A 136261-nucleotide genomic window follows, 5' to 3' on the forward strand; every position below is an offset into this window, starting at 1 on the left:
TACATTGTCCTCTATATAAAGACCTTCGAGAGAAGTTTGATATTTTCAAAAACCTTAATAATGATGATGATATTAAATCAACGATCTATTTACTTAACCCAGTAAATCTAGTTAACACCAGACAAATATGTAGTTATTTAAGTCAAGCTTTTGAAGCTCGTAATAATAATCTAATGTCAGTTGGTCTACCATAAGTATAATACTATGTAATACTGTGATATTATATATATAATTGGTACTTCAAATGTTTTCTTTATGTTGTATTTGCATAAATTGTCATGTTTAATGTGTTTATATCTTGGAAAACGCATTGTATCATATGTGCTTTGTCCAATAAAATAAATATAAAATTAAAGAACTATATAACTGAAATTTCACAAAGATAACGGTAAACATTTTGTTGATGGTGATGATGCTATTATCGATCCGTTGAATTCAGGGTCAACGGAATTTTTTGCGTTGCGTTTAAATCATTGAGGCCATCTATTTTTATTGCGGGTTCCACATATATAAATCGGAATTAAAGAAAAAATGGAATGTTGTTAGCAGAATCAAAACAGAAATGATGAACATTGCAACATTTTCAGCAAAATATAAATAGGATGGAGGATCTGTGTATTCTCATTATTTGTAAAACTCTCCTTATTCATGTGAAGCGTGTGCTTTACATCGAGGCTTGCTATGCTTATCATTGACGCCACAGTACTTCAACCAATCAGACAATGTTTATTTTGGGCATTTGACTTTTTTTAACTCAGATTTTGGAATATTTTAATCGAAATTATAGAAAAATGGAATGTTGTTAGTACATATAAAATAGAAAATGATGAATACTTTTAGCTAAAGATAATTTGGATGGGGGTTCTGTGTATTCACATTATTTGCACAACTCTCCTTACTGATGCCATATTTTGGAATTTCCGTGACCTAAATGGTTCGCGAAAATTAATATTTTTATATATAGTATAGTAATAAATTAAAAAAAAACTTTCTTATGTAGAGTTCATAATATAAAAATATTTCCTGCGAAAGAAACCACACACACCCCTTTTTTGTGTTCTCCCGGCGTTTTCACCGCCAACCGTAGTCCAAATAATTATGACGCCTAATTATTTGGACTACGGCAGCCCTCAAATCAAGTTTTCTAACCGATCTATCATCCATCGACTGGACCAGTAACTTTCTGCATTTAATAAGAAAATATACGGATGCGCAGTGGCGGATCTAGAAATTTTCATAAAAGTGGGCCCACTGACTGCCTAAAAAAGGGGGGGGGCGATTCCGTCACGCTTCAGTGATTCCCTATAATCACTACCAATTTTTTTTTAAAAAGGCGGGCCGGGCCCCCTGCCCCCTCCATAAATACGCCTCTGATGCGTTATAAAACATGCATGTTGTCCGCTTGGTGTCCCCGCCCAAAAAGAAAGAAATAGCCTCCAAGATACAATATACCTGCATCACGTGATTTTTGCCTCGTGGAGCTTACCGAATACCGAATATGGAAAGTGAAACTACATGAATTCAAAAGATAAAGTCTAAAGACACAAGGATGAAAAAAAAAAATTTGGCACAGGGTGCCGGAGTAATCTTCTCTGTGTTCATAATATGTATGAAATATTTGCCACTGACCCTTGTCTGTTCTATAAATTCTTGCCCTGAGTTTTCTATCTGTTACGACGACACAGCCTTCCAATGATAAAAGAATATGTTTGACAGAACTATGCACTCGGCTACCTTGTTTTCTTAAATCCGTATTTAAAACGTCTTGGTTTTTCCCATTTGAATAATAGAAAACAAAAGTATCATGTATCAAACGAAAACTGGATAAAGTGAAAAACAAGTTTCTTTAATTCGTTAGTAAAAATTACTGCTTCACTGCTTATATTTCAGAGTTCGAACCCTACACGTGGTAGCTTGGTTCGACTCCAATCTTAATTGACTAGGATTGACAGTTTCCCTGCCGAAGGTCAGTGGTTCTCTGGGGTGTCTCAGCTTTCTACACTCAAAAACAGCTGGGAGACATGAAATAACAAATAATGATAAAAGTGGCATTTTAGATCAACAATGAATACATCAGATCATAGTTTTGTTAAACACGAATCTATTTATTGGAAATTATTTTGACAGTAGCAATTTTTCCCGCATTGTATAACGATGAATACAGATAACACTGTAATATGTGCCGCTGGACATGAAAAAACTTAATATTTAATAATTTTATATAATAAGAAGATAAGGAGGATTTTAAAGCTGACCTATTTAAAATTTTTGTCAGATGTTTCAGGGGAAATCATTAAATAATAAGAAAATATTTATGAATTCCCAGGATAAGGCAACATAGAAGGGGACTATCATTAAAGGTTAATGTGTCCATCATATTACATATGTGGCAACCTTTTGTTAACGTCTTATAACAAATTAAACTTTTTCAAACTTATTCAAGTTCTATTACTAATTTAGAGTCGACACCTTGTAATGTAGAATATCTATATTAAATAGAAAAGGGTGTTTTCTATGTCAAAAGATTGCAAAATTTCTGAGATTGAATAGAACTGTCCCTGTTCAAATAAAGCATTCGTTAACTCAGTTGACAGGTCTTTGACAAGCAATACTTTGAACCACTGACAGGGTCTTAAACGACCCCATGCGAAAAAATGACAAAATTTAAAACAGAGTACTGTCCCTGCTAACCTGAAGAGTGTAGGTTTCAGCTCGAGAGTTCCCAGTGAAGACATTTTTTTTTTTTTTTTTTTCAGTTAAAACATTTGAGGTACAGAAAATCAGATCATTTCGTCTTTTTCTATTTAGTCGCTTTTTCTGCTTTAATTTCTTTGCTTTCTGCTTTAATTTCTTTGCTTTATTATGCACGACAGGAAACTTTAAATGCATGTTCTAAAATTAATATTTACGTGTGCATTGTGCTTCAATATAAAACAATGGGATAAACGTCAATGATACAGCCGCCTAGTGACAGAAACAACCGAAAGACATGTGCTAGGTTTGGCGGTAAACCAGATATATGCGAGATAGCCTCACGGGAGAAAGGAAGAAAGGGCATTCACAATTTGTCTTACATTTGTTTTTCCTTTTATTAAAATAAATGAAAAAAAATCTTTCTTATGTAGAGTTCATTAGATAAAAATATTCCCTATGGAAGAACCCACCCCCTTTTTTCTTGCTCTCCGTTTTCAACTCTCAAATTAAGAAATAAGCTTTCCAATCTAATTTAATTTAAAACCTTGCTTTCTAACCGATCTATCCATGTACTGGACCAGCAACTTTCTTCATTCAATAAGAAAATATACGGTTGTCTTATGAAACATGCATGTTGTCTGCTTGGAGTCCCCGCCCAAAAAGAAAAAAATAGCCTAACTCCAAGATACAATATTTCTGCATCACGTGATTTTTGCCACGTGGAGCTTACATTAGAATGAATACCGAATATGAAAAGTGAAACTACAATTCAAAATATCAAGTCAAAAGGCACAAGGATGAAAAAAAAACAAAAAATTGGCACAGATTGCCGGGTTAATCTTCTCTGTGTTCATAATATGCATGCAATATTTGCCACTGCCCCTTGTCTCTTCTATAAATTCTTACCCTGTGTTTTCTATCTGTTACGACGACACAGCCTCCCAACGATAAAAGAATATGTTTGAAAGAACTCTGCACTCGGCTACCTTGTTTTCTTAAATTTGTTTTTAAAACGTCTTGTTTTTTTTTCAATTTGAGTAATAGAAAACAAAAGTATGTATCAAACGAAAACTGGATAAAGTGAAAAACAAGTTTCTTTAATTCGTTAGTAAACATTACTGCTTCACTGCTTATATTTCATAGTTTAAACCCTACACGTGGTAGCTTGGTTCGACTCCAATCTTAATTGACTAGGATTGACAGTTTCCCTGCCGAAGGTCAGTGGTTCTCTCGGGGCGTCTCAGCTTTCTACACTCAAAAACAGCTGGGCGCCATGAAATAACAAATAATGATAAAAGTGGCATTTTAGATCAACAATGAATACATCAGATCATAGTTTTGTTAAACACGAATCTATTTATTGGAAATTAAATTTGACAGTAGCAATTTTTCCCGCATTGTATAACGATGAATACAGATAACACTGTAATATGTGCCGCTGGACATGAAAAAACTTAATATTTATTAATTTTATATAATAAGAAGATAAGGAGGATTTTAAAGCTGACCTGTTTAAAATTTTTGTCAGATGTTTCAGGGGAAATCATTAATTAATAAGAAGATATCTATAAATTCCCAGGATAAGGCAACATAGAAGGGGACTATCATTAAAGGTTGATGTGTCCATCATATTACATATGTGGCAACCTTTTGTTAAAGTCTTATATCATATTAAACTTTTCAAACTTATTCAAGTTTTATTACTAACTGAAAGTCGACACCTTTTAATGTAGAATATCTATATTAAATAGAAAAGGGTGTTTTCAATGTCAAAAGATTGCAAAATTTCTGAGATTGAATAGAGCTGTCCCTGTTCAAATAAAGCATTCGTTAACTCAGTAGACAGGTCTTTGTCAAGCAATACTTTGAACCACTGACAGGGTCTTAAACGACCCCATGCGAAAAAAAGACAAAATTCAAAACAGAGTACTGTCCCTGCTAACCTGAAGAGTGTAGGTTTCAGCTCGAGAGTTCCCAGTAAAGACATATTTTTTTTCAGTTAAAACATTTGAGGTACAGAAAATCAGATCATTTCGTCTTTTTCTATTTAGTCGCTTTTTCTGCTTTAATTTCTTTGCTTTATTATGCACGACATGAACCTTTAAATGAATGTTCTAAAATTAATATTTACGTGTGCATTTAGACCGAATTCTTCTGTCCCTATAATGCATATATTTCCTAATTTACATTTGCCTTTTACTGATTTTGCTATTTTCTATTATTTTTTTTTTTTATTGTGCAATATAGAGACACAAAGCAGTGCCCATTCAAAACAGGAGATCGCGGACAATTTGTTTGCGCTCATATTGTCGCTTTTTCAGCACTTTTCAGACATCCGTACATGAATACACTAATAGATAAACGGTTTTTCTACATTTTCGTGTGCCTTACTATGATCAAAGACCTTTCTGAGTCTGAGTCAAAATGCGTTGACCGTATATTTCTATGTCATATACAGTCACTGACATGATATCACTTTTCCTCATGAATATTTAAATAGAAATTGCCGAAATCATAATTAATTATTCATACGACCTATTCACCTGTTCTTATTTTCAACGTAAACAACGATGCGTTTAACGACTCAAACTTATTTCTTTTGCAATTGTTATAAAAAAAAAAAACATGGTTCATTTGTTGATATTTTTTGTCTGCAAACTATAAATCATTATGTTTTATGCTTATTGTTGATATTTTTGGCTCATTCTGAAACAAATTCGTTCACCATCGATGTACATTTCATCGTGTTGTATAGTCTCCGCCTACATGATATGAGGCCTTCAAAATAGGGGGAACTTTCCCAATTTTTAAATCAAATGATAGCATTAACACATTAAACAACAATTAAAAATGTTTTTATTAGATTGCAGTATAAAGACAATAATAGTGCATTGACTTGACATATCAAAGATATAAGGATTCGGCACGAAACGGGGAAAAAGCTCGGCAGAGCCTCGCATTTCCCCGTTTCTAAGCCTCATCCTTATATCGTTGATGTGTCAAGTCAATGCACTATTATTGTCTATTTATAAAGAAAATATACGGTTACGTTATAAAAACATACATGTTGTCTGCTTTGAGTTCCCGCCCAAAAGGTAAGAAATAGCCTTAGTACTCCAAGATACAATTGTGTCATATTATAATTTCATGAAAAAATGTTAACATTGAAATCTGCCATTTTAACATACGGAACAAACTCCTTTTCAATGTGGAATTAAAGATCATTGCGCATATTGCCAGCATATCATACATAGTTAATCATGTAAATATATATTCAAATATGTTTTCTATACTTACTATTGTATGTTTAAGTTAATTTAAAGTGTTAATTCCCTAAAGAACGGAGCATCGTGCTTAAAGACGATGAAGAAAAAAATATAGGTGGCGCTGTTTGTGGGCGTAAACATTTTACATACGGGTACTTTTTTTTGTCGACAAATTGAGCTCTTTCTGTCAGATTCAGGTGTTTGCCGTCCAACTTATTGAAAGTGAAACTACAATTCAAAACATAAAGTCCAAAGGCACATGTATGAAAAAAATATGACAAAGGGTGCCGGGTTTATCTCCTCTGTGTTCATAATATACATGAAATATTTGCCACTGCCCCTTGCCTGTTCTATAAATTCTTAACCTGAGTTTTCTATCTGTTACATGCCAAGAAATCCTCGCTGAAAATTCCGGTTGCACGGTCGTTAAGAACACGGCCATATACCAACTGCTAAAATAATAATCATTCATGTTATTTGCTTTATTGGATGTGTGCAAAATTTCAATGGGGGCAATTTCTTGGCAAGAGCTGCCTTTGTGATGACGATACTGAATTTAAACTGTTGCATATCATTAATCTACCTAGGACTATTATGATTTACTACTAATAGATGCTGATCTTAATTTCTACCTCTGACAAAAGTATCTTTAAATTCTTTTTTAAAACTATCATTAGTATGCTAGAAAATAAAAGAAGCAAGCTGTGTACACATTTTACATTCCGTTTGAAACTCGTGCTTTAATTTCTTTACGTATAAATCAAAAATGACAATATCAGATTTCGCTTTAGATTCCATTATTTTAATTTTTAATTTTTTTTTTTATTTAATAACTTTAAGAATGCATCTTTTGAGAAATGCATGCATGGGTCAAGTGAAATGACGAAGTAATGTTCGGTGGATTTGAAGTTACCGATAACTGAATTAATTATTCCCTTGGAATGTCGCCGTTTATAGGTTTAACCCTGTTAAATCGATGTCTAGCATCGACATACGTTGGTCTATTCACATCAGTGAGATGTCAAAGAGAGGCTTCGGACTTGATGAAAAATATGGCCCTCTGAATTACATTTATCATTAAACCAATTATCATTATTCTTTTCTTTACGTATTTCTATTGTCGTCTTTAATTAGAACTGATCGACCAAAATATAAAGAAGCACTGTCATCAAATATAGGAGTGATTTCCCTTACAACTGGATCCAGAATTTTTTTTAAGAAATGCTGTCTACACAATGACAATAGCGCACTACGTTGTGTTTGGATTGTATATTGTAGAAAAAAAGAACCAAGAAAAAAGATGACGATACCACTGGAACAAAAATGCACACAAAGTAAAACATTATTCGAGAAAAAATAAATAATACCTTGGCAACAAGAACACAGAGAAATCAGCAATATCATGACTATAAAGGCTATCAAATATAAACCGTTTATGACAAAAAGAGAAATAGAACATACTTTGTTCATAAAAATGAACTTCAAACGTATCAATCAAAACGAAACAAAAGATACAAGCTTACAAAACATTAATACTAATAGCCATTTGAAACATAGGCCTATGACATGACTACAAAAGAAAGAACAAACATCTGCAATACATAAATTAGAATGCAAAAAACTAAATATTAGAGCAAATTCAATACGACCCGCGGATTCAAAAGAGTGCACCAGAATAGTAAGCAGATTCCTCTCCATGATTGTCAATAGCGACATGATTGTGTGGTTTATCATGTCAAGTGTTTATTGAAATGACGATTGCCTAATTTACGAATTTAAAGTTGTAGTTATTTTTTTATTTAATGTAAGATATAAACTTGTAAGCCTTAATTTTGAATTATATCCCAAAACTGGGTCTTAGTTCTTAACTGAATTTTAAATCGTTTGCTGCAAATTGGCTGATTGAAACACAATATTACACATTACGAAAAGTAGACATCAAAATGATTGTACACCATACAACTATGACTTCTAACACTCGAATACATTTAATATTAAATTAATGTGTTTAAAACAAAGTGTGCAGTCATTTAAAATACTTATATTGTATCTTTTTATTTGCTACACACTTATTTTTTGTCGGCCATTTACAAACTGTAAGTATTGATTTTATACATCCAGACTTTTCATTTATTGATGGAACGAATAAGAATTCTTTAATAATTGATCTCAAAGGAATCTTATATAGAAGACGTAGACCTTAGTTAGTCTCTTTATTCGGTATTATTACGCCAAGATATACATATTGAACCAAAACCAAAGGGCTGAATCCCTTCGGCAATTAAATTTATCCAAAAGAGAGGACCCTTAGGTTATGCGGTATGTGTTAATACGCAGCCACATCCGGTAAGACTGAGGTAATCTGGTGATTTTTGCTTTAGAGAGTGCACTCTTGAGCGTTCATATAATCATTGAAACAACTGTGTTAGAGGTCCTTATGTTACTTTTTGTAATTTGCAAAATGTTTGGGTTTTTTTCCCCACTGACACGTGCACATTCCAATAAACTCATCATACATACCATGATTGAAATTTTGTATTTGCGCCAGACGCGCGTTTTGTCTACAAAAGACTCATCAGTGACGTTCGAATCAAAAATAGTTACAAAGGCCAAATAAAGTAATAAGTTGAAGCTTATTGAGGACCAACATATCATAAAAGTTTTGCCAAACACAGCTTAGATTATATATTCCTGAGGTAAGAAAGCCTTAGAATTTAAAAAATGTAAAGCTGGTTTTGTGAAAAAGTTCCGCCGTTCACCCTGGTTGACTTACTTTCCAAACTCCTGAATGTATTTATTGTTATTTTTTCTCGTTACAAATATGCATGAAATATTTGGCACTGGATGTTACTAAAGTAAACATTCATTGATCAATCTTTAAACTGACATTTGCAAGTTATGAATAAAAAATGTGTATATGCGTATGATTACGATCCAAAATGTGAAACTACTAATGCAATGCAATGCATGGTACAGGTCTGATTTGTATTTATTTTCTTCATCAATCTTCAAAATAAATTCAAGGAACTAATTTAAAAGAAAATATATTGCTTCTTAAAAGAAGCAAATATATTTGACTTTAATAAATCAACGAGATATATGGGGGTTTTTTTTTTTTTTCAGACTATACGATGAAAAAGAAAAATGCGGAAAATTTCTTCGAATGTTTTGGTTTATTTCTCTGTCTTTCACGTGTCCGTATTGTTACTGATATTTGCATTTAATCTTAGTATCAACCGAAATAAAGAGTTATCCTATAGAAAAGAATATACGGAACAAAGAAGCCAAACAATGGATGAAGTTGTAGGGATTGCCAAGCGTATGAATGTCAAACCCCTCTTGGTGACATTAGTAAATGGAGCTTTCTTTCCATTTGTATGTAGTTGGCTTTGTAATACAAACCACATGGGTATTCATTCACAAGTAAGTATACGTACACAGTTTGATATTTTTTATGCTCTTATAATCAGTCGGAAACCCGGTTGAAATAGAACAAAAGAATCAGAACAATTAGATATCAAGTCGACACATAGGTATATTTCAAGTTGGATGTAGAAAATGCATAACCTCCGATTTGATAAAAAAAAAAAATTAACACGGATCGAAAATATATCAATCTATTAGTTCAGTAATTTTCGTGTCTGCCCTTCCATTATGTGACTCAAACAAAAATTCCCAAAAAGGGTAACAATTGTATCGAAAAGAGATAATCGAGTGCACCTTTTTATGTTAGGGCATGTTTGAGTTGAATATTTTGTCTTGATATCGTACAAAGCAAGAATATGTCATATATCGTCTCGCTTTAGATTCTATCATTTTTATATATCAAAGCTACAGGTTGACTTTATAACATAACAGTGCTAAAAGATGAAATATATGGGTCAAGTGAAATACCTATCTAATGACAGACTCTTTTGCATCTAATATAGGTGTTCGCCAGGGTGATAATTTAAGCCCCAACCTCTTTAAATTGTTTATAAATGACCTTCCTGAGATATTTGATAATACTTGTGACCCAGTCCAACTTGACTCAATTAAATTAAACTGTTTATTATATGCTGATGATGTAGTTTTGCTCTCTGAAACAGCAGAAGGTTTACAAAAGTGTCTTGACAAGTTATCCCAGTATTCTAAAAAATGGGGGTTGGAAGTAAACCTTAAAAAGACTAAAAGTTTGGTTTTTAACGGTACAGGGAGATTAAATCACTCAAATTTTTATTTTAATAACTGTCCTATTGATAAAGTCAGACAGTATACCTATTTAGGGATAAATTTTAGTGCCTCTGGAAGTTTCACAGATGCAAAACATGATCTATATAAAAGGGGACTTAAAGCTCTTTTCAAAATTTATAAAATCTTTAAAAACCATAAACCAAAAATTAAAACTTTATTACATGTATTTGACCACACAGTGAAACCAATACTAACTTATGGAAGTGAAATTTGGGGTGCTTTTGATTCTAAAAAGTTAACAGATAAAGGAGATTGTTATTTTGAAAAAATATGCAAAGAACTACAAATTGAATTAATTCATACTAAAATATGTAAATTTTCCCTCGGTGTAGGAAAAAGAAGCTCAAATATGGCAGTGATCGGCGAGCTTGGGAGATACCCATTATTTATTGAAATTATAGTCAATATGTTTTTATACCTATCACGTTTAGAAAAAACAGAAGACAAACTGTTGTCTGAAGCTCTCTCTGTATCCAAGGCCTTATCTAACCAGAATAAGAAAAGTTGGTATAATTTTATGAGCTCACTATCAAAATATTTAGACACTGATCTATTTAAAATTTTTAATATGAAATTCAATTTAAAAAAGTTCATTTTGAACAGGTTAAAACTAAAGTATAATCATTTGTGGTACTCATCTTTAAATGATGACAGGAAAAGCATGTCATTTGGTAATAAACTTAGAACATATAGACTTTTTAAAAATAATATAAGTTTTGAACCCTATTTGTCTATGGGAAATAGAAATCTGAGAATTCAGATGACAAAATTTAGAATTAGTAACCACAATCTTGAAATAGAAAGAGGTAGATACAGAGGTCTTCAGGCAACAGATAGAATTTGTAATCTTTGTAAAAATGGAGTGGAAGATGAACCACACTTTTTACTTAAATGTAAATCTTTAGAAAATGAGAGAGAGTCAATTTTATCAAATATAGTTAAAACTTTTAAAAATTTTAAGAATCTAGACATTCATTCACAATTTATATGGCTCATGTCTAATGAAGATAACTATATATTGAATCAAGTATGTAATTTGATTAATAATTTAAATACTGTAAGAAAACAAATTCTAGAAACTTAATTAGAATTGCTAATATTGTTAATATTTTATTTTACTTTTATATATCCATGTTTACTATGGGTACACTACTGCCAAAGGTTTGTCTGTTATTCGCAGCTAGATTGGATCTTATTTAATATGAACTTCAGGGCTAACTGTATTTGTCAATCTCATTGATAATAATAATAATTATAAATATATAAAAAATAAAAAAAAAAAATGTATAGATATATAAAACTATATATATATCACATATTGATGTTTTTGGGTTTTTTTTTTTTTTTTTTTTTTTTTATGATTTTCTTTTGTTTAACATAATCATTGTAATCATTGTAATCAAATGTACATTTAAATTTATCTTGATTATTCTGCTTGTAATGGGCGTCTTTAATTGACAATAAAAATATTGAATTGAATTGAATTGAATCACAAAAACAGAGTAGGTGTGTTCGAATAACTATTTTTTTTTACTAAAAGTACTTGACGACAGTCTTTCAAGTTGGATGTTGAAAATGCATATCTTCGAATAAAACAAAATGTGTGTGTGATAAATAGGGTTTATAGTCTTCAACCACTAAAAAAATCTAGTCTGCCCTTCAACGAAATATTTAATTAGAGGTTTTTTTAAATGTTTATGAATTTTCGAAAATTCCACCTGACAACCGATCAGACAATAGTTTTAAGTTGAATCAAGCCAGAAAAGTTCATTAACTGATGCTCATTTACTAGTTGATACATTTGTCTTTTAAAATACATCTGGCATCGTAATGGTGCAATATGGATAAATTTATCGGTTTCCAAGAGCAAAATTGGCAGCGCGTCATCCCTACAATGGCTTCCATTTCTACGATTATGAAAATGAACTGGCATAATGGGGAGATAATTTTGACGAAGTAGAATCCTGACTGTAATGGATACATTGCAGTTTACATGTTCGAAAATGGTTATACTGGTTTCCTTTGACCAAATCTTAATGCAAGATCATTTAAACTGACGAGACACTACATATTGTAATATAATGTTAAGTCGACCTCTGATAATTGATTAAGTTACATATTTGATATATTTCAAAGTTTTAGTTACTGTCAAATTCCTGTACCAAGTCAGGAATATTTGTTATCCCTGATTCGTTTGATGTGTTTGTACTTTTGGTTGTGCCATTTGATTAGGGACTTTCCGTTTCGAATTTTCCACGGAGTATTTTTGTAATTTTTCTTTTTAGATCAATATAATAGCTACTATTCTAGATATAAACAAATATTAATAAAACATCAATATTGTAAATTAATCCAATAGTTTCAGTAAAAACTACATGATTTTTTGATTCAACAAAATACAGCCTTCAATGATAAAATCACTGGTTGTTTAGAACAACAACATTTCATCTGTGTATAATTCAGTGTTAAATTTATTGTGAAAATAAAATGTACAAATTCTTAAAATTGTAGGTATTGATTCTCACAACCGATATGGAAACAAGAAATAAAATTCAGAATCTTTGGTCAGATGTGAAAGTAGTTGCTGTGTCGAGCAAGTCTTTTAAAGGTGAACAGGAATACAGTCATGCTGGCTATATCAGACTACTCAACTTCCGGTCACATATTGTTTTGAAGCTGTTACTCGACAATTTAGAGCTTCTGTTGTTTGAAGTAGATGCAGTATGGTTCCATAACCCAATACCACTGTTGTCCAAAGAAAAAGGCTACGACATACTGGTATCTCATGTTTCCAGCCGACCAAACCTTGTTGCAGGTGGTTTTATCTATATGTTTCCAACTATAAGAACAAAAGAATTATGGAAAATGCTGGATGACAGGTTAAGTTCTCTAGATAACAATATTTCGTCAATGCCATCAAACAAAACCATTAGTGAAGAACAGAATGACCAGGTTTATCTGTCTGGTCTAGTCAGGAAAAGATTAAGAGGAATTAGACCAAAATATTTATCACTAGAATTATTTGCAGATGGGAAATGGTACAATTTACCAGAATTAAAACGCAATAATTCGCAACCTATTATCGTAAATAATAACTGGTTAATTGGTACTAGTATTAAAATTTCAAACGCAAAGAAATGGGGACACTGGTTCGTAGACGAGGATAATTTTTGCAATGGTAATACTGGTAAAATATAATCAGAATCGTAACAACAACTCTCAAGATATCATGCTCGTTGCAAAATTCCAAATTAAAGTCAAAAGATTGCAAAGAATGAAAATAAAGATGCTATCAAAATTTCTTTCAGCAGGAGCGCTTTTCTGGATATACCAATACAGGTATTAGGAATGCTCAAATCCAGACATTTGAAAGCCATCTATTCATTTCACATTAAAAGTCATGGATATTTTTTTATAACTGGTGATCACTTTTTAGTGAAAAGAGCCGACGGTTTGATTGAAACGTTAGGGGCTTATAGTTATATGTAAAAAACGTATTTATAATAAATGAATAAATACTATCATATTTTGAAATTATATTATTCAAGGTTTGAAAACTTCTATCAATCCACTTTATTCTTAATTTAGTATGTATTCCTTATTCGGAACATCTCTGTGTTCCTGGTTAATGAATATTTAGAAAATTCGAATGACACAAATTCAAACACCAACAATCATGGAGCTCCTAGATTTAGTTAATATTATTGGCAAATGCAATCGTCTGCATTTATGGCTTTAATTCTCAGTCATAAAGGGGGGGGGGACAAAATAAACTTGAATTTATGGCTTTACGGGAGAAGTATCACAATATAAACTCCGCATTATTAACAATTCATGACGCAATTACATAATAAGAACATTTCCACCCTACCGTCCTCCTTGCTCTGCAATTCTCTCTAGCAAAATCCTTGACATTTTTGGAACATTTCCATGATCATTGTCTAGCTAGTGTTAATGCGCAAATTTAGTTTTGCCAGCTGATTAAGATATGATTATCACTGATTGATTTGACAGATGATCGGTCGAATATGATCTGTCAGATTACCAGAAAAGGGGACATATTAGCATACAAGTTGCCAGAAATACTTCGAGTAAAGTATGGTGTAGACTGTCCCTGTTTCTTTTTTAATTAATGAATTACATAATACGTTTTTGTGCCCTATGTGTCTGACATTCCTAAATCACGATTTGTTGACACCCGGGGCCTTGAAAAAAAGGCGAGAGAAAATAATAATTTTCAAATTATTCCCTCTGGTTACTTGAATTCATTTTACCCAATCGGCAATCTAACGACAGTAAAATCTTGGACCTTCAAATTACCTACATGAGAGACATTTAACATGATGTGAGAATGTATATGCCTTAGTACATATATCATATATGCACTGCGATTTACAATATACAATTGTTATTTTAAATGTTATCTATGAATCATTTAGTCTTTAATTAATCTATAGAAACATCAATGTGTGTTTTACATATTTTGTCTAATTAACTTTAACTACTAGTAATCAATCAAAAGAATTTAGATAGGCACTTGAAAAACTACAATACATATCAGACATATTGATTGAAAACTTTCAATACAGTTTCTGCAAATGAGCTGGATAGTTAAGGTTTCGATGCGACAATCAAAAATATACACCTGAATCTCCTGTGTTTTGTGTATTCGTAATACAGATGCTTTGTTTCTGGAGAGTTGAGTGAGACTTATCTTCAAATGTGCACTTACAACACGATGGGTGCCACAGTAGGGGACCATTATCGACTTAACTTTCTAGTAAACATACTGTTAGATTGGTTATTGGTGAGATTCGTGTTGCTCAGTATTTTTTTTTCTATGTTGTGTTTGGAAGACTTCTGTTGGTCTTTTTGTCTATTTTTTAAATTTTGTCGCTGCATTGTCAGTTTTGACAACTCATATATGGCCCTTCAGCAGAATCAATTACAAATTCTTTTCTGTTTTCACCGAACGGTATTTAATTTTAAAAATACTTCCAAAAATGTTGCCCTGAATATTTTTAACTTTTTAATTTTTGTTTTTGCTAATCCACAAACCTGAATTGTTTCGACATATTCAATTTTTTGCATCATACTTTTAAGATCCAACTCAAGAATAAAAAAATAACAACTTTGACTACTTTAATATTTATATCTAAGGTTGAATGGAAAGGGCTTGGTATTACTAAATTTCTTAAAATGCTTAAAATGAAAAAGACAAACAGACAAACAATTGTACACATGACACAACATAGAAAACTAAAGAATAAGCAACACTACCCCCCCCCCCCCCCCCAAAAAAAAAACAAACTAAGGGTGATGTACCAAATTATTTTGTTGGAATTACTAAATGGTTCATTAGACTTTAAACTAATGCGTAACATATATGTTGTAATTATTGAAGTGGTTATAAATAATAAATTACCAGTATACCACACGTTGGTGAGAAGGTTGCACAAAAAAAACTTAACATCTTTACTATTTTTAAAAAGTTTCGTTAGTTTATAATTTCTTTGGAAAAGAAACCATGACCAAATATAGTTTCAACAAAGATCATCTTAAAATCTTATAAAAGATTCATACCTACTTAAATTTTTCATCAGCTTTAAACAAGTATGATTTGTTTGTGTATGCACTATATATCATTTAGTGTCAACTTAGATTTAAAAAAAGTATGGGTGGAATAAATAAAGGCAACAGTAGTATACCGCTGTTCGAAATTCATAAATTGATTGAGAAAAAACGAATCCGAGTTACAAACTAAAAATGAGGGAAACACATTAAATATATGAGGAGAACTACGACACAACAGAAACACAACATTAAAATGTAATACACACAGAAACGAACTATAATATCACAAAATTAATGGCCATTTGGAAACTATTAATGGTAGGCAATCAGTATATGGACAGCAGATATTTTCATGTAACTTTTTAATCACTATTTAACCACTGGGTCGATGTCACTGCTGGTGGACGTTTCGTCCCCGAGGGTATCACCAGCCCAGTAGTCAGCACTTCGGTGTTGACATGAATATCAATTATGTGATCATTTTTATAAATTTCCTGATACAAAACTTTGAATTTTTCGAAAAACTAAGGATTTTCTTGTCCCAGGAATAGATTACCTTAGCCGTATTTGGCACAACTTTTTGGAATTTGGATCCTCTATGCTCTTCAACTTTGTATTGTTTGGCTTTATAACTATTTTGACATGAGCGTCACTGATGAGTCTTATGTAGACGAAACGCGCGTCTGGCGTACTAAATTATAATCCTGGTACTTTTGATAACTATTTGTTGAGAAGCACTCAGTTTATGTATACAATTTTGTCTTCTAAAACTTCTTCTTTTGCATGCATTGGGAAGGTTAATTCCAACCAAAACCGTTTGAAAGCAGACTATAATTTGATTTACAAAGATACATTGTACTTGACAGTGTAATATTGTTTATATTTAATTATGCAAACTTTACATTATGGCAGCTCAATAAACTTGATATAATAAGTCAAAATGACAACATAGTGTTTTGTTTAGCCAATCAAAGGCTTTATACGGACATATATTGTTATATTGTAATGCCTTTGTTGTAAGTGAATAACACATTTTATTTCCTCCACTTATTGGAACTGATGATGAGCACTCTGTGTTAACATTTTATATACCTGGTGTGTAAACAAAGCATTAGAACCCTTGCAATATAATAACTGATTCAAAATATTTTTTAAGAAACATTCATCAATGAAGTCACGGAGTATGAACAGTCATAGGACATCTCAATGAATGCCGTCTATAAAATTAATCTGTTATGTTACAATGTATTTCTCAAAATGCATATTGGTCATATGGTGAAAACAAAGAGGCTCTTGTGGTTTAAGTAAACTTAGACTCATGGTTTTTCACTTTTAATTCTATCAATGAGAAACTTGTATGTATACATTATGTAACCTTTTAAGTACGGTCGGACTGTTTCGTCAATAAAAGTCTACACAAGACAATTCTGTAACTGGAAGAGTTGTATCGTATTTGATTTAAACAAAATTGTCTTTACCAGTAAACAATAGATAACTTATCTACCAAGTGTTAAAGTTCCGCTCTAAATGGTCTGATCATATATTAGATTCGTGTATGGAGAATGATCAAATACCGTCTTTATCTCCCATCTTATACTTTACATATCAGAAAAATCACACAACACCCTGTGACTGGAACAATGTTAAAAGACCTGGCATACATTTTAAGATCCAAAGTGATTTAATTAAAACAATAGGTGTTGACATGATAGATTATTCATTTTGAACGGTAAAAATATTTCTCAAGTTATCAAGGCTTACATAATGAGTAGAGCACGCGTGTTAAAATCAGATACCAAAAAATGCAATAATTGGCATTTTCCCAGTCAAGGCTGTTTGTATTTAGTTTGATTTAAACCTTCTTTAAAGTATCAATTGTAGGTTATTCTTTATGTCTGAAATTGGTTTCAAATCTTACAAATCTTCTCTTTAAACCAAAGAAATTAAACTATAAGATTATGACTATTAAACCAGGTTTATTCTACCATTTTCTACATAAGGAAATGCCGGTACCAAGTTAGGAATATGATAGTTGTTTTCCATTCGTTTGATGTGTTTGAGTTTTTGATTTTGTTATTTAAGGAAGGACTGTAATATTTTTTCTGTCTATGAAGAAATCACATAAAAAATTTGTTGCACACTGAATAACGCGCGTAGCGGGTTATTTAACAGTGTGCACCACATTTTTTATGTTGTTTCGAAAAGACAGAAAAAATATTACAGTCATTTCTTATAATTTAATTCTAAATTCCATTTTAAACCGTAGAAAACCATGAAAATACGTTGATGACGTCACGGTCACATGACTAAATTATGTCTATGGGCTCATAACAAAATAACGTCAGCCAATCAGAAGACGCGTTGCATCCAAAATTAAATTATTTGTTAGGGACTTTCTGGTTCGAACTTTCCTTGGAGTTTGGTATTTTTAAAATATTACTTCATACTGCAATATCTCATCAGCACATAAGTTTAGATTTTTTCAAATTGATGGAGCATCAAGCATCACTTATGAAATGCGCATCTGGTTTAGAACTTAAAAAAGTGTATGAAGAATGATCAAATACTGTCTTAACTATCATCTTATACTTTACACAACACCCTGTGACTGTAAAAATTCTGTTTCCGTAAAATTAAATTTCCCTTTGCTTTGAAATTATATACCAGCAAAAAACAAAAAACTCATAGGACATAGCAAAATTGATGTCTTTTTGAAATCGAAAATCAGATATCTAACTTTTCAATTCGAAATTCAAAATTGTCAATCTGAAGAAGTATTATGATTGACAGATGTTAAATATTTAGTTGATACGCCAATTTTGCATGTGAGAAGGCAGCGATCCAACTTAAGGATTCAACATTTGATATTTTTGTTCCTTTCGGTTGGACATTGCCGTAAACTACAAAATGCCAGTGTATACCTTATAAAATGAAACCCAAACCCTGTCCAAGCCTCTACAGCTCTTGTCTCAATGAATGTTTCATCACTGTACACCATGATAAACGATATATACTTGGACCTTGTTCTCATTAATATCCTTACAGTTTGCTATTTTAAAATGATCATATGAGTGACAAGAAGTTAACTTTAATGCAGAAATGTCCTTAAGGCAAAAAAACGGTTAGTTTTCTCGTTTGAATTGTTTTTCATTGTCATATCGGGACCTTTTATAGCTGACTATGCAGTATGAGCTTTGCTCATTGTTGAAGGCCGTACGGTGGCCTATAGTTGTTAATGTCTGTGTCATTTTTGTCTCTTGTGGACAGTTGTCTCATTGGCAATCATACCACATCTTCTTTTTTATATGAGAGTTAAAACGATTAAATCGCAAAATATGTTCAATGAAATTCGACAAGACGTTATCAAAGACTCCGATTCATTGTCTATTGTTCTGCCTTTTCCATCATTTGATGTCATTGACATAATCATACTGTCAATATCGTCATGGCGTATGTATTTTTATATTTCCTTGTTAGACATTCCAACTTCTATATTCAATATGCATTTTTGCAGTTACAAATATTTAGATTTAGATTTTAACCATGGCATGGTCAGGTTTTCTTCGTCTTATGAGATGGAATATCAATTTGATATTTTCCGCCTCTATTTTAACATCAATTAATGATTTATAATCCAAAATGTCAATATTCAATGCATAACAACATAATTAATATTGCTAGAATTATTATCATAGTATTTATATCATAGTCTTCAATGTTAAGGTTAATAAAATATAGTCTCAAGTCTTCAAATACACAGAACATACCACTATTTCCTACATTTATCTCTTTTAAGAAACCTTTTGTGGATTTATATCGGTATTATATCAATGTTTAGTAATCTCTGTGGAATTTCAAGTTGAAAAAGTGGTTCCTTCATAAAAGGCCTAATCCTTGGTTTTTATGAATTTATATTCAGCGGATGCAATATTAAAGAAAATAAAACAGAAATTTAATCCTTACTTAAATACACCTAGTCAACTAAATTATGCAAGTAAAAGGTAAATGAAAGCATACAAAAGATATTAAAGGGACAATATCTTAAATTTGATAGTTTAAACAATGAGCTAAGCAAATTTCAAGATTTCGTCGAATCATTATTTACCAAAATGATACTAGGAGGTAATAGACAAACACACAATCAGGCACATGTCTAATATCTTATATTTGATGAGATCTGACGAAACGAGTTCGATTGAATTCTGATTATTTCGATCTTTATCTTCTCTTTTGTGATCAATTAGCAACAGGGGGTAGCATCAGTAAGAGGGTAGTTTGTGGGGTTTACTAGAACGCAAGATAAACGTAGTTAATTAAATTTCAACTCAATTGGTTTTATTTTATAAATTCTTCTTATTGAGTATTTATTTATTATGATTTGATATTATTTAAATGCATTTGTGTATTTTAATAAAACAAACTTAACAGAGAGTTTTACTTAATACTAATATAAATAAACTAACAGGACCCATTACTTAAATAGCTTTTGATACAATGTCATCTGGAATATAATAATTCAGCATTATCTTATTATCTATGGTTAAAGGTCTCTTATTCAAAAGACAAATATTTTTTATCGGTCTTGGATCATATTTAAATTTAACAGAAACAATATTTTCTATAATTGTTGATCCTATACTAAATATTATTGTTTGGTGGTGTTGCGACCGACGCATAAATTACAATTCCGGACTGGATTATCGAGATTAATCTTCCAAAATCAGATCAACTATTATCAAGCATAAAACAGGAGTTATCTGTAATTTTGTACTTGATGCGTAAATTTACCTTTGTTTAAAGATTTGAGGTATAAATTGAGCGGGGAATCGATTGTTAGGCACTTTACAATTCTCAGTTTGGTCACCACAGTAGGTTCCGTTTTAGTTTGTTGTCCGAAACGTGTAAAAGGAAAGCGATGGGAGACAATTTTCACGTTACACATAGATATGTCTTAGACAATGATGTACGATATATGTATAGTGGAAGTCCTTTAAGCATGATGTACAGAAATCCAGACTATCCGAACTTCGATATGCTAAGGTTAAAAAGGGAAAATACATCATTTAGGAGAAACATCCTTCAAAATCAAATGAATGGAACTTTCCTAGTACCAAGGAATCCAGCGCTACGATCATTCTCCCGTCATGACGTTAGTGGCATGGTCAACAGACTTCAACGAACGACCATTGCCAGGGTTGGAGTTTCGGATGAAAACTTAGACAAATTAAGATGTAGGGATGACGTTATGGAACCTGATAAATCTGGATACGCTTCTTACAGAAAACTACCTAAAGCACAGGTGGACAGAATCGTGGAAAGATTACTCAAGAGTAGAACAATTATGAGCTCAATGAAGGAATACAAAGCACCATTACCTCTGATGACTGGCCTCTCTACGAGTTATACAAAATTAGCAAATTCTAAAGCTTTGCATGGAGTAGTACCAGTCGTTAGAGTATGATAGAAACTAACTAATTTGTAACAACGGTAAGCAAACATAATTCTATTTATAGTATTTCTATGTAGGAAATGATCATAAAAACATAAATGCCATTCCTTGACAATATTTTGAGCATGATCTGCTTACCCTACCGGAGCACGTGAGATCACTCCAAGTTTTTTGTGGGGTTCGTGTTGCTAAGTCTTTAGTTTTTGATGTTGTGTCTTCTGTACTGTTATTTGTCTGTTTGTCTTTTTTTTTAGCCATGGAGTTGTCAGTTTATTTTCTATCTATGAGTTTGACTGTTCCTTTGATATCTTTCGTCCCTCTTTTGAAACATCTTTACAAAAACAAGTATCAAAATTATATCAAAATGTTTTAGATATAAAAACTTGTGCAAATATAAAAAATGCAATTGATGCATAATTATGAAATGTAAAAAATATATCAGTGATTTAAATTTTTTTTTATCAATACATAGTATGCTTATACGTGTTGAAGTAGTGCTCAATTGTGTGTCTATGGAAGTGAAAAGACCATAAGGGAAAATACAAAATGCATCATTGTATACAAAAATATTTTAAGTGTATTTTTTTTTATTAATCAAAATCAAACGTTGATTAGAAGTTCTGTGTATTTGTGTTAAAACAGAGACATTACAGATTAAATGATAACATGGAAACAATATATTTAAACTACCGAGTAGTTTAAAGGGTGTCAGACTAACATTTTTTCTAATATATTAACACGCTAATTCAAATACCACAACAATTAATCCGGGTTGTTCTTTTATTATAGGATTTTTACACACGGAACCTCCCAAGAGCTGTGACGACCAACCGTTGAAGTACTTTACCAATGCTGAGATACCATTTCATTCAAACATTGGGACTTGGCCATCAAATGGACATATCTTATATTCTGACATTTTTTGTATGCCAAATATCACTTTGCTTTTAAGTTATACTTTGGCTTTATTAGCAGATCATGCATAGTCAGAAAGAAATCTGGTTTTGTGTTTTTTTTTTTTTTCATATTGGGAGACAAAGGAATGATATTGTTCAAGTATTTTTTAAATCAAAATTTTTGTTTTCTTCGTATGTTGATGGTCACCTTTCGAATAGCGCTTAACAATTGTTCTTCTTTTTTTCCCTTCACTGTATTTCATCCTGTTTTGTTTACTATGTTTACTGTGTTTTGTTTTATTTTGTTACAAAAGTTACATGCAATAAAAACGATAGCTTATTTAGTATATACGTTTTCTGTTTTTTTTTTCCTTTTTTGATGGCATCACTATTTACTAATTCTTATTTTTACAATTGGCATATGAGTTTTGAGAACTGCATTCAGACGCAATACGATTTACCATAAGCACACGAATTTCTAACCCGTTCCATAACCCTTAGGCTGCTGACGCTTTATGCTATTTTAACGACAATTGTTTTAGTAAAAGATATGGATATATAACATTCTCTCATTTTGTTATCAACATTTAAATAACGATAAACATATCCTGTCTTTATAGTGGGTACCTATCTAGATGTTTGACTAAATATTTTTCAAAGTTTTTATTTAATTTAATCATAAAAACATCATGGTAACTTCTTGTATCTCTTTGAGGGTATCATCTACCCAGTAGTCAGCACTTCTGGAATAGATAATATTAGTTGTATTTGCAAAACTTTCAGGGATTTTTGGTCCTCAATGATCTTCACCTTCGTACTATATTTGGCCTTTTTAACATTTCTTTATTCGAGCGTCGCTCATTAGTCTTTTGTAGATGAAACGCACGTCTGTCGCAAATACGAAATTTCAATTCTGGTAACAATGATTAATTTATTTACAACCACTGGGTAGATGCAACTGCTGGGGGAGTCTTTATTCCCCGAGAGTATCACCAGCCTAGTAGTAATCATTTCTGTGAAGACATGAATTATCATTGATATGATCATAATTATAAATTAACTGTTTACAAAACTATATCATATTGAAATACTAAGGTTTTTCTACATCAGAAATAGATTACTTTAATTGTATTTGGCAAAACTTATAGGAACTTTTGATCCTCGATGATCTTCCCTTCTTTCAATTTCAAACCTCATACGATATTCAAGAACTTGCACTTGCTACTCGGACTTTTTAATACGTCATCTGTTTCTGGAGAAAAATATAGAGACTAGGTTTGGTCAAATGACTTTTGACATAACAGGGTAATTATGCATCCCGGTATTGTGTTTTTCACTTTGGGTGTTCCAGGTGCAATTGATTCCTGGGTTGCGATTCGGATTTTATTTGGATAGTGTTTGCAATATAAAGTACGTACTATCGACCTCAAAAAACATTTTTATCGGTGTCTAATTAGTGTCAACTACACACACAATTTTTTTGTTGGCGTCTTTAGTCCAGTTTTACTAATTTAACAGATTATAAACGACTGTCATACAATTGGGAGTAACCACTTGCATTAAAGGTAAGTTTAATCCACCAATTCTTTGAAAATCCAAGTCAGGCATATGCTACTTGTTTGCCACTCGTTCAGTTGGTCGCCACTTGTTTTCCACTCGTTCAGTTGGTAGCCAGTTGTTTTCCACTCGTTCAGTTGGTAGCCACTTGTTTGCCACTTGTTCAGTTGGTCGATAACGTTTGATATTGTCAGTTTGTATAGATTTCCCCTTTTTATATTTGCCTTAGAGTTTAGAATTTTTATTGTTGTTTTTTTTACTTTTCTAAAAAGTAAAACTGAAAAAACTGTTTTGTATAAAGCAGTACTGTTGATTTTTGGTCAACTTATGACATGATTAAAAGAGACCGAACATGACATTAAAGATCTGAAACGGTTTTCATTTTGTTCAAAATTTATTTTTTCAAAGATATTAACCTTGTGGTTTTATCATTTGTGTCTTGTGATAGGATCGTGATAGAATAATAGTTGGAGGTGACGGTTGGTAAAGAGATCAAATAGGTATACAAATAGGAGATGTGGTATGATTGCCATTAAAAAATATCCATCGGAGACAAAAGGATAGGATTAATAACAACCAAGTATAGGGCTATAAATAGATAAGCTCTCTTGATGTGACAAAATGTGTGTACAACCATAGATATTTTTTTTAAAGTTTATGTATTTATGTTAGTTGTGTTTGTAAGTTTATCGATATAATGTGTAAAGCGATTTCCAACTGATTTTGTAGCGTGTTCTTGAGTTTGTGCTGTTAATAGGTATAAGAAGATGTATTTATGAGGGATAATGAGACAACTCTCCATCCAAGTCACAATTTGTAAGAGTAAACCATTATAGGTTAAAGTATGGTCTTCAACACGGAGCGTTGGCTCACACCGAACAGCAATTTATAAAGAGCCCCAAAACATACTAGTGTAAAACAATTCAAACGGGAAAACCAACGGTCTGTTCTAAGAAAGTCGGAGGAAACGAGAAACACATATGAACCACATCAACAAACGACAACAACTGAACATCAGATTCCTGACTTAGGACAATTACAAATAAATGCAGTGGGTTGAAACATTTTAATAGGAACCAACTTTCACACTTATCTGAAACAACAGTGTAACAGCACAACATATAAAGACACTTTATAGAATATCGATTGAAATGGCTTAACTCGATCAAAAGATATATTAATACTAGTGAAGATACACTGAACGAGAACGAATAAATTTGATCTATGATACAATGTTAATATAAAATCAATAGAATAAGGGGTAAATAAATAAAGGCAACATTAGTATACCGCTATTAGATGTTAAACTAATTTAAAAAAAAATAACCTTGAACTAAAGCCGGCTTATACAATAATATACACATGTAAATGGAAATAATTTTGTGTTGATATGTTACACCACCTTCCTAGGTTATAGGGAGGGTTAGATGTTTACCCCGTCACATTCTGTATATGCCTGTCCTTAGTCAGGAGCCACTTATCTAGTGGTTGTCGTTTGTTGTTGTATATTATAATTTTTTTTTCGGTGCTTGTATTTTTTTTCATAAATCAGGTAGTTAGTTTTTCTCGTTTTAAATTGCTGTATATTTATTGTTAACAAATCATTTATGATATACAGTAAAATTTGTCTGAATCGAACCTCGTCGGGATTTAGAACTTGGTTCGGCTGGGGCATATGTTTGGTTTAATCAAAAGGCGTATTTAGGGGGGCAAGGGACCCGGGTCCTCCCTTTTTGGGAAAAAAATTGGTTGCTTATATAGGGAATCACTGAAGCGTGACTGGAGCGGGCCCCTCTTAGGCAGTCAGTGGGCCCCCACTTATGAAAATTTCTGGATCCTCCTCTGTAATCAGGTGCACAAGCATTAAATTTGATATGACTGTACTGGATTATATGTTTAGATAAGACAGGTATTCTATTTATGCAAGGTGCCATTGTATGTGTATGATTGAATCGTTTTATATTCATCATTGTTATAATGAATATAAATTTGATCATTTGATCTTTGCAATTGGATTATTTCTTAGTTAATACATTATGGAAGATGCTTCTTTCTATTCATGTTAAACGCCTAGGTGTGGCAAAAAAAAATATTTTTAAAAAGTAAAATTAAAATTCAACATAATAATTTCCTTATCAAATAGCAAAATCACAAGCTGAAATACATCAAACGAATGCAAAAATACCAAACAGTCGTTAACCTGACTTTGTGCTTTTCAAAGAAGTATTGATGTTCATTAAACCACACAAAAATGCGGTGTTTTGTCTGATATCTTATTCTAATAAATTATGAAGTTCTCGTTAATTTTTTTGCAACTTTTAAAGTCTACAGGAAATATAGAATTTGACATGTGGTTTTGAATAATACTTTGTCATCCGTATGTTGACTTCTTGCTGTATATTTTGGTTTTATTTGTTGTTAAATTTTTGTCACATTCCTACATACTATATATCTCATTATCATTTTCTATGAATTGCCTGTTTATAATACTTTGAAATTTTCGAAATGCTATAAGGATATTTCTACCCCAGGCTTAGATTATATAAGAGGTGTTTAGCAAATCATTTAAGGAATTTTGGGTCCTCGATGCTCTTTTGTAATTATGATATTTGTATCGTTATTGCGTATGTTTGTGTACTTACTTATTCTGCAAGCTTCAGTATACGGAACCCGTGATTAAGTATTTTAAGCAGTTAATTTAACCCGGTTTTGTTTGTACAATCAACAATTGCAACGTTATAGTTTGTTGTTGTTTGATTTTATTTTACTGGAACAAAAACAAAACGTTAGTTTTCGATTTTATATTTATACCCTTTAACCACCCTTTCCTCAATAAGGATATGGACATGGCTCGTTTTCGTTGTTTTTCATTACTGCCTTTTCCCAACATGGTACATCTTCTACAGCTTTGCAGTCTGGATGCAGATCCCCCAAAGTTATTCCCAATCTGGAAAGAACAAAACCCAGAGATAATGCATTATTTTCATATGTATATATTCTGCAACCGACCATCTCAACGTTTCTTGCCGTTATATATACCGATTAACAAAAATGTTCATAAACATGTATTTTCTCTGTAAAACAAATTAAAAAAAAAATCTCGTTTGTGTCAATTGTGCCTGGGGACTCTGAAACTATTTTTTGCTGAATGTTCATCCGAATGCTCATAAAACATCAAATGATATGAATTTACATTGACTATTAAGGAAATCCATTAAAAATAAACTCTTTTGGGTCACACAAATTGTTGTAAAGAACAACCCAAAAGTAGATAGGTGTTCATTTTTTAACTTTTTAATAAAAAAAAGAACAATTTTCCCCGCAAATTGAATTAAAGATATATACGTACAGACAACAACTCAGGAAGCCGCTGTTACAATAACAACTGATACAATTCTCATATGATGTATAAAATGTACCATTTTCTACATGGACTTCATTTTGTGTAATACAGTCTGAATGTATAAAAAATAGTATATTACAATTGTTTTTACTTCTGATGATTTGAAGAGTAGTTTATAATTTTGTAACTAATGTACTTCAATATCCTAGTACAAGACGTTAAAACCACAAAAAATGAGTAGCTAGCATATTTATAAAGCTGTTATGATTATTTCTATATCTTATGAAAAGGGCATTGCTTTGTATTTTAATGCACCAGACAACAAATACCTTTTCAGTGATGATTGAGGTTAAACTTTTAACATAGATTCAACAAACATGCGCTTGAATTTAAGTTTCAACGAATCGAAGAACCTACTATCATCTTACATAATCAAAAACGTTTAGCCAAATTTGGTTAAGTACCATGTATATATTTTTTTGTAAACAAAAATGAGAAAAAAAAACATAATACACCGATGCAATTTAAAAACAAAATGTGAAAAAAATCACACAAAAGAACAATATAACAATTGTCAAATATAAATGGATACTTAGCTTACCTTTTATACCTGGACCAGCATATGACATCCTAAAACAATAACCGTCTGCTATGGTAACAAGACTCAGTATTAAAAACACCGCGTTCAAAATAACGTTGGAAAACATCTTGAATCCTATCAATTCAAGCCAGGCTTTTTGTTGTCTTATCCTTTTAACACTCTTTTCAAACTTTAGTGCTCAATTATTTTTAACATTTTATAACAATGTTATTATATTATTATCATTAAATGTCAAACACATTTATGCAATTTATTACATTATTGCCTACACAGATGGTCGAGCAAAGCATCTGAGATTCATCTAAATGACGACTTATTGAAATGAAGTAATTTCATGCACAACAGTGTAAGTTTCAGTGAAAATCTGTTAATAGGTCATTTCAGTTGCCTAAAGACGGGTTGGGCTTACTTTAGTAGCATCTTTGAAAATTTTAGTTTCATGATATAAATGTTTATTTCTTGTAAAAAGTAAATGATACAACATGGAGGTATAGTAAGGATTATTGGGCCATCTGACCTAATATGTAAAGTAAAATAACAAAAATACCAAACTTCGAGGAAATTCTAAACGGAAAGTCATTAAGCAAATGGCAAAATCAAAATCTCAAACGCTCAATCGAATGGGTAACAACTGTCATATTCTTGAATAGGTAAAAGCATTTTCCTATGTAGAAAATGTTGGATTAAACGTGGTTTTATAGCTTAACCTCTCTCTTGTATGAAAGTTACATACAATTTCTCAAGTCAATGGTTTCATGAGGATTTTACCATTTACCTTGAACATTTTGTAACAAATTACTAAAAAAAAAAACACATTAAAAAACAAGGAGAATTAGATAATTAGAAAATGTTCTACATGGCAGGATAAATCAGTCGAAATATAAGGTTCTGCAAACCTTCGTATTTTTAACACGTTCAAATATCGTGTGTACGGTTGAAATCCCCACCCCTAACCATAAAGATTATGATTTTTTCGGAAAATAAAAGATTTTCTATCCCAGAAATAGATTACTATAGCTGTGTTTGGAAAATACTTTCGGAATTGTAATCAATGTTCTTCAACTTCGTACTTTATTTTTTACTTTTTATCTGAGTCTGGCGTTCTTAGTTTTAATCCTGGTATATATGATGAGTTGATATTCAACCACTGAGTAGATGCCACTGCTGAAGGAGGTTTCCTCTCCGAAAGCACCACCAGCAGTGTAGTCAACGCTTTTATGTTGACGTAAATCATCATTGATATTATCAAAATTAAAAAATTAAATGTTTACAAAACTTTTAATTTTTTCGAATTACTCAAGATTTTCTACCCCATAGATTAGATTACGTTATTTGTGTTCGGCAAATGTTTACAATTTGATTTCAGTGTCACGAGTAAGCCTTTTGTAGACGACATGTGTATCAGGTGTACACAATTTTTATCCTGGTATCTATGATAAAAAAAAAGTTTTTCAGACAAATCAATTAAATGTTGAATCTTGAATTATCTTAATAACGTGTATAGTATTCTTCTTATTTGTCCTTGTACATGTATAACTGATTTGCAGATTGTACCATGCTTAGTTATATCCATTTGACGTGGCTCGGTACTCAAACATCCCGTCATTGTGTTATTCTGCAATTATCAATTATGTATTCTTTTCTTTCATTTTTGATCATTGACTTTGTCTATAGAGTTTATTTGTCATTTTCATTTTCTTTGTTGAAGTAATTATTATTTTTATAGTGATTAATAAGGTTATATTACAATGATTGATTTACACAAACTTTTGACTATTTTACAAGTTTTATCTTTGTTTTGTTCACATATTCTTGTCAATATAATGAAATCATATGTGACTGCCATACAAGTGAGTGTTTAAAGTAGCTATAAAACCAGGTTTAATTCACTAATTTTCTGTATAAGGAAATGCCCTTACAAAGTGAGGAATTCGACAGTCGTTTCCATTCGTCTGATGTGTTTGTGTTGAAAGACTTTCCGTTTTTAATTCTCTTAGATGGTGTTGTTTTTATAAATTATTTTACTTATACATATGAAGAGTCCTCGGTGGTCACCCACCTTGTGCCATATGAGAATGCTCAAAAATGGTGGAAACCTCTACACTTTATGAAATTGTGTTTCTTTTTTGTCACATCAAGATGAATGGGGTGTTCTATACGGTTAGTCACTACCACTTGCAATTTGTAACGGAAAATCAGGCTTTGTGTATGGATTTACTTTGAGTTTTGGTCTTTTTTTGTATGTAAAAGTATAGATGATTAATCACCCAGCTCATTTATTAGATTTTAGTTTAAAGCAACTAATGATTTACGATGTTTTGTTTTACAATTAAATATTTAATTACTTACACAATTCTATATCAATAGTCTTGCAATTGTTATAAAATACATCGAATACCATACTTAAAAATCTGATGTTTAACTATATACAATTTTTAGAAATTTACCTGTTACGTCACCTTTGTGGCGTGGATCCAGTCGTATGACAGACAATGCGTGGTTCTTTTGCGATTTGTTATGTTCTGTCCTCGGTTGTTTTACGTGTTAGTTTTTATTATGTGGTTAGTAAGCACTTCGATGTCTACATGAATATCTATTACATGGTCATTTTTATAAATTTACTGTTTGCAAAAGTATGAATTATTGTAAATACTAAGGACTGTCTTACCCCAGGCATAGATAGCCTTAGCCGTATTTGGCACAACTTTTTGGAATTGCAGATCATCAATGCTCTTCAACTTTGTACTTGTTTGGCTTTCTAACTATTTTGATCTGAGCGTTACTGGTGAGATTTATGTAGACGAAACGCACGTCTGTCGTATTAAATTATAAGCCTGTAACCTTTGATAACTATTAACATGTCGAAATATACTTATGTATTGTTTATGTGTGTATTTCTCTGGCCTGAATGTTCTTACATGTATTTGTACCGTAGTCCTGTCAGGTTGTGTTGTCAGTTTAGTGGTTTATTTAACATTGTCATTGGCTAACCACAAAACCAAGTTCAACCCACCATTTTTTTCTTAAAATGTCCTGTACTTAGTCAGTAAAAGGACAGTTGTTATCTTATAGTTCGTGTCTGTGTGTGTTGCATTATCGTTTGGATTTTTTGTTGCACATCAGTGTTTCTGTTGTTTCGTTGTTTTCCTCTCATAGTTGATGTGTTTCCCTTGGTTTTAGTTTGTAACCCGGATTTATTTTCTCTGAATCGATTTATGACTTTCGAACAGTGGTTTACTTCTGTTCCTTTTATTTGTTCTGCATTTTTCTACATACATTTTAAAAAGGAACTTGGCACTGATTTGAGAATTTGCGAAATGATTATAACGAATCTTCTTTACAGATGCAGGATAATATCAACAAACTATAAACTGTTCAAAATCTCTCAGTTTGCCATCAGTAGATTTGGCTTGTCTTTTCAAGTCTGTTTCTAATTGCAAAGCTCATCAAACGTTCAAGTCTTGATTTATCCTAGGATTCTTAATTTTGGGGTTCCAGTTTTCAAATGAAGGTAAATCAAGAAGAAAAGCACGTCGTACGTATCAAATTTATTTAGACGACCATGGTGTAGGCCTCGATAATTGTTTGATGACTATTCGTAGAATAAAGTTTAAATAGACCCAAATTGGCAACAATGATAATTTGTGTAACATCTTCATATAGATCGACAGAGTTTTAAAAAATACTTAAGACAAATAAAACTGTAAACATATACCAATATAACCAAAATGAAATAAGATATAAACCAGAACCCTTTCCCCAGGTATGCCACGATGTGACATTGAGATAAGAACAGCAAATGTTGCAAAATCAAAAGCTTAATAATGTTTACAAAACTTTGATTTTTTTCGAAAAACTAAGGATTTTCTTATACCAGGCATAGATAACCTTAGCCGTATTTGGTACAACGTTTTTGAATTTTGGATCCTCAATGCTCTTCAACTTTGTACTTGTTTGACTTTATAAATATTTTGATATGAGCGTCACTGATGAGTCTTATGTAGACGAAACGCGCGTTTGGCGTACTTAATTATAATCCTGGTACCTTCGATAACTATTAACACCACTGGGTCGATGCCACTGCTGGTTGACGTTTCGTCCACGAGGGTATCACCAGCGCAGTAGTCAACCTTTTGGTGTTGACATGAATATCAATAATGTGGTCATTTTTATAAATTCCCTGTTTACAAAACTTTGAATTATTCGAAAAACTAAGGATTTTCTTATACCAGGCATAGATAACCTTAGCCGTATTAAGCACAACGTTTTGGAATTTTGGATCCTCGATGCTCCTCAACTTTGTACTTGTTAGACTTTATAAATATTTTGATATGAGCGTCACTGATGAGTCTTATGTAGACGAAACGCGCGTTTGGCGTACTTAATTATAATCCTGGTACCTTCGATAACTATTTACACCACTGGGTCGATGCCACTGCTGGTGGACGTTTCGTCCCCGAGGGTATCACCAGCGCAGTAGTCAACCTTTCGGTGTTGACATGAATATCAATAATGTGGTCATTTTAATAAATTTCCTGTTTACAAAACTTTGAATTATTCGAAAAACTAAGGATTTTCTTATCCCAGGCATAGATAACCTTAGCCGTATTTGGCAGAACGTTTTGGAATTCTAGATCCTCAATGCTCTTCAACTTTGTACTTGTTTGGCTTTATAAAAATTTTGATATGAGTCTTATGTAGACGAGACGCGCATTTGGCGTACTTTAGTATAATCCTGGTACCTTTGATGACTACTTAAACACATCAAACGAATGGATAACAACTGTCATGCTCCTGACTTGGTACAGGCATTTTCTAATAGATAAAATGATGGATTAAACCTGGTTTTATAGCTATCTTAAACTCTCACTTGTATGACAGTCGCATGAAATTTCATTATATTTGCAACGATGGGTGAACAAAACAAACATAATAAATGTCATTGAACGTGTCAATTTTTAGATGTCGGATACAATCTTAACAACAAGACCACAACTTGATTGGACAAGATGTGCTTTGACGGAAAGGTATCAGATGTAGACAAAACTACAGAAAACCTTAACTGTTTTAAACACATGAAAAAATAGTTATGCAAGTTGTTTTTAATTACTCATAGGTAAGATGGTAAATTATTGAAGTTCATCACAACATTTATAGTTATCATGATCTATGTATTGACTGGGGTTCTTAAAAGAGGGACGAAAGATACCAAAGGGACAGTCAAACTCATAAATCTAAAACAAACTGACAACGCCATGGCTAAAAATGAAAAAGACAAACAAACAGCACACACGACACAACATAGAAAACTAAAGAACAAACAACACGAACCCCACCAAAAAATTAGGGGTGATCTCAGGTGCTCCGGAAGGGTAAGCAGATCCTGCTCCACATGCGGCACCCGTCGTGTTGCTTATGTGATAACAAATCCGGTAAATAGTCTAATTCGGTAGGTCACATTCATGAAAGGGAAGGGGATTGTAGTTACGACGTAAGGAACATATCCGATATCATTTGTGAAACGGTTATTCCATAACGGTCAACCAACTCGTGATGGTGTCCGTAAAATTTACGAAGGGATTATTTCAACTTCACCATTTGGAACTTTTGGTTTAATAGCTTCCTTGTGAGCAGCAACCCTCTATCAAGTAAATCATGATAGGAAATGCAAGCACGGGAATATCGTATCAATTGGGAGATATATACCCCGTATGCATGTGCTGCTGGAATGTTGCTACTTAGAAATGGAAAGTTCACAATTGGAAAGCTGAAATCATCTCTTTTGTCGTAAAGTTTTGTTTTCAACCGACCCTCATTGTCAATTTCTAGATGTAAGTCAAGATATGAGGCCGACTTAACTGTCTCTGTAGTATCCTTTATCTCTAGCTCGATTGGATAGATGCGTTTCACATAGTCACCAAATTTTGAATTATTTAGTGAAAGAACATCATCTATATAGCGAAAAGTAGAGTTAAAGGATATTGCTAACTTCTTATCTTTCTTCCTAAGAAGTTCCTGCATGAAGTCAGCCTCATAATAATAAAGAAACAAGTCGGCAAGTAAAGGGGCACAGTTTGTACCCATTGGAATGCCGACAGTCTGTTGAAAAACACGTCCTCCGAACGTAACAAATATTTTGTCAATCAAGAAATCAAGCATCTTGATACTATCAGTTTCAGAGAATTTTTTGTTCGAATCAGAGTGATCCTTTACAAAGTAGGATTTATCTCTCCCTAAGACAAGATACTTGTATCTACGTTGGCCATTCTTTTTTACGAAGCAAAGCAATACCAACTCTTTCAATTTGTCTTTTAAAAGTTGCAAATTAAAAAAGATAACAACTTTCTCATAGTTTCCTAAACCAGGACTCAACTTAATTACTTTAAAGTTTACAATTAAAAGCGGTACTGATTTGTTGTAAAATACCGTTCACATTTATGGACAAAGTGTGAACATATGTTATTTGATATTAAACAGAATTTAATCAAAGGTGAATTGTCACTTTACAGCAAAAATTGAATAATTTTAAAATGATTTGAAAGTCAAAGTACGTTTAAAGCAATTGTAAATTTAACATTACCGGATGGGATATGTTTTTGTAACTATTATAGGATATTAATTCTGACCTTTTGAATCCAAGCGGCGGAAAAAATATATTATGTTTTGCACTTTATTAATTGATACTTGGTACATATCTCCAGTCAAGTTGTCAGTACTTAGGTACTGGTATGACATCACGGATATTGTTTTAATGAAATTTCCTCCCATGCAATTTGCAAAAAGCACAGGTATTAAAATCAGAGAATGTATCTCCTTCGTGTATAGCTCTGATTCCTTGTACGCCTTTATCTTAACTTTTGGTCTTTTTGTTTGTTTTATCAACTCTTCCACATTTGAAAAAAATGTTTTTGATTTTAAAATGTTTGGGACTGTAACATCACTTGAGGTATAATATGAGTGAAAATGATCATATGATGCATTAGAATTGGTACCTGTTGCTGTTATTTCACCTGAGCTAGAAGAATGCAAGGCTATATATATTAAAGTCTTCAAAAAGTATATAGTATATTGCAAGAACAAAATATTGTATATCCGCTAATCGGTATAATTTCTATTTACAGTGAACTGTTTCAATTGAGTTTGGAATGCATGTATTATATCCGAATACTGGACTTCTGGTCTTTTGAAAGCAGTTTGCAAAATCGAGGGTCTCTCATTAATTTCAATAATTTAAGAGCTGGTATACAGATAAATTGTCTTAGAAAGCTTCTTGCAACTATTATTGATACTAGACTGATTTTTGTCAATTGACTCTAATCGTTACTTTTCTAGTAGTGTAGCAAATTAACTCCTATTCATAACTAGAAACCAGCTTTAATTCCTCAGAGTATGTTCAACACAGATAATATGTTTTTGCATTCTCGTTTATATGATGCTTTCGGAATGGTTAAATGCAGTTTGAAGTTGTGTGAAAAATGTGAATTTAAGGGGAAATATGTTAAAATCGTGTAGAATATATATAATTGAATGCAATATTGTCCTCAGTATAATGATTTGACTTGTTTTTGAAAGTAAGATGGACTAAATATATAAAGTATTAAAGAGAAGCGTAAGAGTGAAGTACGTATGGTAAATCATAAATATTTATCTAGTCACTCAAGCAGAGTGTAAGATGGTTTACAAAAAAGCCTATACATATTTGAGTCATATTGCAAATTTCAATGGAACCAAACCAAAATTATGATTTTCAAAAAGGATAATAAGACAAAATTTTTATTTTGGATTTAAAATTTTTTTACACTACGGACTAGGGGGTGTATAGGACAAGCAGTAAAGATTTTGTAATTTGTATATATTACCTTATCAAAAATAGGTATTTACCTCTTAATGTATATCCAGAAAATAATATTTAACTACACGATACCAATATTTTTATTGTTTATGAAGTTTATGAATTTAAAAACCTAAAAATTATTGAACAAATCAATTTTAATTTCTGTGAAGGAGCACTTTAAGTAAAGTACACTATGCTAAATCTCATTAAAAGAGAGGCGAAAGATACCCAATGGACATTCAAGCTCATAAGTCGAAAATAAACTGACAACAACATCGCTATAAAAAAAGGACAAATAGACAAAACAATAGTACACAAAACACAACATAGAACATAGAACAGTAATATCATTGAGGAAATATTAAACCTGAAATCTATATCAACTTTACCTTATCTTACCCGGTCTCCTTTTACATTTACAATCAACAATTTCAACGTTATAGTGGTTTTTTACTGGAAACAAAACAAAACGTTAGCATTCTCATTTCATATCAATTTTATTTTTTAACGGCCCGTTCCTCCATGCGGATATGGACATGGCTCGTTTTCATTGTCTTTCATTACCGCCTTTTCCCAGCATGGTCCATCTAATACAACCTTGCATTCTGGATGTAGGTCCCCCAAAGTTATACCCATTCTGAAAATAATAAAAACCAGAGACAATGCATTATTTTTAATGTGTATGATCTACAATCTACCATCTTCACGTTTCTATCATGTTCCCCAACATATTCATTTGTTTATTGCCTTCATAAATACCGCCAAGAAAGGTCCGATTAAAAAGATGTGTATATACATACATTTCTTGTGTAAAATAAAAATAACAAGAAATCTCGGTTGGGACAAATTTGCCTTAGGAATTTGAAACTACTTTTCCCTGAATATTCATTTGAATGCTCATAAAACATCAAATGATATGCTATAACATTGACTTTTAAGCATTTGCAATAAATATGAACTGAGTTTATAAAATTTGGTGTTTAGAATATAAAAAATGTATATAAGAATCAACATTTATACAAATTTATTTAAAAAGTAAGAATATTTCCGGAAATTGAACTATAACATATACGTACTGACAACAATTCAGGAAGCCGTTGTTACAATCACAACTGATACAATCCTCATATGATGTATAACGTGTACCATCTTCTACATGGTCTTCATTTGGTGCAACACAGTCTGAATGTGTATGAAATAGTACATTATTTGCAAATGAAGCTTTTATTAGCACTGCTTGCATTTTTGTTAAATAAAAATATATTTTAAAGATATAACCCAAATTTCAACTTGGAGACTTTCAGCATAAGTTTTATTAAGTTTGCCAAACACATATATCATTTGTAGTTAGTATCTTTTATTAATGGGATTCAAATTTCGCATATACCTGGGGAAAAACTTTTTTATACAGTGACGTGTGAACTCGTTCTACTCGTCGTATTTCCGTTTTGAGGTTATTTTTGTCCTAGCAAAAACATTTTCTTTTCGACTTATGAATTATAAATTTCTCATTGGTATACCCCCCCCCCTTTTCCCCTCCACCCTTGTTTCCTTTATTTATACTCTACACAAGTATGACATTAATTGTATATCTTGCAATTGTGTACTACCCCGCAACTTATTTATTGATTGGCAAGCCAAACTAATTATTGAATTTCATATTTCAATATACATATGAAAAATTATCAATTGAAAGGGTGTTTATGGATCGTGAATATCGAATAGTACGTTTTCCTGTGGTTTTACATTTGGACTAGTTTACTTAAATGACAAACTAATTAATCAATGGAAACAACACATTTTCAGATTTTTGGTAGCGTAACAAATAGGATTTAATTCGTAGTTGAATGTTTATTTTCTATACAAGATTAAAGTGTTCATTCAAAAAAAAAATGGGCATGCTCAGAAAAGGCTGTAATGAAAGACAAAGTGAGCCATGTCCGTATCCTTATGGTGTAAAGCGTCTTTAAAGTTCATAAATAAAATTGATATGAATGAGAATGCTCACGTTATGTGCATTTTTTATTATTTTAATGTTCGTTACAATTGTTTTTCCTTCAAATACCTCTTCCGTGATGCTCTATACCACACTATTCGAAAATCAAACGTAATACAGAGTTTCAGCTAAAAGATGATTCAATAAGTCCAAGAACCTACTGTCATCTAATCTAACCAAAACGTAAAGTAAAACCCGGTTAAGAACCATGTATATGTTTTGCTATAAAGTTGTCACAAAACATAATACAACGATGCAATTAAAAAACAAACCGTGAAAAAAATCATACAAGACAAAAGTTTATACAAGTTGTCAAATAATGGATAATAAGCTTACCTTTTAAACCTGGACCAGCATATGACATCCTAAAACAATAACCGTCTGCTATGGTAACAAGACTCAGCATTAAAAATACCGCGTTCAAAATAACGTTAGAAAACATCTTGAATGCTATCAACTCAAGCCAGGTTTTATTGTCGTATCCTTTTATAACTCTTTTGAAATATAAGTGCTCAATTATTTTTAACATACATTTTCAATGTTATTATAATATTATCATTAAATGTCAAACACATTTATGCAATTTATTACATTTATTTTTTTGTTTTAGAACAGTAAGTAATTTAGAATGGAGTCTTTAGTAAGGATCATGGGACCATATGACCTAATAAATGATCATAGGTCAATGGTGTCATGTGACCTTTACCATTTACCCTGAACATTTTGTTTCAAATGACACACAAAACGTAAACAATATGTAGAATCGAATAAATATAAAATGTTCTACGTGGCAAGAGAAATCAGAGAATATAAGTCCTCCCAAACCTCCGTCAAAAATCTTGTTACAATTGAAACCCCAACCCCCGAACCATATTAACTATCTATTTTTCGAATTACTTAGGTTTTTACCCAGAACTTTAGGTTAGCAATGCTCTTCAACTTCATACTTTATTTGGCCTTTTTGTTTTTTATTGGCGTCACTGGTCAGGCTTTTGCCAACGAAACGCACGTCTGGAGTTCTAAATCTTAATCCTGGTATATATGTTCACGGCTACTGGGTTAACGCCACTTCTGGTGGAGGTTTCCTTCGCAAAGTTATCCCCACCCTAGTAGTCAACACTTCAGTGCTGACATAATTTATCATTGAAATGGTCAAAATTATAAATAAAGCAAATGTTTACAAAACTTTGAATTTTTCGAATTACTCAGCAATTAACCAGGGATAGATTACAAAAGCTGTATTTGACATTTTTTTTAATTTGAATCGAGAGTCACGAATGAGTCTTTTGTAGACGAAACATGCGTCTGGCGTATAAAATTTAAAAATATCTGGTATATATGATGAGTTTATATTTTCATGTTCTTCATATCCAAATTAATCATGTTGAACATTTTGTAATCACCGCACATTTGCCATACAAGAAAGCTCGAAAAAAAAATTGAGACATTTACACTTAACCATATAAATGTATATATATTGTTTCAAGATGAATGAAATGATATATATATGGTTACTTCCCCAAGGGGCATCACTACCACCTGACATTTGAAAAGAATAACGATATGTTTGAGATCTCCATCTATGTGTACTCCAATTTCTCAAGCACACGTATTGCTAGTGTAGTGATTATGGGTGTAAGTAAACCCATCAACTTAATCCCCATTTGAACTCTGAGGCAGATCTCAAAGTATTTATATCGTTGACAGTACCACGGCAATGTCTTGTGAAAGATTTTGGATGAACACATTTTGCAAAATTGACACCATACTTGATCAATAAAAAAGGTCAATCGTTGTGTGTAATACAAGCTACAGATGTTGGGTGTTAATGTACAAGCAGGTCTGATTTTGTACTATCATTTTGACGAAATGTCTAGTAAAATGGAACTGAAATAACTGAGTACAGGTTCTAGTTAGTGAATGTTCCAAGTCGGGAAAATAACAGTCAATCGTTCATTGTCTCCATGACGATCATTGAGAGGGAAGCTCTTTGAAGGAGACGGGCTTTGTATTTAGATTTAATATATTTCGTAATGTACTTTCAGGTTTAGTCTTTTTTTGTTCCGAATTCTTGTGCATAATTCCAAAAAAGTACTTTGGACTGATCTGAGAATGTTTCTCCGCTAGATGTATAGTACACATCTTTTATACAAATGAGACATACTTTCAATTTTGGATTTACATTTTTTCACACTACTGACTAGGGAGATATATAGGACAAGCAGAAAAGATTTTGTAATTTGTATATATAAACTTACTAGAAATAGGTATATACCTTTTAGTATATTCAGATAATGATATTTAACTACATGATAGAACGATTTTTTTTTTAATTTAAAAGGTTTATGAATTTGAAAACCTTATAATTTCTGTGAAGGAGCACTTTAGAAATTAATATAAATTAAGGAATGCATCTCCCTCATACAAAGCTTTGATTCCTTTCATGGATTTGGCTATACTTTTAGGACCTTTTGAATTATAGCTCTTCATCTTTTATATAAGCTTTGAATTTCAAATATTTTGACTACGAGTATCACTGAAGAGACATGTATTGTCGAAATGCGCATCTGGTGCAGGAAAATTGGTACCGTTAATGTTATTAAGTAAAGAATACATGCTAAAAGACAGGCGAAATATATCAAATGTAAATGAAAATAATCTGACAGCGCCATGATTAATAAAGAAAGACAAACAGTTTTCCCGTTCGAATGGTTTTACACTAGTATTTTTGGGGCCCTTTATACTTGTTGTTCGGTGTGAGCCAAGGCTCCGTGTTGAAGGCCGTACATTGACGTATAATGGTTTTCTTTTATACATTGTTATTTGGATGGAGAGTTGTCTCATTGGCACTCATACCACATCTTCCTATATCTATACACAAAACAAGAGTGCACACGCTGAAATGTCTCGCCTTCTATACTAATCATTGATATTATGTTGATAGTCTTAAGTATAAAGCTAAGCTTTATTACAACTGTCACATAAACTTTACATTAACCAAGATAACTAAACAAAGACCAATGAACCTTGAAAAAGAGGTCCAGGTCAGATGAACCATGCCAGGCAGACAGGTACAGCTAACAATGCTTCTATACAACATATATAGTTGACACATTACTTATAGTTTAAGAAAAATAGACCAAAACACAAAAACTTAACACTGTGCAATGAACCGTGAAATGAGGTCACGGCTAAATAAAACCTGCTCGACTGACATAAAGATCATAAAATATTTCCATACACCAAATATAGTTGACCTATGGCATATAACATTAGATAAAAAGACCAAAACTCAAAAACTTAACTTTGACCACTGAACCATGAAAATGAGGTCAAGGTCACATGACATCTGCCCGCTAGACATGTACACTTAACAATCATTCCATACAACAAATATAGTAGACCTATTGCATATGGTATGAGAAAAACAGACCAAAACACAAAAATTTAACTATAACCACTGAACCATGAAAATGAGGTCAAGGTCAGATAACACCTGCCAGTTGGACATGTACACCTTACAGTCCTTCCATACACCGAATATACTAGCCCTATTGCTTATAGTATCTGAGATATGGACTTGACCACCAAAACTTAACCTTGTTCACTGATCCATGAAATGAGGTTGAGGTCAAGTGAAAACTGTCTGACGGGCATGAGGACCTTGCAAGGTACGCACACATCAAATATAGTTATCCTATTACTTATAATAAGAGAGAATTCAACATTACAAAAAATTTGAACTTTTTTTTCAAGTGGTCACTGAACCATGAAAATGAGGTCAAGGACATTGGACATGTGACTGACGGAAACTTCGTAACATGAAGCATCTATATACAAAGTATGAAGCATCCAGGTCTTCCACCTTCTAAAATATAAAGCTTTTAAGAAGTGAGCTAACGCCGCCGCCGTAGCCGCCGCCGTTGCCGCCGCCGCCGCCGGATCACTATCCCTATGTCGAGCTTTCTGCAACAAAAGTTGCAGGCTCGACAACAATAGTACACAAAACCCAATATAGATAAATAAAGACTGAGCAACATGAAACCCACCAAAAACTTGCTCCACATGCTACACCCGTCGTTTGTGTCTAGTCTGTATCTAAATGTATGTCAACAGGTTATCTGTGAGTCTGTCTATTATAGATTTACCCAGCCAATAACAATCTAAATGTATGTCAACAGGTTATCTGTCTATTTTAGATTTACCCAGCCAATAAAAATCTAAATGTATGTCAACAGGTTATCTGTCTATTATCGATTTACCCAGCCAATAACAATCTAAATGTATGTCAACAGGTTATCTGTCTACTATAGATTTACCCAGCCAATAACAATCTAAATGCATGTCAACAGGTTATCTGTCTATTATAGATTTACCCAGCCAATAACAATCTAAATGCATGTCAAAAGGTTATTTGTCTACTATAGATTTACCCAGCCAATAACAATCTAAAAATATGTCAACAGGTTATCTGTCTACTATAGATTTACCCAGCCAATAACAATCTAAATGCATGTCAACAGGTTATCTGTCTACTATAGATTTACCTTGCCTAAAACAATCTAAATGTATGTCAACAGGTTATCTGTCTACTATAGATTTACCCAGCCAATAACAATCTAAATGTATATCAACAGGTTATCTGTCTACTATACATTTACCCAGCCAATAACAATCTAAATGTATGTCAACAGGTTATCTGTCTACTATAGATTTACCCAGCCAATAACAATCTAAATGTATGTCAACAGGTTTTCTGTCTACTATAGATTTACCCAGCCAATAACAATCTAAATGTATGTCAACAGGTTATCTGTCTACTATAGATTTACCCAGTAAATAACACAAACAAAATTGCAAAGAATGTAACAATGGCAATATCTCCTAGTATAGATCTTATTATGTTAATCATTTTTGTTGTTCAAAATTTCATTCTATCTCCAATAGTTTTTGTCCGTAACGTGTAACTAGAGGCTCTTAAGACCTTTTTTTCTTCCCTGCATTTTCAGCAATAGCCACTTTTTGGTAAAAATCCTCAAGAAAGGGCAATGACTCTATTAAGAGTTAAAAGAATATTTCAATAGAGTTGACATATTTATAACTATCGTTCAGCTGATTATTTTTTTGATTGCTATTTTTAAGGTACTTTTTGGTTACATAGCTCTTCAACTGTTACAGATCTTATACATCACCTGCTTTCAAATATTCAGCTTTGAGCGTCCTGATGAAGGTAACCTCAGAAAAGCACTACCGACACATGAAATTTATAACATGTTGTTTCTATTTTACTACTAAATTCAGACAAATTAAATATCTTGGATAAATGGCACAGCCATACATTCAGACATGTGACAAGAAAACTGACCATTACAAAATAAAAACAAATAATTAAGGCTTTTTATATATTTATATATATTTTTCATAATGAAGCTGCAATTCCAAATTTGAAACATTAAATACAATAATGCTAAATTGAAAAATACAAAAATGATTTGTTTCATACAGAATTAATATACAGAAAAATTCTAAGTGACATGATTGTATGAAAATTGCAATTAGCATTGATTTAATCTACAATTGAGATAATGATTAAGATGTAATATCTGAAATCATACAAAAAACGACAAAAAAAATATTTTTCCCTTCTATATGCATAAATTGTAAACAATTTTTAAAATAAAATGTTTATTGAAAAAATGTAAGTTTTCATTCATAACAAAAATAACATGTTTAATACATTTATTAACACCCATTATAGAAAATGTTCTTTACACCAATAACAGGAAAAAAACATTTGAATTAAACATCACAACATAAAATTTATATAAAATAAAATTTAGTTAAAATATATTTAATAAAAATATTTAATAAAATAAAAAATAAATTTACTCACAACACAAATGAGGGTATATAACATGTAAAAAAAGAATCAATTCAAGCTATGTCCTGCTTAATAAATTGAATAGTAAAATTATAAATAACTTCAAAAAGAACTGTTATTTTTACTTTCTTCTGTTTGAGCAAGTAAACACTCTTAAACGTTCAATTCACATTTGAATGAAAAAGGAAGACATAAAAAATAAGATTTTTAGATGATTTGAACGAAGAAATCGGTTATCTGACATTAAAAAAACATCACAGAACAACCTTAAGAGGAAATACACCCAAAACAGTGACTTTACAACACATAGTACCTTCTAAACATCAATATGGAATTTTTCAAGTTTGAGGTATTTTTATGTCATTTTACAAGCTAATGAGTTTTAACAACTCTCAACATGAAATAAACTCAAAATATTTAATAAATTACAAATTATGCAGTATTTCTTTTTAAATGTTTTATAGGTGAAATCTGATTACTAGTGTATTACTTAATTTTCTATCACATGGTAGTAACATCTACATCTTATTTAAATGATGTTAAGAGAAATGACAGCTGCAATTTTCCTTTATTTAAGAGATTCCAACCTCTTTATTGTTCTTGATTAAGTAAATCATGAAATATAACTGATACTAAAATCTTTAAAAAGAACACAAACTGATATACCAAAGACCTATTAATTTTCTTTCAATTTTTTTTTACTGATTAAATCAAGGATATCATCAAAATTAGGTGTATCAAACAGTTAACTTTACTGGTTGACAAATAAAAGTACAATGTATTAAATATCTATTAAAATAGAGGATGTCATTGACTTTCCTACAAAAAAAGTTAAATTATGAAATTTTATTTATTGTTTATTTACTTTAATAATATTTTTAATAGCAACTTCTGTATTTTACTAAAAGCCTTGAATATTTTCAATGAAATCTTTATTTTTTCGTCTGTCTAGCTGATACAAATCATATGCAAAAAGCATAAAAGAGTTTTGCTAAAAAAAATGTAATATAATTCTAAAGAACAATTTAACAAGATATGGATATGGCAGTATTCAAAAAGATAATAGCTAAGGTGATAAGCAAATAAAATGGGTATTAAAATTAAAATCAGAATTACATCTTAAATGATACCAGTCCACTTTTGAATTGGACGTAATTTTGATTAAAACTTTACTGGTATCTACACACAGACTTTACACATACATGTACCAAGCATTAAAAGTTTATCAATAATTTCTGTTTTTTCAACATCATGCATGATTATCACACATGAATATAGTTTTATCTTTCCTAGATTGTCAGATATTCATAGCACCATAAATGTACATACAACAACAAAATAATTCTATGAAGAGAGTTTTGCTGTAGTTGTTATAAGTTCCACTACAATGATTCATATCAAAATCATCAAATTCCATACCAATTTTCTTGCAATGCATTACTAAATGATTGGATGGAATACCTATGGAAAAATGGTAAAACAGATCCTTATAAATATATTTGTATATTTCTTGTCCTCTCTTCAATAAATTGAAAAAGAAAACACGAAATGTGTCAAAGAGACAACAAAATATTTACTTTCAAGAAAAAAGGTTTAAAAATATTATAAAATAAATCAACATAACTCCATATAAGGTCACATTTACAATTTATGTTTAAAAAAAATAAAAAAATGTATATATCATGTACAAAAAAAACCTATGTGTTTTTTCTCAAGAATTATCATACTGTATATATATGCATATGTTTATGTGTAAATGCCAGACCCATTAAAAATCTAAAATAGCTTTTAATAATATTGCTGCAATTTTCCATATCCCTTTACAAAGCCCTCCATTCCGAATAATTAGTTGTATCTTCTCTGGTAATGTTAGATACAATAGAGTTAGGCTTTTTGTTTCTGTTTATTAGTAGTACAGCACTAGAAAGATAGCCGCCAGTCTTGCTGATCTCCCAAAATCCAACCTTGTGTTTGGCATAAGTAATTTTTTCATCCAGTATCTATAAAAAAAAATTATATAATTAGTACATGTGCACATAATATATAATGTCTGTAATGATTACTATAAACCAACTCATTTTTCCAATAAAATATTTCATGTAACTCCCTTTCTCGGATTTCAAGGGTATTTATTTCCATAATTTTCTAATTTTCTTAATTTCTATATTCAAGGGAAGAAAAGAAGGTCCAAATTTTTCATATGCCTGATGATTTAAGTAAGCCTTACATTTATACTAGACAAAGATTCAAAATCAAGATTACTCATGAAAATAAGTTGGTTTATAGAATTGATGATATCACATGAATATGAAATCTGCTACCTGCCAAAATGTGATTTTTCAATACTTGCTTATTACTGGACAAAGCTCAAAATAGCTCTAATCGAGATCTCTAAAGTATAATTGGTAAATAATGAATATATGTATAAATTGCAAGTTTGATACAGCTTCTTAATTTAATAATTTTTCTTAAAAAGCTTATTAAATTAGTTGTTACAATGGTTAAATAACATTTCTTCCAAATATATAATTGTGTCTTTGTAAGAAAGTTAACATCTTAAATTTTAGCAACCATCTTTAATTTGATAAAAAATGTTATCAAGTATAAATATCAAAATCATAGTCAAATGTTACTTGAAAAAAACCAGTACATGCAAACAACAAATAAATTATAAAGTTAATGAAATAAAAAAAAAGTGTATTCCATGCTGTTAGATTTTACCTTTAAATCACAACATACCACAATTCTTCCATCACCACTTAATAAACAAAAAAAGGGGGAATAAATGTCATCAAATTTCAAGGTCATTCTTAACTGGGCATGATAATATATTGTAGGTTGTGCAATTGTCTAAATACTCAGACCCATGTACTTCTGATATGCAAGAGTATGTAATGTACATTCTAAAAATTGAATGTTTGATGTACAAGATAAGTCAAAAATAAATGACAATATTTTTCAAGCTATTAATAAATATCAATATATGAATACAATCAACAACAAAAAATTAAAAAAAAACCTAAAAAAAATAAGTTATAAAAATTAACAAGCAAATAAACAATCAAATTGTCAAATAAAGAACAATGCTGTTTAAAGCCGACTGAAATTCCATCCATCTCAAAATAACATGCATAATGAACACCGAAATTTGTCATACTACCTTTCAAGGTAAGGTGGAAATAATTTTTCGATAAAGGGTATTGCCAAGTACCAACAAGACACTGCGGATGAGATTTCCACCTGATTTTGTAAGTTCCTGACATGTAACTTCGTGATGCAGACCATTGTGGTCTAAATTATCTTGTATAGCCTGTATGGAAAAATGCTAAAGCTATTAACATGATGTCCTTTGCTATTCAAAGCCATGTCATATACATATTAGGGACGACATCAAAAGATCAATGTAAGATAAAAAAACTTAATTCAAATAGTTTGGGGGTGGGGGGTTGAACTGATGCAAGATTTGGTTATCCGACATTGATTTTTACATATATCCATATGGGTCAATCAATTTTTCCCAAATTAAGTTAAGAGGGGGGGGGTCAGTGAAAAAACTATGTGAATTAAGTTTTTTATCCTTCATTGAACTTTTGATGTCGTCCCTAATTAAGCATGTACATGAATACATCTTTTTGTGAAAATGATCAAAGCATTTATGTATTTATTTGTTTTTGCCGCATAAACCATTTAGAGTTATCTCCCATTAAAACAATATTATGGAATTTTCATGTAGATTTTATAGATTTTAACCTTACAAGATTAGAAAGTAATATTTTAGGATTACAGTAAAATTCATATTCCAACTTTTATCATATAAACTTGTTAGTACTGCAATTCTATATATAAATTTACATGTTTCTTTTATGGCCTTAAGTGTTTACACTATGTAAACTATTACATGACTAGTAAATTAGTAAAAATTAATAAAATCAACATTTTGTAAGATTTAAATGGATGATAACATCAATTCTGTCAGATAATAGGAAGTACAGTTTAACAATATTTATATTTCAAATATTACATAACTTTACCAAATAATATCATTTCAGATTAAAATCTAAACTTGTTAACACTATAAAAATGATAGGTGATCAAGAGTTGAACATGATTTTTAAATGATTTCTCCCTGAGGAAGGACATGCTATTACACCTGTCCAAACAGAGGCTCAAGGTTACAAAAGGTTAGAAATAAGCACAAGCCAGCCCTAATAAGCCAGATAGTAGTATCTTATGAATGTTTATATCAAATTTTTTAGCAGTTGAGTAGAACCCACCAGAATAATTTTTTTATAGTTATTATATATGTGCAAATTAATATTTATATTAGTTGAGATGTTAACAAAACAGTGTATACATATATACAATATATGTGTGTAACCTTTAACAACAAAATCAAATGTGGTGAAAGTGTGTGATACAAATACATTAAGTTGACTAACATTTCATCAAACTTTTGAACAAAATCATTTTACCACTAACTATCTCTCAAATTTTAAAATTGACATGATTTTTGCCTGTTTATTTTATATTAAAAATCAAACAAATGTAGTTTTTATCTTAATTTTTTGCATTATCTGTGTTGACAATTACCATTAAAACAACAGCTGAAGTGTTCAGGCCTAATAAAAAAGTATGTGTGGTTCCAGTTACATCTGAAAACAAGAGGCTCTCAAGAGCCTGAATCGCTCACCTTAATTCTTTTGGTTAAATCTCTCATCAATGATTATTTTGGCTTTTCAATTTATTTAAATGTTTTTTGGATCGTCCTATTTTCTTCAAAAGCCAAAAAAAATAATCATTTTCTCCTATGTTCTATTTTAGCCATAGGAGCTATGTTTCTTGACATACAAGGAAATAAAATATAAAATTTATACTAGATACTCTGAAACTCATTTAGCCTAAGTTTGGCTGAAATTGATACAGCAGTTTCAAAGGAGAAGATTTTTTAAAGTAAGTCAACATGATGAACAAATTGTGAAAAAAGTCTTTAAAGGGCAATAACTCCTTAAGGGGTCAATTGACAATTTTGGTCAAATTGACTTAATTGAAGATCTTACTTTGCTGAACATTATTGCTGTTTACAGTTTATTTCTATCTATAATTATATTCAAGATAATAAACAAAAACAGCAAAATTTCCTTAAAATTATCAATTCAGGGGCAGTAACCCAACAACAGGTTGTCTGATTCATCTGAAAATTTCAGGGCAGATAGATCTTGACCTGATAAACAATATTACCCGACGTCAGATTTGCTCTAAATGCTTTGGTTTTTGAGTTATAAGCCAAAAACTGCATTTGACCCCTATGTTCTATTTTTAGCAATGGCGACCATGTTTGTTGATAGATCATAACTTCGGATACAATTTACAAACTAGATACCCTAAGGAACATTCAGTTAAAGTTTGGAAGTATTTGGCCAAGTAGTTTCAGAGGAGAAGATTTTTGTAAAAGATTACTAAGATTTACGAAAAATGGTTAAAAATTGACTATAAAGGGTAATAACTCCTAAAGGGGTCAACTGACCATTTCCGTCATGTTGACTTATTTGTAAATCTTACTTTGCTGAACATTATTGCTGTTTACAGTTTATCTCTATCTATAATAATATTCAAGATAATAACCAAAAACAGCAAAATTTCTTTAAAATTACCAATTCAGGGGCAGTAACCCAACAACAGGTTGTCTGATTCATCTGAAAATTTCAGGGCAGATAGATCTGATCTTGACCTGATAAACAATATTATCCCATGTCAGATTTGCTCTAAATGCTTTGGTTTTTGAGTTATAAGCCAAAAACTGCATTTGACCCCTATGTTCTATTTTTAGCAATGGCGACCATGTTTGTTGATAGATCAAAACTTCGGATACAATTTATAAATAAGATACCCTAAGGAACATTCAGTTAAAGTTTGAAAGTATTTGGCCCAGTAGTTTCAGAGGAGAAGATTCTTGAAATAGTTTACGACAACAGACGACGACGGACGACGACGGATGCCAAGTGATGGCATAAGCTCACTTGTCCCTTCGGGACAGGTGAGCTAAAAAGTTAGGGTAGGTAGGTAGGGATTTTTTTTTATTTTATGTTTTTTTTTTACATTGAGTCTATGGGAGCAACATGCTGACTTTAACAGTGCTTAATGAAAAATGACAATAAAATCTTTAGGGTAGGCTATTTTTAAGCCAAAAAAGTAGGGACTGTAGGGTTACTGGAACCACACATATATTTTTATTTGGCCTCATAATTAAATATTCATGCCTTAAAAACTGCAATTAAAGTGTGTGTATGTTGAATTTACTTTTGTAAAAACATTCTTAACATTTTTTCATGTAGGTTTTACAGATAATATATAATACATACACTATAACTTTTTTCACCGATTTCATCTCTGCTTCTGTGTATAAGTCTACCATTTACATACAGCATATTAGCTGCATCATCACTGTCCAGTCTCAATATACGATACTTGTACTGTGCAAGACTCTTCATTTGCTGAAATAAAATGTGATCAGGTTTCTCCATCAACATCATATCATTTTAATTTAATCTTATTTATATATTGAATAATACACATCTATAAGGTCTAAATCTACTTCTCGTACGTTTATACTAATTGGTCTCCCAAATTCGTAATTTACAACCTTTGTGTAAAATGTTAAATGCATGTACATATACAAACCAGGGGCTGGTCAACTTTTCTATCTGCTAATCATGTTAACTATGATTTCAAATTCTATCCCTGTGATTTTTTGCAGAATTACTCAAATATTTTTACAATTTGATGTTTTTTTTACATATATATATATGTCTAAATATAGTTGACTCCAATTAATTGCATACCGCCTAGTAGTAAATATCTCAAGTTCAAGAAAAAATCAAAAATATACCTTAAATGTTAAAAGAGCTTCTTCACTACTTCCAACAGCAATTATATCCCATCCTGCCATGCTGAGCATAGATTTCAGTCTTCTAGATCCTGGTACATTTATGGGTGTCACATTGTATTCTGGGAAGGCATCAACTACAGCCTGAGCACCTTTTTCATTGGTCCTTCTACCAGTTCCAATACCAACAAATATCTCTTTTCCTGTAATTTAACCTTTTTTATTTACTTTGGGACTCAAAGCAGAAAGCAGACATTTTTTTTTGACACATTTTATATGCTTGCATAAATTGGAACAAAAAAATTTGATATATTCAAAACACATCAATAAACGGAAATCCAATATATTGCTCAATCATGTTAATGAAACATCTATAATTATTTCTGATATACAAATGTACATGTACAGGTGTACCTTTTCTTGATTAAATGTTGTCAGTAACCCATACCTGTAAATAATACATCTCCTCCTTCCACAATCGCATCAGGATCTCTAATCTCTACAATGGTCATTTTCATCTGACTCTGTAAATATCGTCTGATTTCACTAACCTGCAAGTATATTGTATACATGTAAATGTAGTTAGTAAAATTGGGGTGTATTGCAAGGTGTAACCGTTCATGTAAATTCATTGGCTTAGTGGTTACTTGATGCAGTAGGGTAAAACTGTTTAAGTGTTTAGAATTGATGTACAACTCATTATCTTTATTTTGAAGATAACTAAAACACTATTAAAAATAATTAAACACAAAACCTTTAAAAAGGGTGCAAACGTAAAAGAGTGGGAACAGAAATTGGAGAGAAAGTGATCTTTGGCGAACAGACCCGTATTCAGTCAATAGAGCAAATTTCAAAGCCCTTAATACCTACTTTACAAGCCTCTGTGGACTAATCAATTGTTGTCAACAAGTGCTCTCTTTCCTGATGAGTTCAAGCTAGAATTGGTACCTTTGACGAAACATACAGATGGTCATACAGATTGTCACGCCCTGTTAATATGACTTTTAATTGGTTTTATACTAGGCTTTGGCTTACCTCTCCTTGTCTAGTTTTACTTCCAGGTCTTGTTATAAGGGCCGTATTACCAATAGCTACAACACAGTCGTCAACAAACGGACATTCTGGGTATTCTTCTGTCCCATCAAGCTCAATTGTTCTCACATCACATTTTTTTAGAGTCTCCACAAGATCTTTGTGCTCTTTACGCGCTTTTTCCATGTCAACCTCTGCCTCGGGATCAAATTTTCTTGCACTATTCTGAAAACTGTCAGGAATTCTTACCAAAATGGCAAAATTGTATTCAAACGCGTTACATTCATATCTGTTAGACATTCTTGCTACTTTCACAGACACTGGTTCAGTGCTTGATTTTGTTGTTTCCACTCGGAAGTGATTGAACTTCCGGTTGTGACGTCATGTTTGTAAACTTTGAAGTTGCCGGCGGCAGGTGCTTGTCAATAAAAATTAGGACAGTTGTTATTTCAGTAAATTAAACATTGTTAATTAAAATTAGATAAACGGGCAAATTGGATTAAGTGTTTCATTTCATGTTTGTTTGTTTGTTTTTTTTTTTATTTTAGTCCCTTTTCACGGAAGCTTATAAATTAAAGATTAAAATATTACATATGAGACTACTATTCCACATCTGTTTAATCAGAGACAATTATAATACACATATGAATACATTGTGTATTATATATGTCTCTTGTTTAATATAATAGTCTCAGATGGAACCAATCTCATTGAGATTGAACCAAGGATTTGTATAGTTGCTATACAAATGATCGATATCCTTGATAAAACTGAGAAATAAATCATTCATTGTCTTGGAGGTGTATGGAATGATTGTAAAGTGTACATTTCAGCTGGCAGGTGTCATCTGACCTTTACCGCATTTTCATGGTTCAGTGGTCAAATTTAATTTTTTGAGTTTTGGTCTTTTTTTCTAATACTATAATACTATATATATATATATATATATATATATTCAATAGGTCAACACTATATTTGGTGTATGGAAATATTTTATTATCTTTATGTCAGTCGCGCAGGTTTTATTTTACGACTCTTACCTTGACCTCATTTTCACGGTTCATTTTTCAGTGTTAAGTTTTTGTGTTTTTGGTCTGTTTTTCTTATACTGTATGCCAATAGGTCTACTTTATTTAGTGTTCGGAATGATTGTATGGTGTACATGTCTAACTGGCAGGTATCATCTGACCTCGTGACCTCATTTTCATGGTTCAGTGGGTCAAAGTTAAGTTTTTGAGTTTTGGTCTTTCTTTCTAATACTATATGCAATAGGTCAACCATATTTGGTGTATGGAAATATTTTATGATCTATGTCAGTCGCGTTGGTTTTATTTTACCTTGACCTCATTTTCATGGTTCATTGTTCATTGTTCAGTGTTAAGTTTTTGTGTTTTGGTCTGTTTTTCTTATAAACTATAAGCAATAAGTCAACTATATTTGTTGTCTGGAAGAATTGTTAGCTGTACTTGCCTGCCTGGTATGGTTCATCTGACCTTGACATCATTCTCATGGTTCATTGGTCACTGTTTTGTTTTCTTGGTTATATTGTATTATATGTCTATGGTTAATGTTAAGTTAATGTGACATTGAAATAAAGCTTTATATTTAGGACGATCAACATAATATCAATGATTAGTAAAGAAGGCGAGACATTTCAGCGTGTGATCTCCGTTGTTATTTTACATTCGATATGAATTCATGTATAGAAATGAAAGAAAATATAAAAAAATAATTATATTCAGTAAAGTACAGGGGCGGATCCAGCCATTTTAAAAAGGGGGGGTTCCCAACCCAGAGTAAAGGGGGGGTTCCAGCTATATGCTCCCATTCAAATGCATTGATCGGTCATAAAAGGGGGGGTTCCAACCCCCGGAACCCCCCCCCCCCTCTGGATCCGCGCCTGAAGTACTTAGTATTGGGAGAATAAAATATAAATTCCTGAAAATAATCCAGGAAGAAATTAATATAGAAATCAGATTCGGATTCAGAAATTTGAAAAAGGAGGGACAGGTAACCAACCGGTAAATGCAAACGGTAGATAGGCATGCGACTTGTGTCATCTATTAGAGATCCTTTATAATTCAAGTTCCATTTTATTTAATTTTTTATGGAATAAATATTATATAACATTATTTACTATGAAAGAAATATAACAGTATCTGTTGGGGTATTGAATGTTTGTCACAACAGGAACAGAAATGATAGCATTTTTTTATAGTTTGATTACCACAAAACTTCCAGAAGAGATTAGAAGAGCTTCTGTACAAATTTTTAGTATATGTCGTTTATGCCGATTAATTTACAACCATATATGTATCTATATACATGTATATCATGAGCTCCAGGATGGTAGCTTCCTTTACTGAATCCGCCTTGGGAAATAATACCAAGACAGGGCCGGATCCAGCCATTTTAAAAGGGGGGTTCCCAACCCAGGACAAGGGGGGGGGGGTCCAACTATGTTCCCATTCAAATGCATTGATCGTCCAAAAAAAGAACCCTCCCCCTGGATCCGCCACAGCAAGGACAACAAAAATACTGAAAGAGCTGAACATGCATCTGAAGAGAAAACAAAAAAAAAATCACGAAGATATGACATTGATTATCAATCAATAAGTAGGAAACAAAAAAGTGGAGGATATACATGTAGCCCATTCGGGGGGGGGGGGGGGGGGTACATTATAAAGTTTTAGGTTTAAAATTAACAAAGAGCTTACGCTAATCTTTTATTTCAAGTGTCACAGCAGTAGATTCCTAATTCGACAGAATTATTATTGTTTTTAACAACAAAACCGGTTGCTTTGTTTAAATCAAGCCTATTGTATTTCGGACTTGTATTGTAACACTAAAAGTCTTTTAAATTGTCACCTTTTACTCAAATTTTCTGTCTAATTGTCTTTTGATTATAATGCAGTTTTCTATTAATCCGAAAATGGATTTTATATGCAGGGTAGATTGTTTTAATACAATAGACATTAATTGCTCAATTTATAATAACATGCTCATCAGTTTGACATTATGTTTTCATAAGCTTCTAGCTTTAAAAAAATAAAATATATCAGATAACCCGCAATTAATTAGATTGGATAACCCGAAAATATCTGGATATAACTCATATCCAAAGATGCAAGAGGGGTGAATGATACGCAAGGGAAATTCAAACTCGTAAATTGAAAACATACTAACAATGCTATGATGGCAAAAAACGATGAAAAGACTAAGGCAGCAACCATTTGATTTTCTGGGGGGGGGCTATGGTTTTTTTTTCTGTGCAAACTTTTTTTTTCGCCTGCGGCGAAAAACAATCTATTTTTTTCGCGACAAGTTGAAAACAATTTTTTTCTTTCAATTTTAGCATTACATATAGTGGCAGCTGAGGGTGAAACAAACAATTTTTTTTTTCTCAGAATCAAAAACAAATTATTTTTTTCTCCAAAAACTGGAAACAAACTTTTTTTTCCAAAAAAAACCATAGCCCCCCCCAGAAAATCAAATGGTTGCTGCCTAACAACGAACGCAAAACACAACATATATAGCTTCACTAGTGGCACCCGTCGTATTTCTCATGTAAGGTACAAACTCATGCAGTTGTAATATTATCAAGTCAAATTCTGTGAAGTATTTTGATAATAAGTGCCACCATGCAATGGCTTCGACTCCTGACGATGGACTAGGTCAATTTGTTGATTCTAATTGTTCTACATAGATGTTCGAAACACCTTGTGACCTTTAGAGTTTGGGTGCTGGGATAGATTTGACAACGATTTATTGAAAGAATACAATACCAAACACTTAATAACGTTTATCAATATGCTAGAGCTTGATGACAGTACATATTCAGATAGAGTATCAACTGAGGTTATAAGAGTTTTTTTAATTGGTCGCCGGATGAAAAATATTGTCCTGCATTTTTGTTAGTTGTAATCTCTGTTCTGTCTTTTTACACTTCATTTGTACATCCTGACTTTTTTTAACATAAATTGTAATCCTGCCTTTTTTCTAAGTTTATCATCCTGCCATATTTTTGTTTAAACTCAACACTATTAACCCCCCTCCTTCTAAAAAATTAAATGGTTGCCCCCTACGTCAACATGGCCGAAATCGTCGGATAACTCCTTATTGGAGTTATTGCCCTTTAATGATGACTTTTAACATTTTATTTCTCAATTTTGCCTATATCTTTAAAAGTCTTTTTTCTAAAACCACTTGGCCAAAATCATTATCAGGGTGTACTGTTTTAAAAATGTGTCCAATGACCATGCCTACCAACCAAGATTGCCTGCATGGCTAAAAATAAAAGATAGGGTTAAACTGCAAGTTTTGTCCATGAGCTTTTAACTGCTATGACCCCATCCAGACCCTCTGCTATGAATAGAGAAAATCTAACAGGTCAGTGATGTTTAAAGCCTTCAAACTTTCCTAATATCATGAACAAATATATAATAGATCCGATGGATAAATCTGTTGTAGAGTTGTTACCGACTCGGACGTACTTATAAATATAATTATTTTATGTGACTGTATCTTACATTAATTTGTAGGATCCTTTACTATAGACAATTTAGCTGATCTGTAAGAATAACATCTTCATGCCTTGTGTATCATGTACTGTAGTACGACGCTAGATTAAAACTGATGCGGAAAGGAAGCTTCATTTTTATAAAGCCCAGGTGGTCGTATGGTCAAGCGGGACGGCTACAGAGCAGGCGATTTGGTGTCACGATATCTCAGTAGCATGGGTTCGAATCCAGGCGAGGGAAGAACAAAAAATTTGCGAAAGCAAATTAACAGATCTAACATTTTTGGGTTGATGTTTAGACGAGTTATATATATATATATATATATAGAGAGAGAGAGAGAGAGAACTTTGAAAAGGAAAAAAATGATCAGTTGGACAAGATCTACAAATAAGTCAAAATAATCGAAATCATCAATGGACAACTCTCATTGAAGTTAATGCATTTTCATGATGCTTTTTACAAAACAAAGTAGCCATTGGTGTAGACACGGGTTAGGGACACAGGCTCTATAGAGATTATCACAGCTTGCAAATTATGAACTTTCCATTTCTATATGCAGCATAATTCCTGCAGCACCTGCATATGGAGTACATGTATATATCTACCATATTCCAGAGCATGCATTGCCAGAGGCGGATTTAGGGGGGGCAGGGGGCCCAGGCCCCCCTTTTTGGGAAAAAAATTGGTTGCTTATATAGGGAATCACTGAAGCGTGACTGGAGCGGGCCCACTCTTAGGTCAGTCATTGGGCACCCACTTATGAAAATTTCTGGATCCGCCACTGATTGCCTATCAGGAGTTCCTTGAAACACAGTTGCTTCTTAAAAGGAAAGCTATTGACCCACTTGTGCAACCGGATCTGCAGTGCTTACCCTTCCTGAGCAACTGAGACCACCACTCGAGGGATGGGGTTCATGTTGTTCAGTTTTAAGTTTTCAATGTTGTGTTTTGTGTACTGTTGTTTATTTGTTGTATTTCGTTTCTGCCATGGCATTCTCAGTCTTTGACTGATGAGTATAAATATCCCTATGGTATCTTTCACCACTCTTTTAATTTATACAAAAAATGAAGCTGCTATGCTATTATCTGCTTAAGAAATTAATTATTTCATGTCATGCTCTATGCTTATATAAACATGGGTATGCATCATTTTAGTAAATACTTTTATTATACACGAAACATTAGCATTTTGCATGGTGTTAAATGGTGGAAACATAATAAATCCCTATCATGTTAAAATTAGTCTACAGTATAACATGAAAGAAGACTTTTGATTCTAATAGAATTTTTTATGCCTCATTTATGGGCATTATGTTTTCTGGTCTGTGTTCGTTCGTCTGTCCGTCTATTTGTTTGTTCATCTGTCTGTCCCTCTCCAGGTTAAAGTTTTGGTCAAGGTAGTTTTTGATGAAGTTGAAGTCCAATCAACTTGAAACTTAGTACGCATGTTCCTTATGATATGATCTTTCTAGTTTTAATGCCAAATTAGAGATTTTACCCCATTTACCTGATCCACTGAACATAGAAAATGATAGTGGGGGGCATCCTTGTACTATGGACACATTCTTGTTTTAGTTGAAGTGGACCTGTAAGACAAGTCAAAAGGCAGCCTTTTTTGATTTGATGAAGCAATAACATTTCATAAATCAAACCATTTCAGGATTAATAATGTACAAAAACATATAAAATTATTCTTAAAATTATTTTATTTAGTTTGCTGCAAGCAATACCAAAAGAAATCTCTGGAGTCGTTCAAAATTCATATTTCAAATTTATTGAGTAGTAACACATTTGCACTGATGTCTGCATGTTGAATTGATTTTGGAAATTAAAAGCTAGATAAACCAGATGCTCCGCAGGGCGCAGCTTTATACGACTGCAGAGGTTGAACCCTGAACGGTTGGGGCAAGTATGGACACAACATTCAAGCTGGATTCAGCTCTAAATTTGGATTGTGATTAAAAAGTTGACACAGCATAGGTTTCTGACACAGAATGAATGTGGTCTAATGAACTTAAAATATTTTTTTTGCCTTTGAGCAATTCACTATGCTGTTGAATATTGATCCTCTCAAAAAAATGTTTGAAGAAATTTTTTTATTTTATTTATGAAATCTGAAATGAGAAAAATTGACCCCCCCCCCCCCCCCCATTTTTTTTTCACATCCTCCTTTCCCTTATTCCAAAACTGATCTCAATTCAAATTTCTAATGGAGTTTGTAAACAATAACTACTCATTTAAATACATCATAAAATATTAAAATGTAACAAAAGGTGCTTGTTATCACTGAATGGTAAAGATTGTTTTAATTTATCAGTTGGTAGTAAAAGTGAATATACATTGTATATTGTATAAAACAATGATTTAAGTTGATTCAACTACTATTCTGGACAAAGAAAGATAACTCCAATCAATTGAAAATTTCTTGCTATTGCACAATATTGTGCAATTAGATATTTCTTGCTATTGCGCAATACTGTGCAATTGAAAATATTTGCTATTGCACAATACTTTGCAATTGAAGATTTCTTGCTATTGAGCAATACTGTGCAATTGAAAATTTCTTGCTATTGCACAATACTGTGCAATTGAAGATTTCTTGCTATTGCTGAATACTGTGCAATTGAAAATTTCTTGCTATTGCACAATTTTGGATCCTGATTTGAACCAACTTGAAAACTAAAATCTAAGTACATGTTTAGATTCAGCATATCAAAAAAGCCCAAGAATTCAATTTTTGTTAAAATCAAACTTAGTTTAATTTTGGACCCTTTGGATTTTAATGTAGACCAATTTGAAAACAGGACTAAAAATTAAGAATCTACATACACAGTTAGATTTGGCATATCAAAGAACCCCAATTATTCAATTTTTGATGAAATCAAACAAAGTTTAATTTTGGACCCCGATTTGGACCAACTTGAAAACTGGGCCAACAATAAAAAATCTGAGTACATTTTTAGATTCAGCATATCAAAGAACCCCAAGGATTCAATTTTTGTTAAAATCAAACTAAGTTTAATTTAGGACCCTTTGGACCTTAATGTAGACCAATTTGAAAACGGGACCAAAAGTTAAGAATCTACATACACAGTTAGATTCGGCGTATCAAAGAACCCCAATTATTCAATTTATTCAAATTATTCTTGCTACTTCATATACACATTTGTTAAAATAAAAAATAAAATAAATTTTCTCGTTTTTATTCATTTGACTTAATAAAACATAAATAATCCATTGTATTGCACATGACAAGTATATTCCTAATAACTCAACAAATCAATAAACAAATAAAAAAGTATCTTTTAATATCTTCAAAAAGAAATGAAATTTTAATGTTCTAATATAAGTTTCAGTACACTTTTACCTTTATTCTTAAATACATGTTATGCAACATTTATGAATATTATACTGCATATTATATTTGTATGAATGTATCTATTTTTACTCTTAAAATATTCTTAAAAGGAGACTTCATTCAATTTTTTATAAGAACTTTCTTTTAGAATATTTTATACAAATGAGCTTTCATTTCACAAACTTTGAAGCAGCAAGGCTTTCTTTTTTATGATTCACATTTAGCTGTTTGAACATTTATCAAAGTATAAGAAATGTTATTTTTATTTTGGCATCAATATTTTTTGGTTAATCGTAATTTCACACATCAAACAATTTACAACCACTGAACTTTTTTGAGCATGGACTTGTTTTTCCTTTATAAAGTAGCCACTTGTGTTCACTTTAGTTCTATCAGATAAGATGCTTTCCCGTTTCAGATCACAGATATCGAATAGAATGCGTCAAACTTCTTATTAGATTCTCATCAGAAAGTAGGTTTGTATTTTTTAACTTCAACCATCACATGATGAATATTTATGAGTTCATTTCTAATCTGCATATTCCTAAATGGTCCTTGGGATAGAACTTTTTGGAATCTGTGATAGTATTGTATCAGCTGTGTCAATGCACCCTGAAAAGACAAAACTAGAGGCTCTAAAGAGCCTGTGTCGCTCACCTTGGTCTATGTGCATATTAAACAAAGGACACAAATGGATTCATGACAAAATTGTATTTTGGTGATGGTGATGTGTTTGAAGTTCTTACTTTACTGAACGATTTTGCTTCTTACAATTATATCTATAATGAACTTTGCCCATTAGTAACAGAGAACTATATTTGGTAAAAATTTACATATATTTACCAAATTAATGAAAATTGTTAAAAATTGACTATAAAGGGCAATAACTCCTTAAGGGGTCAATTGACCATTTAGGTCATGTTGACTTATTTGTAGATCTTACTTTGCTGAACATTATTGCTGTTTACAGTTTATCGCTATCTATAATAATATTCAAGATAACCAAAAACGGCAAAATTTCTTTAAAAATTACCAATTGGAGGGCAGCAACCCAACAACCAGTTGTCCAATTCATCTGAAAAATTCAGGGCAGATAGATATTGACTTGATTAACAATTTAACTTCTTGTCAGATTTGCTCTAGATGCTTTGAATTCATAGTTATAAGCCAAAAACTGCATTTTACCCCTATGTTCTATTTTTAGCCGTGGCGGCCATCTTGGTTGAATGGCCAGGTCATCGGACACATTTTTCAAACTAGATACCCCAAAGATGATTGTGGCCTAGTAGTTTCAGTGGAGATTTTGTAAAAGATTACTTAGATTTATGAAAAATGGTTAAAGATTGACTATAAAGGGCAATAACTCCTAAACGGGTCAACTGACCATTTTGGTCATGTTGACTTATTTGTAGATCTTACTTTGCTGAACATTATTGCTGTTTACAGTTTATCTCTATCTATAATAATATTCAAGATAATAACCAAAAACAGCAAAATTTCCTCAAAATTACCAATTCAGGGGCAGCAACCCAACAACCGATTGACTGATTCATTTGAAAATTTCAGGGCAGATAGATCTTGACCTGATAAACATTTTTATCCTGTCAGATTTCCTCAAAATGCTTTGGTTTTTGAGTTATAAGCCAAAAACTGCATTTTACCCCTTTGTTCTATTTTTAGCCGTGGCGGCCATCTTGGTTGGTTGACCAGGTCACGCCACACATTTTTTAAACTAGATACCCCAAAGATGATTGTGGCCAAGTTTGGATTAATTTGGCCCAGTAGTTTCAGAGGAGAAGATTTTTGTAAAAGATTACTTTAATTAACGAAAAATGGTTAAAAATTGACTATAAAGGGCAATAACTCCTAAAGGGGTCAACTGACCATTTTGGTCATGTTGACTTATTTGTAGATCTTACTTTGCTGAACATTATCGCTGTTTACAGTTTATCTCTATCTATAATAATATTCAAGATAATAACCAAAAACAGCAAAATTTCCTCAAAATTACCAATTCAGGGGCAGCAACCCAACAACCGATTGATTGATTCATCTGAAAATTTCAGGGCAGATAGATCTTGACCTGATTAACATTTTAACCCCAGTCAGATTTGCTCTAAATGCTTTGGTTTTTGAGTTATAAGCCAAAAACTGCATTTTATCCCTATGTTCTATTTTTAGCCGTGGCGGCCATCTTGGTTGGTTGACCGGGTCACGCCACACATTTTTTAAACTAGATACCCCAATGATGATTGTGGCCAAGTTTGGTTTGATTTGGCCCAGTAGTTTCAGAGGAGAAGATTTTTGTAAAAGTTAACGACGACGGACGACGACGGACGCAGGACGACGACGGACGCCGGACGCAAAGTGATGGGAAAAGCTCACTTGGCCCTTCGGGCCAGGTGAGCTAAAAAATGTTATTGAATGTGATATTTTAATACTTTTCTATAACACTTTAAGATTAAAGGGCAACCTGAAAAAAAATCATAACTGACTGTGGTATTGTGGCAGAGGACATTTTAGCACATTGATAGGACATTTAAGTGAAAAAAATATGATGTTTTAGGGCCAAAGTAGAACCAATTTTAGTGCCAGATTTTTAATCCATTTTAGCGCATTCTTTTTAATCCTTTTAGCGCCACATTTTTAACCCATTTTAGCGAAAATTAAAATTGTAGTGAGGTGAGTGTTATTCAACCAGGTAAGTTTTCAGTAAAATAGGCTATGGAAAATACAGGTGAACGGATTAATCCCGTGCTAAAATGGGCTCTAATGTCGGCGCTAAAATGTCCCCATGTAGTTTTTAACATTTTCGCTAAAAATGTCCTTCGCCCAATTTTGTGGTATGTATGTATTCTTCTTTAACACTTTGAGTTTAAAGTGAAATTGAGTTGCCTTACTGTGGAGCATGGTAGTATTATCAAAATTAATACATATTAGTTTCATTATCTGTGGCGGATCCAGAGGGGGGCGTAGAGGGCGTACGCCCCCCCTTTCTTGAACATTTTTTTTGTAAAATGATTAATTAAACTAGTCTTCGTGAACTTTGCCATTTCCCGTGTATTTAAATTTTATGCGACAATTCTTTAATTATAACGATATTTTTCGCTGGTATTTACTGTCAAAGTCATGTGATTCGCTATGGTGGAGTTGACCAGTGCGTCAAAAAAAACGTCACTCAGTCATTTTGAAATTCAAATTACAGTAACACATTGCTTAGGCTGAGGATGACAACCATGATACCTTCAAAGCGACACAGGATTGAGCAAGAACGTATTGACTTCTATTTCACAAGTCAACCAAACAGAAAGTAATACTCTATTACACTCTCATGAAAAAAAATCCACAGCAATATTATTTACCTACGAAAACATGTTTAACCCCAAATGCCCCAGCCTATTTTAAAATAACATGATAGCTGAATAATGATCCCCAGTCAGTATAAGCTGTAGATAGATCTAAAGTCTAAGGTACAAACCATTTGATTTGAGGAGGCCGTCTAAGGTATTTGAGAGAAAAAAATCTGACTCTGATTTTTGCATTAAATAAAAATTCTGGCCGTATCTGGATTCACAACAATAATCATGTCCACTTTTTTGCTATTAGAAACGAAAATTTCCAACAGAATTATTTAGCTTTAAATGAACATGATGAATAAAAAAATGGGCGTATTTTTTGTGAGGCCCGGGTTGGCATGTCTGACGGGAATGTCTGTTTTGCCGAACTGATATATTGAATACTTTTTTCAAGACCAGACTGCAACCTGACTGCTGAGTGTGGCCTTTATGTCTCCATTTGTTGACCGTCATTCATGAATTCGTTGTCATTTCAGACCCATTCGTAGCCTTTGGTTGATTTGGAACCCCTCACCTCCCTTAATTTTGTTGGAACAAACATTTGGATAAAAATTGCTTGTTTGACTTTTTTAACTCGTGTCGATCGTATTGTAAATTTCATCGACTAGGCCGGTGTGTTTCTGTTTAAAACAAGAAATCTGTGAGGTTATGCTAACTTAACATACAACAAACAAGAATTTTCCAAGTCTATTTTTTACTGACAAGTCCCAAATCAAATATATCAGTACATAGCTGCTTTGGATCCATACTATCATTTAATGATAGACAATCAATAGGGAGAGTACAGCATAAAAAATGTCCAACCCTTACACTTTACAGCAACTATAGAATATACCTGCCCCACACCAGGAACCGTTTAGAAAGTGCATTTTACACTTATTTTATGTTTTAAGCCCAAAAAAGGTCCCAAAAACTTAGCCCCCTTTTCCAAATTCCTGGATCCGCCCCAGATTATTACGCTTATATAGGTCTGACAATGCATCTATTTTTCTGGAAACAGTATCAAACTACATCATCGTTTTGTTACATGTACAACAAACTGAAATTAATCAACTACATGCAGTAAAAAGTATCAGCCAGTTAGTTGTCTCTTCAATTAGTAAAAAGACTAAGAATATAACCTTGAATCTCATAAGGACAGTTAAAGCTTAACTGTGGAAATCTTTATGGGGGATTATGGCCATTCATGTTTTATAAAAATTTCCCATATGTGCAAGTCCTTTTATTTATTTTCTGCATATCAAAATATTTCTTGTTTCACAATGAACGGAATGTGAGGGATATAAAATAGTGTTTATTTGGTTTGGCCTATCTTGCAATGTGTTAAGAAATTGTTACATTTTCTTGGCTATTCACTAGGCCACAGCAGACTACTTTTCCCCTTTGGTAACAGAGATTCGTGATTTCTTCCAAAAATTGTGTTATTTAATTTCAATACTAATAATAAAGTCCCCACTGTCTTGTTTATATTAAGACTGAAATTAAATTATTCAAGATGATATCAATTGATAATAAATGTTCACTCTTTATGAAACCTATCAACAAATGTCTCCTAAAGCTTTGCACAATAAATAATGTGTGTAACCTTGATCTTCAAAGAGCAGATTCCCTCTGGAAATCAGTATCAATATAAAATAACAATAAACTAAAGTGTATCTATCTACTTGTAATATCTGTGTTCCATTTTTGAAGTTAGTAAATGCCCTCATCACTTCTCCATTTATCATTTCTAATGCCCTCTTCCAGTCATTGTTAAATCCTCTCACTATCTGTTGTACCCTTTCTGTAAAATAAACATAACTATAATGCACAAGATAAATAGCAATAGATATTAGAAATAAAGCAGTCAAAACATTTATAAGTGATTCACAAAATTTTGTAATTACTTAGGTTGTTTTTTTAAAATTAGGATCTTTCTTCATTTTTAGGTATTAAAGGAGTAGGTCCGGTAAGGCCCCTTTTTGGCCCAAAAATATAACAGTTTTACAAAATTGTTAAAATGTAAACTTTTAGTTATTCATTGGACAGTTGAATGTTTCTGCTACATAAATATGGGCTGTTTTTGACAATACAATGCACATATATCGGGTTGTAGCACCATTAATTCATGCTAAATTACTATAGAGATTTTTCATATTTGAGCTTCAATCGGATCGTTTTTAATGACTTAATCAGTTAAAATCTTTCACATAAACTAATTGAATTAAGTGAAATAGACACTTAAGTGTTTAAAAAGTGGTCAAAATCTTTCTTCAGATGAAACTGAAATTTGAAGCCAAAATGAGTCCTTACCGGACCTACTCCTTTGCCTTGATGTTATACAAAAATTTAAATACATGGTAGCTGAGAAAAAATATACATGACCTTTCTTCTGAAATCTTATAAATTCTTTTGATGTTCAATGTGGTTCTTTAGAAAAATATATCTTTCTTTTATCATTAATTCAATTTAAGAGCGACCTTCAAGCCCTGAGGAAAATTAGTGTTGAGAGAAGGGGAACAGATAAAAAGACCACCAGGACTCATTTGAAGCACAAATGTCAATAAATGTTACATGTAAATATAAGTGTTATCAAATCTGCTATATTTCTCCATTATCTAATAAATACTTATAATTTAAATTAACGTTTATTGATATTTGTGCAAATCAGTCCAATTGCTTTCTCAATATGTTTTTTAAAACTTATATACGTATCATAAAGGCTGTTTCAAAAAATACAATGTATCCCCCCCCCCACCTCCAGAGAAGGCAATGTTTTTAAAAATTTTGTGGTTGGTTTTATTTGAAATACCAAAATGCAACGAGAGTGTTGTTCTAAAAAAAAATATTCCTATGGGTGGTGGGGGTTAAAAAAAAGTCCCATCCCTGGGGAGGACATAGTATTTTTTCTGGAACATCCCTAAGCAGTTTTACTTATCATATCAATGACTTACTTTCATCACATTTAATAGATTCAGCCCCTCCTCTTTCCATCTGTACTTCACAATCTTTAACAAACATAATCATTCCACCAAAGTATGGTGATAATATCTCTTCTATAAACTCTCCTGTTCTTGCAGTCAGTAATTCTTTAAAACTTTCAGTCTCTTTTGAGTCTTCAGTAGTCCTTTCCTACAAAAAACATTAAATTTTATCATATAAATGACATCTGTTGCAGAAATTTATAATAATTCAATCTATAAAAATGACATTACATTGTAAATAATATATCTTAATCATATTAAGTAAAAGATCTGCTCAAAATCTTAAGGCTTTAAAAAAACTCCATATAACTGTGATTTTCAACAATTTATCAAAGTCCAAAGCCAGTAATTTGGGCGCAAATTAGCGAATCGGAATTTTACATAAATTTGATCTGTAACTCATCATGGTTACCTCATACACCAAAAATCAGCCTAATATCTGAAGGAATTTAGAAAAAAAGTCTGAATACCTGTGATTTTCAACAATTTATCAAAGGCCAAAGCCCGTAAATTCAGCAAATCTTAGCGGAGCGAAACGAACCTCAAACTTGATCTGTTACTTATCACAGTTAACTCACATACAAAAAATTAGCCAAATACCTGAAGGTGTTCAGAAAAAAGGTCCGTAAACTGTGATTTTCAACAATTTATCGAAATTCAAAGCCAATAATTTCGGCAAAACGCAGTGGAGCAGAACGAAACTCAAACTTGATCTGTAACTCATCATGGTTAACTCACAAACCAAACATCAGCCCAATATCTGAAGGTGTTTAGAATAAAAGTCTGTATAACTGTGATTTTCAACAATTTATTAAAGTCCAAAGCCTGTAATTTTGGCCAAAATTAGAGGAGAGGAACAAAACTTATACTTGATCTGTAACTCATCATGTTTAACTGACATACCAAAATTCTGCTCAATATCTGAAGGCGTTTAGAAAAAAACCAACGTATAATGGTTTGTTGTGGAATGACGGAATGACAGAATGACTGACTGACAGATTGACGGAATGACAGAATGACAGAATGACTGAATGACAGATTGACGGAATGACAGAATGACGGACAAGGGTAAAACTTTAATGCCCTGACAACTTTGTTGCAGGGCCATAATTTGTTTCGGGGCCATAAAAATTATGGCAGGAGGAGTTAACGACAACAGACCAAAATTATCTTATATATTTCAGTACTTTTTTCTAGATAGTCTTGTTTATAAAAGATATTTTAGTTATCCAATCCTATAGTCAAGTTAACCTTATTTTTAAGAAACCTGAAGAAATGTACACAAAACTGATATACAATATTTAGAAATATAAAGATTACCATCAGGACTCCTAACAGCATATCATAATTGTTTATCAAACAAATCAGCTGTTCTTTTCTGTGGGGGAATTCTGCTGCTATTTTTAGAATAAAATTTTCTACTTCTGTCTGCAGCTGACTGAGAAGATGATATACCCTTTCATCAGGAAAAGACTGGTTAATTCCAACAATTGCTGCTGAAAATTCTGCATATCTCCTTGTTATCTAAAATACAGAGAATGAATGAAAAGGCAACAAAAATGTAATATAAAAAGATGTGGTTTGATTGCCAATGAGGCATCTCTCCACAATAGACCAAATTACACAGAAAAAAACAATTATCGGTCATCATACAGCCTTCAACATTGAGCAAATATCATACCACTGTTAGTACATTGCATATGCAGTTGCTCTCAGCCAATGAAATAGCAAGATTTTTGAGACTAGTGGGATATATTTATGGCATTGCCTTAAGAGTTTTGTTGACTCTTATCTATAATTTGCAAGTTTTGGAGGTCAAGTTTTCAATCTCTGACTGGGTCAATACAAAAACTTCTTAAATTGACCTATGCAGCTTATCTGTTATATATGTATTAAAGCGCCCAGAATTATAATGTAAGAACCAACACTGAAACGCTCAGGGTCAGCATAATATGTCTAAGATGCATGACATGTCTTCCTGTTGACTCTCATCGTGTGAAACAGCATGTAAAAATCTAGCTCAGCATGCAAGTCTAGTACAAGGAAGGGTTCATTTTCATATCATATTAACATGATTTTCCCTTACATTGTGTTTATGTCACACTATTATGTTTATATCTATAAAGCTGAATAGTTAGTTAAAAAGTATTCCCTCTTATTTTCGTGTAATTTTGTGTATTTGTCTATTCATATTACTTACATAATGAGGTCGAACATCTATATGTCCCAGCTTTGATGGATCAACTGCCCTAATACTCTGTGTATTCATTTCTAAAATCAGCTGAAATCTAGGCCACATCACATGAACTAATGCATCCCAATACCTTAAAAGTAAAATAATTTGATCGAATGGTATTATTAAAGTGATGCAAAAATCTTAAACAACTTTAAAACAATGGCAATTCCATTCTTTTGATCAGAGATAAAAAAAAAAAAAAAAAAAAAAAAAAAAAAACCTCTTACAAACTGTTTAGTAAGTTTGCATTTATCATATGGACATACAGGTACAACAATAAATGAAAGACACACAACGTCCAAATGGCTCTGTTAAGACTTGTAATAAAAAAAAATCTTACCAACTCAATAACAAGGTTCTTAAAACTGACTTGTACATGATTTTGTGAAAAAGTACACAGAATTTGGAAATTTAAGGTGTTTTTTGAACAGGCAAATATAGAGCATATGGAAGTACCAACTTAGTAATTTACCATCAAGTCTATCTATATGAACAACATATCTCATGTGAAAATTTATTTGGTATTTTCATGTGGTCAATATTTCTAACTCACAAATATGTATCAGGATATAAAAATTTATGCTATCTTTTGACTGTAATAATCATGAAATTAAAATTCCTTATTGTTTAGACTTTGCACAAAGCATATCAGTTATATTCACATAAAAATCTCCTCATTTTTAAATACTACAATTTTACAGTCAAACAGTGCACTTGGCTTGCCTTCCCCTTCCCAAACAAATAGTTAACTACTCACTATATGTGAAACTACCAAAGTATACCTTACCTATCTATTGCAGGTACCCCTCGTTTGTTCATCATTGATTTATACCTATATACTATATGTATACATAGAAATATAGCTATAGAATCAAAACAGTCAGCAGTGTATTCTTCCATCTTCGACTGTAATGTAATAAATAAAATGTAATTAATGAGACTTTTTTTGCTTCATTTTGCATGTTTATAGCGGTTTATTGTTTTATAATTTGTTGTATTTTTATTTGTTTTCTTTTAGAACAAAGATTATCATTGTATAATCTTAGTGATAAATGTATTAAAGTTGTATAAAAATCAAATATGTAAAAATGTTGTTTGCTTATAGTTGACATGTGTTTGGTTATTTATAGTAAGGTCGGTTAGATTTGGATATTGAGTTCATGCACAAGTGAACTCCGGTGGTTTAAAGTAATTCCAGCCATAGCAGTCAATGTGTACAATAGCATTTGAGTGCACTTGTGTCTGCAAGTGGCATCTCCCCTGTGAGAGTTTGTGGTTAATTGATAAATATTTTATGTTTGTTTGAGTTTACAAATTAGAATTTAAATTTTGGAACTAGTCAACACTGTCAGAATATAAAACGGTTTTCAACAAATAGCAAGAGTAGTAGGAACTGCTCCTCCTTCTAGAGTACCAGATTAGTATATTGCATACATAGATATTTTATTGAAAAAAAGGAGGGGTGTGTGTTGCTTTTGTCTTTGTTTTCTATGGTGAAATTAAACCAGGGCTTCCAAAATATCTTTGAGCCAGCCGGATTTAAATTAAATTTAAGATGTCCGGAACATATGACCATTTTGGAAGCCATGAGGTGAACCCATGCTATTTTATTTTTTAATGTCTGTGTTGTTTTTAAGGATAAAAGTCTTGCACTTACACTATATCCAGAAAAATATCCTTGTAGATCCTGTAATAGCTTGTTAAACTAGAGGCTCTTAAGAGCCTGTGTCCCTCACCTTGGTCTATGTGAATATTAAACAAAGCACACAGATGGATTCAAGACAAAATTGTGTTTTGGTGATGGTGATGTGTTTGTAGATCTTACTTTACTGAACATTCTTGCTACTTACAATTTTTTTCTATCTATAATAAACTTGGCCCTTTAGTTACAGAGAAAAATATTTTGTAACATTACAAAAATTTAATTAATTAATGAAAATTGTTAAAAATGACAATAAAGGGCAATAACTCCTTAAGGGGTGAACTGACCATTTCGGTCATGTTGACTTATTTGTAGATCTTACTTTGCTGAACATTATTGCTGTTTACATTTTATCTCTATCTATAATAATATTCAAGATAATAACCAAAAACAGCAAAATTTCCTTAAAATTACCAATTTAGGGGCAGCAATCCAACAACCAGTTGTCCGATTTATCTGAAAATTTCAGGGCAGATAGATCTTGACCTGATAAATATTTTTAACTCTGTCAGATTTGCTCTATATGCTTTGGTTTCAGAGTGATATGCCAAAATCTACATTTTACCCCTATTTTCTATTTTTAGCCATGGCAGTCATCTTGGTTGGTTGGTCCGCTCATTTTTGTAAAAGTTAAAGACAACGATGGACGACGGACACCAAGTGATGAGAAAAGCTCACTAGCCCTTTGGGCCAGGTAAGCAAATAAAAACCTATAGAATTTTTTTTTGAGAAATACATTAAAAAATTGTATGTATACCGGTAGCATTATATTCATACCAACCCATAGTTAGGAACTGAAGTTGCCTTCCCATTTATGTTTTTTTTTTATGGAACAGCCCTTATGATAAAATTAATCATCATGAGACAGCTATTCAACTTTGATGAATTGGTAGAAGTTATACTATCTATCTTACTCAATAAGTTTCCTGACACAAAGTAAAATACTAAAACTATCTGATTCACTCACCAAAAATAATGATACAGTTTTGGACATAATAGCATTAAACAGATCAGTTGCAGACGGTCCAGTCACCATGAAGAAATCTACGAGAAATAAGTATTCTCTACAGCAGTTATCCATCACAGCATAGTGTAAGCTACGGAACAAACTCTCAAAATTATGCTGAAAAAATAACACAACATCCATTTAAAATGTTAATAAAGGGTAATGTTGAGTACATATGTGTTTTTTTTAATGGATTGAGTAGGTTTTATCCGACTAAAATTGGATTTATTAGTGAAGGGAGAAAACTGGGTTGTAAACTAGATCTGTTGGTATTGAGTTGTAAAAGAATCAAATTTTTAAACTTATTATTTGCTCTTCCAATTGTTTTTCCTTAAAAAAATCTTAAAATATTATTATTTGAAATGTGGTGTATATCATTCATTCCAAGGTTTTTCTATTAAAAAAAATACATATTTGGCACGTACTAGTTTTCTTACATCAACTGAGAAAAATCTTTCTTCTTATCATGAGATATTGAATGATGATCAACTACTTCCTACATGTTTTCAAGATTCTCAGATGCTTGAATCAATATCAATGCTTCCTATCTGAGTTTCATGATTCTTAGATGCTTGCAGAAGAATCATTGCTCCCTACCTTTGTTTCCTGTTTTTGAGAAGCATGTGGTACAATGATTGGTCCTTCTAGATCTGTTGTCAGTACATTGCCTCTGCTTCCCAATGTGAACACAGTCGATCTGTTCTTTAGTGTCGGCTTAGAACTGAAGAAGCTTGATTCAAATTAAGGAAAATCTTATATCCAATTTATTCACAGCTCACAAGGTCAACACATTTTGCCTTTAGAAAATCCTATCAGCTTAAATAATGTTATTTGTTATAAAGAACTCAAGAATCAAATATGAAATATGACTTTTTTCACTCTTTAATACTTTACATATATATACACAGCTAATTTTGCATAGGTACTATTTCTGTACTAAAAATTTGTAGTACCGGTACTACCCATTTACTTTTAACTTTATGTACTTTTTCTTTACTTTAAAACTATGGTAATATTTAGGTACTTGTATTTTACAGTATAAAACACTTCAAACAAATGGACAACAATTGTCATATTCCTGACTTGGTATAAGCATTTTCTTATGTGGAAAATACAAATGTAGTACAGTCGACTCTCGTTATGTCGAAGTCAGCCGGACCAGAGAAATATTTCGAGATAAACGTAGTTCGACTCAAACGAATACCGGAAGTTCGACAATCTAAGGGACACAACTCTTGCTTAGCTTGGTAAAGCTAAAATAATTCCGGGTGAATATGGCAAGGGGATCGATATTCTAGTATCAGATCGATGTATTTGTATGTCACAGTCTTTAATTATTATAATGACATTTTTTTTTACTCATTCAAATAAAAAAAAAATCCTATGGCTTTTCCAAGAGAGTAATTTCCAATCGATAGTTTCGTTATTCAGGTCGGTTATAGCTGACAAAATTGTTTATTCTCGGATACAAGAGATTTAAGAAAATTTTGATTTCTATTCATTTTGTTTTATCTCACTCTTTCTTTTCAAAAGAAAATATAACAAGATTAAAAACGCCGTTTGAGTAGTTTTTAGGTGATCATCAACGGAAGCCATAATCTTCACTTTTTACACACCCAAGCTCATTAGTGTAAATCACAAATTAATTGTTTTGTAAACATTATAAATTCCTTTTTCATGAACATTAACAATGTATCACTAATTATTTATAAAAATTCTATAAAAGATAATCTTAGGTAAACACTCATGGAAATAGCATGTCATAAATCGATACAGTGTTCAGTGACCGGAAATTTAATTACACGTGTATTGTCAGATTAACTCTTCAATCCATATTTAAAAATCCCGGAGGTCATGTTTTGACATATGTGTATTAGTTCGAGATAAAAAATGAATTTTGAATGCTTTTGTTAACCTTGGGACCGTAAATTTAGTTCGACTCAACCGAAATTTCGACTCATCCAATTTCGACTCATCAGGAGTCGAATTTCATATTTTTGTATGGAATAAAGTTCGGGACCACGTGAAAACTTCGACTCATCCGAAATTTCGAGTCAACCGAGTTCGAGACAACGAGAGTTAACTGTATATTAAACCTGGTTGATATCTAGCTAAACCTTTCACTTGTATGACAGATAGTCACATAAAATTCCAACCAGATGGTTATATAGATCAACAAGAGTGCACACGCTGAAATGTCTCGCCTTCTATACTAATCATTGATATTATGTTGATAGTCCTAAGTAAAAAGCTAAGCTTTATAACAACTGTACCATAAACTTAACATTAACCAAGATAACTAAACAAAGACCAATGAACCTTGAAAATGAGGTCAAGGTCAGATGAACCATGCCAGGCAGACATGTACAGCTAACAATGCTTCTATACAACATATATAGTTGACCTATTACTTATAGTTTAAGAAAAATAGACCAAAACACAAAAACTTAACACTGTGCAATGAACCGTGAAAATGAGGTCACGGTCAAATAAAACCTGCGCGACTGACATAAAGATCATTAAATATTTCCATACACCAAATATAGTTGACCTATGGCATATAGTATTAGATAAAAAGACCAAAACTCAAAAACTTAACTTTGACCACTGAACCATGAAAATGAGGTCAAGGTCACATGACATCTGCCCGCTAGACATGTACACCTTACAATCATTCCATACAACAAATATAGTAGACCTATTGCATATAGTATGAGAACAACAGACCAAAACACAAAAACTTAACTATAACCACTGAACCATGAAAATGAGGTCAAGGTCAGATGACACCTGCCAGTTGGACATGTACACCTTACAGTCCTTCCATACACCGAATATACTAGCCCTATTGCTTATAGTATCTGAGATATGGACTTGACCACCAAAACTTAACCTTGTTCACTGATCCATGAAATGAGGTCGAGGTCAAGTGAAAACTGTCTGACAGACATTAGGACCTTGCAAGGTACGCACATATCAAATATAGTTATCCTATTACTTATAATAAGAGAGAATTCAACATTACAAAAAATTTGAACTTTTTTTTCAAGTGGTCACTGAACCATGAAAATGAGGTCAAGGACATTGGACATGTGACTGACGGAAACTTCGTAACATGAGGCATCTATATACAAAGTATGAAGCATCCAGGTCTTCCACCTTCTAAAATATAAAGCTTTTAAGAAGTTAGCTAACGCCGCCGCCGTAGCCGCCGCCGCCGGATCACTATCCCTATGTCGAGCTTTCTGCAACAAAAGTTGCAGGCTCGACAAAAATCTACATCTCTTCATATTGCAATGAATTTCTCTTTTTTGTTTTAAAACGGACAAGGATATCTTTCTTGGCAGAGTCTTCTGCTCCCATCAAGTCTTCTTTATCTGCTGATTCTTCAAACTGTACAGGATGAAAATGAAACAAATAAATTTAACTTTACAATTCCTTTTATTTTAATCAGTCACCATGATATATCTGAAAATCAACTCTAACCTTCTGATACAAGACACATGAAAAAACAGTAATTGTAAGAATAGTGTTGCATCATTAATTTACATTTTGCAAACTTAAAAATGTTTCTTATCTGAATCATTTTTTAACTGGTACAACAAAAGTATGAATATCTTCTCTCTCATCTAAATAAAGATTTTAAAAGGAAGTTCCCTTCTCAGTTTCAAAATAAATAGCTTTTCATAAAAATAGTATATATTGATAGGGGATTAATTAAGGAAGCAAAAGAGCAAAAAAATATATAGATGTCAATGTGCTTGTTTTCAACATATAAGCCATTGAAATTTTGGCTGGAAAATATTCTCTCTTGGTTTTTCATAGCTTTATCATTGACAAGTTAAAGTTCTCAAAAACTATTAAAAATAAATTAAATTTTATAAGACTTTTACAAGTGTCTTATAATTATACATGCAAAAAAATTATAAAAAGAAAAATGGGGACACTGGGCAAAACTTTTTAAGGCATACAAATGGATAAAAACAGTGGATTCCGAAAATCGGACAAAAATTCCAAAACATGACAAGCGAACATCCTTAAACTTTCTTGCTATCCTTTAAGAAAATCCAATTAAGCAACTGTAAAAAATAAAACAAAAAGTAATCACATCTATAGCAAATATGCATTCAGTGTAAAAGATGGTATTTTAGGTCATGAAATAAAAACAATGTATTAGAGCTTTGTTTATTCAAGTTCCTAAAATTCGTCATCATGATACTTCAGTCTTGTTAATACAATATTTACCTGTAATTTCATCAAACGACTTAGGTATCCTTTGAAGTAGGACAGGTAAATTTTACTCATGGTATCAACATATTCATCTCTTATCTCCCTAGCTACATGTCTTTCATGGGACATCAGAAACTCATTGAAAAACCTGACAAAAACATATTTCAAATATTAAGGGGGTACCCAACACTTTAACTTAAATTAATTTGGCTTGTTTAATTTTCTTAAAATTTTGACAAAGTATTTACTTTGACCCTTTAACAAAAATATAAAAGTTTAAAAAAATTTGAACCAACCGTTTTATCAGAAAAATTCCACTGATTATATAGCAGTTTGACAACCACTTATTTTGATCATTGAGAAGCTTAATATTCCCTAACAACACAACGTAATCAAAACATTTAGCTGATTTTACAGAGTTATCTCCCTGTAGTGTTAGGTACCACCTTAAACACAAATGCTCTGCTTTTTATCAAAGGAAAATAAACTGCTGATCAAAGAACCAAATTTAGAACTTACAATTAAATAAAAACCAGATGCTCCGCAGGGCGCAGCTTTATACGACCGCAGAGGTTAAACCCTGAACGGTTGGGGCAAGTATGGACACAACATTCAAGCTGGATTCAGCACTAAATTTGGATTGTGATTAAATAGTTGACACAGCATAGGTTTCGGACACAGAATGAATGTGGTCTAATGAACTTAAAATATTTTTTTTGGCTTTGAGCAATTCACTATGCTGTTGAATATTAATCCTCGCATGAAATGTTTGACGAAATTTTCTTTTTATTTATGAAATCTGAAATGAGAAAAATTTACCCCCCCCCCCCCCACACACCATTTTTTTTTCACATCCCCTTTCCCTTTTTCCAAAACTGATCTCAATTCAAATTTCTAATGGAGTTTGCAACAATAACTACTCATTTAAATACATCATAAAATATTAAAATGTAACAAAAGGTGCTTGTTATCACTGAATGGTAAAGATTGTTTTAATTTATCAGTTGGTAGTAAAAGTGAATATACATTGTATATTGTATAAAACAATGATTTAAGAAGTTGATTCAACTACTATTCTGGACAAAGAAAGATAACTCCTCTCAATTGAAAATTTCTATATTTCTTGCTATTGCGCAATTGAAAATATTTGCTTTTGCATAATACTGTGCAATTGAAGATTTCTTGCTATTGCGCAATACTGTGCAATTGAAAATTTCTTGCTATTGCACAATACTGTGCAATTAAAGATTTCTTGCTATTGCTGAATACTGTGCAATTGAAAATTTCTTGCTATTGCACAATACTTAATGTAATAATTTTGGATCCTGATTTGAACCAACTTGAAAACTGGGCCCATAATCAAAAATCTAAGTACATGTTTAGATTCAGCATATCAAAAAAGCCCAAGAATTCAAGTTTTGTTAAAATCAAACTTAGTTTAATTTTGGACCCTTTGGGCCCCTTTTTCCTAAAATGTTGGGACCAAAACTCCCAAAATCAAACCCAACCTTCCTTAAGTGGTCATAAACCTTGTGTTTAAATTTCATAGATTTCTATTTACTTATACTAAAGTTATGGTGCGAAAACCAAGAATAATGCTTACTTGGGCCCCTTTTTGGCCCCTAATTCCTAAACTGTTCAGACCTCAACTCCCAAAATCAATCCCAACCTTCCTTTTGTGGTCATAAACCTTGTGTTTAAGTTTCATTGATTTCTATTTACTTATACTAAAGTTATTGTGCAAAAACCAAGAATAATGCTTATTTGGGCCCTTTTTTGGCCCTTAATTCCTAAACTGTTGGAACCAAAACTGCCAAAATCAATCCCAACCATCCTTTTGTGGTCATAAACCTTGTGTCAAAATTTCATAGATTTTTATTTACTTAAACTAAAGTTATAGTGCGAAAACCAAGAACATGCTTATTTTGGCCCTTTTTGGACCCTAATTCCTAAAATGTTGGTACCAAAACTCCCAAAATCAATCCCACCCTTCCTTTTGTGGTCATAAACCTTGTGTTAAAATTTCATAGATTTCTATTCACTTTTAATAAAGTTAGAGTGCGAAAACTAAAAGTATTCGGACGACGACGACGCCAACATCATACCAATATACGACCAAAAAATTTTTAATTTTTGCGGTCGTATAAAAACTTATTAGGGGATTCAGAGATTTATCTTACCTCCTATAAATCTAAGTTTGATCGGTTAAAAGCAACTGTATAGAGTAGGTGTATATTCCATACTAGGTTAGTAGGATATCATATTAGGTTAGTAGGCAGGGATTATTTCAATAGTAGTAGTGTTACATCCCTTTATAAAATCAAGACAGTGCTGAGGAAAAATCTTAAAGTTTTCATCAGACGATAGAATAGTTGATGAATGATTGAAATAAATTCATGAAACACTTTTAAAGCTAACAAGTTGTTATTGTTGACATTTTTTTGTGTATGTACCAATAGAAGTAGGTTCTTTATATTAACGGTAATGAAGACTTGATGATTACTTGTATACAATTACGTCATGAAGTTATTATACAAATAAAGCAAAAGATTCAGTGGTAACAGGTATTATATATGTAAGACTCAGATCGACGTCCGGTCTCTAATCGACGTCCGTTCCTCAAATCGACGTCCATTTTTGGCTTCACTAATCGACGTCCAATTTTTAGCTACTCGAATCAAAGTCTGTTTTGAACACAGAAAACCAAACTGAACCAAAAGCAGCTGAAATTTGAGACATTCAAACAAATTATGTGTGACAAATAAGATCTATTCAAAAGAATAAAAAACAAGAATGTGTCCATAGTACACGGATGCCCCACTCGCGCTATCATTTTCTATGTTCAGTGGACGGTGAAATTGGGGTCAAAACTATAATTTGGCATTAAAATTAGAAAGATCATATCATGGGGAACATGTGTACTAAGTTTCAAATTGATTGGACTTCAACTTCTTCAAAAACTACCTTGACCAAAAACTTTAACCTGAAGCGAACGGACGCACAGACGGATGGACGCACAGACGGACGCACAGACGGACGAACGAACGGAGGCACAGACCAGAAAACATAATGCCCCTCTACTATCGTAGGTGGGGCATAAAAATATTACATACTAGACTACGTATGTAAACAGGTTGTGATATCAATTTTTAAATTTTAGAGATTATATAAAAATAAGGAGGTGTGGTATGATTTCCACCAGAGTTCAAATGAAGTGGATGTGAGCAATTTTAGGCAACCCCACGGCTTTCAACAATGATAAAACAAGAATGTGTCCAAAGTACACGATGCCCCACTCGCACTATCCTTTTCCATGTTCCATGGACCGTGAAATCGGGTAATTATCTAATTTGGCATTAAAATTAGAAAGATCATATCATAAGCAACAAGTGTACTAAGTTTCAAGTTGATTGGACTTCAGTTTCATCAAAAACTACCTTGACCAAAAACTTTAACCTGAAACTCCCACTTTCATTTTCTATGTTCAGTGGACCGTGAAATTGGGGTCAAAAGTCTAATTTGGCTTAAAATTAGAAAGATCATCTCATAAGCAAGTTTCAAGTTGATTGGACTTCAGCTTCATCAAAAACTACCTTGACCAAAAACTTTAACCTGGACGGACGAACGGAGCCACAGACCAGAAAACATAATGCCCCTCTACTATAGTAGGTGGGGCATAAAAACAAATTGGAAAATTAACAAATTAACAATTTATAAAAATTTTATTATATAAAAAAAAAAATTCCCAAAACAAATATGACCGACATACGTATAAACTTCACGCACGCTGTTCCTACAACCCCTATGATTTAAAACAGAATGTTTGAAATTTCCTCCGCAAAACAAAATAAAATGTTAACAAACACCAACCACTATAAAAACTAATTCAGTATATGTTTTCCTTTATGTTCTGATAGCTCTTGGTCATATGCTTAGTAATATCTAGTATATTTGAGGATTTATACAACAAAGCTATGTGAAAAAATCGAATGTCCAACATTACATTTTTAAACAACTGTTTTATCTCTTATGTATAGTGATCCTATTTCTTATTCTCTGATCTTCCCAAAACTTGGCAGAAGCAACGAAGTGTGTCAGTTCTCGGTTAAATTAAAGCCGTTCTTTTGTTGATTTTCGTTGGACTCGGTGGCTGCATATTTAGCTGGAATAAGAAAATCTACCGAACGAGCAAACATTTGCCTCATTGTTCGTGACTTCAAAAATTGTCGATTCTATAAAACCATCTCTACACAGTCGTTTTTCAAGCGGTAGCCATTTTGTCCAAGTTGATATTTCATTTGTCCAAGCAATTAATGCGGGTTTTTTTACCTGATATTTCAATACATGCAAGTAATTTATAATTTACCAAAACAAAAGTTAGATACACGAAAAGTACATAAAGTCTAGATTCTTTTTTTATTAACTGCATGTTTGGGTCTTACAGGAATAAAATGCTACGAAACATTACAAAACGGTAGCCATTTTGTCCAAACGTCGAAAAATCCAAACAAACGTTTTTTTCGACGTTACATGTGCAAAATTTGTTCCAATGTATATTCTTAATATTATTAATATTAATTCTGATATTTAAAATGAATAGCGTGGTGAAATTTAAAAAAAAATTGCTGGTTGTTGAAAAAAAACCACGGTGCATGTTGTGCATGAAACGGAAGTAACAGAAAGACTTATCGGAAACAGCGACAAAAACAGTTTCATTGAATTAATGCAACCCCGTATTATACGGACCATTCAGGAGAAGATTAGTACATTTTAAAAGCAAGCAACTTCAAATGACTGGGAAAATAATTTTCAAGGTCGGGTTATAGTAATTTTATTTAATGGTTGTATTTTGAAAAGTTATGTGTCAAGCACATTTTTAATACAATTCAATTCAAATTAATCAAGGGTAAATATGTTTTTTTTTACTTTCAGAGTGTCGGATATATTTGTATTAGGGTTAGATCAATATATGAAAAATTTACAATGACAGATAATATGCACCATGCAATTTTAGCAGCCTGCGATTAAAGTTTTCTTATAATTCATTTATTGAAAACCGTATACTTCTGTTCCATTTTTTTCTTCCTTCAAGTTCATTACTTACGACAATACAACATTTTAAGGTGAATTAAGGGTAAAAATTATTTAATCGATTACCACAACTTGAGGTAAATAAATTCATGGTAGATAGACATCACAAAATTAATAGAGACTGATTTAGAATCAACCAACTACATAAAAAAAGCAAATGAAACTTACAAATTGAATAAATGTACGTCAAAAGTTTCAGAAAACTCTCTTTGACGTCATGGTGGTGTAACGTCGTGTTGTAGGAACATCGTGCGCAACGTTATACATTTTACTCTAAGTGTAAAACTCAGAAAATTTGATGAAAAATATCTTACAGAGACTGAAATTTACCTTCGCAACAATTGGCTCAATGTACTTCTTTATGTTGTCTATTGTTGAAGACTGAATAATATTCCTATACATCGTTTGGTTTTCTTGGTCGTTGCTTTCTCGTTTTCAATATGAATAGGAATGACACACTATTATGTAGATCGATTGAATCATCTTTTCATCAAGCATTTTACCTATTTCAGGTTGAAAATATCTATATAGAAAGTATGTATAAATGTTTGAAAATGTAGTGGTCATAAGAACCCTAAAATACATGCACATGTATACATAAGTGTAAATCAATTCTTGTAATTTATTATTTATTGATATTGGACAGCGATTACAGACGATTACAATCAATCCGACGTCACTTTAGCAAAACATTACGTCACATTAGACGTCTATTAGATAATCAAAATATTGGACATCAATTTGAAAATGTTATGTCAGATTTGGTCGTCGATTTGAGGTACAGACGTCGATTTGAGGAACGGACGTCGATTAGAGGCCGGACGTTGATTTGAGTCTAGCATATATATTTTTATATGCTTTTATTATTTGTTATTATTATCCTCATCATTACCTGAACTTAAGCATGGCATTCTGTGGCACTTGGTAATTACTCACCTGAACTTAAGCATGGCATTCTGTGGCACTTGGTAATTACTCACCTGAACTTAAGCATGGCATTCTGTGGCACTTGGTAATTACTCACCTGAACTTAAGCATGGCATTCTGTGGCACTTGGTAATTACTCACCTGAACTTAAGCATGGCATTCTGTGGCACTTGGTAATTACTCACCTGAACTTAAGCATGGCATTCTGTGGCACCTGGTAATTACTCACCTGAACTTAAGCATGGCATTCTGTGGCACCTGGTAATTACTCATTGGTTTTTTGAAAGAATTTATTTTTTGTAGAATATATTCTCTTATCTTTGAAATAGCCTGAAAGTATAAATACAAACTATAGTTAGTAACAATTCAAGCGCACATAGATTATTCAATATTATTACTATTTTTTTAATCAAATCAAATGAAGACACAGATGTAGCCTCACTTGCATAACTCAAGAATAGTAAAAGTGATGCCACCCAAATTCGTACTTGATCTGTGTTTAGTTTAAACATATTTATTCATAGTGGATTGGGAAACAAGTTATTAAAACTTATATCAATCCCTTTCCACTTTGCGGGTGCGAGTGCTGCCTTTTAGCGGCATTAGCCTGCTCTTTTTCAAAACTACAAGAGTGTGTTTTATGCGCAAGAGATATTGCTCTCTATTTACACGGGTCAGCCATTTATTGTCCCCTTTTGATGGACTATCATCATTTCTTAAGTCCATATTAGCAAATGGTGTCAAGAGAGAGCTGAAAATTATGTCTCTGAAATTTACTCCCTGGAAAGGGGATCGAACCAGAAACCTTTGTAGTCAGATGCACTAACCACTACAACACGGCTTGATCTGTGTTTGAGAAACAACACCAACTTCAACATACATACAGATGTACAAACAGACAAGGGTAACACATAATGCCCCATCTGCTGCATCATGGTCCAAAAAAATGTGTTTCTAACAGAATTATCAAATACGTAATTGATGAAATACAATATGCATGTTTGATTATTTGTCTAGTATTTCAATTTCTATTATGTGGAAAAGTTTGATATATATGGCCAAAAAATGACTTGAACGGAAAACAGCAACATGTCTCAATTTATTCTTGTTAATCTACTGAATTTTAACATGCTTCTTTATTTACTCAACACTATACTAAGACCTATTTTCAAGAAATGTCATCCTTTTAACTGTTTATTTTCTACCCACCTTAATTTTCAATTTTTCAAGTATATCTTTGACATCAAAACATGATCTTGCTTCTTTAAATGACTGTTCCTTTACAAAGTTGATCTTGTGATGAAGTTCATGGAGCTGTTCAAGGAATTCCCTTTCTGTAACTGGTGTATCTAATATGTGACTGGATTAAAAGTGATACAGTCAGGAATTGTTTAATTCATTTCATTTATAGTTACAATTGTTTAGGGACTATAATTAGATGAAATTTAGAAAAACTATGACTGTATAAGTCTCAAATACTTTTATGGAAACTGTTTTTCATTTTAAAATATGTATAGTTTATTACATTGTATTTTTCATTTAGATGCATTTATATGAATAAGGTCATACCTAGAGCATACATATGTGTATTCCCTTTCCCCTTGTAATCATATACATTTGTACTAACTTAACTTAAAAAAATAATTAGTGAACTAAAAAAAAACAAATTTTCAAATATGAGGTTTCCATAGAAATCAATGTGCCTGGTTTAAGAGGAGTTACAGATATGAGTGCAGAGGATTCCAAAACAAAAGAACAGACACAATTATCACTCTACACACCCAGCTTCCTTACATGAGGATATATAATAATAAAGAAACATGACAATTAATGTTTTCCTACTTGATCATAGTTTCTGGAATAACCATTTCATCAACAAACTGGCTCAGTTCCCCTCTGACTGCCTGAAACAAATATATTAATTAAATTTCTTATTCTGTCTCTCTAATCTATCAACAAAGTTGCACACACTGGAATGTCTCACCTGCTATACTGTGCAAGATGTTTAATATATAAGTTGAAAATCTTAAATCAAAAGGTTTTACTAGACATTTCCAATGATCCATGTAAATGAGGTGAAGGTTAGATGAAACCTTTAAATAAATCAATAAGTAAATTGACATAACAGTACTGTGAATTCAATAATATTTGTGGGATACCAATTTTCGTGGTTTTCATCAGTAAAAGTGAATAGCGATTTTAAATGTTCAACGAATCACAAATTTGCTATTGGGTTGATACTGACTTGACAAATCACAAAATCAAATTTCCACAAAAATGCAAGATTTCCTCAATCCAAGATATTGATACGCACGAAAATACATTGTATATTGTATAAAACAATGATTTAAGTTGATTCAACTACTAATCTGAACAAAGAAAGATAACTCCAATTGAAAATTTCTTGCTATTGCACAATATTGTGCAATTAGATATTTCTTGCTATTGCGCAATACTGTGCAATTGAAAATATTTGCTATTGCACAATACTGTGCAATTGAATATTTCTTGCTATTGCGCAATACTGTGCAATTGAAAATTTCTTGCTATTGCACAATACTGTGCAATTGAAGATTTCTTGCTATTGCTGAATACTGTGCAATTGAAAATTTCTTGCTATTGCACAATACTTAATATAATAATTTTGGATCCTGATTTGAACCAACTTGAAAACTGGGTCCATAATCAAAAATCTAAGTACAAGTCATTTTTAGATTCAGCATATCAAAAAAGCCCAAGAATTCATTTTTTGTTAAAATCAAACTTAGTTTAATTTTGGACCCTTTGGACTTTAATGTAGACCAATTTGAAAACGGGACCAAAAATTAAGAATCTACATACACAGTTAGATTTGGCATATCAAAGAACCCCAATTATTCAATTTTTGATGAAATCAAACAAAGTTTAATTTTGGACCCCGATTTGGACCAACTTGAAAACTGGACCAATAATCAAAAATCTAAGTACATTTTTATATTCAGCATATCAAAGAACCCCAAGGATTCAATTTTTGTTAAAATCAAACTAAGTTTAATTTTGGACCCTTTGGACCTTAATGTAGACCAATTTGAAAACGGGACCAAAACTTAAAAATCTACATACACAGTTAGATTCGGTATATCAAAGAACCCCAATTATTCAATTTTTGATGAAATCAAACAAAGTTCAATTTTGGACCCTTTGGGCCCCTTATTCCTAAACTGTTGGGACCAAAACTCCCAAAATCAAACCCAACCTTCCTTTTATAGTCATAAACCTTGTGTTTAAATTACATAGATTTCTATTTACTTATACTAAAGTTATGGTGCGAAAACCAAGAATAATGCTTATTTGGGCCCCTTTTTGGCCCCTAATTCCTAAACTGTTGGGACATCAACTCTCAAAATCAATCCCAACCTTGCTTTTGTGGTCATAAACCTTGTGTTTACATTTCATTGATTTCTATTTACTTATACTAAAGTTATTGTGCGAAAACCAAGAATAATGCTTATTTGGGCCCTTTTTTGGCCCCTAATTCCTAAACTGTTGGAACCAAACATCACAAAATCAATCCCAACCTTCCTTTTGTGGTCATAAACCTTGTGTCAAAATTTCATAGATTTTTATTTACTTAAACTAAAGTTATAGTGCAAAAACCAAGAAAATGCTTATTTGGGCCCTTTTTGGCCCCTATTTCCTAAAATATTGGGACCAAAACTCCCAAAATCAATCCCAACCTTTCTTTTGTGGTCATAAACCTTGTGTTAAAATTTCATAGATTTCTATTCACTTTTACTAAAGTTAGAGTGCGAAAACTAAAAGTATTCGGACGACGACGACGACGCAGACGATGACGCCAACATCATACCAATATACGACCAAAACATTTTCAATTTTTGCGGTCATATAAAAATGAGGTCAAGGACAACAGAAATAAGACATTATCTATATTTACGATTATACATTACTGTGTGGACCTCCAAAATACAAAATATTTGCTATGATTTATGAACATGAGACTAGTGTCAGGTTTTTTTAAATTGTATGTCTTACAAGGAGACTTACTAGCACATGTGAATTATAAACAGTGTTTATCTTATCAAATTTCAACCCAAATTTTGCCTAGACTCAATCACAAAAGCATTTCAAAAGTGTTATACCTTCAAATTCAGTGAACAGATTTAATCCTTAAATCAGTGCCTTTGTAAGATCAACTTTTAAAACTAAATATGCTAAAGATAAATTGTGGTCAAGATGACAGCTGATTTTGATGTGGTGACTAACTCCTCCCTTTTTCCCTCAAATACTGTGGATTCATTTATTTTCATGGGTATCAATTTTTAGTGGATTAAGGAAAATTTGTATTTTTGTGGACATTAAATTTCTTCATTTCCAAAAGTCACTATACACGTAATCCACGAAAATTGGTACCCAAAAAATAATAATAAATCCAAAGTACTGCTCCTGAAAACTATTTTCTTTGATAATCTGTCTTGTGATTGAAGTTTTATATTCATAGTAATATAGACAACTTTCGAGTTCGATGCATTTCCGTCAAAAACTCTTATGTTAGTGAACGTCATTTGTGTGCTTAGGGGCATCGTCACATCCATTCCAATGTTGAGAGAGTGGTTGGAAATTTATAATTCTATATTGTACAAATTATTCTGCAAATTGAATTCTCAAAATTGAAAATCGGCACTGCTGTCATTAGGGAATTTTCATTAAGTACCTACAAAACAACCATTATTTCTAGTTTATCCTGCACAATGATGATCACTAAGACGCTTGATGAACGTAAATAGTGCAGGGATAGGCGACCCCCTCAATCTGGTAAATGACGTCATAAAGGCCTGTATAATTGACGAGTTTTTACCGTGACAAATGAACTCGAAAGTGGTCTATTGTTCAGCATGCAATCATTCCACTATTTCTCCTGCTACTTTTTATTGTCAAAGAGCTACTCTGCAAACTATTTAAAATCCTACAATTGTTTATGATAATTATCAGATTACCTGTCTATTTTTAAGTTTTACATTCATGGTAACTGACTGTTCTTGTAAAGTCTGTATTTCTGTACTAATACTACTCAAATCACCCTGGAAACCATTTAACATTTGTTCCATTCTCTGAAAATGTAATTACAATTGTTGTGTAAAATTATCCATTAACCACAGGTAAGAAAACCTATTTTATCAGAGTTCACGAAAAGTGTCAGTCCTCAGGATTTCACCACCAAAATTTTGCATAGGACTGGCACAATTTTAGTATTTTTCAATAGATTAATAGTGAGGACCAGCAGATTTTCTTCAAGGACCAACAGGGGAAAAAAGATTTCGCAAACTCTGATTTATTATACAGTAGTAAACTTGACCTTATGAGCACAGTTCTCATTGAGAGTAGGAATTAACAGAGCTGCACTCTTTTAAAGTTGACCATAAATGTCTGAAACATGTATATTCCCTTAAATGATAGAAAGTTACCATAATACATGTAGTTAACAAATTGTGACACTGTGCTTAGCTTAGTGAATTATATCTAAATTGGTTTTTGATAGGGTCTTTAATTCAATTTTTGGAGAAAATAATATATCATATATAATTACCCGGTATATGAATAAAATGTATGTGATTTTTATAGAATGAAGATAATAACATCTGTCTGAACTTTTTAATGTTTCATTTTAGTATATAAAAATGTTTTTTTGTTAAATGATGTATTGTTTTATGTGTACATGTTATGCTGCCCATCAAGGGCCCTTGATTGGAATAATAAATATTCTTATTGAATGAATGAATGAATTCTTTATTTGCAAAGCAGTAGTAACATGCTATAGCAACACAAACATATTTACATTGTGAAACACAATAAACAACAGAAAACAATATAATTAGATATTACAATAGACAAATGATCAACTTATTAGATGTGATCTACAATGTAATCTGCCAGGCAGATTTCAAATAATTACATAGTTTTCCAACTAAAGATCTAGATTTTGTTTGATACAAATACACAATTTTGTCACATTTGGCCACGAACAGTAATAATTTGGTAAAAACTGTAGCCATACATGTCTATACACAGGACACACTAAAGTAAAATGGTACCTATCTTCAACAATTTTCATATTACAGCAAGTACATATGATAATCTGTTTTCTCTTAGTATATTTGTATAATGCCCTACCTCAACATTTAACTTCATAGTACCACTATGTAGCTTTGTGAATATAATCTACGTAATCTTCAAAACAAAAATATAATTTTAAAATTCTGTACATAGTAAGTTTCTCACAATCCTGTATAGATGCAAACCAGCTTTGGATATATTGATCTTTTAACCTAGTTTTTATTACATCTAATGATATATTTATACCAGACTGCTGGTACCATACCAAGTTTAAACCAATACTAAACAATAGGTCTCGGACATTAGAAACCCACTAGTTTTACCAGTATTTGCATCTCTACTTATTCTTATATTCTTATTCTTATTCTATATATAAAGTAGTTTATTCTATTACCATATAGTTAATTCTATTACATTGTAGTTCATTCTATTACAATGTAGTTTATTCTATTACAATGTAGTTAATACTCTTTACAGTTAAATAGCTTACCTCTAAAATGGTATCACAGGCAGATATCTGTTTGTGTAAATTTGCTATGTCCTCACCCTTCTTAAGGTCTTATTAGTGTTAAGGTCAATGATGGAAGTTTAAAAAAGAAATTCTCGTTCAACTGTTTACAAAATCAATATGGCTTAAACTTATATAAATGGGGAATGTGTCCATGGGACACAGATGATGCCCCCACTGCTTATAAGATTTTAAAGAGACAATACTCAACAAATGAATAAGTGACACTACCCAATTTAAACTTAACCTGTGTTTTGTGGTAATAAGCATTGTGAATAAGTTTCTTAACATTTGCTAGAGGTAAACTTAAGTTAGAGAACAAAACTAAAAAAATTAGCAATTTTTCCAATTGTAAAAGGACATAACTCAGTAAAAGTGAGGCCAACAAAATTTAAACTTGATCTATGTTTAGTGGTAATAAGCATTGCATATAAGTTTCATAATATTTATTTGAAGTGAACTAAAGTTAGAAAAAGGAACAAAAAAATTCAGCAATTTTTCCATTTATAAAGGGGCATAACTTTAGAATAGTAAAAGTGATGCCACCAAAATTCAAACATAAACTGTGTTTTTTTTGTAATAAGTATTGTGTATAAGTTTCATTTCATTTGGTTGAGGCAAACTAAAGTTAGAGAACAGAAATGAAAATTCAGCAATAGTCCATTTGTAAATGGGCATAAATTTATAACTCTAGACTGGTGAAAGTGGCACAACCCAAATTCAGACTTGATCTGTGTTTTGTGGTGTTAAATAAAATTGAGAATGCAAATGGGGAATGTGCCAGAGAGACAACAACCAGACCAAAGAGTAAACCAGATACTCCGCAGGGCGCAGCTTTATACGACCGCAGAGGTTGAACCCTGAATGGTTGGGGCAAGTATGGACACAACATTCAAGCTGGATTCAGCTCTGAATTTGGATTGTGATTAAATAGTTGACACAACAAAGGTTTCTGACACATAATGAATGTGGTCTCAGAACTTAAAACTTAAAAATTTTAAATTTTAAATCGGACATTACCTATTATGGTCCAATATCCAAAATCAAAATACATGATTAGATTCAGCATATCAAAGAACCCAAGAATTCAATTTTTGATGAAATCAAATAGAGTTCAATTTTGGACCCTTTAGACCTCAATGTGGACCAATTTGATAACCGGGCCCAAACATCAAAAATCCAAATACATGGTTAGATTAAGCATATATCAAAGAACCCCAAATATACAATTTTTGTTGAAATTAAACAAAGTTTAATTTTGGACCCCAATTTGGACCAACTTGAACACTGGACCTATAATCAAAAATCTAAATACATGTTAAGATTCAGCATATTAAAGAACCCCAAGGATTCAATTTTTATTGATATCAAACAAAGTTTAATTTTGGACCACAATTTGGACCAACTTGAAAACTGGGCCCATAATAAAAAATCTAAGTACATGTTTAGATTCAGCATATCAAAGAACCCCAAGAATTAAATTTTTGTTGAAATCAAACAAAGTTTAATTTTGGACCCCGATTTGGACCAACTAGTAACTGGGCCAATAATCAAAAATCTAAGTACATGTTTAGATTCAGCATATCAAAGAACCCCAAGAATTCAATTTTTGTTAAAATCAAACTTAGTTTAATTTTGGACCCTTTCGACCTTAATGTAGATTAATTTGGAAACGGGACCAAAAATTAAGAATCTACATACACAGTAAGATTTGGCATATCAAAGAACCCCAATTATTCAATTTTTGAGGAAATCAAACAAAGTTTAATTTTGAACCCTTTGGTCCCCTTATTCCTAAACTGTGGGGACCAAAACTCCCAAAATCAATCCCAACCTTCCTTTTATGGTCATAAACCTTGTGTTTAAATTTCATAGATTTCTATTTACTTATACTAAAGTTATTGTGTAAAAAAAACCAAGAAAAATGCTTATTTGGGCCCCCTTTTGGGCCTTAATTCCTAAACTGTTGGGACCAAAACTCCCAAAATCAATCACAACCTTCCTTTAGTGGTCATAAACCTTGTGTTTAAATTTCATTGATTTATATTTACTTATACTAAAGTTATTGTGCAAAAACCAAGAATAATGCTTATTTGGGCCCTTTTTTGGCCCCTAATTCCTAAACTGTTAGGACCAAAACTCCCAAAATCAATCCCAACCTTCCTTTTGTGGTCACAAACCTTGTGTCAAAATTTCATAGATTTCTATTTACTAAAACTAAAGTTATAGCGCAAAAACCAAGAAAATGCTTATTTGGGCCCTTTTTGGCCCCTAATTCCCAAACTGTTGGGACCAAAACTTCCAAAATCAACTCCAACCTTCCTGTTGTGGTCATGAACCTTGTGTTTAAATTTCATAGATTTCTATTCACTTATACTAAAGTTATAGTGCGAAAACCAAAAGTCTTTGGATGCCGATGATGACACCAACGTGATACCAATATAAGACCAAAAAATTTTCAATGTTTGCGGTCGTATAAAAACAGCCAAAAGCCACCAATAGGCATTAAACCCACCAAGAAAATAAAATGCATTCTTAAACACAGTTAAATGATATTAGGTCACTATTTATAACTATGATTGTTTAACCTAGGTTTTTCAGTATGGATACAGTCTTGTATTGATTGATTTTCTACACCTAGGAGTTCCTTCTCTACATTTTTGGAATACTGTCTTAAATCCACTCCCTGAAAAAAAATATGTGAGAATCATGTTACTTTTATAATTAGATACAAAAAGATGTGGTATGGGTGCCAATGAGACAACTCTATCTCCATCCGAGTCACAGTTTGTAAAAGTCAAATGTTTTTTTTTATACAATATTTTTAAAATTCAAGTTGCATTGTATTTATTTCATGCATTAAACTGAAGACTTTCAAAGGTTAAAATGGTTAATGATGTTTATTTTCATTCATTGGATTGAAATAATCAATGATCACTGATTGTGAAGACTCCAAATTAAAGAAAGCAATTAAAGCTTAACTATTTATAAAAGATGTTTGTTTTGCGTAACCCGAGTTGTTTGTTTCTGTCTAATTGATGATTACCTAAATCCTTTATGTGTATGCTTAACTATTTAATTGTTATTTTATACTATAAACATCTACGCATATTTACAATGACCACATTACAATCATTACATGAATATACATACAGTGTTCAGGGCTTCTTTGACAATTTCATCTTCTAGATTCTGTTGTATGTGTACTGTAATAAAAAGAAAGAATTTCCTACACACAGACATATTCAACATAGATACTACAGCAGATTGTGTCTATCACATCTGATTATTAACAAACACTTGCATTCAACTAATTACCTATATGTATCTTCCAAATAATCACATTTGAGTATATATAACAAACACTTATAAATTTTCTTTATTGTAACATCTCTACAACTAGATAAGCTGTCAGCAGAACTTGCTAACTGCCTCCAATTTCTTAAATGCTTACAATATGGCAAATTTATGCTGCATTTTTGTGGATATTGGATTTCACAGTTTTGCCCAAGTCGGCATAAATTCTAATGGACATTTTTTCAAATGTTTGACATTGGAATTCCTGGTTCCAACCAAATTAATAAAGAAATTGGTCTCCAAGACTCCAATGAATAATAATAAATCCATAGTAGACATTTCTTTCCATTCAAATACTGATAAATTCTACATTTTGTAGCTCTTACCATCAACCTCATCAAGCCAGTAATCTTCAGATGTAATATCTAGCTCACCAAGGTTTAAATCCATAGTGTCATGGGAATCCATGATCTGTAAATAAATAAGACATATAATGTTTATGTGAAAATGGTTTCATTCTTTAAAAACATTCCATCATCAAAAATAATCAAGCTTTTAACATGTTTAATGGAAAATTTACTGTTTAAGAATGCAATAGCAAACACACAGCCAAGAGCACAGAACTGAACACTTTGATTCTGAATAAATGTTACCAGTAACCTAGATGATGTACTACAAGATTGTGTTTGTTTTTAACAAACAAAAATTTAAACTGTGTCTCTCTAAAAAAAAATGTACATCCTGAAAATAAGTTAAAAAAAAGGTAAAGTAATTAAAATCTGGAGAATATCAAATGAATTTTTAGAACCTGTTAAAAACTGGTCTTTAATTTCAAGAACTGGTCATACATGTACATGTAGCTATTGAGTTCATGTGCTGCAGTGCATCCCCTGATATTCTTTTTTTGTTGTTGCCTTGAGTCCACTACAAACCTCAGACTGACAGAAGACCAAACATTCTTTCAATATAAAGAATATTATTGCTATATTCATAAATAATCAGTTCCTTACCCAACCATGTATTCTGGTAATTAGACTCCAATGTAACAATAACTTTTTAAATATTTTAAATTGCAATGTAACCAGAGCAAGTGCCTAATAAAAACATAATCAACATAGTTGTTTTATACTATCTAAAGAAAATATTTTTCAAAGGCCTTTTTTATTTTTTTTTAACATACACCTTTTACATTAATAAAAATCATAAACATTTATGAATTACAATTAATATATATCTTTATTCTTATTCCTTATAAATAAATATATTTTTTATTGGGGCCGGATCGACTTTACATATGGGCCGGATCAAAGTGGGGACGGATCGACGTGGGACAGATCGACTTGGGCCGGATCGACGTGGGGCAGGATCGACCCGAAAGTCTATTGTCTCATAAATAATCAATTTTACTACAGCTATGTTAGTATATTTAATGAGATAATTGAACAATTTAGCTAAGTTAAGTCGTAACCACTTTATCTTTTTATTGTATTGCTGAAGTGGTACATGACCAAAACGACCAAGGCAGTTCTGAGAACCGACACAGTTTTTTTTTATAGTCAGTGATATTTTAAGAATAACTATAGTAATATACCCATGTAATTCGCTGAATGTACAAGTAAAATTGTGTGATAAAGTTATGTTTCGACTGTAACTGGACAAAATAAGCAATAAACTGTCCAAGGGATTATATCTTGTAAATTTTAACTGTCAGAATGTATCACTGGCAAGAAAATTATCTCCCTTCATTTGTTACTACTTCCTTTTCCGGTTAAATCTTCAACATGGTTAGTTAGATAGTGCTAAATATCTGAAATATATCCATCCTTATTCGAATAATTTGAAATCATCCTACCCTATTTTTCATAAGAATAGCATCATAAATTATTAAATAATGTCTTTTGCGAATAAATGGTGCACAGGGTATATGCAGAGAGATCCTATTATGGATATAAATGGGGGTCCTCTAGTTCGGGACAAACGACGTTAAAACAAGTTGAAGCCCTGAAAAATAAAACTCCAGATAAAACACGACGAATCCGAATAAGTATGCTTTTTCTCTAAAGGTTTATTGTGATTTAATTCAATTGAACCAACCCAATTTAGATTCGAAAGATAATAATATATCCATGTAACATAGTTTATAGCCTATAGGAAGGCTGATGTTCTATATCTTGTTCTTTACATTGATGAAAGTCTTACCACCTTGCAGAAATATGTGTCCCACGGGTTGTGTTTGGTTCAACTTTTAAAAAAATAAGATCTATGAGTTTCAGAAGTTGTCCCATTTTCAACCCATTTTGATTATTTGGGTGAATGTTAACTAGGTCAATATTGGATCTAAAATGTCATTTTATTATTGAATTATTTTATGTATCTGTTTAGTTGCATCGATAGTGTTAAATATATTTTTATCTGTTTTGTAATAACAGTTTATCAAAATTAAATGTTTTAAACATAAATGTCTGATTTATATTTTTTTAGGCATTGATACTGCCAGAGAAGTTTCAACACATTCTTCGTATTATGAATACGAATATTGATGGTCGCAGGAACATAATGTTCGCAATGACTGCCATCAAGGTAAGCTTAAGGATGACTGATAATTTTGATAATATATAATAGACTAGTTTTAATGCTCCACAAAACTGCAAGACAAAAATAGATACTGAAAAGCCCTCTGAGACTTGCATGTAGCATGAAATAATTTTGTATTTAAAATATCTTTTTAACCAAATTTTTCTGTTCTTATTATACACTGATGAGTGATTAAATATCTCTTTGAAAACTTTTGTATATCAATATGGTAAATAAGCATTGTTCTTTATTTTTCCGATGGATTCAATTTCAATATCTTTACATATAAATGCTTTTCATAAACTATATTATTGCATAGCAATATAATATTTCCAACAGAAAGTAACCAAAAGTTAGCGTGCAATAAATTCCAATATTGCACTAATGCATTAAATCTTCAAAATTCATGACGTCATCAACGACATAATCATAGTTTAAGGTTCATCATAACAAACGGACAAATATGGCTGTATTTACATGCCAAAAATTACTCTGAGTACAGACTTACCTGTAAAGTTGGAAAAGTTTTAATGCCTAGCATCCACTAGATATGAAAAAGTTAAATCCATTTTGTGTTTCAGAAAGATAAAATTTCTTTTGGATTTTGATGGGCATTTTTTTTCCTTCATGCAAAAGGTGTGAAAATTGACTAAGTTGTGGAACAACTATGAGATGCTCCCTCAGGTAAAAAACCGGTTTGTATTGTTTTCATTGTCCTTAATTGACATGGACAACAGGTATCTTGACATCTATAGGTGAGTTAAAGAGTTTATCTGAGTCAGTGAGTGGACAGTATCAAAGTAATGCAGGTGTTTGTTTATTTTTGCACCTTCTGAAGAAAGGAAAAAAATGCCCAGCAAAAACCAAGAAAGATTTTATCTTTCTTAAACACAAAATGCATTTAACTTTTATATATCTAGTGGATGCTAGGCATTAAAACTTTTCAAACAGCACAGGTAAGTCTGTACACAGAGTAGTTTTTGAGGTAAAAATACGGCCATATATGTCCATTTGTTATGATGAACCTTAAACTAAGTTTTACTTTCAAATATTATATTGCTATACAATAAAAGGGTTATTGCATGAATATTGGGGAATATTGTCCCTCGTAGAACATATATTGCACTCGCAAGCTCGTGCAATATAAAGTTCTACTCGGGACAATATTCCCCAATATTCATGCAATAACCCTATAATACTGTACTAAATGAACTGATACTTATAATCTTGTAAAGAGTTGGATCAAAGATACATTACTTATGAATAAGATAATATTGGTGTTTTATTGTTTCAGGGTATTGGTAGACGTTATGCCAATGTTGTTTGTAAAAAGGCTGATGTTGACATTACCAAGAGAGCAGGAGAACTCAGTGAAGAAGAGGTTTGTTATAATTAAATACATAATTAAATGGAAAGACCTAAATATATAAAAGTTATGTAGTTTATGTTTCAGAAAATTGGGAACTTGTCTAGATTTGGAAGTGCATTTTTTTCCAGTCTGTAGAAGAAAGCGAAAGAAACAAACACACACAAGTTTCATTTGATACGGTCCAGCAAAATAAAGTTAAACAAACACTGTTTACACACCAGTTTCATTTGATTCGATCTCAGTACTCAGAATGAAATTTATGGTGAAAATACGGTCATATTTAAATTCCTGAAAAAAATCGTTTCCAATCCAGATCCGTATCTTACTATGCCCAAACAATCAAAATGGCTGCTCCCAGCACAAATGTGCTACAATTAAGGTTTAAAAAACGTCGGCATAGGGAGGAGAAGTCAATTATAGCTTCTTTAAAGAGATCAACTCATTTTGGGGGACAAGACCCTAACCAAACATGACATTGAACCGCCTGCAAATCTGACAGGGAGTGCAAAAAATAGAACAAAAAACCTACCGACCCTGAATTATTCGCCTTGGCAGCAGGAAACGGACATATATGTTTTTGGCCTTATTAGCAAAATGGTTATAACGAACCTTGAATGGTTTGTGCTTTTACCCCTAACTTTTGTTTGTGTAGAAACTGAAAAAAATGTTTTTTATGTAATGAAACAACGGCTTGAACCTGTATAAATTAGCATCAACATTTACAAACAAAATTAACATGCATCTACAAAATTTATATGAATTAAACCCATTAGGGTTATGAAGAAAACACCATGTTGTTCTGCACTCTGTTTGTATAGAGACAGTTGCATTGAAATGTAAATAGTTCAAAGGGGTATGCCACCCATTTTTAGGTGTTGGATAATTAATTATCCATGTTTGCACTTATCTGTCTCCATTGATCAGATAGGGATTATTATAGTTCTATTACAGTTATTTTGAAATTCTCCTTTTGAAAAAAATGATTTGCATTATTGTGTTTTCCACCTTGTAGATTGAAAAGGTCATCACCATCATGTCCAATCCAAGACAGTACAAAATCCCTGATTGGTTCCTCAACAGACAAAAGGATGTCAAGGATGGAAAATTCAGCCAGGTTATGTCCAATGCCCTGGATAACAAACTTAGAGAGGATTTAGAAAGACTGAAGAAAATCAGAAATCATAGAGGACTTCGACACTACTGGGGGTAAGCGCTACAAATTCTTGTTAAATACTCCCTTAGATAGCAGCAATTCTTTAATAACTTGCTATATGAGTCTTTAAAGGCATCAACCTAGAGTCTAGAAATAGTAATACTTTTGGAGGATTAGATAAAGAAGTTTATTATTATTGCCTACAAATATAAGCTGGTTTAAATTCAAGTTGAAAAAAAATATTTGTTATGCCATGCCTTAGTCATTATAGATCCCTCTTTCTGATAGCAACACAGTCAGATTCATTTGTAAGTGTCTGTTGAAGTTTGTTTGCCCCCACTGCAGCAGAGGGTCATTAAGATTTATGATAATACGATTACCATTTTAGTTGTCTCAACCAATATTTATGAAACTGGTACAAAATGCTTATTACCACAATTTGACAAAACACAGATCAAGTTTAGTTTGGGTCAGACTTGGGGTCAATTACATTGGAATGTAATTAATTAAATTACACATTACATTGCAAAAATGGTCAATTACACTAATTACACATTACACAGTTTTTGAAATGTAATTAATTAAATTACAATTACTTTACTAAAGTAATTAATTAAATTACACATTACATTTCATCATGATATTTTTTAGCAAATAATTTACATGTTTATATAATGCATGTGTAAAATTTTCATGTAAGCAGAGTTTAAGCGTTGCATTTGATAATCATTTAATATAGTTATTTTAATGTTTTGTCAATTATTCTGAATCTCTTTGGTCTAAAAACAGCAATTGTACATAGTCTATTTTAATGTTTTGTCAATTATTCTGAATCTCTCTGGTCTGAAAACAGCAATTGTACATAGTCTTTCGACAGGAGCTAATATGGTAAAAGATATTGTTTGATCAGGACATGGAAGTTTTTCGATTAGAAGATCATTATATTGATAGGAGAGGGAATTTGTTCCTATTAACTTGCTAATACATCAAGGGGTATTTTGACATCTCAGAAATGAACTCATTTGAATTAAACATAATATGAATAAGGAAATTATAAATAAATTTAAAATATTTTTTTATTTTACTTTAAAAATATAAAAAAGTGCTTGTCACAATATTGAAAATAATTTTTAGTACAAACAATGTATATAATGTCTCAATATTAGCAATATTTTGCTAATTAGATAAAATATCTGTAATAGTGGCATTGCCTCTGGACATTTTAATCTGATTAATTGCTGTTTGTTTTTACAGCTGTTAATTTTTATTTCTATAATCCTTTTGTGTATACTAATTTGACAAAATGATTGTATGCAGTGATTTTAAATTCTAAATGAACTGTCTCAGAAAGATGTTTCACAGTGACACATTTTATTGTTTTTGTTTAACAAGGTGCTTATTACTTATTAATCTATTTAGTTAAAGATCTTTCTTAAAAACTGAACAACCCTAATATATATGATTATCACATTTTTTAAATTATAAGACTATTAAAAAAAAATCTGTAGGTCAAATAAAATATATAAAAACTTAAGAAAAAATTACAGACTTCATATATTAAAAAAGCATTGATATTAATATTTGAAAAATATATATAATTTTACAAATTATATTATAAAACACAAATCCTTAACTGTAACGCCATAAAAGTACATGTAATTGAAATGTAATTCAAAAGTAATTGAGCATTACATGCTTTTTTCAATGTAATTAATTAAATTACCATTACATGTAATTAAAAAAATGCTCAATTACACATTACATTCAATTACATGGAAAATTGTAATGCATTACACTTAATTACCATTACATTTTTAATTACCCCATCCCTGGTTTGGGTTGTGTCACTTTTACAGTATCATCTGTGTCTCGTGGACACAATTCTCCATTTGTTAATTGCTGTATTTGATGCCCAAGAAAAATCCTACATTCTATATCATGCGTACGGAATGGGTTATAGTGATTACATATTTTGTCTATTTTCAGATTGAGAGTCAGAGGTCAACATACAAAGACCACAGGAAGACGTGGAAGAACTGTTGGTGTAGCCAAGAAGAAGTAAAATTGTTAATAAAGGCAGTGAAAGGACTTACTTGTTGCAATATCTTTTATCCATGGCATGTGGATTGTCCAAAATTTGTCTTACATTTATATGTTTGAATACATTGTTTACATTTACTGGTTTGCAGGATGCAAAAGCTAGATTTAAAACAGATACATCTAAAAAAAAAAAATATCAGCTTTCCAACTTCTTTTTTACCTGGCCTATATTTTTTTGTGATAGAAAAGTTGTTCTATTTATGTTTTATTTACGTTTTATTTACAATCTATGGGATGTCAGTATATTGTACCAGTATTCCTCACATACTCATAACATGCAAACACAAGTTTGACATGATACTTTAATGTAAGCTTTGGGACCCACAGGAATATTGTGTCACATGACCTCCGGTGCATATTATTTTTTTTTGGTGGTTGAATTCTAAGGAAAACCCAAATTGTCATTTCTGCCTTCTGGTCAAAACAAAATTAGGGGGAAAATCTATAAGCTATCATTTTGATTGTCGAGTCTGGGATTTCTGTTGCTAAATGCATGACATAGGGTCAGAAGGTTGAAAATCCTTGATACTTTGTATATAGATGCCTTATGTTATGAAGTTTCCTTCGGTCATATGTCCATTGTCATTGACCTCATTTTCTTGGTTCATTGACGACTTGAAAAAAAGTTAAAAATTTAATTATTCCTAATTTCACTCTTATGATTAATCATATTTTGCAAGGTCTGCATGCCTGTCAGACAGTTTTTACTTGAACTCTTCCTTATTTCATGGATCTGAACAAGGTTAAGTTTTTGTCGAGTCCATATCTCAAGATACTATTCTATTAGCAAAAGGTCAACTATTATAGTATATTTTGTGTTTGAAATGACTGTATAAAGGTGTACATGTCCAACTGGCAGGTGTCTTCTGACATTGAACTCATTTAAATGGTTAAGTTTTTGTGTTTTGGTCTATTTTTCTAATGTATGCAATTGGTCAACTATATTTGGCATATGAAAATATTTTAGGATATACATGTCAGTCAAGTATGGTTTATTTGACATTGACATCAAATTAACTATTCATTGCATAATGTTGAGTTATTGGTCTTTTTCTAAAACTTAGGTCAAATTTATTTGGTGCATGGAATGATTGTAAGATGCATATGTCTGTCTGGCAATTGTCAGCACACCATGACCTCATTTTCATTTTTCATTAAGTTTCATGGTTAAGTTTGTTCCTTTTATAATATACGCAATAGGTCAACTATATTTAGATAAAACAAGTACACACCCGTGATACCGCGGGTCCGTGACTGACTTAAAGTATATATAACTATGCCTAAGCCTTATTTTAGTAATTGGTATTGTCATCTGATAAAAGTCATGTCGATTATGAGATACACAGGTTTTTTTGCTTTCAAATCTTTCTGTTTGAACCCGTCGACCTGGAACTTATCAATTATTGGTAATATTAATTATTTGGAAAACAAAAGGTCCTGGCTATCTAGGAATGGAGTATTTTCAGCCATTTGATTATGACCCGTGTATATAGCAAAATCCTAAATACACCGTTTGGTGGTGCGCCTGTCAAATGCGGAACGTACAGATAAGGTAATAGCTAACAGGTGAATATACTATTGGTATCGGTATCGGATTCGACCCGGAACTTGTTAATTATTGGCAATATTAATTATGTGGAAAACAAAAGGGTCTGGAGTGGTGTAATTTTTAATCTACACCATTGTCCTATATCAATTCTATATAGAGTTGAATTCTTTGATTTGTCGTTTTTACCTGATGACGGCTGACAAATTGGACCTCGTAATTTTAGTATTATAGATACAAATGAAACTGAGCTACTGCTCACTGATGATACCCCTGCCACAAGTGTGTTAAAATATGCAAGTGTTCGTTAAACAGGAAGTTGTTTAGTGATGAATCTGAAAATGCATCACACGGTATAGCTGACTTGTATAAATCCTGAAACCAAATTTCAGAAATCCTTGTATTGTAGTTCCTGAGAAAAATGTGACGAATATTTTCAACTTGGTTATCATGTGTAAAATAGTACAAGGTTTGGATGGACTGACGGACAGACAGAGTTAAAACAGTATACCCCCTTTTTTCAAAGCAGGGGTATAATAAGAAGATGTGGTATGAGACAACTCTCCATCCAAGTCACAATTTATAAAAGTAAACTGATATAGGAAAAAGTATGGTCTTCAACATAGAGACTTGGCTCACACTGAACAAGCTATTAAGGGCCCGAAAAATTACTAGTGTAAAAATATTCAAACAGGAACACAATGGTCTAATCTATTTAATAAAAAAAACCACTTATAAACCACATCAATAAACAACCACTGAACATCAGGTTCCTAGGTCCAAACAATTGCAATGAGTTTAAACGTTATAGGTACCAACCTTCACTCTTACCTGAAACAACAGTTACACATCAAAACAAAGAAAGACACGCCCTAAAATATCAATTGAGATGGCTTAACTCAAATAAAAGACATAAACACTAACAAGAGAACATAACATTGAACAAACAAATTTGATTTATGTGATGATGTAGTTTCAAAATCAATAAAATATAACCAAGATGTTATACAATATCAAAAAGACAACCATAACCTTCAACAAAATGCCGCCACATAAAATAATGAAAATAATTTTGTTGTAAGGTATAAAGTAATGGAGAAAGGAATATTTTTTACAATGCATAGTACGAGAACAGGAGTTAAAAATTATAGTCATACCAAACACTTAAAAATTCTGGTATATATTAAAAATAAAGAGAGAAAATGGTTTCAATCGTATAATAGCATTTAATGACTGTTAACCGTGCAAGGGCTATGTAGCCATTCAAGGTCGTTAAAACTTCCAATTTGTCTGCCAGGAAGGGTTCAAATCAAATATGTTTATTTCCAAATCAAAGGCCCTTAAAGGCATATCAATTATAAACAAATAAATCATAGACAAAAAACATAAATACATGTTTAGAAATAATATCAAATTAAATATAATATGATATTAAAACAAAAGAACAGTTTATACGACATCATCAGTTCGACAAAAGAAAGATAACTCTTCACCAAATGTTATTAAAACCTGTATTAATTTTTACTTGTATTATTTCTCACTTCTAAGTTTGAAGTCAAATATTTGCATAAGTTTTTAATAAAATTATCATCATTAGTCATAATCAATATAAATAAGTTTTTTGAATTAAGCATTCATAGTTTTGGATAAATAAATCATCAAGTAAAATGGTACTTGAAGTTACATATAGAGGACATTCTAACAAAAAATGGAGTTCATCCTCTGTCACATTCAAATTACAATATTGACAACATTGATGAAGTCTTTCATCTAAACTTGACCTCGTGTTCATTGTTCACTGATCAATGTTAAGTTTTCTTAATAAGTTTGTTTCATAAATACTATGTGCGAAAGGCATTAGGTCAATTATATTTAAAGCATATTTGGTGTATGGATGATAGTTAGGTGTACATGTATTTCCAGTTCAGTTTATAATATATGAGCTGTATCTGATTTTCTTGGATCATGTTAGTTTATCAGAGACATGTAATACAATTATATGTCTCTGAGTTTATGTAATAGTTGCAGTAAAACTTTATATTAAGGACTATCAACATAAAACCAATGGTAAGTAAAGAAGGCAAAACAAATCGGTATGTGCACTCGTGTTTCAACTTGTAATGATTATGAATTGGTGGTTACTCTACTTTTTGCATTTCCCATATACTAAAAAAAGAAGAAATATAGAACAGTGAGAACAAAACCATTGTTGAATTATCAAACTTTACCATTGAAACCAAAATGTGTTTTTATTACAGATTATGATATGTCAACTTTGCATCCCAGAACAAAACCATTGTTGAATTATCAAACTTTACCATTGAAACCAAAATGTGTTTTTATTACAGATTATGATATGTCAACTTTGCATCCCAAAACTTTTATGCTCTAACAAAGTGGAGGGGGCATTAAGCCTGCCCTTGTATGTCCTAAAGTTGGTTTCCGTTCTCAGAAACTTATACACAATACTTACTTCCACAAAACAGATCAAGTTTTACTTTTAGTGGTGTCACTATTGTTTTCTCGAATTATGTCCGTTTACAGAGGGGGGGGCAAGGGGTTTAACTGTTATGCTGTTATGGGACAATTTAATTCTTTGTTATCTGTTATTTTGAAAATATATTTGCTGTTAGCTGTTATTGTCTTATTCTTTGTTAGCTGTTATTGGGCTATTAGTTTTTTTGTTATCTGTTATTGTGATAATGTATTTGCTGTTAACTGTTATTGAAAATTGGAATGTTAGCATTTTTTTTTTTTACATCCAATATTCGGTAGAAATTGAAGATCATTGGACATTGGGGTCTACCACTACTAATATGTTTGTCCCGTATTCAGAGAAGGATTCCATTAACATTTACCCATCACAGAAGTGAGGTCCAGGACAATTCAAGTATATCTTATGATTATCCTTTGTAATAAATTCCATTTTTTATGAATGTGTATTTAGAATTATCTTAATTTTTTGTATGAAAATAGTGTTCCTTGTTTCCCGTACGAACATATTAAATTAAAAATAATTCTTAATATGACAAAAAGGAAAACATATGACCAGGAATATCTGACAAGGATCTCAATTAAGGACTAGGTCCTAACAACCAGTTAACCTTTTATATAATATGGTACATAGACTCAGCTCTGATTCTTTTCAAAGCAGAACCAAATGCATTGTACAATGAAAGTTCCAACCATGTACTTGGGTCCGAAGCTGCACATAACTCATTACAAACAAAGATTTCTTTTGTTTCAAGCCATTGTTTCCCTGCTAAACTATGTATTCTACTTACTAGTACACTTGGTACAATCAAAAACCTCAGCTGGTAAAAAATTGTTCAAATAAGGCCTTTGAAAATAGTGGAATAAATTGCTTTTGGAGTGTCAAAATTCGTTCGAAGTACTTGATAAATTGCATGCTTATAATTGGTGCTTTTGGTTTTGCTACCCTATATACCACTTTGCCTCATAATCTTATTAAGAAAAATTCACACACCTCATTAGATGGTCATTAAGAAAAAGTCGGAATATTCAAACTCTTTTAGGTCATTTTTTTATTAGCAACAAAGGGAGCTTCAGTCAATATATATAAACAATACACCAACGTTTCATGAGAACTGCTGAAAGCATTTTTGAGTTATTTTTGAAAACTAGAAAATACCACCTTTTTTTAATGAATAAAATCCCTTAACTCAATAACATAAAATCTAAAATTAATAAAAATCGAAAGGGAGTTTACAACAATAGATATAAACATTTCAGCAAAGTTTCATGAGAACTGCTGAAAACATTTTTGTGTTATAAATGTCTGAAAACTGGAAAATACCCCCTTTTTAATTAATAAAACCAGTTAACTCGGAAACGTAAAATCTAAAATTTATAAAAATTGAAAGTGACCTCATGTTAATAGATATAAACAATTCACCAAAATTCCTTGCTTTGTGAAAGCATTTTTGAGATATTATCAGAAAACTGAAAAAAAAAAAAACACCAATTTTATTGAATAAAAACCCATTACCCAGAAACTTAAAATCTAAAATTTATAAAAAAAAAAAAAAAAAAAAAAAAAAAGGGGGGGAGCTCACGTCAATAGATATAAACAATTTCCCAAAGTTTAATGCAAATTGGTTAAAGAGTTTTTGAGTTAATACCGACATGTTGACGACAGACGGACAACAGTATACCATAATACGTTCCGTAATCGAGCGTATAAAAAATATTATAATATATTGAGTAGTAATTTAAACACATTCTAGATACATAAATTAATACTAAAAACATAGTCATAGAAAATGGAATGCATTACAAAGGATTATATCCGTAATAAGAAATACTGATTTGTCAAAGACTGAATTATTTTAATATTTCATTTACTGTTATCTGTTTTTGTGCATTTTAATTCCTTGTTATCTGTTATGAGCCAAATCAATTTGCTGTTTTGCTGTTATTGGGATCCCCTTGCCCCCTCTTTACAAATGAAGAAAATGCTGAATTTTTCGTTTTAGTTCTATAACTTAAGTAAGCCACAACCAAATGTTATGAAACTTATATACAATACTTGTCACAAAACTCAGATCAAATACAAATTTGGGTAGTGTCACTTTCATCGTTCTATCCCTTAATAACTAAGGAGGAGGGACTATATGGGGCTCATAACAGGATCATGTCCTCAAGCACCTATGATTCGAATAAGCCTATTCGAATCAATTCAAATTAAAAAAGAAGAGTGTGTGAACGCGATGAGCGAATTTTATTCTTGTTTCTGTTTTTGTTCACTGATATATGACGAGGTATATATTTGGATAAACGATATTTTAAAAGGGTAGGGTATTTGATGTATCAGCTACTTACCCCCACCAAAAAAATATTGACTGAGTGCATTTTCAAAAATATTTGCTCCGACATTTAAGTCACAAAATGATGGTTTACTTGTCAAGAAACTTACATAACTAGTGCAAGGTGCAGGAATCTAATATCTGTTGATGTAATTGTTTAAGTAATTTTTAGAATTAGAGTTATCTTCCTTTGTCCATAACTGTAGTTGAATCAACTACAAACAATGCCTTTTAATTTTACTTCCACTTACAAATGTAAGCAATCCTTACCCTTTGTTGATTACAAGCGCTTTGAGTTTCTGTATTTTACCCAAAGATTAAATACTTTGCAATTAGATACTTAATCCGGTTAAAATATATACCGTATCACTTCTACATGAAACGTATTTGAAATGACAGAAGCTTCTCGATCAAGAGAAAGTGTATGGAATCAATATAACAGATGCAGTTATCATATTATTTTACTGGACAGCTTAATTTAATAATAGTTGCATCATCTACCCAATTTAATACAAAACTTAAACGAAGCTTAACATCCTTGAGTATATATGCATACAAACGACCTCTATTTGCATATAGCACAAGAGTCTTTTCTTACAACTGTCAAGTATTAGAAAACCAATATTTCGTTGAATGCTTTTTCAACAATCAGTAAATGCAATTAAAAGTAAAATCTTCAAAAACACACCTCGTCATAGCCTTTAATTAAATTAACAAAGATCAAATTCAGGAAAAATCTTGTTCTTATATACGCAACAGTGTAACGTGTTTATTTTGGTTTATTTTTTAAGTTCTCAATGGTTCCACGGAACCTTGCATGTATCTCACTTTCGATTGCGTCTGCCGGAGTAAAAATGTAATGCATCAAAAAATAAAATACAGAATCTAAACTGGAAAAAAAAATCAGTGGCTTTAGAAGCTTGACTTTGAAGATTAGCTTCTGTCAAAGTTTAATATTTATCGATGAAGGTGTTACTAGATTTATTAAGTATAAAATGTAATTCAAAGCTGTCTATATAAATGTTCACAGAAAAAAAAACATTTATTTTCAAAGTTTTGCTTCAGACATGATTACCTCTTAATCCTACATAAAAGCTTTGTCAAAGTTAGATAATGGTTTGGCAAAGTCATTGATGTGTAATAAAGGTGAACCCCGGGTGTATCTACCTGTTAACTACAATAAACTAAGTCCTTTGATTTGTAAATAAAGGAAAAACAAAAACAACATATTCAATATGTTTCCTGACTGAAAATGATTTTTGTCATAAATTAGGACCGATTTCACGAAGAAATTTTAGAAAGAAATGGATGATTGAAAATTGTTTAAATGAGACTAAATGTTAACTTTAAAAAAATAACACGGGGAAATTACATAGATATTTTCAAAAACCGAATCGAAAGTGACGCCACCGACGTCGACATAAACTGACGCAGGCTCGACAAAAAGGAGACTATACCACTGGATCAATAGCAATGAAAAAACAGACATTATGGCCAAGAGACAAAACGACAAATGTTCTACAAAATATGACTCAAAATTTAATAGATTGAACGACACGAATCAAACTTTGGGTGAACGATAGAACAACCATCAATATTTTTATTTTCATCAACACAAAAAAAAAACAAAAAAAACTTCCACTTTAATATTACGTTCAAGGATTTCGTGGATAGTTTTTACTATTTCGGTATCTGAAAATATAATCATTAGTGTTCATCACCATTGTGAATTTTCTAGCAAATGTTATGTTTAAATCTCGAGGTATAAATGCAGATATTCTACATGTCGCTGGGTGCTCCTATATAACAGATGTTCTAGGTCTTCTACGAAGGCATGACCGAAGCTCACGATTCCGCGTCTGTGCTTCTACTTCCAATACATTGTGCAGGAAACACTGAAATTTATGCAAATTCATGCTTGCTGACGTTGGAGCAGGAACACTTGTCAACCGCTCTGTCGTGGCTTGGATTTCATCTCTTGACGCTAGTCTCCATGTACCGGGATAATGTTTCCTTAATGTTGGATATTCATGTCTCATGTAAGGTTGCTCTCTAAATTCCTCAACATCTTGGCGATGTCTGTCTTCATATAATCGTCGATCACGTGACCAAAGAACCGATCGGCGTGCACTAGATACTGTTGGTCGCCTAACTGTGTTGTCAGATCCAACAAACTCCATTTCCTCTACTGGTGTTCCAAATACATGTCGTCTTATATCACTTTCTTGTACTTCTGACTGAAAAAAAAAAACAGTATGTATTATTTGTCTTTTAAACTTTTATTTTACAGACTAATTTCCAATTTTATGCTCTACAGCGAATGTTGCGGTATACAAATTGGACTGAGTTGCTCCTGTCAAAGAGTACGACCCCTATCCCTTTCTGCAAGCGTTGACTGAGGTTTTGCGGGATAATTCAAGTACGCAACCCGTGTTCGGAAAGAGTCACGGTCCTAGTGTAAAAAACCCTCTGCGTAATCTGCTAACAAAAAGGCTTATGTGTTGTTTATTCAGAGGCTATATATATTCAAAATGGAACCATGCAACATTCGATAAGGGGTATTGACATGTGGTAATTCCCAGGACTTCGGAAGTTTTTATTTAAGAATTGAATGCTTATTTTTGTAACTTCATTGGGGTGTAAAAGCGTTGACCGAAGTACATTTTGTATGAATTCCGCGCTTTATACTAAAAATGTGCGCACGGTCAACGCTTTTACAACCCTATGAAGTTACAAAAAGAAGCATTCAATACTTATAATTACATTTTTAGCAATGATCATGAAAACACGAATTTTATTATTGTTTTATTTAATTCACCTGTGCACTTTATTGTGGGTCCACGTGTTATCATGAATGAAAAGTTTTATTGAGCAATGCAATTGCTTACGGAATAACACGTGATGTGCAGTTAGCCAATCAGAATAAAGTATCATAATGAAGCATACATCTAATGTAATTATTTGCTAAAATTGGGTGTTTGGTCAGGATAGCTAAAACGTGTAGGAAATGGTCACGTCAAAGAGCCCTTGCAACGATCATGAAAGTGTGGTCTGTATACACCCCATACCCAACAAACTCCCATTTTCCCGTGGGTAGCAGTCCAAATTTCTCACCTATTGCATTACTTGTAATTTGTTGCGTCCTCAATATGCATGAAATATTATTGCCAATGGACGTCAAAAAGGAACAAACAATCTAACGTTCCAATTGTTTCCTACAGCAGACCGTATCAGACTATGCGAATGAATTTTATTTTTACAGGACATTCGGTCTGGTAAGCATCATAGCTTTACCAGACCGAATGAAATTTTACCAGACCAATTTTTTTTTACATCTAATTGTATATTATCCGACAAAAACAACAAACATATGACTTTGTTGTACCCTACTCCTCCCCGAAATGCAAAAATTAAAACAAAATGATGTAACAAGAGGGGATATTGTTATGAAAGTTGTGCACAATTGCTTGAATGCATTTCAGTGAAGAGTAATGTCCCATTTTATTGGATTTTGACAATGTTTGTGAACTAAACATAATTTACTAGAGTTTCTGTATAAAATATTATTTCCTGTTTCTTCTTTCTTTTTCATATATCTTTTGGTTTTCAATTCTTGTGGTTATATTTCATAGCTAAATTTTGTGATCTGCTTGGATGTTTATTCATTTATTGTATTTAAATCGGCAAACCCGGAATTATCCTTATCCGTTCCTAGAATCTGATCCGGTTTTATTTACATTTCCGGTTGTGCCAATGATGGCATCCATTGTTGTTTTTGACAGTCAGATATGTTTTTACCCGGATTTACACATTACTGGTTGTCGATGTTCGGCATAAAGCTAGCGGTTGAACAAAATAAACATCGCTGTGGTGAATAATAAAGATGAAAATGAATTTGAGATCGTTTGGCAATTTTGCTAGAATGTTCCATGAAAAAAAACACCGGACATTCGGACCGGAATTCAACAAAATTTTACCAGACCGATCCATTATTCACCGGATTTGTCCGACGGTCCGACGTATTTCGCATAGTCTGCCGTATTCGATACTCTTCAATTTTGAATCCTTGCACATGCTTTTTCTTTTAGATCGTTCATTTTATATCAATTGACCCGAATTGTCCATAAATTGCTGCTAGGGACCAACAAAATCAACAAAATATATAATTTCGAATTTAAGTTGAACTTGATTCTTTCCATGAGTATTTAAGTATTTCGAGGTTGTATCTTTTAGTGTGTTTTGCTCGAGATCTCTATTTCTCTGATTGTGTTTTTCAACGTTTAAGACGTAAGCACTTTTATTTGTATTATCAACTCTAACACAATATGGAGTGTTTTCACATATATTCAAGTGGCATATCACTGTTTGCTACATTTACATCATTATTTGTTTTGTACTTTGATTTACGAGAAAGGGGCTTGGGGAAATTCTAGACGCGCATGCGAGAAGAAATTCCATCATCTCTTGTCAAGGATCACGAACTTACGATCCTACCTCACAGACCGCATCATATATAACTCTTGGCTATTGAATACGCTGTCTTGCAAATCAGTAACAAATTGAAAATGATGCTGTAAATGTTTTGAAGGCATATAATGTTGTTTACATTTCATTTTAGATTTAATATTTTTACCAAGTCGAAGTCTCTTTTGTCAGCTTCTAATGCTGGGTTTGGAAACTGATATTTATACGATTGTCGTCTGAATGTTTCTGTATCTCTTGTGTCCTGTTGACTAATGCTGAAAGCACGTGATTTTCGTCGTCCAAGTATCACCTCAGTTCCAAATGATACTGTTGCAGGTCTTTGTGATACGTCCATGGCCATTTTGGTGGTTAATCAATGTTATAAGCTGGAAGAAAAGTTAATTGTTTTAATGATTTTTACGTTATAAATATTATGGATAATGGAAGACTTTCTACACGACAAATGTTTTGCAATTTTGGATTCATTGTTGGTTTGTATTGTTTTTATACGACCGCAAAATTTGAAAAATTTTTCGTCGTATATTGCTATCACGTTGGCGTCGTCGTCTGCGTCGTCGTCGTCGTCGTCGTCGTCCGAATACTTTTAGTTTTCGCACTCTAACTTTAGTAAAAGTGAATGGAAATCTATGAAATTTTAACACAAGGTTTATGACCACAAAAGGAAGGTTGGTATTGATTTTGGGAGTTTTGGTCCCAACATTTTAGGAATTAGGGGCCAAAAAGGGCCCAAATAAGCATTTTCTTGGTTTTCGCACTATAACTTTAGTTTAAGTTAATAGAAATCTATGAAATTTTGACACAAGGTTTATGACCACAAAAGAACGGTTGGGATTGATTTTGGGAGTTTTGGTTTCAACAGTTTAGGAATTAGGGGCCAAAAAAGGGCCCAAATAAACATTATTCTTGGTTTTCGCACAATAACTTTAGTTTAAGTAAATAGAAATCAATGAAATTTAAACACAATGTTAATGACTACAAAAGGAAGGTTGGTATTGATTTTGGGAGTTTAGGTCCCAACAGTTTAGGAATTAGGGGCCAAAAAGGGACCCAAATAAGCATTTTTCTTGGTTTTCGCACCATAACGTTAGTATAAGTAAATAGAAATCTATGAAATTTAAACACAAGGTTTATGACCATAAAAGGAAGGTTGGTATTGATTTTGGGAGTTTTGGTCCCAACAGAATAAGGGGCCCAAAGGGTCCAAAATTAAACTTTGTTTGATTTCATCAAAATTGAATAATTGGGGTTCTTTGATATGCCGAATCTAACTGTCATGACTGTGTATGTAGATTCTTAACTTTTGGTCCCGTTTTCAAATTGGTCTACATTAAGGTCCAAAGGGTCCAAAATTAAACTTAGTTTGATTTTGACAAAAAATGAATCAGTTAGGTTCTTTGATATGCTGAATCTAAAAATGTACTTAGATTCTTGATTATTGGCCAAGTTTTCAAGTTGGTCCAAATCGGGGTCCAAAATTAAACTTTGTTTGATTTCATCAAAAATTGAATAATTGGGGTTCTTTGATATACCAAATCTAACTGTGTATGTAGATTCTTCATTTTTGGTCCTGTTTTCAAATTGGTCTACACTAAAGTCCAAAGGGTCCAAAATTAAACTTAGTCTGATTTTAACAAAAATTGAAATCTTGGGGTTCTTTGATATGCTGAATCCAAAAATGTACTTAGATTTTTTATTATGGGCCCAGTTTTCAAGTTGGTTCAAATCAGGATCTAAAATTATTATATTAAGTATTGTGCAATAGCAAGTCTTTTCAATTGCACAGTATTGCGCAATGGCAAGAAATATCTAATTGCACAATATTGTGAAATAGCAATTTTTTTTTAATTAGAGTTATCTTTCTTTGTCCAGAATAGTAAGCAAGAAATATGTAATTGCAAAATATTGTGCAATAGCAAGATTTTTTTTTAAATGGAGTTATCTTTCTTTGTCCAGAATCAACTTAAATCTTTGTTATATACAATATACAATGTATATTCACTTTTTACTACCAACTGATAAATTAAAATAATCTTTACCATTCAGTGATAACAAGCAGTTTTTTTACATCTTAATATTTTATGATGTATTTAAATGAGTAGTTATTGTTGCAAACTCCATTAGAAATTTTAATTGAGATTAGTTTTGGAATAAGGGAAAGGGGGATGTGATTAAAAAAATTGGGTTCAATTTTTTATACGACCGCAAAAATTTTAATTTTTTGGTCGTATATTGCTATCACGTTGGCGTCGTCGTCTGCGTCGTCGTCGTCGTCGTCGTCGTCCGAATACTTTTAGTTTTCGCACTCTAACTTAAGTAAAAGTGAATAGAAATCAATGAAATTTTAACACAAGGTTTATGACCACAAAAGGAAGGTTGGGATTGATTTTGGGAGTTTTGGTCCCAACATTTTAGGAATTAGGGGCCAAAAAGGGCCCAAATAAGCATTTTCTTGGTTTTCGCACTATAACTTTAGTTTAAGTGAATAGAAATCTATGAAATTTTGACACAAGGTTTATGACCACAAAAGGAAGGTTGGGATTGATTTTGGGAGTTTTGGTTCTAACCTAACAGTTTAGGAATTAAGGACCAAAAAAGGGCCTAAATAAGCATTATTCTTGGTTTTCGCACAATAACTTTAGTATAAGTAAATAAAAATCAATGAAATTTAAACACAAGGTTTATGACCATAAAAGGAAGGTTGGGTTTGATTTTGGGAGTTTTGGTCCCAACAGTTTAGGAATAAGGGGCCCAAAGGGTCCAAAATTGAACTTTGTGTGATTTCATCAAAAATTGAATAATTGGGGTTCTTTGATATGCCGAATCTAACTATGTATGTAGATTCTAAATTTTTGGTCCCGTTTTCTAATTGGTCTACATTAAGGTCCAAAGGGTCCAAAATTAAACTTAGTTTGATTTTAACAAAAATTGAATCCTTGGGGTTCTTTGATATGCTGAATTTAAAAATGTACTTAGATTTTTAATTATTGGCCTAGTTTTCAAGTTGGTCCAAATGGGGGTCCAAAATTAAACTTTGTTTGATTTCATCAAAAATTGAATAAATGGGTTCTTTGATATGCCAAATCTAACTGTGTATGTAGATTCTTAATTTTGGTCCAGTTTTCAAATTGGTCTACATTAAGGTCCAAAGGGTCCAAAATTAAACTAAGTTTGATTTTAACAAAAATTAAATTCTTGGGCTTATTTGATATGCTTTATCTAAAGATGTACTTTGATTTTTGATTATGGGCCCAGTTTTCAAGTTGGTCCAAATCAGGATTCCATATCAAGTATTGTGCAATAGCAAGAAATTTTCAATTGCACAGTATTGCACAATAGCAAGAAATTTAATTGCACAATATTGTGCAATAGCAATTAATTTTCAATTGGAGTTATCTTTCTTTGTATAGAATAGTAGTTGATAATATATGTTGGAAATTTGCCAGACATGACTATGATGTCATTTTCTATTTTTATTTAAGAAATAATTCATGGGGGCTTGAATATATCGTGATTTTACCACGGGTTGGCCCTTTATGACAAATATTTTACCCCTGAGCGATAGCGAGGGGTAAAATATCGGCATAAAGGGACAACCCGTGGTAAAATCTAGATATACTCAAGCCCCCATGAATTATTTCGATTCTGATAGGACACATACGGCAATTCTTTTGGATCGAAGCGCTCTAGGTGTAGGCAAATATTTGCCGTTCCCATAAATAAACGCACTAATAAACTAGCGTAAAAGAACGGAGCAAACTGCATTAGTGACATGCTTAAACTATTTAAAATAATGTATTTAGACAGTTTTGGATGAATTTGAATGATAATTTATTTATATGTCTTATATGATGTACAATAAAGGGCTTTTGCCACATTTTAGCATCATTTGTGTATGTTTCCTTGTGATGATTTTCGGATTCACAAGCGTGTATTTTCCCGTAAAATGCTTACATTCTAACGTCATTGTTCTATGACGTCGGGTATCTCATTCATAAAAAAGCATATGACGTGGGGGTACAATCGGAACAGCACTGGCAATATATTCATATTTTACCACGGGTGTGTACTCAAAGCGTTTGAAGGACGTCATGTTAGAATTGCTAATAACTTTATGTAAATAACTTCATTGGAAATTTGCCAATATAAAATGTTGCTGATGAAGCTTTTTTTCCTTATCTTATCTAAAATGTTTTTAGATAATGTATGTTGGACATTTGCCAGACATGACTATGATGTCATTTTCTATTTTTATTTGGGCACCAATAACTTTATGTAAATAACTTCATTGGAAATTTGCCAATATAAAATGTTGCTGATGAAGTTTTTTTTATTGTTTTATACAATAAACAATGTATATTCACTTTTACTACCAACCAATCTTTACCATTCAGTGATAACAAGCACTTTATTTTACATTTTAATATTTTATGATGTATTTAAAAGAGTAGTTATTGTTGCAAACTCCATTAGAAATTTGAATTGATATCAGTTTTGGAAAAAGGGAAACGGGGATGTGAAAAAAAAAGGGGGGGTTAAATCTTTCTCATTTCAGATTTCATAAATAAAAAGAAAATTTCTTCAAACATTTTTTGAGAGGATTAATATTCAACAGCATAGTGAATTGCTCATAGGCAAAAAAAAACTTTTAAGTTCATTAGACCACATTCATTCTGTGTCAGAAACCTATGCTGTGTCAACTATTTAATTTTAGATTTAAAAAGTTTGAAGAAGAAATCTTTAATTGATTTGTAAAATCTTGACATTTGTTTTGTGTAAAAAAAACCCATGTAATGTTAAAAATTTGATCACAATCCAAATTCAGAGCTGTATCACGCTTGAATGTTTTGTCCATACTTGCCCCAACTGTTCAGGGTTCGACCTCTGCGGTCGTATAAAGCTGCGCCCTGCGGAGCACCTGGTTAATTATTGGTGCAGGTGCCTTTATATATATAGAAAATCAAGGAGATGGTGTGTGCTTGCCAATGTGTCAACTATCCACAAAAGACTAAAGACCGTCACGACGTGGGTGTAAATAGATATAGGAAGATGTGGTATGAGTGACAATGTTTAAGTTGAGTGTAAGCATGTTTCAATCACATTGTCTTCATCAATGAGCAAAACTCCGTATAGTATACATATAAGTAAGCTATGAAAACGCCGGAATTGCATAATATGAAACAAGTCAAACGAGAAAAAAACAACGGCTTGATATAAAAAAATAACACACAAAAAAACCAACATTTTTGACAGATTGGTTCTCTCAAATCAATTTTTTTTTTAAATTGTCAAGAAACGCTACAAAGATTATACATATTTGCTTTAATCGAGTTTCGGAAAAATGCAGCAGCATTGATTTGTTGATAAAGACATGCATAATTTTACAGAATGCAAAGTTCGAATGTTTAGAATATTATTATCAAAATTATTGCATCTTATAGTACTTACATAACACAATTCTGTAAACAGCAATCTACTACAGTCGGCAAATATTTTAGTTGAATTTCAATACCATCGTCAAAACTTCTTCTATTTCCTCTTAATGACACTTTATATGGTCAGAAAAATACTAGCCATACAGAGTATCTCTAAAAAAAAAAACTCCAAATAATTATTGTTTTAGATTTTATCATTTAAATGCTAACTTCACACGGTTTTGTATATGAAGAAATAACCGTTATCTCACCAGTAATACGATATTGTGTTTAATTTAAATTTAATGCAGTTGTAGATACTTTATTCATGGCATTATATAAATTGTCAAATCATTTAACACTTGCTAGGAGTAGTTCAATAGGTTTCAATAAGATTTATATTGTATTGTTTCATTGCCCGTAAAAGGCGATCTATGAGATATTGTCCTCTACTACTGACTTAGTGCTTTAATTGATACCTGTTAACATAACCAGTCTGTGACGAGGAATTTTTATTCGGGGTCTTGGGTTTCGTGTTTTTCCAAAATTTCTTCAAATACAAAATGTACTTATTTCGACTGGTTAAATCGAATTTACTATTTGATTACTGTTTTTCTCATTAAATTTGCGAGTTATTAAAGTTGAATTACGATTCAAAAACTCGAGTTGGGAGCTAGTTGTGGGCTAAAAAAGCCAGGCGAGTTATGAGTTATAATAAATCAAGTAGCATGCGAGTTAAAACAAATAGGTCGAGTTCCAAGTTATAAATTGTCAAGTCGCAAAATAAAAAAAATAAGTCGAGTTGTGAATTGACAAAGTACTGAGTACAGAGGGTTTGATACGTAGTTCTTTATACATGAAGGATAATGTGCGATTTGGGTTATAAATATTGTCTTGCGCGTAGCTACGTTTACGTCAAAACGCCCGGGCGTACACTTGAAATTGGTAAAACAAAATATTTTCATCTAGATATTATTAAAAGAATTGGTTAACAGTACATCAACCTTCTAAGTCTTTCTTCAATTGCTTGTAATTGAGACTACTATAACATAGTATATAGTAGTCTCAGCTTGTAATTTCGAATAAAAATGACAAAATTGGTGTCATATTTATATATTTTATTCATTTTCTGTCAAAGTCTAAATCTTCCGTGATTTCTATACTCGCTTTCCTTTTTTAAAAGAATTTCCTTATGTACTTAGATTCGAAATGGGGTTTGCATTTTTTTTTATTATAACTGTGTAGATGTAGGTTCAGTATGTGGTTAAAGTTTTAATATATCAATAGCTATTTATGTCAAACTATCGCATGATTTTGCGATAGCTGAACAAAAACTGTTTATGGTCAAAAGAGTATCCAGCGCATCATGACGAAATTATATATGATGAATTTTCTGTAATTTATGGATGTTTAAAAGGAATTTCTTGAACTTGATTTACATTCTGAGGTTAAAATTTGGTGCATATAACTTATTTGTAAAACCGTGGTCAAAGTTAATGAAACTTTCTTGGAGGAAAAACGCGTATAGCACAAGAATAAATTTCCATCCTGGTAATTATGATGTCGAGTTAATTTACATGATTAATTTATAAACCTCCATATTTTGTCATAAAACCTGTGCAGAAATTAAATGAAAATATTTGATTTGTTTAAATCCTGTAATGGACTGATAAATAAATATCACTGAAATGAAAAATTTCAGGCGAGAACCAGGGTTTCTATCTACACATTTTAATATTGCACCTGAACAACTCAGAAAATTAATCATTTCAAGTTCATTTACGATTCTAAATAAACAATGAATAGATTAAACATAAAAAAAATAACCATTTTCAATCTAAAGAATGTTGTTATTGATATGAGTTTTCAATAACAGGAATGGTATGTCATTCTCAATAACTTTAAAACTTCCGAAGGCTTAGCACCCGCCCATCTACTACCAGCTGGTTCATTGGCCTGGATCCAATAGTAGTCCGGCCGATTGGTGCAGATATAGAGCAAAATTGCTTACTTGATGAGGAAAGCATGAAACTTTGCATAGTAGTTCTTGGTTATATATCCTTTGATTTCAGCTATGGACCCACTCTGAAAAATCCAATATGGCTGTCATTTTCAAGATGGCGGAAAAACGGTATAAAATTTAGGATTGTCCTAAAGATATTCTATATAATTTCGGAAATTAAAGTACTGATTTTTTAAAAATGGACTTTATGTTCTTGAATTTGTTATCAATTAATTCTAAAGAATAGAACAAATAATTTGGGTATTTCTATAACACATAAGTTGCAAATATAGCTGCATATACAAAAACAAATAGTGAAATTCAAAATGTTGATCAATATGTTACATGTTATTGTAACTCTTCTTTAAACGCTTTCAGTTTTAATGGTTGGAATGAAATTGGTTGAAACGAGTCGATTGACGTTAATATAGGTCGGTTGAAATGGTGGGATAGTAGGTAACTCATCTGAACTTTGAGGCAGTGCCGAGGGCACCTTGTCTCGTTTCTCTTCAATGCCACGTCTTGCGTCACTTATCGCGTTTTCATCTGCCGTACCCACTACATCGTCAAATTATTCTATGTAATCAATAGGTGTACCTTTCTTCAGACGAATTAGATGATTGCCATCATTTAAAATAGTTAAGGGACAACTATTTCCTTTTCCAACTACGTGCGTAACCAATTTGCAACATTTCAGCGAGCACGGTCTTAAAATGCACTCCTGGTCAGCACTTTTATTAGTTTTAATGGTAACAGTCATGTTTGAATTTGGCGGAACTGTGATGGTTCGTTTTATGCAAACTAGCTGAGTTAAAATCTCGTTTCCACTATTAACAAATGGCGCATTTATCACTTTATTGTTGATGGTAATTGTGGGAGTACTCAGGTTTATCACTGCGATCAGTGTGTCCAAAATAACTAGCCTAAGTATAACATCGTCTATTAATGGCTCTTGGCACCTATCCCATTATATGTTTACTCTATTAATGTCGAGAGTCGTTCCTTTTAATCTTCCCAATAACAAGCTGTTAACCCAAACCACGTAGCGTTACGTTCTCCAAATCTCCATTTTCTGTCGGAATTAATTTCTCATTTACTAATGTTATCATTGCAGCAGTGTCCACAATCATGTTCACATTCTGGTCATGTATAGTACCTCGTACTACTAAGCTCTTTCAAATGATTCGTCTGATGACAATATTGAACGAGGCAGTGGGCCTCTGTTCGATTTTGTGATAAGGTGATGTTTCATGGCCAATAGACTTTGGAATCTGAGTTGTCCTACTGGCCCGACCCTTTGCTCTATTGTTGGGGTTACACTTTGATTAGCTCCGTATCCTTGTGAAGGTGACCGTTGTCTGAAATATTCGGGATTTCTGGAGTTTGTCCGTGGAGATGCTACCCGTTGTCTTTAAGGACTATATGATCTCTAGCTTAGTGGGGTGTTGCTGATTGGTCGTCATTAAGCTTGAGTGTACTTCTATCTGTCGATTTACCGCTATTGTATTGCTCAAGAGATCTTCCACGTTTATATTGATCAGGTGATCTTCCATTGAACTGGTGATCTTCCATGAATTTTTTATCAGAAAAACCGAGTTTATATTGATCGGCCAATCCAAAGTTATGCTGATTAGTTGAAAGCATAACATCAGCTAGTTTTGTGACAATTTGTGTGAGGTTATGCAACTCATAATCTAAAGGACTGCTCATATTTTCTTTATCGGTCGGAGATACTGCGCCATCAGCAAAGTAGACTTGTCGATGGTCATAATTGGCACTTTTTTATCCATATATCGCCATCTGGTTTGCTTTTGAGGTTTTCAATTGTTTTAACGCCTTGTTGGATGTTTCTGGGTTCCTCTCTATTACATGCCTTGAAGAATCTTTGTCTTTACATCCTCGACGGAATGTTTTGGTTCCAATCTGATTTGATCGTCTTTCTTGCTGAAGCGCTGCTCCAAATGAATGCTTTTTAAGGCCTTGGAATCATCATCTGTGTTTACCACGCAAGTGTACTCAAAGCCAACATCGGCCTGGTAATCTGGGGCCTACACACATTTTTCCTGATTTCCCATTGTCATCTACCGGCAGTTCGTTCAAATTGGTAAATGAACTCCTCCCAAGTGATGGATCCTCTTCAATTGAGTTTTTGCATTTTTGGCAGCTGTGGGCTTCGGCTCCGGTCCCTTGCACACAGATTTTCTTGCCATCGGGTATATTCTCTCTCCAGTGAAGAGTCTGAAGATAAGGTATGGTCACACTATTTTTCCATCCTCTGCCCTTTCCTGGATCGGTCAATGGAGTCAACTTGCTGTTATGGGAAGCATATTAGAGCTCCAGAAGCGGACGAGGTTGTCATAATTGGAGTGTTAAATGTGGGATTTGCCATTGACTCGACGGGGATGATATCGTAAGTAGGCACTGCATTCAGCATTGGAGAAACTTGATAGAATCCACTTGCAACCAATTGTTTCTGTAACGGTGTGCTGGTCTGAACCAAATATTATTCACTTATAGTAGATGGTTAGTGTGCGTTAGAAGACACATAAGCCTTTTGCTGGTATCCTTGATTAGTACTAGAGGTTAATAGTATGTTCTTAAATGGAGATTGTTGTTGAATAATTTGAATTGTCTCATGCAGGGCCAAGGGCCCTTACATAGGACGTTTGACTAAAGGTGAAGACACCTTCAACAGAGTTGGCGCGGTTTATAATTCATGCGAACTACAATTGGGGAAAGACACACGGCATGGATTTTGTTGTGTACTTTTGGTAAACTTGTGTTGTACTGGCTAAGGTCAAATTTTGGCTTAGATGATGTGTCCATTGCAAAAATATTAACTTCTTTATTTCGATTGTCCACTGATTCATTTACAACAGATGCCAATTGTTTGAAGGTACCCTGCTGTTCAAATGCACTTTTAAATAGAACTGTGTCTCCTTCCTCAGTTGTTGTCAACTTGTCCATTCGTCTCACCACAACATTGAATATCTTATTGGTCTGATCATCAATTCCGCCAAGCAATTATTACTAGCCTTGTGTTCTATCCTGTCTTCAGACTGCTGAAGTTGCTGAGATATTGCTTTCATCTGTTTGTTATTAATATTCATTGCCTCTTTCTGTTCAGCTTGAAACATAATGAGACCAACACATATTTTATATATTCGCGCTTCGCTCTGTTTTATATTGTGTTAAATCTCAGCTGTTCTTTGAGCATTGGATTTTCTATCTGTTAAATATTCTTGGTACAATTGTTTAATAGTCATTTCTGAGCTGTCCTCTGTTAAAGCGTCTTCAGCTGTAGGTTTCTCCATATCCCCAAGTGATTCAGTTTCTGCCATTTCAATGTTCTTGTCCTTGTTGTCCTCAATTCCTGCCATTTCACTGATATGTGTTTAACTGATTCTCAATTCACAGTTTAATGTCTCAAATTGCAAAATATTGCGACCCAAAAGATAAGACAGGCACTGAATAATATCTTAAGGCAGATAAATCCCAAATCACAGTATTTATGTATGACCCAAGACAACAAATAATGCAGCTTTTAATGAGAGCTACTACTGCAGCTTTTTATGAAAGCTACTACTTTGTGTATAAAACGACAAGCAAGGCAAAATCAGAAAGGACAGAACTGGGACAGATACCAAATGACACTAAACATCAATAAAATGCTTATATTCAGGTCAATTCTCAATAATGAATATTTGCTTATTTTTCAAGGCGGCCATTTTGAAAATAGCCGCCATTTTGTATTTCAAAAATAGATCAAAACAAAATCTTGCTAAGTACACCAAGTCATTCAAATATGTTGATTTTTGTGCACCCAGCATCAAATCCACTGTGGTTTGTGCAATACTGAAAATATTTTAGAACGTACGGCAGCCATCTTTAAATAAGCCGCCATATTGAATTTTGAGAGTGGGTCCATAGCTAATATTGCTCAGTACACAAAAATGTACCATCATGCAAAAATTGGTGCTTTCCTCATTATTTGAGCAATTTTTTCACCGATCGGCCGGACTATAGGGGCATTTAGGCCCTGACCGAGGTTCGGGCGTACACTTGAAAATTACCTAGCTACGCCACTGATTGTGCATAGGGAATTAAATTTTGTTTTTTTTTTTAGAAAATAAGTTAGAATGTGAATCTTCTTGGCAAGTTAGCGCGAACGAGAATCGGTCACCTTTTTTAGTTGGAACATATGCATTTTTAGTGGCCAATGATTGGGAAACAAGTTAAATTATTACAACTTTCATCAATCCCTTTCAGTCCACTTTGCGGAGGCGAGTGTTGCCTTGCAGCGGCACATTTGTTAAAGTGTTGAGCGACTGTATCTATAATATACGCACAAATGTTTCTTGATCTGAGTGATGCCTCTTTTCTAGGTATAGGATGGTAGTTCTTCCTCCAGATTCAATTTATCCTGATGTCTTAATGATTTGAAAATACATCATTGTACACAGTCTTCATAGAATATTTCAATAATAAAAATGATAAAAAAAAAAAAATAATGGAACTATGACATGTAAGTGACAAATTTTAAAAACTTTTCCCGCTTCAGCCAGTACCAGTATCAGGTGTTAGGCAAAGGAAAGAACGATAAAATGGTATTATCATACTGGAATGAAATATTCCAGCTTATCCTGTAAATCAATCAGCTATCTTGACAGGGGATAAACATGGGTGCTCAGTAAGGTTAGCAGGGCAATTAGCACTAGTGGAATCCTCGCAACCTGAACCATGGGTAATTTGAGACAGGACCATTTTTTTTTCAGCCCTCTTCTTTTTATCCAAACCCATTTTTTTTCAATCAATTATTTTTGCTATAATTAATGAATGGCTATTATTTATTTTGAATTTATTGTGACCATTAAATTAATTTTTGACTCTTCACAATACGCAGATTATTCAGTGTGAAGAGTCAAAAATTAATTTTATGGTTCAATAAATTCAAAATAAATTATTGTATTTTTTTTTTTTTTTTTTTTATCTTTTTATTGTTTGCCATTTGTAATTATTGTCATTCATTATAAATAAATTTCTATCTCAAAAATAAGGCTCAAAGAACATTTTATATTATTTATATTAACAATAACTGACGCTGGTACACACATGTTAGCCTGGGGTCCTGGCTAATCTTGTCAGTAGCCTGGGGTCCTGGCTAATCTTGTCAGTATCCTTACGACGCGCAGCTAGATTGGGCCGGATCCCAGGCTACACACATGTTGGCGTATGAAAAATAAAAAAGTAGTTCCGGTAAAAATGGGCGTGTCACCATAAAAATTGACAACATTGAAAACAAAAGTAACATTTTAATCCAATCAGAAGATAGTAAATACACCAAATTTATTTTTTCTGTATTGAGGATACTAAATGCCACTCTGCAGGGGCGGGTCCAGCCATTTTAAAAAGGGAGTTCCAACCCCCGGACCCCCCCCCCCCCTCCTTGATCTGCCAATGCTCTGACAACAATTAATTTATTTAAAAAATGATCGGTACATCATGTAAATTCTATATCCTTGCAAGATCCTTAAACTTGACCTGATGATATCAAAATTAAAAAAAAAAAAAAAAACACGTCACGAAGTTTTAAGGGGGAAAATGGTGGTATTGTTAAAAAGTAATGCCCCATGCTCTTTTTTTCAAAACTTTTTATTCTCAATATTTGGAGGAAAATGATGGTATTGTTTGAAGAAAAAAAACATTCATAAAAAATAAGGTTACTAGACACTGTAGTAAATACACCGCGATCCATCAATAAACAAACTTGTGATTTTATGTGTAAAGACCGTAAAGTAACTGGAATAATTCAGCGCCAACTACCCACTACTTTTCTCGGAGTGATCGAAGTGATCGTAATATAACGACTTGATTATTCGGGTTAACAGTAAAGTAATCATTGTAAGATCGGTACCTTGAACATTAATTTTAGAGTATTCGAAAATTACACCGGAAGCTTTATTTTATTTTTCATAGCACCGTTTCCGGTGTAAATTATTTTTCGATCTTCCCTTTCTCTTCTTGAATTTATTCCTATTTCACAATGAAAGATTATTTGGGATCTGACCAAAGAAAAGTGAATGAAAACAACAAAGATGCGGAAGACAAACCGATACAGGGTACTTTACAATCCTAATTTGAAATTCACATAAGACAGTTTTGTTCAATTTTGCGTTGTCATGTCACAAGAGTTTATTTTTTTTTATTTTTGATTATATCCTTAATACGCTGCAAAACTGGAAATACTAATGAAGTTGTATTCATTCACCTTTGTGGTGCATGTTTGCAAATGACATTATAATGCCACTGCCTGTGTTGTCAGTTGGAGACGGTCTCGTCAAATCATTTTTGAAATATTGTTTGTGAACTTTTTCTATTTGAGTATACGTAATATTAGGCATGCCACATATAAAACACTAGACATGAATTGTGCTAACAACTTTTCTTAGAACTTGTCATTGTTACATGACATTAGAGGACAGTCAATTTAATGTAGGACATCAGATGGCAGTAGAGTCTAAGAGGGAGTATAGTAGAGGGATGTGACCTACTGAATTAAAAAAAAATAGTCAAGTTATAACCGATTTGTATAACATGAGCAACACTACATAGGCCACATGTGGAACATGATCTCCTTATAACCTTACAAAGCAACTAATCAAGACTTGCTATACATATTCTATTGCTTTTCATTTTTTTTTTCCAACTGTATTTATGTGTTGTTGTTTTTTATTATTACTATTCAAAACTATATTAAGTTTATCCTTAACTTTGATCTTATTAAGATAACAACTATGAAAGCCGTCCTAAATGCACTCCCATTTGGACGTCTTGGTCGACTGAAAAGTATAAATAGAAAATATAAACAAACAGTTCATCCAAATTATCATAAAATTATAAATCAAATGATCGCCTGGTTCCCTTTTAAATTGTCTACATTAAATTTGTAGACATGGTAGAGGTACATATTGATGTTGTCCCTATTAGATTCAATCATAAAATGTTATTTGTACTCTGTTGTTTTGAAACTGTTGAAATTCAATAAAATGTTAACCATTTAAAATTTTGACTTTCATTCCAAGGGAAGTAATTCAAAATGGTCTTGAAGAAAGATGAAATGCAGGACTGTTATAAAATAAGACATAAAAAGGGCAAACCATTCTGCAGGAAACTACTTACATGACTTAACCTTTGATAGATTCATAAACTTTATTTTCCCCTACCTGCAATGTATGATTGTCAGTTACTTTTTTGTATGAATTATATAAAACCTTTTATTTTATGTTTCAGCACTGGATGAAGGAGATATTGCTTTGTTAAAGACATATGTAAGTTTTCCACTGTAGCCCACCTGGCCCATTTTTTTTTTGCCATGTGAGCATACATGTATATAAATTGCCATCTTTTGCTGTTTATCAGGAACAGTTGCAAAATAAGTTTGTTTGACTTTGTCGTAGTTGTATCCATTTATATCTTTCTTTGCACTCTTGATCAGTCAGTTCTAGAGTTGTTGCATTTAACATGATTAAGAGTACTGTAGTCAAAAATTAAACTACAGTTCCATCTCATAATTAAAGATCCATTGACCATGTAAGATAATTACTAAATTAACAAACTTTTTAATACAATGCAGGGAGTTTAACAGTACAGCAAATCAATTTCCCATTCATGTTTTTATACAACCGCAAAAAAATTTTGTGGTTGTATATTGGTACCGTATACGTATGATGTTGGCGTCGTCTTTGTCGTCGTCGTCCAAAGACACATTGGTTTTCGCACTATAACTTTAGTTTAACCCTTTCCTCTATGGATTTTTTTTTTAATATACATGATTCGCATAGGATTTTTTTCAGTAAAAAAATCATCAGTTTTAAAGTGTTAATGCATTGTGAAAACCAATATTTCATCAATGAAATTCAAGTCAGATAATTCTCATGAATCTTCTTTTCATATTGGATACAATTTTTTTTAAGTCTGATGCAGACATTTTGTAGTCGAAGCATTTCAACTGAGGTACTACACAGGCGTTAAAAGGCGTCATTATGGAGGAAAGGGTTAAGTAAATAGAAATCTATGAAATTTAAACACAAGGTTTATGAACGCAAAAGGAAGGTTGGGATTGATTTTGGGAGTTTTGGTCCTAACACTAGGAATTAGGGGCCAAAAAGGGGCCCAAATAAGCATTTTTCTTGGTTTTCGCACCATAACTTTAGTATAAGTAAATAGAAATCTATGAAATTTAAACACAAGGTTTATGACCATAAAAGGGAGGTTGGGATTGATTTTGGGAGTTTCTGTCCCAACAGTTTAGGAATTAGGGGCCCAAAGGGTCCTAAATTAATCTTTGTATGATTTCATCAAAAAATGAATAATTGGGGTTCTTAGATATGCCAAATCTAACTGTGTATGTAGATTCTTAATTTTTGGTCCCGTTTTCAAATTGGTCTACATTAAGGTCAAAAGGGTCCAAAATTAAAATTAGTTTGATTTTAACAAAAATTGAATTCTTGGGGTTCTTTGATATGCTGAATCTAAACATGTACAAAAATGTACTTAAGATTTTTTATTATGTGCCCAGTTTTCAAGTTGGTCCAAATTGGGGTCCAAAATTAAACTTTGTTTGATATCAACAAAAATTGAATTCTTGGGGTCCTTTGATATGCTGAATCTAAACATGTACTTAGATTTTTGATTATGGGCTTAGTTTTCAAGGTGGTCCAAATCTAGGTCCAAAATTAAACTTTGTTTGATATCAGCAAAAATTGAATCCTTGGGGTTCTGTGGTATGCTGAATCTAAACATGTATTTAGATTTTTGATTATAGGCCCAGTTTTCAAGTGGGTCCAAATCGTGGTCCAAAATTTAACTTTGTTTGATTTCAACAAAAATTGAATATACCAGGGGTTCTTTGGTATATGTTGAATCTAACCATGTATTTAGAGTTTTGATAATTGGGCTAGGTTATGAAATTGGTCCACATTGAGGTCCAAAGGGTCCAAAATTTAACTTTTTTTGATTTCATCAAAAATTGAATTCTGTGGGTTCTTTGATATGCTGAATCTAACCATGTATTTAGATTTTGGATATTGGACCATAATAGGTAAATGTCCAATTTAAGATTTTTAAGTTTAAGTTCTTAGACCACATTCATTCTGTGTCAGAAACCTATGTTGTGTCAACTATTTAATCACAATCCAAATTCAGAGCTGTATCAAGCTTGAATGTTGTGTCCATACTTGCCCCAACTGTTCAGGGTTCCAACTCTGCAGTCGTATAAAGCTGCACCCTGTGGAGCATCTGGTTATTGACAGGGAGTTGACAGAACATGTACAGTAAATCTATTTCTCATAAATGTTTTTATTGACAGGGAGTTGGACAGTACAGCAAATCTATCAAGAGTGTGGAGGAAGATATACAAAATACATTGAAAAAAGTTAATGAACTTGCAGGTTTGTCATCATTTAGTTAGCAAATTGAAATAGATATACCTTTCCTCCTCAAATAAATGAAGACATTTATATATATATATAATATAATGATAGTATGCGGTGAGTTGGTACATGTTTATATTAAGATAATGAATGTATAGGTGCATGTTTTTCTTTTTCTTCGGTTCACTGTCAAGTACATGTATATAAAGATTGATAAAAAAATTTATGACTCCTATTTCTGGTAGAGTACAAGAAAACAAAACTCAATGGTAGACAAATTTGTGCTTTGTTTGAACAGGTGGATATCTCGTAAGAAGCATTGGTACACAGCTCTTTGACTATTGTATATTTTAAGACACAAATTTGTATTTGTTACATAGTTAGTTTGCTCTAATTATATATGCATAATTTATTACAGGTATTAAAGAATCTGATACAGGATTGGCTCCTCCAGCATTATGGGATTTAGCAGCAGATAAACAGACATTACAGAGTAAGAGGCATCATACTCATAGAAATATTACATTCACCACATCTTAGTTCAAAAGAAAATGCTGGGTTTTAATTTACAGTTAACTCTCGTTGTCTCGAACTCGGTTGACTCGAAATTTCGGATGAGTCGAAGTTTTCACGTGGTCCCGAACTGTATTCCATACAAAAGTATGTAATTCGACTCCTGATGAGTCGAAATTGGATGAATCGAAATTTCGGTTGAGTTGAACTAAATTTACGATCCCAAGGTTAACAAAAGCATTCAAAATTCATTTTTTATTTGAACTGATACACATATGTCAAAACATGACCTCCAGGATTTAGTTAATCTTGACAATACACGTGTAATTAAATTTCTGGTCACTCACCACAATATTGATTTATGACATGCTATTTCCATGAGTGTTTACCTAAGATTATCTTTTATACAATTTTGATAAATAATTAGATACATTATTAATGTTCATGAAAAAGTATTTAAAATGTTTACAAAACAATTAATTTGTGATTTACACTAATGAGCTTGAGTGTGTATAAAGTGAGGATTATGGCTTCCGTTGATGATCACCTAAAAACTACTCAAACGGCGTCTTTAATCTTGTTATATTTTCTTTTGAAAAGAAAGAGTGAGATAAAACAAAATGAATAGAAATCAAAATTTTCTTAAATCTCTTGTATCCAAGAATGAACAATTTTGTCAGTTATAACAGACCTGAATAACGAAACTATTGATTGGAAAATACTCTCTTGGAAAAGCCATAGGATTTTTTTAATTGAAACAATTGAATAAGTAAAAATAATGTCATAATAATAAAAGACTGTGACATACAAATACATCGATCTGATACTAGAATATCGATCCCCTTGCCATATTCACCCTGATTTATTTTATCTTCACCAAGTTAAGCAAGAGTTGTGTCCCTTAGATTGTCGAACTTCCGGTGTTCGTTTGAGTCGAACTACGTGTATCTCGAAATATTTCTCTGGTCCGGCTGACTTCGACATAACGAGAGTCGACTGTATATATAGTTTTTTGATTTTTTTTTCTTTTTCTTGAAAGTACTTAACATTGTATCATTCCTTCAGAAGTTCCCTTCTGAAACTCTATAAAACCATAAAACCATTGTCTCAGATTAAAAGTAGGTCTATGTAGTTCCTGTGTACTAAATTGTTAAATGAGTATTTAATGAAACTATCTAGCAGTACTTTCAGTAAATGTTTCAGTGTAGTGTAATGGATGGACCCTGAGCATAGGTTCTATTCCAGACATTGATACAAATATATATGATAATCAATGCCAAAGAATTTGATAACAGCCTCTTGTTGGATAGTTGAAGTCACCTGAATGCATATCCCTTATAAGATTGTTCAGAATTTCTTGCTACAAACTAGTAAAAGGGAGCAAATGAACATTCTAGATTTTTCGCATAGTTTACATACCTTGCTTTATATGTGTCTATAACACCACCTAGACCCAATAGAGATTATTTTATCTTTTTTATGAGAAGACCACATCATTTAGCTGTAACCATATAAAACAGTGAAAAGCTTTAAGTTCCAACAACTTACCTTCTTAAGTTTTGTTTGTGGCAAGTTGTCAAATTAGATGAGGCAGATTTATTCCAATGACCAGTTGTCACTTAAGATGAAGAAGTAGATTTAGTTCAATGACAACTAACTGAAATAAGTTTAAGACATTATATTTCGAGAAAAATCAAATTTATCTGACATGTTTAAACAGTAATAATGCCTAATTTTAAAGTGGTCAATGACTGCTGCTGACTTAATCGTTGATGATGGATCATTCATGTGACCCTTTGATGATCTATAAAATGTTTGCATAAAATTTAGAATGAAAATGGGGGAACATGTAAAAAAACAATCCTGCCAAAAAGCAGAAAACTGTAGAAGACCTCCAATGGGTTTCATACACAGCGAGAAAATCCTGCACTCAGAAGTGTGCTTCAGTTGACTGCTAAGCAAAATTGTGTACTAGTTAAGTGATAATGGACATCATACTAAACTCTGAAATATATAAATGAACTAAAATTAAACATCATACAAGACTAACAAAGACCTGAGATCCTGACTTGGGACAGGTGTAATAATGCAGCAGGGTTAAACATGTTTTGTGAGATCTCAACCCTTCCCATATACCTCAAGCCAATGTAATATGTTGAACATGTTAAAGGAGTTTTTTAAAAGATTTTTTTATATTTAGTCAATTTTGTTAATCCTTATATTTATATAACCTTAAACAATGTTGTAATGTTAATTAAATTCTAACTGAGAATTAACCTTTGTGTATTGCTTTACAGGTGAGCAGCCATTACAGGTAGCAAGATGTACAAAGATAATTAATGCTGATTCCGATGACCCAAAGTATATTATTAATGTCAAACAGTTTGCCAAGTTTGTTGTTGATTTAGGAGACCAAGTAGCTCCAACTGATATTGAGGAAGGAATGAGAGTTGGGTAAGGTTATAGTCAGGGGCATTAACTCTTGTGGGTTTGAAGTATAGGCCCAACTTGTTTGAAGTATAGGCCCAACTTTAATAGGAGGGGACTTTTCATTGATATACAAAAGTCTATCATCTTGACAGTGATGCTTCATACAGGACCTTCAACTTTATAAAGGAGAATTTTTTACTTAAAAAATCCACAAGATCTTTATTATTTAAGATGTCTTAAGCAAAGTTGAACTCCTGTATATAAGAATAAGGACATATGGTATGATTGCCAATGAGAAAACTATCCACCATAGATGTTTCGATTATAGGCAACAGTACAACCTTTAACTATGAGGAAAACCCATACTGTATATTCTGCTATAAATGGCCAAGACATGAAAAATATAAAACACTTCAATTGAGAAAACTAAAGGATGGTTGTCATTCTTAAGCATTATTATGACTGTTGTGAGATATTTGACACTTGGTTTCCCTCATAGTAAAAAAAGTCTTTTAATTTTTTTTGTACTTACCGGTATCTTCTTTACTTAAAATGTCTAAGACTAAACTCTTGTTTATCTATTACAACTGTTTTGAAAGACAATTTCCCTTTGCCAAAATATCACATGATTTTTTTATGGTATCAGGAATGTCATAGACATCATATCTTTTCATCTGTAATAAAATTTTATGTAACACACCTTCTATATTTTTAAAGATCCCAATTTAAAATCTTTCTGTAGAGCATGATCACTTGACTTCAGGTCTACAGAGAAAGTTGTTAACATAGCATTAATTATACATTGACTTTCTATTGAAAATTATTCTTTCATGTTTTAGTGTTGACCGAAATAAATATCAAATACATATACCACTTCCACCAAAGATTGACCCGTCAGTTACCATGATGCAAGTTGAAGAAAAGCCAGATGTTACCTATAGTGATGTTGGTGGATGTAAAGAACAGATAGAAAAACTCAGAGAAGTTGTAGAGACACCCTTGCTTCATGTAAATATTGTTTTAAATATTAGTACTCAGAAAAATTACAGTACCCGGTAATTTACAAATTGGTGACCATGATTGTTAGTTTTCCTATGGAAGGTCGTGGTTCTTCAGGCGCTTGGGCTTCCTCCAGCAGTAAAAACTGGCAGCCACGAAATAGCACAAAGGCACTGCTTAAAAGTGGCGTTAAAAAACTGAAAATCAAAATCAAATATTTACATGGAGATATTCAATTTCCTTACAAAATTACATACTTTCAAATGTAAAGATTTAGTTTCTTTTCTCTGGTTGTACACCTTCCAAAAATGAGCATTGCAGTGATATATAAGAAACTAAATAATTTACACATTTTTATGGTGGCAAGATTTACAATACATAAGTAAACATCTCCTGGAACAGCAACATTTCAAACCAGGAAAATAGATTCCCTACATATAAATAAAAATTTAGATACCATTAAAATATAAAAAAATATAGATTGAAAGATTGTTTACTGAATGTCCAATGGCAAGAAAAATTAGGAAGACTTTGCTTGGAAACTGAAACTTGTGTCATTGTCTATACAATATATTTGTATATGGAAATAAAATTGAGAAAGGAAATGGGGAAAAGTATATTTAAGAAGCATATATTTTACTTATAGCCAGAAAAGTTTGTCAACCTTGGTATAGAGCCTCCAAAGGGAGTATTACTGTTTGGTCCACCAGGAACAGGAAAGACATTGTGTGCTCGAGCTGTAGCTAATAGAACTGATGCCTGTTTTATAAGAGTTATTGGTTCAGAACTTGTACAGAAATATGTAGGAGAGGTAAGGCATGCCTGTTTTATAAGAGTTATTGGTTCAGAACTTGTACAGAAATATGTAGGAGAGGTAAGGCATGCTTGTTTTATAAGAGTTATTGGTTCAGAACTTGTACAGAAATATGTAGGAGAGGTAAGGCACTCTTTTAAAACTTGTACAGGGATATGTAAGAAAGGCAAGGAACCATTTAATACTTGTACAGAAATATGAAGTATTAAAAAAAAATAATGATACAATCTTGTACAAAAATAAGTAGGAGAGTTAATGAACCCTTTTAAGCTTGTACAGGGATTTTTAGAGGAAGTATAGAAAAATATAATTTTGTAAAGATTTATGCAGGAGTGGTAATAAAGGATTCATATAAAACTTGTAAAGAGATATGTAGATTCTTCAATACAGACTACTTTTTTTTTTTAAATAGAACAAACTATTACCACTGTAAAACTTTGCTTTAATGAGTTTTGTTGAATGAACCAACTATCTGTTGTATTGCTCTTAAAATGTAAAGTATTCTTACAAATTGTGTACTGTCTTTACTTTTACAGTTTAATGGGAAGTATTCTTACAGATTGTGTTTTTACTTTACAGGGTGCTAGAATGGTGAGAGAATTGTTTGAAATGGCAAGAAGTAAAAAAGCCTGTATTATTTTCTTTGATGAAATTGATGCAGTTGGAGGTAATTCATGATATATAATATACACTAACTTTTACAGTCATATAAGTTAGATAGGAGCTGTATGTTTCCTACAAAATTTTCATTTACAAGTAAGTAGTCATTAAATCAAAATTTTCATTTACAAGTAGTCATTGAATCAAAATTTTCATTTACAAGTAGTCATTGAATCAAAATTTTCATTTACAAGTAGTCATTGAATGAAAATGACTTAGATGCAAAAATTGATTGCAATTATTTTAAGGTTATACAACTGATCATTAAATGCTGTGCAATAGTCAGGAAAACTGATCTTAAAAGGATGTGCAGTACTCTATAAACTTGATTACAAAAATTTCATTATTATCTGAAAAAATAAGTGTAAGTCATATTCAGTTACAATATTATTTTTGCTGCCTTAGAATAGAAAGTGCCTTATTGCTATGAAGGGCATTTATTTCAGACTTGGCTTATTGCTGAGCAGGGCCAAGATTTATATACAAAATCTTAACTAAAACTAATTAATCTTTAGGAGCCAGATTTGATGATGGAGCTGGCGGTGATAATGAAGTACAGAGAACTATGTTAGAACTGATTAATCAATTAGATGGTTTTGATCCCCGTGGAAACATAAAGGTTCTCATGGCAACCAATAGACCAGATACATTAGATCCTGCTTTAATGAGACCTGGAAGATTAGACAGAAAAATTGAATTTGGTTTGCCAGATTTGGAGGTATGCACCCATTGTTTTATCAGTTTTATACTACATGTTTTTTGACTGTGCAAGTATCTATTAAATTCTTCAATACAAAAAAAAATGGTACCAACAAAAACTAATCTAAAGTAGATTACCTTTAATATATAACATTGAGACGTCAGACTATTTATAAGAGTATCTATAATACTAAAATTACAAGGTCCAATTTATCAGCCGGCATCAGGTATATCAAAGAATTCAACTTTATATATAGCTAATATAGGACAATTGTGTAGATTAAAAATTACACCACTCCAGACCCTTTTGTTTTCCACATAATTAATATTGCCAATAATTAACAAGTTCCGGGTCGAATCCGATACCGATACCAATAGTATGTATATTCACCTGTTACCTATTACCTTATCTGTACGTTCCGCATCTAACAGGCGCACTACTAAATATATACACGGGTCATAATCACAAAGTCGACACAACTAAATTCAATCATTTTCAAATTGTTCCCTATTGTAGTTTTTTAATTAGTAAGACTTTCTAAGATAACAATACGAATACTAAAAATTTGGACTAAGACGTACAGTTTTCAATTTGTTAGCGGGCATGACGTAAAACAGCGAATCAAAGATTTGAACTTTATTGGACAATGCTGTTGATTAAAAAATACTCAATTCTAGGACCTGAATATTACCAATAATTGAAAAGTTCCAAGTCGACGGATTCAAACAGAAAGATTTGAAAGCAGAGAAAACTGTGCATCTTATAATCGGCACGACTTTATCAGATGACAATACCAATACTAAAATAAGGCTTACGCATAGTTATATACTTTAATTCAGTCACGGACCCACGATATCACGGGTGTGTTCTAGTGTTATATATAATTGTGTGTGTATATCTGAACTTCATTTCATGTAGACTTAGACATACACTTATGAAGCATCTGTTTGACTCTAACCTTTAGACTTTAATCAACACCAAAAGTGGAGTGTCATTGTAGGCAAAAAGTGTAGTTCTCCGTATGCATTGTAATATTTTAGAGGGAAATTTAACAACTAATTCATAATTTAAATTAAGAATCAAGTTTATTGAAACAATAGTTAAAAATTATGGTGACTTTAATCAAAAATTGTTGTTTAAAAAGAGACTTGAATTAATAATTTCCAACATTACCTTATAATTATTTCAATTTTAGGGTAGATCTCATATATTTAAAATCCATGCTAGGTCCATGAGTGTAGAGAAAGATATCCGATATGAATTATTAGCAAGACTTTGTCCAAACAGCACAGGTATGTACATTTGATATACAATAGTTTTATGCTGTAATAAAGTATTGTAAATTGGATATTATTGCATGCATTTATTATTGCAATTTTGTTATTTAAGACTTAAATGCAATTTTAATTTTTATGATTTTGAGAAAAATCTTGTTTAATTCATATTAAATATTTTAAAATGCGAGTTAAATTTATTGCGTTTACAACTATGTCACATTTTTCGCAATAATTTCTGAATTTACAGTACACAATTGGGTTAGTATTTCACTTCAGCTGCCTGAACAGACCAGTGTTATTGGTTTTTTTTACTTTTATATATTTGAAAAAAAGGATTAGGTTTAATAATAATTGGTCTTTGTACTTGAAACCATTTTGTCAAGAAAGTTTGTAATAAGATTACTTCACTAAAAATATAGTTTTCAGAGGACTGAATAAACACATGCCAACACAAAAAAAATCTGCTCTAAAGCCACTGTACTAGTTGATTTAGTAAGATGAATTTGAACTACAAATCAACAAACATGGTCACTGTTTCTGAAAAAAAAAAAAAATCCTTTAAAACTGTCTCTGCGTTTACAGAGTCTATGAGACAAAATATTGTGAATTGGTACTATCATGTCCCCTTTCAAACTTGAATTGCGAGACTCAGTCTGTCAATCCTGTTGATGTGAACAGCAGAAATAATTTTTTTGTAAGATAAAAGATATATGATTATCAAATTTGTACGACAATTTTAAGTATTTTCAGAAAGTTTCCTTATATGATTATTTTACAATGATAAATTTTTTATGAATATTTTTACAGGAGCTGAAATCAGAAGTGTATGTACCGAAGCTGGAATGTTCGCCATCAGAGCTAGAAGGAAGATGGCAACAGAAAAAGACTTTCTTGAGGCAGTGAACAAAGTGATTAAGGCTTATGCCAAGTTCAGTTCCACACCAAGATACATGACCTATAATTAAATTATTGTCATAGACATTATAGTTGTTTAAAATAAATGTTCAAATTTTGTATGAAGAGGGATTTCATTATTTGTTCCAGTTCAACTGCAATATAACACATATTTATTGCTCTCTTTCTGTTGAGTTTTGTTTGTCAAAATTTTCATTTTTGTTGCATTTTATTTTGTGTGAAAAATGAAAAAATATCATTCCTGTATACTTTACTCTTTCTCATTTTAGCTCAGCTGGTCTTTTCACTTATTGCAGGTTATAATCATTATTTCATAGTCGTAGTCTTTCAGTCCTATTGTAAAAAACCTAGTGAGCCACTCTGTACCAGATTTACATTGAGTGACGCCTACAGATAAACATTGCCGCCATGATTTTAAAAAAAAATATTTAGGAAAATTGATAGACTCAACTTAATAAAAAATGAAAAATATTTGAACAGTCATTTGCTACAAATGAATATTTGTATTCCACTATGGTTGTTGACTCTTAACCACTGTTTAGCAAGGCAAAATCCTTGAGGAGATATATTTCTGCCATTATGTAAGGAAATTATGCATTTGTAATGAATTTGTGTTTGGGTACTCTCGTCTTTTCATTGATGTAGGGTTAAACTAAAAGAACTGAAATTTAAAACGGGTATAAAGTGTGGTTGCCATCCTTGCTTTAAAACAGTGATGGATTCTGTCTTAAACTTCCTTTCTTACATTAATGTTGAGAAAGGTGCATTTCTGAGCTAGTTGCTGTCAGATAGTTTGGAAACGACCATTTTTTATACAAGAGGTTGAGTATTTGATAAATTTTTAGACTAATTCTATATAAGAAAAACTGTTATGTTTTAATTTCCATTTACATATGGTTGAGGACTTATAACTACTCTGAAAATGGCCACCATCTTTAAAATAGAAAATTTCACAAAGGTCATGAGTTATAAGCATGTAAAAGGCTCACTTGCTATGACCAGTTTATTTGGTTAAATGATCTAGCATCTCTGATTTAAACAGCAGAATGAGCTTTAATTTAAGATAAAAAAAGTGTGCATTTTATCAAATGTTTGTCAACATAAAAAGATATATATGAACTGTTTTATCTTGCATGTTTTATAATTGTAGCAAATATACCATAAAGTAAGGACATGGAATGGTTTATCATTTAATCGTTTTAAAAGTGGCATGAATTTTAAAATTTAATTTTATATCTCAAGTACTGAAAGTAGCATTACAATCTTGGTAGTTTCAACTCTTAAACAACACTGTCATCTATAAATTTTAATTAGGAAGTCTTACTACTTTAGTAAGAAAGTTATCATTAAAGAGAGAAGGTCACATTTACCTTATTTACTAGGTTCTCACCTTTCACCTTCAGTTTGCATCAAAGTTTATAACTCGGGTACTAAATATAGCAGGCTAAGCCTATTTCACCTCAATGAGTTGGTAATCATACATGCTGTAAAAATATAAATGAATTGGGAAAATGTTATTGGTTCTCTAAGACAGTCTACATTATCTGTTTATCAATTCTCTCTAGCCAATACATATAACAATTTCTGCTTAAAAATGTCGTTTTCAATGTCATGTGACATAATTCAACCTCAGCTTCAATAAATGCAGTTCTTGAGGCTAGATGTTGTCTAGTTGTTGACATAAACTTAAATGATTCTTACAGAAATTTGATGTAGTTCTAGGATGGTCTCCTTTTTACACGCCTGTGTACGGGACGTTGTATGGTATACCTTTGTCTGTCTGTCCGTCCGTCGTTAACATGTTGGACATTAACTCAAAATCGCTGTAACCAATTTGAATGAAACATGCGAATTGTTTTAAAATATATCAATTGATGTGAGCTGGAAATAGGGATAGTGTTCGGCGGCTGCATTTGCTTACTTGTTAAATGCTTTCTATTTTTGAAAGTGGAAGACCTGGATGCTTTATACTTTGTATATAGATGCCTTATGCTTGAAGTTTCTGTCTGTCACATGAACCTATTCCTTGACCACATTTTCATGGTTCAGTGACTACTTGAAAAAGGTTAAGATTTTTTGTAAGTGTTAATTTCCCTCTTATTATGAGTAATAGGATAACTATTATTGGTATGTGAGTACCTTGCAAAGTTTTCATAGCATCAAACAGTTCTCACTTGATGTCCACCTCATTTCATGGATCAGTGAACAAGGTTAAGTTTTGATGGTCAAGTATATATCTTAGATACTATAAGACCTTGATCTCATTTTCATGGTTCAGTAGTTATAGTTCAGTTTTTGTGTTTTGGTCAGATTTTCTTATACTGAATTATTACAGACTAGGGGAATAGCTCTGGTAGCATGGATTGAGGCGATTATAGACAGACACATAAAAACACATCAGCTTCCATTTCTACATTTTAATCAGACAAAAATGACGTCACAAACATAGATACAAAATACTGACAAAAGGGGAACAACTCTCTTACAAACAGAAACATAATCTGACCATACA

General features: G+C 32.1%; 6 protein-coding genes and 3 long non-coding RNA genes across 15 annotated transcripts; 4 read left to right on the plus strand and 5 right to left on the minus strand.

Annotated features, from left to right (window-relative positions):
• Nucleotides 1–7995: 7995 nt before the first annotated feature.
• LOC139510597 (uncharacterized) lies at nt 7996–13717 on the plus strand. Its single transcript, XM_071297154.1, has 3 exons — nt 7996–8056; nt 9084–9383; nt 12705–13717. Exons 2-3 carry the CDS (start codon nt 9105–9107, stop codon nt 13389–13391), a joined length of 966 nt encoding a protein of 321 aa, XP_071153255.1. The 5' UTR covers nt 7996–8056; nt 9084–9104; the 3' UTR covers nt 13392–13717.
• A 6826-nt stretch (nt 13718–20543) lies between these two features.
• Nucleotides 20544–22459, plus strand: LOC139512429 (uncharacterized). Its single transcript, XR_011662260.1, has 2 exons — nt 20544–21254; nt 22006–22459. It is a non-coding gene; the product is annotated as an uncharacterized lncRNA (long non-coding RNA).
• Nucleotides 22460–26457: 3998 nt separating this feature from the next.
• On the minus strand, nt 26458–27781 carry LOC139510598 (uncharacterized). Its single transcript, XR_011661926.1, has 3 exons — nt 27614–27781; nt 27019–27124; nt 26458–26616 (listed from the first exon to the last, which is right to left on the minus strand). It is a non-coding gene; the product is annotated as an uncharacterized lncRNA (long non-coding RNA).
• An 8144-nt stretch (nt 27782–35925) lies between these two features.
• LOC139510599 (uncharacterized) lies at nt 35926–37922 on the minus strand. The gene is made up of 3 exons (XR_011661927.1): nt 37780–37922; nt 36524–36629; nt 35926–36084 (listed from the first exon to the last, which is right to left on the minus strand). It is a non-coding gene; the product is annotated as an uncharacterized lncRNA (long non-coding RNA).
• A 4909-nt stretch (nt 37923–42831) lies between these two features.
• Nucleotides 42832–51613, minus strand: LOC139510236 (N(G),N(G)-dimethylarginine dimethylaminohydrolase 1-like). 2 transcript variants are annotated; one of them, XM_071296720.1, is made up of 6 exons: nt 51243–51613; nt 50656–50758; nt 50211–50410; nt 49684–49815; nt 46485–46634; nt 42832–45324 (listed from the first exon to the last, which is right to left on the minus strand). In XM_071296720.1, exons 1-5 carry the CDS (start codon nt 51537–51539, stop codon nt 46488–46490), a joined length of 879 nt encoding a protein of 292 aa, XP_071152821.1. In that variant the 5' UTR covers nt 51540–51613; the 3' UTR covers nt 42832–45324; nt 46485–46487. The 2 variants fall into 2 exon arrangements, with proteins under 2 accessions (XP_071152821.1, XP_071152820.1); XM_071296719.1 differs by lacking the exon at nt 46485–46634 and having other exon boundaries at nt 51243–51611.
• Nucleotides 51614–55329: 3716 nt separating this feature from the next.
• LOC139510239 (small ribosomal subunit protein uS13) lies at nt 55330–97728 on the plus strand. Of its 4 annotated transcripts, none has more exons than XM_071296726.1 (5): nt 55330–55333; nt 93026–93124; nt 94413–94499; nt 95500–95693; nt 97627–97728. In XM_071296726.1, exons 1-5 carry the CDS (start codon nt 55331–55333, stop codon nt 97700–97702), a joined length of 459 nt encoding a protein of 152 aa, XP_071152827.1. In that variant the 5' UTR covers nt 55330; the 3' UTR covers nt 97703–97728. The 4 variants fall into 4 exon arrangements, with proteins under 4 accessions (XP_071152827.1, XP_071152825.1, XP_071152828.1 ...); XM_071296724.1 differs by lacking the exon at nt 55330–55333 and adding an exon at nt 92271–92328; XM_071296727.1 differs by lacking the exon at nt 55330–55333 and adding an exon at nt 92433–92455.
• On the minus strand, nt 58947–92423 carry LOC139510229 (vacuolar protein sorting-associated protein 52 homolog). 2 transcript variants are annotated; one of them, XM_071296706.1, is made up of 19 exons: nt 92397–92423; nt 90931–91015; nt 90401–90453; nt 89858–89933; nt 87230–87297; nt 85623–85736; nt 82471–82532; nt 81838–81988; nt 80858–80958; nt 74626–74758; nt 73716–73773; nt 70978–71111; nt 70342–70497; nt 68460–68578; nt 67637–67760; nt 66757–66960; nt 65407–65584; nt 64138–64256; nt 58947–59729 (listed from the first exon to the last, which is right to left on the minus strand). In XM_071296706.1, the coding sequence occupies exons 1-19, from the start codon at nt 92406–92408 to the stop codon at nt 59583–59585; spliced, it is 2094 nt and encodes a 697-aa protein (XP_071152807.1). In that variant the 5' UTR covers nt 92409–92423; the 3' UTR covers nt 58947–59582. The 2 variants fall into 2 exon arrangements, with proteins under 2 accessions (XP_071152807.1, XP_071152808.1); XM_071296707.1 differs by lacking the exon at nt 92397–92423 and adding an exon at nt 92136–92277.
• An 8047-nt stretch (nt 97729–105775) lies between the features above and the next one.
• LOC139510238 (uncharacterized) lies at nt 105776–114187 on the minus strand. Its single transcript, XM_071296722.1, has 3 exons — nt 114043–114187; nt 108746–108962; nt 105776–106349 (listed from the first exon to the last, which is right to left on the minus strand). Exons 2-3 carry the CDS (start codon nt 108935–108937, stop codon nt 105912–105914), a joined length of 630 nt encoding a protein of 209 aa, XP_071152823.1. The 5' UTR covers nt 108938–108962; nt 114043–114187; the 3' UTR covers nt 105776–105911.
• Nucleotides 114188–121938: 7751 nt separating this feature from the next.
• LOC139510233 (26S proteasome regulatory subunit 7) lies at nt 121939–133854 on the plus strand. Of its 2 annotated transcripts, none has more exons than XM_071296714.1 (11): nt 121939–122129; nt 123301–123338; nt 125378–125459; nt 125860–125934; nt 128252–128408; nt 129224–129392; nt 130030–130194; nt 130777–130864; nt 131373–131575; nt 132753–132849; nt 133642–133854. In XM_071296714.1, the coding sequence occupies exons 1-11, from the start codon at nt 122054–122056 to the stop codon at nt 133797–133799; spliced, it is 1308 nt and encodes a 435-aa protein (XP_071152815.1). In that variant the 5' UTR covers nt 121939–122053; the 3' UTR covers nt 133800–133854. The 2 variants fall into 2 exon arrangements, with proteins under 2 accessions (XP_071152815.1, XP_071152814.1); XM_071296713.1 differs by having other exon boundaries at nt 121966–122129; nt 130030–130257.
• Nucleotides 133855–136261: the final 2407 nt, after the last annotated feature.

This window comes from Mytilus edulis, chromosome 2 (genome assembly GCF_963676685.1).
Source record: "Mytilus edulis chromosome 2, xbMytEdul2.2, whole genome shotgun sequence".
NCBI classification, from domain to species: Eukaryota; Metazoa; Mollusca; class Bivalvia; order Mytilida; family Mytilidae; genus Mytilus; species Mytilus edulis.

What these genes read in the sequence shown, in the direction of transcription:
- LOC139510597 (XM_071297154.1), top strand. Translation starts at nt 9,105, where the DNA reads ATGCGGAAAATTTCTTCGAATGTTTTGGTTTATTTCTCTGTCTTTCAC. An exon ending in ACATGGGTATTCATTCACAA is followed by an intron (nt 9,384 to 12,704) that starts GTAAGTATACGT and finishes TTAAAATTGTAG; the next exon opens with GTATTGATTCTCACAACCGA.
- LOC139510236 (XM_071296719.1), bottom strand. Translation starts at nt 51,539, where the DNA reads ATGTCTAACAGATATGAATGTAACGCGTTTGAATACAATTTTGCCATT. An exon ending in AGGAGATGTATTATTTACAG is followed by an intron (nt 50,411 to 50,655) that starts GTATGGGTTACT and finishes GTTAAATTACAG; the next exon opens with GAAAAGAGATATTTGTTGGT. An exon ending in AAGCTCTTTTAACATTTAAG is followed by an intron (nt 49,816 to 50,210) that starts GTATATTTTTGA and finishes ATTTTATTTCAG; the next exon opens with CAAATGAAGAGTCTTGCACA.
- LOC139510229 (XM_071296706.1), bottom strand. An exon ending in TCAAAGAAGCCCTGAACACT is followed by an intron (nt 89,934 to 90,400) that starts GTATGTATATTC and finishes ATTTTTTTTCAG; the next exon opens with GGAGTGGATTTAAGACAGTA. An exon ending in ATCTATTAAATGTGATGAAA is followed by an intron (nt 64,257 to 65,406) that starts GTAAGTCATTGA and finishes TTTATTTTACAG; the next exon opens with AAAGGGTACAACAGATAGTG.
- LOC139510239 (XM_071296723.1), top strand. An exon ending in GAGAACTCAGTGAAGAAGAG is followed by an intron (nt 94,500 to 95,499) that starts GTTTGTTATAAT and finishes TCCACCTTGTAG; the next exon opens with ATTGAAAAGGTCATCACCAT. An exon ending in GGACTTCGACACTACTGGGG is followed by an intron (nt 95,694 to 97,626) that starts GTAAGCGCTACA and finishes GTCTATTTTCAG; the next exon opens with ATTGAGAGTCAGAGGTCAAC.
- LOC139510238 (XM_071296722.1), bottom strand. Translation starts at nt 108,937, where the DNA reads ATGGCCATGGACGTATCACAAAGACCTGCAACAGTATCATTTGGAACT. An exon ending in ACAAAAGAGACTTCGACTTG is followed by an intron (nt 106,350 to 108,745) that starts GTAAAAATATTA and finishes TTTTTTTTTCAG; the next exon opens with TCAGAAGTACAAGAAAGTGA.
- LOC139510233 (XM_071296713.1), top strand. Translation starts at nt 122,054, where the DNA reads ATGAAAGATTATTTGGGATCTGACCAAAGAAAAGTGAATGAAAACAAC. An exon ending in AGATAAACAGACATTACAGA is followed by an intron (nt 125,935 to 128,251) that starts GTAAGAGGCATC and finishes ATTGCTTTACAG; the next exon opens with GTGAGCAGCCATTACAGGTA. An exon ending in ACTTTGTCCAAACAGCACAG is followed by an intron (nt 132,850 to 133,641) that starts GTATGTACATTT and finishes ATATTTTTACAG; the next exon opens with GAGCTGAAATCAGAAGTGTA.